We start from the raw sequence: 144,179 nt of genomic DNA, 5'->3' as shown, positions 1-144,179 counted from the left end.
GTTCAATTGTGTAAGCAAGTCCGTACATCCTTCTTGTCTGCACATGGGTTTGTTCTGGGTGCAACAGTTTCCTCCCACAGACCAAAGTTGTACCTGTCAGTAGGTTAATTGGTCATTGTAAATTGCCCCATGATTAGGCTGCAGTTAAATCAGTGGTTGCTAGGCAGTATGGTTCAAATGTGGAAGGACCTTTTCCACAATGCATCTCAATAAATAATTAAATAAAATTGTACAGAGGAAATTTACAAGGATGTTGCCAGGACTTGAGGACCTAAGTTATAAGGAAAAGTTGAATAGATTAGGACTTTAGGACTCGGTGGAGTGTAAGAGAATGAGGCGGGATTTGATAGAGGTATATAAAATTGTAAGGGGTATGCATCCAGATGGTTATTATGGATTGTCCGGTCTGTAATAATGAATCGGTCATAATATAATTTGTAGGATTCTGTCTCTAAAACTGGATCAGGCTTTTATTTCTTTGATGAATTTGCATTTAAAGCAAGATTTTGGGGAATAATGTTTGTCACTTGATTGTGCCTGTGTAAGTAATCAGATTGAGTTAAACTGCTACAGGATCCTGTAATGTGTTGGACTGTTTCTCATTTCTCTTGCCATATTCTGCATTTATCGTCTTGAATTTGTTGGGTCTTTTATTACGTATTATCAATTTTTGGTGTTAACTACTTGGTCCTGAGTTGCCACAAGGAAGCCTTCTGTTTCTGGGAAGGGGTCTCCAACTCTGAGTAGGCGTTTGACGCTTCCTTGTCAACGTCTAGTCTGCTCAGGTCGTCAGGGAAGGAGGTTCTTCCAAGGAGGGTCAGGCTGTTCCTTTGGTCAATTTTTCTTCTGTAGTGATAATGTCTTCATTTTTCTGGGTTCTGCTTTCATTTAAGTTTGGTGGTGTGTACCTCTCATCAGAACTGTATATGTTCATGTGGAGTGTTGAACTCTGTTTTTACTGATGAAAGTATATCCTTAGAAGTTTTATCTGACTGTTGTGTAAATTTTTATGTCTGCTATTCCTCTTCCCCCTTCTATTCTAGGCATGTGTTCCAGAGTACGTTGTAGTTTCTAAAATTTGTAATTTCAGTTCTTACATTTCTTTGTAAAATTTTTAGATCAGTTTCAGATCAAAATATTATGCCAAAAATACATTAATATGGGTATTGCAGAACTTTTTATTGCCTTTGTTCTATTTTTACTGTTGAGCTCTGTTTGGCAAATTTTCTTAAGCCTTGTAGTGAATTCCCATATATGTTTTATATTCATCCATCGGTTGTATTGTATCCTACTGCTCTGTTTTGTATTGTATTAGCTCTACTGCACCTTTCTTTAGGTTTAATGTTCTGCACTTATCCTGCCCAAAGTTCATGTTTATAACTTTCGAAAATAGTTCTACTATTTGAATTAATTGCTTTAGCTTTACTGATGAACCAACGTATAATTTGAAATTGTCCATGTATAGAAAGTGTGTCAACCTATAATTTGTTTGGTAATTTCTGATTTGATACCCTATTTTCATCTATTTCAGTTATAACCCTCTCATTGTAGACTCATGAGCTGGCTATTACTGAGAATGCAGTCTAACAGCAACATAACTCTGCAATGCATGGGCATAACGAAAAGGTCATTATCATCAATAAATGGGTCTAGGACGGATATGATTCGGGTAAACTCAAAAAAACAAAGTTTGAATGTTTCTTCTAAGGGAAAATAAAACAATTACCTGTATGAATACTAACACAGCCATGCAAGCTTAATGTTCGCCAGGAAGCAAAAACTTAGCTCACACTAGTATAAACTTAGATTAAAATGGTATTTACAGAATATTTTAAACTATAACAAACAAAATAAAGAAAAGGCCCATCAAATAAATTTTACATATATATTTGATGGGCTTTTTTTTCTTTATTTATATATATCAGTCCATAGCGTGCATGCAATCGTTGGAGTTCATGTTTGCATAATCAATCCAGTTTTGTCACTTTATTTACTCACTGTACCAAAACAGTTCTGCGCTGAAGAACCAGTCCCAACAAAAACAATATCCACTCAATGTCCAAGGAAAAAGACGTCGATCTTTCTCCAATGTCATGTGCTAGCTGGCTAACTGGAAGTTATTTGCACATTCTCCATTACACCATAGTGTGCATGCGGCTTTTCTGACATCGATATCTGTCCTCCAAGTTTGTTCTGTGAGCGTCTCTCCATGATCTTCCACTATATTTGTTGTTCCATTCCATTCTCTGTCTTTCTCCTTCTTCAATCTTATGGTCTCTGTAGAAAATAGTTACCCATTCTTTTCCCGCACTCTCTCTGGAATGGCTAGCTCTATCATCCATTTCTTTCTCTGGGACATCTGATTGGCCAAAATGTTAACAAGACAAATCCTATTGGCTAATTACAAGCCTAACTTAATCAACTGAATTTTTATTTTCAATATCAAAATTAAAATACTCAATTGTATAATGTAATTAAAGGAACACTTGCATATAGATTTGCATTTTGAGAAAATCTGCAGAAAATGAAATGCCCAACAGCATAATTGTATTAATAATAAAATAAAGCATGGTCTTAAACCAGGGTATTACACTCTCCCCCCAGAAAAATAGGCATGTCCTCATGACTTTGTAAATTTAGAACTTATCAAGCTCATTATTAATAACACACTTATACTCAGTAACAATTATGTTCACACTTACGTTCTGACAGTATTCAGATTTACAGCATCCAGATGAATTAACTGATTAGAGGACCTCCAATCCTCTTGTAAAGGGAAGTAATACATCTCACCATTGGTATTGACACAACACTCTGATTTCCAGATGCCTCCTATGCCAGCCTATCTAGAGGTTTCTCTAAGATCTTCTTATCTCAGTTCCAGTTTCTTCTTCCATTAATAGTTGATTCTCAGTCACTATTTCATCACTTCGAGTCTTTTTCAATGATATTTTTATACTTACTTTGAGATGTATCTTCCTGTTTATCATTTATTCCTTTCTACAACGCAGTTTCTCCTGCCTTCTACTATACTCTGCTTCATCTTTAACTACAATGGAGTCCATTTCTCTCTCACTATCTAACATCACCTCGGCTTTTCCAGAGGTTGCAGTCCCCCATTCAACCCAGGTCTGGACTGAAACGTTCCCACATCTCTTCATCAACTCCTCTTGGGAGGTTTACATAAGGTAAGTCACACCATATCCCAATTTCTCATCTTCTAAGCCTGTACAGTATTCATTGGATTCATCAGGTTTCTCTTTCAGTTTTCTCTTCATGTCTTTCCATTGAAACTATATGATTGCCTGACTTATCTGCAATTTGTTTCTTTTCTTTTTTTCCTCTCTTTTACTAGGTCTACGACAGACTCTGGTTCAATGTGTACTCCTTGCCTGAGGTAAAAGATGATTTCAATGCAGAATTTTTACAGGACCATTTCCATCTCTGGTTTCAACCAAAAAACTGGAAAGTTTGGCATCTAACTCTCCACTACACAAAGTGTAGAAACCCAGCAGTCAGCCACCTTATGCTTCCTTTGTAGTCCTAAATGTCTTATTAGAACTCTGTCTCCAAGCATCAATTGAGAAAATGTCATCTTTAGATCATATCTCCGCTTGTTTTCTTGGTTTTGTTTTCTAGCTGAAAATGGTGCTAATTCATAAGCTTTTTGCAGTTCTTTATTTACATTGGACACATACCCGAGATAAGTTTTCTGAGGCAAGTCCACACTAGAGGTTCCAAAACAAAGATCCAGAGGTAATCTTGCTTCACATCCAAACATTAAATAGTATGGCAAATAGCCAGTGGCTTCATTCTGAGTACAGCTATGACATTGTACCAAATGTCCAACATGCTGGCTCCACTTGCTCTTTCTCCTGACACCAAGAGTTCCTAGCATGTCTAGCGACGTTCTGTTGAATCTCCCAGGCTGATGATCACCTTGAGGATGATATGGTGTGGTCCTTGACTTCTTGATTCCAAGTATGCTCAGTAACTCATGAATGAAACGGCTCTCAAAATCCCTTCCCTGACTAGTATGCATCCTTCTCAGGAGGCCATAATGAATAAAGTGCTTCACCCATAACACTTTTGCAAATGTGGGGGCTCTCTGATCTTTTGTCAGAAAGGCTTGAGCATACCTGGTGTAGTGATCAGAGATGACCAAGACATTTGCAGTCTTACTTGAATTGGGCTCTGTGGAAAGAAAATCTATGCACACAGATCAAGTGGTCCAGTGCTTTGTATGTGAGACAAAGCAGCAACTCGTTTAGGAGCAACTTCTTCGGCAAGGACTCTCTCACCCCCATCAATGACCCCTTCTCCTGTCTTCAACCCTCCTCTTCTTCATGGACACCCCACTCTGGTCTTCTGGCTGCTCTGGATCTCTTTATTGCTAACTGCCGACAGGACATCAACCATCCCGACTTCACCACACCTTGTTCCCATTCCAACCTCACTCCTTCCGAACACTCTGCTCTCCACTCCCTCTGCACTAATCCTAACCTTACTATAAAACCCACTGATAAGGGGGCGCTGTTGTAGTCTGGCGTACTGGCCTCTACCTTGCCGAGGCACAGTGACAACTCGCTGATACCTCCTCTTATTTACCCCTCGATCATGACCCCACTAAGGAGCACCAGGCCATTGTCTCCCACACCATCACCAACCTTATCAGCTCAGGGGATCTCCCATCCACTGCTACCAACCTTATAGTTCCCACACCCAGCACTTCCCATTTCTACCTCCTACCCAAGATCCACAAACCTGCCTGGCCAGGTAGACCCATTGTCTCAGCTTGCTCCTGCCCCACCAAACTCATTTTTGCATACCTCGACACTGTTTTATCCCCCCCTTGTTCAACCCCTTCCCACCTGTGTTCGTGGCACTTCTCACGCTCTGAATTTTTACAATGATTTTAAGTTCCCTGGTCCCCACCACTTTATCTTCATCATGGATGTCCAGTCCCTATATACCTCCATCCCCCACCAGGAAGGTCTCAAAGCTCTCCGCTTCTTTTTGGATTCCAGACCTAACCAGTTCCCCTCTACCACCACCCTCCTCAGTCTAGCAGAATTACATAGAAACATAGAAAATAGGTGGAGTAGGCCATTCAGCCCTTCGAGCCTGCACCGCCATTCAATATGATCATGGCTGATCATCCAACTCAGAACCCTGTACTAGCCTTCCCTCCATACCCCCTGATCCCTTTGGCCACAAGGGCCATATCTAACTCCCTCTTAAATATAGCCAATGAACTGGCCTCAACTGTTTCCTGTGGCAGAGAATTCCACAGATTCACCACTCTCTGTGTGAAGAAGTTTTTCCTAATCTCGGTCCTAAAAGGCTTCCCCTTTATCCTCAAACTATGACCCCTCGTTCTGGACTTCCCCAACATCGGGAACAATCTTCCTGCATCTAGCCTGTCCATTCCTTTAGGATTTTATACGTTTCAATCAGATCCCCCTCAATCTTCTAAATTCCAATGAGTATAAGCCCAGTTCATCCAGTCTTTCATCATATGAAAGTCCTGTCATCCCAGGAATCAATCTGGTGAACCTTCTCTGTACTCCCTCTATGGCAAGGATGTCTTTCTTCAGATTAGGGGGCCAAAACTGCACACAATACTCCAGGTGTGGTCTCACCAAGGCCTTGTACAACTGCAGTAGTACTTCCCTGCTCCTGTACTCGAATCCTCTTGCTATAAATGCCAGAATACCATTCGCCTTTTTCACCGCCTGCTGTACCTGCACGCCCACTTTCAGTGACTGGTGTATAATGACACCCAGGTCTCGTTGCACCTCCCCTTTTCCTAATCGGCCACCATTCAGATAATAAGCTGTTTTCCTGTTTTTGCCACCAAAGTGGATAACTTCACACTTATCCACATTAAATTGCATCTGCCATGAATTTGCCCACTCACCTAACCTATCCAAGTCACCCTGCATCCTCTTAGCATCCTCCTCACAACTAACACTGCTGCCCAGCTTCATGTCATCCGCAAACTTGGAGATGCTGCATTTAATTCCCTCATCCAAGTCATTAATATATATTGTAAACAACTGGGGTCCCAGCACTGAGCCTTGCGGTACCCCACTAGTTACTGCCTGCCATTCTGAAAAGGTCCCATTTATTCCCACTCTTTGCTTCCTGTCTGCCAACCAATTCTCTATCCACATCAATACCTTACCCCCAATACCATGTGCTTTAAGTTTGCACACTAATCTCCTGTGTGGGACCTTGTTAAAAGCCTTTTGAAAATCCAAATATACCACATCCACTGGTTCTCCCCTATCCACTCTACTAGTTATATCCTCAAAAAATTCTATGAGATTCATCAGACATGATTTTCCTTTCACAAATCCATGCTGACTTTGTCCAATGATTTCACCGCTTTCCAAATGCACTGTTATCACATCTTTGATAACTGACTCTAGCAGTTTCCCCACCACCGATGTTAGGCTAACCGGTCTATAATTCCCTGGTTTCTCTCTCCCTCCTTTTTTAAAAAGTGGGTTTACATTAGCCACCCTCCAATCCTCAGGAACTAGTCCAGAATCTAAAGAGCTTTGAAAAATTATCACTAATGCATCCACAATTTCTTGGGCTACTTCCTTAAGCACTCTGGGACACAGACCATCTGGCCCTGGGGATTTATCCGCCTTTAATCCCTTCAATTTACCTAACACCACTTCCCTACTAACATGTATTTCCCTCAGTTCCTCCATCTCACTGGACCCTCTGTCCCCTACTATTTCCGGAAGATTATTTATGTCCTCCTTAGTGAAGACAGAACCAAAGTAATTATTCAATTGGTCTGCCATGTCCTTGCTCCCCATAATCAATTCACTTGTTTCTGTCTGTAGGGGACCTACATTTGTCTTAACCAATCTTTTTCTTTTCACATATCTATAAAAGCTTTTACAGTCAGTTTTTATGTTCACTGCTAGTTTTCTCTCATAATCTTTTTTCCCCTTCCTAATTAAGCCCTTTGTCCTCCTCTGCTGAACTCTGAATTTCTCCCAGTCCTCAGGTGAGCCACTTTTTCTGGCTAATTTGTATGCTCCTTCTTTGGAATTGATACTATCCCTAATTTCCCTTGTCAGCCACGGGTGCACTACCTTCCTTGATTTATTCTTTTGCCAAACTGGGATGAACAATTGTTGTAGTTCATCCATGCGATCTTTAAATGCTTGTCATTGCATATCCACCGTCAACCCTTTAAGTGTCATTTGCCAGTCTATCTTAGCTAATTCACGTCTCATACCTTCAAAGTTACCCCTCTTTAAGTTCAGAACCTTTGTTTCTGAATTAACTATGTCACCCTCCATCTTAATGAAGAATTCCACCATATTATGGTCACTCTTACCCAAGGAGCCTCTCACTACAAGATTGCTAATTAACCCTTCCTCATTGCTGAATACCCAGTCTAGAATAGCCTGCTCTCTAGTTGGTTCCTCGACATGTTGGTTCAAAAAACCATCCCGCATACATTCCAAGAAATCCTCTTCCTCAGCACCCTTACCAATTTGGTTCACCCAATCTACATGTAGATTGAAGTCACCAATTATAACTGCTGTTCCTTTACTGCACACATTTCTAATTTCCTGTTTAATACCATCCCCAACCTCACTACTACTGTTAGGTGGCCTGTACACAACTCCCACCAGCGTTTTCTGCCCCTTAGTGTTATGCAGCTCTACCCATATCCATTCCACATCCTCCCGGCTTATGTCCTTCCCTTCTATTGCGTTAATCTCCTCTCTAACCAGCAACACCACCCCACCTCCTTTTCTTTCATGTCTATCCCTCCTGAATATTGAATATCCCTGAATATTGAGCTCCCATCCTTGGTCACCCTGGAGCCATGTCTCTGTGATCCCAACTATACCATATTCATTAATAACAACCTGCACTTTTAATTCATCCACCTTGTTACGAATGCTCCTTGCATTGACACACAAAGCCTTCAGGCGCGCTTTTACAACTCTCTTAGCCCTTATACAATTATGTTGAAAAGTGGCCCTTTTTGATGCTTGCCCTGGATTTGTCGGCCTGCCACTTTTACTTTTCACCTTACTACCTTTTGCTTCTACCCTCATTTTACACCCCTCTGTCTCTCTGCACTGGTTCCCATCCTCCTGTTGTGAACTAACCTCCTCTCGCCTAGCATCTTTAATTTGATTCTCACCCCCCAACCATTCTAGTTTAAAGTCACCTCAGTAGCCCTCGCTAATCTCCCTGCCAGGATATTGGTCCCCCTAGGATTCAAGTGTAACCTGTCCTTTTTGTACAGGTCACGCCTGCGCCAAAAGAGGTCCCAATGATCCAAAAACTTGAATCCCTGCCCCCTGCTCCAATCCCTCAGCCACGCATTTATCCTCCACCTCATTGCATTCCTACTCTCACTGTCGCGTGGCACAGGCAGTAATCTCGAGATTACTACCTTTGCGGTCCTTTTTCTCAACTCCCTTCCTAGCTCCCTATATTCTCCTTTCAGGACCTCTTCCCTTTTCCTACCTATGTCATTGGTACCTATATGTACCACGACCTCTGGCTCCTCACTCTCCCACTTCAGGATATCTTGGACACGATCAGAAATTAGTCCTTACTCTTAATAATTTCTCCTTTGGCTCCTCCCACTTCCTCCAAACTAAAGGTGTAGCCATGGGCACCCCTATGGGTCCCAGCTATGCCTGCCTTTTTGTTGGCTTTGTGGAACAGTCCATGTTCCAAGCCTATACTGTTATCCGTTCCCCACTTTTCCTTTGCTACATCAACGACTGCATTGGCGCTGCTCCCTGCATGCATGCTGAGCTCGTTGAGTTCATTAACTTTGCCTCCAACATCCACACTGCCCTCAAATTTACCTGGTCCATTTCCGACACCTCCCTCCCCTTTCTTAATCTTTCTGTCTCTATCTCTGTAGACAGCTTATCTACTGATGTCTACTATTAGCCTACGGACTCTCACAGCTACCTGGACTATTCCTCTTCCCACCCGGTCTCTTGCAAAAATGCCATCCCCTTCTCACAATTCCTCCATCTCCGCTGCATCTGCTCTCAGGATGAGGCTTTTCATTCCAGGATGAAGGAGATGTCATCCTTTTTTAAAGAAAGGGGCTTCCCTTCCTCCACCATCAACTCTGCTCTCAAACACATCTCTCCCATTTCACACACACCTGCTCTCACCCCATCCTCCCACCACCCCACTAGGGATAGGGTTCCCCTTGTCCTCACCTACCACCCCACCAGCGTCATATAATTCTACGTAACTTTCGCCACCTCCAACAGGATCCCACCACCAAGCCCATCTTCCCCACCCCTTTCTGCTTTCCACAGGGATTGCTCCCTACGCAAGTCCCTTGTCCATTCATTGCCCCCCCATCCCTTCCCACCGATTTCCACCCCCCCCCCCGGCACTTATCCTTGTAAGCGGAACAAATGCTACACCTGCCCTTACACTTCCTCCCCACCACCATTCAGGGCTCCAGGCAGTCCTTCCAGGTGAGGCGACACTTAACCTGTGAGTCGGCTGGGGTGATATACTGCATCTGGTGCTCCCGCTGCGGCCTTCTATATATTGGCGAGACCTAATGTAGGCTGGGAGACCATTTCACTGAACACTTACGCTCTGTCCACCAGAAAAAACAGGGTCTCCCAGCAGCCACACATTTTAATTCCACATCCCTTTCCCATTCTGATATGTCTGTCCATGGCCTCCTCTACTGTCAAGATGAAGTCACACTCAAGTTGGAGGAACAACACCTTATATTCTGTCTGGGTAACCTCCAACCTGATGGCATGAACACTGACTTCTCTAATTTCCGTTAATGCCCTTTCTCTCCTTCTTACCCCATCCCTTATTTATTTATTTATTTATTCCCTTTTTTTTCTCTCTCTCTCTGTCCCCCTCACAATAACTCTTTGCCTGCTCTGCATCTTCCTCTGGTGCTCCCCTCCCCCTTTCTTTCTCCCTAGGCCTCCCATCCCATGATCCTCTCCCTTCTCCAGCCTGTATCCCTTTTGCCAATCAACTTTCCAGCTCTTAGCTTCATCCCTCCCCCACCTGTCTTCTCCTATCATTTCAGATCTCCCCCTCCCTTCTCCCACTTTCAAATCTCTTACTATCCCTTCTTTCCGTTAGTCCTGACGAAGGGACTCGGCCCAAAACATTGACTGTACTTCTTCCTGTAGATGCTGCCTGGCCTGCAGCATTCACCAACATTTTGTGTGTGTAGCTTGTTTAGGTAGTGTCTTTTTCTGAATACAATGAATGCATGATTTACAGTAATCTTCACCTTTAGGCTTCATTCGTGGCCAATAGAAATGACCTCTGACTAATTTGTAAGTCTTGTCAAATCCCAGATGACCTGAGTCATCATGAAATGACCTCAGTACAATGTTCCTGTATTTCTCAGGCAAGATCAATTGAGAATGTTGAGCTCTGTTTGGTGGAGAAGTAACCGTGTATAAGACTTTGCTCCTCAACTGCAATTTTTTTCCCATTCTCTCATACGTAAAGATATAGCAAGGTGTTTCACCTTCTCAACTTTTGAAATATTTCCCTTGAAAATGGCTGACCAGATTTCACTGATACAAGGGCCATCTTGCTGACAATTCAGCAGGGCTGTTGACAGGCAACTGTTTTGTGTTCCATATAGTCAGGTTGCAGTATGCATGGCTAGAAGCACCCAAGTAATTGACAACTCTATTGGGTCACAGCCTTTGCCCTGATTAGCCAACTGTGGAAAACTGGCACATTGATTTAAAACCTGAGGCAGGAATGTCTTCCCATTCATGGTCTGTAACCAGCATGTCATAAGAGCACCATGACAACGCATCCATGTCAATGTTCTGTCCTCCAGACTTGTATTTCAGGCTGAAATCATAGACGGGAAATACTGCCAGCCTATGATGACCAGTGGCATCCAATTTTGCTGAAGTGAAAATATGTTAATGGGTTGTTGTTGGTTCTCACCTCAGACTTGGCACCATATACAGTAGATAGTCACTGAGTTTGTCTGCCACTGCCCATTTCAATGCCAGAAACTCCAATTTGTGAGCAGGGTAGCTTTCTTTCAGCAGCTGAAATGCCTCTTCACAAGTTGCATCCCATCTTTCCCTGAAAGACTCCAAAGGGTTAAGATAAGTCTTAGCTTCATTTCGCTTGGCTTTCTCACTTTCTTCCCTGAGGGGAGATAGCCACACAGGAGTTGATTCAGAGGGTGATTCACTCTGGAGTAGCTCTTCACAACTCTCCAGCAGTATTCACAGAATCCAAGGAATGAGCACAGAGCACTCACAGTTCTGGCTCTTGGCCCTGTGGTTACTGCCTCTATCTTAGACAGATCTGTAGCCACTCCACTCCCTACACTTTGGTAGAACTAATCAAAACAGGACATACACGGTAAATGGTAGGGCATTGAAGGATCTAGGAATAATGGTGCATAGTTCCCTGAAGGTGGAATCTCATGTGGATAGAGTGGTGAAGAAAGCTTTTAGTACGCAGGCCTTTACAAATCAGAGCATTGAGTATAGGAGTTGGGATGTAATGTTGAAATTGTACAAGGCATTGGTGAGGCCAAATTTGGAGTATTGTGTACAGTTTTAGTCATAGTCATAGTCATACTTTATTGATCCCGGGGGAAATTGGTTTTTGTTACAGTTGCACCATAAATAATAAATAGTAATAGAACCATAAATGGTTAAATAGTAATATGTAAATTATGCCAGTAAATTATTAAATAAGTCCAGGACCAGCCTATTGGCTCAGGGTGTCTGACCCTCCAAGGGAGGAGTTGTAAAGTTTGGTGGCCACAGGCAGGAATGACTTCCTATGAGGCTCTGTGCTGCATCTTGGTGGAATGAGTCACTGGCTGAATGTACTCCTGTGCCCAACCAGTACATTATGTAGTGGATGGGAAACATTGACCAAGATGGCATGCAACTTAGACAGCATCCTCTTTTCAGACACCACCGTGAGAGAGTCCAGTTCCATCCCCACAACATCACTGGCCTTACGGATGAGTTTGTTGATTCTGTTGGTGTCTGCTACCCTCAGCCTGCTGCCCCAGCACACAACAGCAAACATGATAGCACTGGCCACCACAGACTCGTAGAACATCCTCAGCATCGTCCGGCAGATGTTAAAGGACCTCAGTCTCCTCGGAAAATAGAGATGGCTCTGACCCTTCTTGTAGACAGCCTCAGTGTTCTTAGACCAGTCCAGTTTATTGTCAATTCGTATCCCTAGGTATTTGTAATCCTCCACCATGTCCACACTGACCCCCGGATGGAAACAGGGGTCACCGGTACCTTAGCTCTCCTCAGGTCTACCACCAGTTCCTTAGTCTTTTTCACATTAAGCTGCAGATAATTCTGCTCACACCATGTGACAAAGTTTCCTACCGTAGCCCTGTACTCAGCCTCATCTCCCTTGCTGATGCGTCCAACTACGGCAGAGTCATCCGAAAACTCCTGAAGATGACAAGACTCTGTGCAGTAGTTGAAGTCTGAGGTGTAAATGGTGAAGAGAAAGGGAGACAAGACAGTCCCCTGTGGAGCCCCAGTGCTGCTGATCACTCTGTCGGACACACAGTGTTGCAAGCACACGTACTGTGGTCTGCCAGTCAGGTAATCAAGGATCCATGATACCAAGGAAGCATCTACCTGCATCGCTGTCAGCTTCTCCCCCAGCAGAGCAGGGCAGATGGTGTTGAACGCACTGGAGAAGTCAAAAAACGTGACCCTCACAAGTGCTCGCTAGCTTGTCCAGGTGGGCGTAGACACAGTTCAGCAGGTAGATGATGGCATCCTCAACTCCTAGTTGGGGCTGGTAGGCGAACTGGAGGGGATCTAAGTGTGGCCTGACCATAGGCCGGAGCAGCTCCAGAACAAGTCTCTCCAGGGTCTTCATGATGTGGGAGGTCAATGCCACCAGTCTGTAGTCATTTGGTCACCAAGTTATAGGAAAGATGTCAACAAAATAGAGAGAGTACAGAGAAGGCTTACTAGAATGTTACATGGGAACAGAGAAGTTACAGAGAAAGGTTGAACAGGTTGGGTCTTTATTCTTTGGAATGTAGAAGGTTGAGGGGGGACTTGATAGAGGTATTAAAATTATGAGAGGGATAGATAGAGTTGACGTGGATAGGCTTTTTCCATTGAGAGTGGGGGAGATTCAAACAAGAGGACATGAGTTGAGAGTTAAAGGGCAAAAGTTTAGGGATAACATGAGGGGGAACTTGTTTACTCAGAGATTGGTGGCTGTGTGGAACGAGCTTCCAGCAGAAGTAGTTAAGGCACATTCGATGTTGTCGTTTTAAGTTAAATTGGATAGATATATGGACAGGAAATGAATGGAGGGTTATGGGCCGAGTGCAGGTCAGTGGGACTAGGTGAGAGTAAGAGTTCGGCACGGACTAGAAGGGCCGAGATGGCCTGTTTCTGTGCTGAAATTGTTATATGGTTATATGGTTATACATGGTTGACTGATGTTTTACAGAACTGCACTTATCCAGTGACGGTTTTAAACCTTCAGCTTTCAGGTGGTGTAATACCTTCAGTAGCCTTGTCTCATGCTCCTCTAGTGTTGAACCAAACACTACGAGATCATCCAAGTTCACCAGTACCTCAGGCAGGTTCATGTTTCCAATGCTCTGCTCTATGACACTTTGGAAGGTATCCTGATATGTCCTGGGGCATCCTTTCAAACTGGAAAAAAAATGAAAGGACATATGAACGCTGTCTTTTCTTTATCAGATTCACTCATTGGTATTTGGTAATACCCACCTTTTAGATCCAACACACTGAACCATTTGCTTCCACTTAAGCAGGCCAAGACCACTCTTGATTTGTGGAACTCTATATTGGTCTGGGATTGTACGTCTGTTCAATGTTTTATAACCGACACATATTTGTATTTTCCCATTTTTTCCCCACAACCACTCTCGGTGATACATAGGGACTCCTCAAGTCAGTGATAATTCCAGGTACCTTAAGTTTCAGCAAGTGCTGCCTCACACCTTCACCCTCCGCTGGTGCTAACCAGTGAGACCTCTCTCAGAAAGGTGTGTCCTCTGTCACTCTGATAGCGTGGTGAGCATTTGTGGAGCAATCAACATCAAGCTCGTAGGTAGAAAAGACATCTTTGCCTTCTAACATCTTATCAGTTGGTCTCTTTTTCCATTCCTCTGGGATTGGGGTATCATCAAAGTTGAATGACTTTGATGTCAACTTTCCCGATACAGGAGACTGTTTCTCTTTCTTTTTCTCCACCGGAAAGCTAGAAACTACCATCACAGGAAAAAGATGTGCAAACTGCATGCCACGTCGGAGGATGACATCTCTCCCTGACGTGTTCTTGACAATCACTGCTATCCTGTTTGCGTAGACCGGGCAGCCTAAGATTTCTGCAGTTCAGGTCTCATCAACACTCCTGCAGGTAAGCACAACTCTTCTTCCTGATCATCAGGAGCATCCAAAGAATGGCTGGGGTGCTGGCACTCCTGCAGATTTGGGTGTCCAGTCACTCTAGCTACTCCACTATAAGAAAATAAGACATAGGAGCAGAGTTAGGCCATTTGGCCCATCGAGTCTGCTCCGCCATTCAATCATGGCTGATCCTTATCTTTTCTGCTCCTCAACCCCAGTTCCCAGACTTCTCCCCATAACCTTTGATGCCATGTCCAACCAGGATGTTAAGGAGTATACCACACAGTTCCCCTTTTATGCTCCTCATCCTGAAACAGAGAAACTTACACATTCACAAAAGTGTCTCTGAATAAACGGTGAATACATAGGACTCTCAGAAAACTCTCTCCCCTTCTCTCTTTACATGCTCCCATGAACCTTCTCACAATGGGAGTGCTTTTTTCCCCACAAGAATGTAAACTTTACATTTTACAACCAGACCAACATTAGTGTATTGTTGCAAGAATCACCTCTTATAATAATGATCAGGGAGTGACAGAGAGAATCCGTATTTACTGACAAGTACCTTAATTGTTTCAAGGGAAGAACAGGTGAACTTACACAACCAAATACCTGTATACATACCTAATAAGTTCCCCTGACCTTCCATGAACAGTCAAAGTACTGAAAATATAATACCAATTAAAAAGGATTTTCTGCTGCTGGTCACATGTTCCTCGTAGTCTAGTTTCAAATCTCCACATGTCCATGGGGTACCTCACATCCATGGTGGTGAACCTCCTACTGAGTCATCGCTGTCTACCATATGAAAACCTTTGCTTTAGTACTCAATTCTTACCAATTCAATAGGTCAATAAGTACATTTAATGTCAGAGAAATGTATACAATTAACATCCTGAAATTCTTTTTCTTCGCAAACATCCATGAAAACAGAGGAGTGCCCCAAAGAATGAATGACAGTTAAACATTAGAACCCCAAAGCCCCCCAGCTCCCCCCACACACAAGCAGCAGCAATGCAACAGCCCTCCCCACCCCCACCTGCATATGACTATGAAAAAGCATCAGCGCCCTCCACCAAGCACTCAAGCGTGCAGCAAAACATCAATAAAGACACAGACTTGCAGTACCCCAAAAACCACTTATTCATACGATAATTCGACATATCACAGTCTCTCTCTCCCAAATAAGGGCAAAGAGGTGTCCACGTTTCACAGCGAGAGGGGAGACGTAACAAACAACTCGCTGATTTACGATGTTAAGAGTCTGTTGTGTCACTTTTCTGAGCTCTGCGCCCAGAGAGCTGACCCCAGAAAGGTGCAGCTCTTCGGAAACACAACCCCCCGCAGCTAACCCGCTGCTCATGATGTTCCATGTTCTCCCGTGACGCTTCAGTCAGGGGCACCAGCCTAGAATCAGCACGTCTCCAGAGCCATGAAAATCCGGAACCCTGAAGACATGCTCGCCTTCCAGGCCGCATCCTTGGCATATCAGAAAGCGGTGGTCATGAGGCCCTGAGAGTGGGTCCCATTCCTGCAAAGAACCGAAATCAGAGTGTAACTCCAGGTCAGGGTTTTCAAAGGAACATCAAAAAGGCAAAAAAGGAAATATCGCGGATAGCAATAGAGCTGCTTCCAAAGATGCAAGCAAAGGAGTTGCCATTTAGCACCATCTTGACTTCACTCCACCCCTCTGAGCGATCAAATATTGCATTCCAGTGTTATTGGCTGTAGGTCATGTGTCTGATCTTTAACACCTACTATAGGCCAGCATCCATTTATTGGCCTCTTCCTAGCAAGTGACAATCTGTAATTTATGGCTCTTTGTTCTCTTCAGTAACCAGCTGAAATCAGACAGGACAAATACAGACCCCAATAGACACCAAGCTCCATGTTATAGCCAACCAAAGAACAGCTCACAAACAACTTCTTGTTTGGAAATGATCTCTAGTGTAGCAGATTACCTGAGACATCATTGTGTCCACTTTAAAACACTGATCAAGCCAAGCAACTTCATCTCTCAAAATGGAGAACAAAGTCTCTTCATAAAATGGCTGCCTCCATCTCCTCACTCATGGCAAGGTCAAAGGCTTCCATTGCTCTTGGTTCATTCAATTTCACTGATTTGTGGACATGTAGTTATTTCTGGCCAAAAATCTCCCTCCTCTTGATCCAAAGATACTTACCGTAGGTCCACTATCCTTCTCTATTCTATTGACTACTCATAGGACTTCCATGAACCTCCAGCAGATGTGCAACGCTTACATTATACAAAGATAAAGGTAGCATTTACCTACTGAATTCGTACACTCTGCATACAGATAATTGTTTTCTCCACTCAAAACCATCATCTTCTTCCTTTTGCATAACGTCAGCCTTTTACTTTGTAAGGTGATACACATAAAACAATAAAATTGATATTATAGCAGCATACGATACCATCCTCACCCATGGATGTATTTAAACATTTGATCTCCAACTTCAAAACTTATCCCACAAGTCTGAGTTTTGCAATATGTCATTTGCTTTATCAGCTTGCCCTAATAACTTTTGTGTGTTTGGTCCATTAATGAATTATCTCCTTTGCCTCCTCCACAACTCATGTCCAGTCTGCCGTTAAGTGAGGAATTGGTGGCAACTCAGTAACAACATAATCCCACAGATATCAATCCATATCAGTTCATTGGATTGAAAGGTTATCCTTCAATACTGCATTTATTGCCGGCGGAAACAAAGTTCATCGTCCAATAGTCAAATCTAGATTCACACTCCTAAGTACAACACTATGACTTTCCAAAGGACACTCTTTCCATCCCTTGGTGTAACTCATTGTTGCTGTTGCTCTAATATGTCTGTCCCATCAATGCATGTTGTAAGAAAAGCTCATTATTTACAGGCAGAATACAGTCAACAATTCTCATAAATACTGAAACCACAATCTACAAGTTTCTGTCTTGTCATCTTTTCTGGTAAAGCCCAGTGGTTTTCCCCTTTTAAGACATTTTGATAAACCTATCCCTTTCCTGGTACCATCCATAACAATAACGTGTTGGTGGGTTACTTACAAATATCCAAGTCTTCTCATGATATTTACCCCATTGTGAACTCTTTTCAAAGAGTAGGTTAAACTGCTTCCATGTCGGGGAATATGAAATACCACACTAACGTAAAACCTTCCTTTAATCAATCAAATCAAATTTAATTATCATTCAGACCATATATGGATACAGTCAAATGAGAAATCGTTCCTCTGGGACCAAGGTGTATAACATACATTCAAAATAGTGAGAGAGAAAAACACACATACACACACACACACACACACACACACACACATCGTTTTGCAAGAACTTGTGTCCAAGTTCCTGAACAACATGCAAATTGATAATACAATTCCAGGCAATTCAGCCTGTCCTTCCACTGGTTGAACATTGGAGGGCGGTGCCTATGGGAGAGGCCAGCTTCCAACCAAGCACAGACCCCACACTACACCATCTCCAGTGTTGTCTCACCTGGACTGCAGCAGCAGGCAAGCCCGCAGCTTGAGGCCTTGTCCTCACTACAACTGAGGCCACGCAGCTGCCTCGTCACCTGCCTCTCTCCACCAAACAAGGAAATCAGGGCTGCGGCATCTCATGTTATCAATGTCCAGCAGGGTCTTGCGAACACAAGAGAAATGTCCAAGACAGTCACTCATGGTTACACAGCATGCTGTTTTTATGCACCATCTGTGATGATTTCAAGTAGCCGGCAGCACCATGGTCTGCACCCAGGTCACCCCCTTCGAATCTTCTCCGACCGACTGCTGGTTTCTCCTTCCCCGGCTCTATAAATTAATCCAAGGCCCTTCCACTGGTCTGGTGTGTCAGAGGGCTCCTTTCGTTACATTCCTATCAGGATTATATTGTGCAAAATCAATCAATTCTTGACATAGTACTCCATATCATCCTTCAATCTACACCACCAACACACCTCCTTTGTCTTTTCCGGGGTACTATCGGCTCCCTGGTGTCCCCATAGATCACAGTACTAATGGATTTCTTCTTCTGTCTGGGACCACAAATTTCCCTTTATACAGGACTACTCCATCTTTAACATGTCCTCTCTCATGCTGTTTGCATATTTCTGACCCTGCTCCTTCTATTATTTTTTTAAATTCTTTATCTTTCTTCTGTTCCTTGGCTAAATCCATAATCTTAAACTGTTGTTTCTTCTGCCTTCCCATCTCCCCAAACTGCGGGTGCCATTTCTGCCCGTTTAAAGCAACTTGCTTCACTAATCCACCAACCTTCCCTATTCCTCACAGGAGATAATTTAGACTGGGCTTTCACCTTTAAGACTCCATATTCTTTCCCCTTTGCCTCCTCAAATACATCCCACAACAGAGCAGCAGATGGGAGGGGCTTTCTGTCAGCTGAAACAAACCCTCTTACATCACAAAGAGGCAAATGTTGTATAAGGCTATTACAAACATACATTTTATTGGAATGTAAGACAGATCCAAGCAGAAAACATTCTTAGCAGCTAACCACATATGCTACAGCTGCCACTTTTGATACCTGTGCACTCATGGTGTTGGTTAACTTTAAAGCAATACTTTGCCTTTCCTGGCCATCTTCATCCTCGATATATATACCACACCCAGTACTCCTCTCACCCATCTGTACTGATGAGGAGCCAGCTACAAAAATGTTACAATTGTGTTTTCCCTTTGTCTGTGTCTTTGTTCCTGACTATGGCTTTGTAATCTCCTTCCACTTCCCCTGATTATTTTGATACAAATGGTCCCTTGGGAGTTACGTGCTATCATATCCTGGCACACATGTGGTTCCCCGGTACAATAAAGGTTATCTGTAAGGAAGGTAGAAACCTTAATACCCTTTACAGCTACATCTCAACCCTGCGGTGACCAAGACATTTTAATTTGAACATCCAGCAGTAGCTAGATAGATACTGAAATGCTGTAACCAGTCCAATATTTAAATTGAAATCCCATATTTACTTTACATAACACAACATTAGTTGCTCCAATACTATTTTCCAAGGGATCTCAAACTCAAAATCAATATGTCAAAAGACTTGAGCAACATCTATTATATTCTGTAAAAGGAAGCAATTGTGTTGGTAACAAGTTTTAGGATTGCTCCCCAAATGTTCCAGTCTCCCAAAAATGTTTAATTCAAATTCCCAATCTAATGAGCAATTTCTCTGAATGCCCATTTCCCTCAGAAATGTGAACATCTCATATCCAGAACAGAGATGCACAAATTTTATTCCCAACCCAGATTGCACCTGGCCAATGTGGAATATGAGTTTATTTAAATTCAATTCCAGGGAAAACAAATAAAGAAACACAAACTGTAAACGCAGACACGACAAATAAAAAACCCAGGTCCTTCCTTCAGAGCCTTCCACAAATAACTGCAAAACTTAAAATAAACAGTCAATTACCTCCATGAAAAACTAGCGCAAATTTTTCAAAGGAAGAGAAAAAAATGTTGGGTGGGGCCCTGACATATTAACACATTGATGCAACCTCTTAAAGGCATTGTCGCTTAAAACTCTCTCTCCCTCTCTCTCACAGACACACATACACACATTCCTAACGGGTATATATAATAAGTCTCCCTGAAAGGAATTCTTTACACACTTGAAACATGCAAACTATTTACATGTTAAACCATTTCAGAAAACCCACTGCACCTAAAGGTTAAGCTGTTGCCAAAATATTCGTTACAATCCGACAAAACTGAGAAAATGTGTTATGCTAAGCCTCAAAACAAAGAAATGTTGGAAGTTATTCATCATGCACAAGTAAACAATATTCAACGTTTAAAGCATGAAATAACCACATTAACCAACATTTCAACATATTCTGTCCCTTCAGTAACTCCAATCTCCGATTTTTGTTGGAATTTGAATTGCATGAACTGTCTGCTATACATTTCCGAGCATAATCCGCATCTGAAACAGCAGATTTGAGCGCTGCACTGCCGCGACACCAGCTTCCCCGCTTGGGCGAAGGCGCATTCCAGTGCCGTGTTACTTCCATTCTATAATCTCTCTGCTGGCTTCCGTCCTGACCCACATTTCCCACACGAGATCCCGTGTATTTTCTCGAACGGAAAATGCTTTAGCTGCCTCTGGAATATTCCTGAAGTTAAAATCCAGCTCCTGCCCTTCCTTCGCCCAAGCTCTAATCATTTTCCTAAGTACCCATACCTGAGTATGTGTAGGGTCATTGGGACCAAGCAGTTCCTACATTTTTTAGATTCGTCAGGGCTATGAGACACTAATGTTCTTAACCATCTATTTGTGGGTTCTGGCTCTAAATGATCATGATCAAATGTTGATTGATAACCCCTTGGAACACCATCCACGGACAGCAGGCAAAACCTTTCCTCTGCGTAACTGTACTGGATCCCCGCTGTTATTACCCATAATCATCAGTATTGCATTATTTGATTCCTCATTTGTTCCCCCACGATGTCGCTGTGTTTCCTGGCAAAGGGGAGCGTATGTTCGGATCAACTTTCTTTGTTCAGCATCACCTAGTCCATGTATTGCTTTCTGGTAACGAATTGCTTGGAACACTTCATACATGTCCTGATATCCCTCAGCTGCTAACACCGAACGATATAGTGCATGTTATATTCTGGTTTTGATTTCTTGGCCCGGCCCCTCCCTCTCTGATAATAACTGGGGGAGCCAATCATGCCGTTGGTAGCACAGGCTCTTTTCGATTGAACGTCGGTGGAGGTTCCTTGTTCAAAAGCTCCTCATCATAACTATATCTGGTCACCCATCTGCCAAATCTTACTAATCCATATCTCCATATTCATCCTCCTCCTTTTAGATCCGAAAGCACATATTATTCCTCTCTGTGTAGCAAGTTGATCGTGCAGCTTTTTTATGTGTTTTAAACACTGTATAATCACTAATCTTACTTTGCTTTTCGGAAACTGATTTCTGTATCACATTGATAGCTGCTTTCCAATCACTGTTTCTTTAATTCCTCCGACTGGCTCTTCGCTAAATTGGCTTCTTCTTCCTGTTTACTCCTTTCTTTAACCAATTTCTCACACTTCAGCTGAAATTGGTTCATATCCCCCAAATCCATACTTCTCTGTCCATGCAATTCAGTAACTTTTCCCTTAAGGGTCTCTACCTCCTTCTCTAATCTATCCCGCTCTGCCTTAGTCTCTCGCCGATATTTCGGTATTTCCTGTTGTAATCTACCTCGCTCGGTTTCAGCTTCTTGCCAGCATTCCAGGGTTTCCTCTTGTAACCCATCTTGTTCGGCGCAGCTTTATGCCGACAGTCTGACATTTCCTGTTGTAAGCTATCTCGCTGGCCATCAGTTTTTTTTTGCCAATATCGTTTTAAATCCTCGATAAGGCGGGCCACAGCTACTGGTTTCAGCAGCTGCTTAAATTCCTTGTCTGATCATTTCCCTTTGGCAATTTTATTTTTTGTAATTTATTTTTTTATTGAATTTCATCATCAAATATTTCCATAAGATGTATTTCAGATACTGTACATATATATCATATAATCATATTTGTCACAAATCTCCACATAATATTTATCTGAGGTATACACTTACAGAAAGGAGAGGAAAGAAAGAACAATCGAAAGAAGAAAACTATGTACAGAGTAGGGAGTGATCTTTTTTTACAACATATTCATTGACTTGTGAAAATAAAATCAGGCCTATGAGGTGTTATGTAGTTAAACCTTTTTCCCAGTATGAATAAAGTTGTTCCAACTTATGATTAACAGATGCAGTTATTTTCTCCATTTTGTAAATGTCCATTGTAATTTCCATTCATACATTTAAAGTTGGGCTCTCTTGTGATAACCATTTCCTGGTAAGGGTCTTTTTACCAGCCACCAGCCGTACATTCACTAAATATTTATCTCTTTTCGACCACTCTTGAGGTATATACCCGAAATATATGGTCTTACTCTCTAAGAGTATTTCACATTTAAAGATGTCTTGTAGGGCATTATGTATCCCACTCCAATACGCTTTGATAATGGGGCATTCCCAGAAAATATGATAATGGTTTGCATTTTGATTTCCACAATTTCTCCAGCAAACGGGGAGTTACTATTATAATGAGATTTCTGAGAGGGTGTAATAAAATATCTTATCAAGCTTTTCCACCCGAACTCCCTCCATTTCTGCGAACTGGTACACTTTGATTGATACCTCCATATTATTGTCCAGTTTTCCTCAGATATTATTATCCCTCCTTCCTTCTCCCATTTTGTTTTAATGTATGAAGTCCAATGTGTTTTAAGATTTGACAAACCCTTATACACGCTTGAAATTATTCTACTACCGTTGTCTAAATTATGTTTTTCTAAGTAGCTCTATCAGACATGTACTTGCCTTGGTTACATTTCAACAATCCTACTAACATACTGTCGCATCTGTAAATACCAGTAAAAGTCTTGTTTTTCTATTAAGTGTTTCTTTTTGAGTATTTCAAAACTGAACAGTGTTCTTTCTTTGAGCAACACACATCAAAGTTGCTGGTGAACGCAGCAGGCCAGGCAGCATCTCTAGGAAGAGGTACAGTTGACGTTTCAGGCCGAGACCCAAGAGCTGGACAGTTGATTGGCAAAAGGGATATGAGAGGATCATGGGACAGGAGGCCCAGGGAGAAGGAAAAGGGGGAGGAGGAGAAAAAACCCAGAGGATGAGCAAGGGGTATAGTCAGAGGGACAGAGGGAGAAAAAGGAGAGAGAGAGAAAGAATGTGTGCATATAAATAACAGATGGGGTGCGAGGGGGAGGTGGGGCATTAGCAGAAGTTAGAGAAGTCAATGTTCATGCCATCAGGAACCTGCTCTTGGCTCCATCCCTCCCGCTTCTGTCTTCTCCTATCATTTTGGATCTCCCCCTCCCCCTCCCACTTTCAAATCTCTTACTAGCTCTTCTTTCAGTTAGTCCTGACGAAGGGTCTCGGCCTGAAACGTTGACTGTACCTCTTCCTAGAGGTGCTGCCTGGCCTGCTGCGTTCGCCAGCAACTTTGATGTGTGTTGCTTGAATTTCCAGCATCTGCTGAATTCCTCGTGTTTGCACTGTAGTCTCGTAGTGAGTTAGCTATTATTGTGAATACAATCTAACAGCAACCTAACTCTACAATGCATGGGGATAATGATGAAAAGGCCATTACCAGTAAATAAACAGGTCTAGGGCCAATATGATTCAGGTAAGCTCAAAAAACAAAATTTAAATGTTTCTTCTGAAGTAAATTTAGACAATTTCTTGTATGAATACTGACACACCCATGCAAATTTAATGTTCACCAGGAAAGTAATAATTTAGCTCATGCCAGTATGAACTTAGATTTAAATAAACTTAGATAAACTTGCATTTACAAAATGTTTTAAATTATAACAAACAAAATAAAGAAAATGCCTTTCAGATAGACTGTATATATCAGTCTATAGCATGCACACAATTATTGGAGGTCATTGTTGCATAATCAATCCAGTTTGTGTCACTTCATTTACTTACGGTACCTAAACTCAGTTAACCAAGTGTTACAACATTGATGTACAGAAGAGCATTTCTGAACGCACAACATGCCAAACCTTGAAGTGGATTGACTACAACAGCAGAAGACCATGAACAAAATCAGTGGCCACTTTATTATATATAGGAAGTGGCCACTGTGTGTAGAATCTTTGGAATTACGGACGCTGATAATCAGGGTCTCCAGTATCTCCATAGCAAAGACCCTGCAGTGCAGGTGATGAGGTCATGTGGATTTATCTTCTGTCATTTTTAAATTTTATTTATTTAGTGATACAGCACAATAACAGGTCCAACCAGCCCTATGAGCCTGTGCAGCCCAATTACACCTGTGTGACCAATTAACCAACTGACCTGTACGTCAGACCCAATCATTTTTCTAGTGCTAATATTTTATCAAACCTACTTTCTTTCATCTCCTTGTTCACCACCAACCCACTTTCTCAATCAATTTCCATAATGGTAGACACAAAAAATTGTTGTTTCTGTCATTCCTTCCAGTAATTTCTCTTTGTCATCCTTCTGGAAAATAAGCTGGATTGCCTTCGGCTGTGGCTGAGCTAGCATGAAACAAGTCGGATTACCTTTGTCAGCACTGAGCCAATACAAAACGAGCTGGATTGCCTTCGTCTACCGCTGACCCAGCATGAGATGAGCCAGTTTGCCTTGGTCTGAGCTGACCCAGCATGAGATGAGCCAGTTTGCCTTGGTCTGAGCTGACCCAGCATGAGATGAGCCAGTTTGCCTTGGTCTGAGCTGACCCAGCATGACAGAAACTGGATTACTTTCATCTGTGGCTGAGCCAGCACAAGATGAGCCAGATTTCCTTCGTCTATGGCTGACCCAGCATGAGATGTGCAGGATTGCCTTTGCCTGCAACTGAGCCAGCACAAGACGAGCCTGAGTGCCTTCGTCTGCAGCTGAGCCAGCGTGAGACAAGCTGGATTGCCTTCATCTGCACAGATGTGAAACTGCTGCGTACTTGTCCTTGTAGAAACATGGCTCCAGGACAACATCCCATGCATCATCAATCTCCAGGCCATGCCACTCGAGGACCTGTCACTAATATTATTTTGTGTGACTGTATGTGCTATTGTAACTATATTTGCTGTGTGCGATTGTATGCACAGTGTTCTTTTTCCACCTTGGCCCTGAAGAAATGCTGTTTCATTTAGCTGCGTATATCTGTTCAGGTGAATATCAATTACACTTGAACTTGAAATTGGACAAACTGTTCCAGAACTTGAGCTAACGCTGTGATAATAAACTCGATTCTGATTCCTTATTGAATTTATCTTTCCATTTGTTTTTGTTTCTCATTCACATATTCTTGCATTCTACTTTCTCACTTCTTACCAATATTTTGATTCACCTTTGCTGAAAGATCAAAGTTTTTAGCATTCATCAACTTTTCTTTTAGCACAATACCCAGTTTACCCAACACAGCTTTAAACTTCTCTTGATAGCCATTGAATCGACCACTTTTCCTTGTTTTGCCTTCGGTTTCAGACCCATTTATTTATCACATGTGTAGCTATTACGTTAAAACAAACCAGAGCAGCTGAAAGCCTAAGCCAGGAGATTTACACCACATGATGTGCTTCCAAAATAACAAATTTCCAAAGTCGAGAAAGGTATGTTCAATCACTTATTACGAAACCAGCAAAAATGAATGATCTTATAGCAATAAAAAACTAACAAAACTAGCAATATAATGATCTTAGCATTGAAATCACCATAACTAAATGTTTTAATTAGAGATATCAGAAATAGCGTTCTATACATAGTGAAGTGGTCTAATAACATTCCAATTAGCATCTTAATTAGCTTAACTAAGTGGCCGAACTAAATTAGGAGCCAACAAAAAAAATCACCCTATGGCTTACCCCCTCTCAACTAGACTAAATTAATTGAACTAAGTGTGAGTACACAACTCTACTCATTTGCTTCCACCACACCCCAACCCACATGACAGATGACCGTAATAAATGCACCACAAGATACAATGCAGACAGAAAATAAGATACATGGCACCTACAACATGTACATTGAAACAAGCAGTGAAATGCATCATCTAAATTGACGACCTACACAATCAGATGATGTGCGTGGGGCAGACCGCAAGTGTTGCCAGGTTTCTGCACCAACATAGCGTGCCCACAACTCATTAACCCTAACCTGCACATCTTTGGAATGTGGAGGAAACCAGAGTGTCGAGAGGAAACCCACGCTGTCATGGGGAGAATGTTATAGGCAGTGGTGGGATTGAACCCTGGATGCTGATTGCTGGTGCCCTAATGGCATTATACTCATTGTTACGCTTTCGTGCCGACTAACAACAGTCAACACTTGGGTTGAGGCTCTCCGTCAGGACTGGAAAGGAAGGAGACAGAAGCCAGAATAAGAAGGCGAGGGAAGGATGGAAGGAGGGAGGAGTACAAGCTGGTAGGTGATATGTGAGACCAGGTGGGGGGGGGAGGGGGGTGAAGGGAGAAGATGGAAGGTGATAGGCGGAAGAGTTAAAGGCTGATGAAGAATTAATCTAATAGGTGAGGAGAGGGAACCATGGATAAAGGGAAGGAGAAGGGGAAGCGAGGGAGATGATATGCAGCTGAGAAGGAAACCAGAATGGAGAATGGAAAAAGAGAGTAGGACGGAGAGGAGAGAGATTATCGGAAATGTTCATGCTGTCAGGTGGGAGTCTACCCAGATGGAAAATGATGTGTTGCCTCTCCAACCTGAGAGTGGCCTCATCTTGATAGTAGAGGCACCGTGGACAGGTAAGTCAGAATGGGAATGGGAAATCAAATTGAAACGCATAGCCACTGGGAGTTCCTGTCTTTAACGACAGACAGAGCAAAGATGTTCTTCCAGTATTTTCCCTGTGTTGTTAAAGATTTCCAGCATCTGCAGAACCCCTTGTGCTGAAGTATGTCATGCACCAATCTTTTATATTTATTAATTTATTATTTTGAGTGACAGTGTGGACCAGGCCCTTCCAACCCAACAAACTGTGCTGCCTAGCAACCCACCTGTTTAATACTAGCCTAATCGCGGGACAATTTACAATGACTAATTATCCTACTAAACGGTATGTCTGTGCATTGTGGGGGGAAACCGGACCACCCATAGAAAACCCAAGCGCTCATGTGGAGAATATACACAACCCTTACAGACAGCGCTGGGAAATGAACCTGGGTCGCTAGTGCTGTAAAGAGTTACACTAACCGTTATGCAACTGTGCCACCTCAAATTAAGTTTATATTTTTCACAGGAAATATCTCCTGCCAAACATGGTGTAAACAGCAGTATTTAGACTAAATGGTTACAACTATTTAGAAATGGTTATTTTTCAATTGACTCAATTTAAAAAAGAGAAATGTTAACAATTCTTGATGAAAGGTCTCGGCCTGAAACATTGACTGTTTATTCATCTCTTTGATGCTGCCTGACCCACTGAGTTCCTCCAGCATTTTGTGTGTGTTACTCTGAATTTCCAACAACTACAGAATCTTTTGTGTCAATGTGAATAATTATCAAATTGAAAATGCTTTAGTTATTTCAATCTGCTTCTGTTAAACTTCCATTAGTAGCAAAACAATGAAAAGAAGCAAACAGGAGTTATACTTTACCCTAAAAATATTTCTACAATATTGTTACTAATTCATTAATTAGTGATAATCTGCTCAAAATTACCATAATAATCACCCGCGGCCACTCCGGTGATGAATATCTGTTATCTGTCAAGTAGGGTGCTGTGCACAATTCTGATTTGATGGAGGCAGACATGACAGCACGGAGGAACATCTGGTGAAATTTCTGAAATGCCCATTTCGCTGCCACTGCTACTGTGTAATCCGAAATCTCCAGAGGGGAAGGCCCTGAATCTTCGGCTTTGCTTGTTGCTCGGCAGGTGGGGTGGGGTCAAAGCACTCGGCAGAGGATGGTTCTTGGTGCTCGGTGTCGGAGGCTCAAAGTTTTTGGACGGACTCAGAGTTGGCTGTGGTCAGGTGCTTCCAGGATGCTGCATCAGCAAGTTTGCATCGCTGGAGGCTCATGGCAGGGAGCGTTTCTCCCTTCTACCGTCTGTGTGAGATGTTGGGGCTATCGGGACTTTGAAACTTTTTTTTACCGTGCCCATGGTCTGCTCGTTATCAAGTTACGGTAATGCTTAGAACTGTTGTAACTATATGTTATAATTATGTGTTTTTTGTCAGTTTTAGTCTTGGTCTGTCCTGTGTTTCTGTGATATCATACTGGAGGAACATTGTATCATTTCTTAATGCGTGCATTTCTAAATGCAAATAAACGAGGACTGAGTGTCCTCATAATCTAATCTAATCTAATACGCGAGAGAATTTTCTGGAAGATTATTACCAATTTGGGCACATGCTCACAAAAAAGTTTGCCACTCCTGGTTTAGTTCCTCTGCAGAGGCATAGACAAGCTCCTAATCTAACAGTTCTTCAACACAACAGCTTTGTTTCCAGAGGTTTTTGCTCTAATATCCCATCCAAAGATTAGCACCATCAACAGTGCAATATTCCCTCAGTATGTACCAGAGTACTGATATGTACTCAAAAACTTCTATAGCATTCTGACAGGCTGCATCACTGTCTGGTATGGGGGGAGGGAGCTGCTGCACCAGATCGAAAGAAGCCGCAGAGGTTTGTAAATCTAGTCAGCTCATTCTTGGGTACTAGCCTACAAAGTACCCAGGACATCTTCAAGGAGCAGTGTCTCAGGAAGGCAGCATCCATTATTAAGGACCTCCCATCCCCACACACAGGACATGCCCTTTTCTCACTGTTACCATCAGGGAGGAGGTACAGAAGCCTGAAGGCACACACTTAGTGATTCAGCTTCTTCCCCTCTGCCATCCAATTCCTAAGTGGACATTGAATCCTTGAACACTACCTCACTTTTTTAATATATATTAATTGTTTTTTTTGCACGATTTTGATATATCCAATATATACTGTAATTGATTGTTTGATTGATTGATTGATTTTTCTTCCATATGATGTATTGCATCGAACTGCTCCTGCTAAGTCAACAAATTTCATGTCACATGCCAGTGAAAATAAACCTGATTCTGATGTAAAAGAAAATCTGAAAAATCTACAGATATGGGAAATCTGAAAATAAAACAAGAAAAACCTGTATGCATTCAGCAGGTCAAGCAGTATCTGTGGAGGGAAAAATCAAGTTTTACTTTAATTACATAGACTTCTTTTGATTTAGATTCTAGAGGGCCCTAGACACACAATATTGACTATTTCTCCTTTCGCAGATGCTGCCTGGCCTGCTGAGTGTTTCCTGTATTTTATGTTAATCTCAGGTACAATGTTGAACTCCCAAGAGGCTTATCATTCGTAAGTTATGGGCATGCTAGGTTGGTGCCGGAAGCATGGTGATACTTGCGGGCTGCCCTTAGCACACTCTCAATGCAAACGACACAATGCACTGTATGCTTTGATGTACATGTGATGCTAATCTTTAAAAGGAAATGAAGCGGCAACCTGATGTTTTAAAAGTAGAGCTCCAAGCACATGAGAGTATGGGTTGCTCACTCAACATTCACAAGGGAAAGATCCTGCATTAGATGACGCACCCTCTTGCCTTCACCATCGTTTTGGGGAATTTTAACCAGGGCAGTCTGAAAAAAATTCACTAAACAATTACCGTCAACAGTTCACTTGCAATACCAGAGGAAACAACACACTGGACCATTGTTACACCAAGAATGCCTACCGTGCTATTCCATGCCCTCACTTCGGGAAGTCTGATCACCTGGCTGTACTTCTACTCCCTGAGGATAGGCAAGGACTGAAGACTGCATCACAAGTAGTGAGGACCAAGGAGGTATGGACAAGGGAAGCACAGGAGCGCCTACGGGACTGCTTTGAATCGGTGGACTGGACTGTAGTCAGGAATCCATCTTCTAATCTGGATGAGTATGTGCAGTTGTTACCAACTTCATCAAAATCTGTGTGGATGAGGGTGTGCCTGCAAAGATTTGCTGTACATTCCTAAACCAAAACCCGTGGATGAACTAGGAGACACATTGTCTGCTGAAGGCTAGATCTGTGGCATTCAAGTCTGGCGACCCAGGTCTGTACCAGAAAACCAGGTATGACTTGCAGAGGGCTATTTCAAGGGTGGAGACAATTTTGAACGAGGTTGGAGGCAACATAGGATGCATGACAACTCTAGCAGGGTTTGCAAGACATCACTTCCTACAAAGCAAAACCCAGTAGCATGAATGGCAGTGATGCTTCACTACCAGATGAACTCAACACCTTCTATGCCCGCTTTGAAAGGGAGAATGTAACTGCAGCTGTGAAAATCCCTGCTGCACCTGATGACCCTGTGATCTCTGTCTCCGAGGCTGATGTTAGGCTGTCTTTAAAAAGGGTGAAGCCTCATAAGGCTGAAGGTCCCAACGGAGTACCTGGTAAGGTTCTGAAAACCTGTGCCAACCAACTGGCAGGAGTATTCAAGTTCATTTTCACCCTCTCACTGGTAGGGGCAGAAGTTCCCATTTGCTTCAAAAAGGGAACAATTATACCAGTGCCTTAGAAGAATAATGTGAGCTGCCTTAATGAGTATTGCCCGGTAGCACTCACATCTACAGTGATGAAATGCTTTGAGAGGTTGGTCATGACTAGACTGAACTCCTGCCTCAGCAAGGACCTGGACCCACTGCAATTTGCCTATCACCACAATAGGTCAATTGCAGATGCAATTTCAATGGCTCTCCACATGGCTTTAGACCACCTGGACAACACAATGTCAGGATGCTGTTCATCGACTATAGCTCAGCTTTTAACACCATCATTCCCACAATCCTGATTGAAGTTACAGAAACTGGGCCTCTGTACCTCCCTCTGCAATTGCATCCTAACTGGAAGACCACAATCTGTGCAGACTGGTGATAATATCTCCTCCTCTCTGACGATCAACACTGGTGCACCTCAGGGCTATGTGTTTAGCCCACTGCTGTACTCTCTCTATACCCATGACTGTGTGGCTAGGCATAGATCAAATGCCATCTATAAATTTACTGATGATACAACCATTGTTGGTAGAATCTCAGGTGGTGACGAGAGGGCACACACGAGCAAGATATGCCAACTAGTGGAGTGATGTCACAGCAGCAACCTTGTAGTCAATGTCAGTAAGATGAAAGAGCTGATTGTGGACTTCAGGAAGGGTAAGACAAAGGAACACATACCAATCCTCAGAGGGATCATAAGTTTCAAGTTCCTGGGGGTCAAGATCTCTGGGAACCTAACCTGGTCCCAACATATCGGTGCAGCTATAAAGGAGGCAAGACAGCAACTATACTTCATTAGGAGTTTGAAGAGATTTGGTATGTCAACAAAAGCACTCAAAAACTTCTATAGATGTACCGTGCAGAGCATTCTGACAGGCTGCATCACCGTCTAGTATGGGGGGGGGGGCTACTACACAGGACCAAAAGAAAGCTGCAGAGGGTTGTAAATTTAGTCAGCTCCATCTTGGGTACTAGCCTACAAAGTACCCAGGACATCTCCAAGGAGCGGTGTCTCAGAAATGCAGCGTCCATTATTAAGGACCTCCAGCAGCCTTTTCTCATTGTTACCATCAGGAAGGTGACACAGAAACATGAAGGCACACACTCAGTGATTCAGGAACAGCTTCTTCTCCTCTGCCATCCAATTTCTAAATGAACATTGAACCCGTAAACACTACTTGACTTATTAAATATATATTATTTCTGTTTTGCACGATTTTAATCTATTCAATATACATATACTGTAATTGCTGTACTTATTTTTACTTTCTCTCTTCTGTATTATGTATTACATTGAACTGCTGCTGCTGAGTTAACAAATTTCACGACACATGCAATGATAATAAACCTGATTCTGATTCTATTGGCCTCTGAAATAACATTTCACAGTGAGAGAATGGAAAAGCGTGGGCCAATTCCCAGCCCTTGGGAGCCACTGGGTTGGCATTGATGTTGAAATTCACCATTACCTTCAAAGCACAGGCGCAGGTAAATGGTGTATGGTGGAGAACATGCTGGTTGCATCACCGCCTGATACGAGGGGTACAAGCATCATAAGAGGCTGCAGATGGCTGCCGACTCAGCCAGCTCCATCACCGAAGGCCATCTTCAAGAAGCTGTACCTCAGGAAGGCGGCATCCATCACTAAGTATCCTCACCACTGGGGGTATGCCCCCTTCTCATTACCTACTTCCAGGAGGAGATATAGGAGCCTGAAGACCCACACTGCACATTTTAGGAACAATTTCTTCCTCTACCATCAGATTTCTGAATACATGAATATTGCCTTGTATTTATTTTTTGCACTCTATTTATTTAATGATTTAAAGTACTTTTACGTCGCTATACTCTACTGCTACGGCAAAACAACAAATCTCATGCCATATAAGACAGTGTGATTCTGATTCTTAAAACTAAAAAATCTCATTCCAAACACAGGAGATTCTGTAGATGCTGGAACTCACGAGGAGCAACCACAAAACGCTCGAGGAAGTCAGACAGAATCTACGGAGAAGAATGAACAGTCGACGTTTTAGACTGAGATCCTTCAATAAGGCTCATCTCCGACACTGCTGCCTATGTCTCAAGATTTCTAGCACCTGCAGAATATATTATGTTTATGATTTATTACCTATGCCGGGTTTTATTCTACTAGGCCTCGAGCAGGATTCGAACCCACAACTTTCAGGGCTCGGCACCCGAACCGTTGCGCCTCCCTCGGAGAAGGCGGCTGCTAGTGATGTCATGACGCACCAAACGCAAGGCGCGTTCTGGTGGCTATAAATAACGCGCCCAGTGACGTCACACGGTAGTGTTTACTTCCGGTGAGCGAGGAAAACTCCGTTTGAATGACAGATTTGGGGCTCCGACGGGATTCTCCTTCAGTGCTGCCGCACGAAGAGTCACAACTCTGGCGCTTCTGCAACCTACCTGCAGAAAGAGCTGCATTAAATTAACGTCTTCTATCTGAAAAAGACGTTTATTTCTGCATAAATTACGTTGGAGGCCGCGAAGAGTGCAGAGCTTATGGATTGGTTAATGGGGTAAGCATGGGTAGTCTCGCCAAATACAGTTGTATTCTTCAATTTTTTGTGAGGAAAAACTGTTTTGCACGCAGTCCTGTATAACGGGATTTTTGCTTGACGGGTACGCATGCTCAGTGGGCGCGGGGCATTAAGGGAGCTGTAGTTTTCGATGTCCTCAGTGGATGAGAGTTGGCGCCGGGTGGACTGCAAGTACCGGGGTGCACTGCGCCGGCCATAGGCGGCGACCTTATGCCCGTGCATGCGTGCTGGCAGGCTGCACATGGGCAAGGGGTTGGGTTTCCCACGGGCAGATGGTCGTTGCTAAATGGTCGCCAACTCTCCCAGCTCCTGGGGAGAGCAGGGCTCCAGCCCACCTAAGGAATTGGGATGGACGGCAACCAGACTCTAGGACAATATGAACCAGGGCATCTTGGGGTTAAACCAAATGCCATCCAGTAGGATGGTAACTTTGGTGGTTAACTTCACATTGGGCATCTTATGGGCACGGCTCAGGTTTCATATGCCCATTGTGAAGGTCTTGGAAGGTATGCTTGCGTTTTCCCTACCTTCATAGCTGGCTGCTTGTTTTGTTTCCCCTTGCCCATCCCAATATGCCCATTAGCAGTCCGCATCCTCATTAAAGGCACCTTCACCCCGTTGACGTGAGTCTGTGTCAACCATTTTCATATTTTGCCAACAGTTGTCTGGCTGTTAGAATTGGTCAAATGTACTGAGATACAGTTTTACAAATCATTAGATTATTTCAACACATAAATATATTGAGGTGGTACAAGAGTGAAATATAAGTGTTACAGTTACAAAGAGAACAGTGAAGGTTCAAAGTAAATTCATTATCAAAGTGCATACATGTTACCATATTACGTTGAGATTCATTTTCTTCCAGACATTTACGGGAAAAAGAAATACAATAGAATTTACAAAAAATAAATACATAAAGCTTGACAAATGCCAATGTTTAAAGTGCAGAAAAATGGACAGGGTGGAAATAGAAATAATACTAAAAATGTGAGTTGTATAGAAACCTTGAAAATGAGTCTGTAGATCGTAGAATCAGTTCAGAATTGAGGTGAAATTAATTATTTATCAAACACTTTCATACAAATGATGTAATTCAAAGGGGTTAAGATAATAAATGAAAAATAAAATAAACATTAAAATAAAAGACAAAAAGATGTACACACAAAACGCTGGAGGAGCTCAGCAGGTCAGGCAGCATCTATGGAAATGAACAAACATGAACGAGACCCTCTTCAGGACTCAAAAGGAAGGTGGAAGACGCCAGAATAAAAAGGTGGAGGGAGGGGAAGAAGGATAGCTAGAAGGTGAAGCCAGGTGGGTGCAAAAGATAAAGGGCTGGAGAGGAAGGAATCTGATGAGGGAGGAGAATGAACTCTAGAATAAAGGGAAAGTGGAGGGGCACCAGGAGGAGGTGGTTGGCAGGTGAGAAAAGGAGAGGCCAGAGTGGGGAATTGAAGAAGAAGGGAGGGGAAGGGAATTTCTTTTTTATTGGAAGGAGAAATTTCATGCCGTCAGGTTGAAGGCTACCCAGACGGAATATAAGGTATTGCTCCACCACCCTGAGGGTGGCCTCGTGATGACACGAGGAGGCCGTGGACTGACATGTTGGAAAGGGAATGGGAATCGGAACTAAAACGTTTGGCCACAGGCAAGTTCCACTTTTGGTGAATGGAGTGGACGTCCTTGACAAAGCAGTTCCCCCCAGTTTACATCGGGCTTCACCAATGTAGAGGAGGCTGTATCCGGAGCACTGGACACAGTAGACAATCCCAGGTGAAGTGTTGCCTCACTGGAAGGACTGTTTGGGGCCCTGAATGGAGGTGAATGGGCAGATGTAGCACTTCAGCCATTTGCAGGGCTAAGTGTCAGCAGGGAGATTAGTGAGGACCAATGAAAGGACAAGGGAATCATGGAGGGAGCACAATAAGATCTTGGCCAGCACAATAAGAGCACAATAAGCAAGCTTAAATAAATAGGTTTTGAGCTGGCATTAAAAAGTGCCAACTGAGTCTGCATCCCTTGTACGGTGGAGTTAGGTACTGAATTCTCCAGCTTAGGCACCTTGTTTAAAAAAAACTGACCTACCAATTATCTTTTGAGGGCGATTGTTTAAAGTTAGGAGACCGGCAGAAGAAGACCTGAGAGCTCAAGCAGAGTTAAAAAACAAAACTGATTCTGTGATGTATTCTGGTCCCAGACCATTAAGAGTTTTAAAAATATGTAAGAGAACTTTAAAATCATTTCTGAAGGATAGAGGAGGCCAATGCAGAGTAGCTAGTACAGGAGTGATATGTTCCTTCGTCCTGGTTTTGGTTAAAAGTCTAGCAGTGGTGTTCTGAATGAGTTGAAATAAGTGAATAGATTTCTTTGGAAAGCCAGTAGAAAGTCCAATATTGTAATCTAGTCTATTGAATATAAAAGCATGAATTAGTTTTTCAGCATTATTACGATACAGAAACAAACATTCCTTTTCAATATTTCTTAAGTGATATAATGCTGCTCTAATCACTTTCTTTATTTGGGATTTAAAATTCAACTCTGAATCAAGGATAACACACAGGCTAGTTACTTCTGATTTTACAAGGGGGGCCAAGTTTATCTCTTTTGGCTTCAGAGGATCTGTCCTGGGTCCAGCACGTAAGTGCAGTTACGAAGAGAGCACACCAGCATCTCTACTTCCCTAGAAGTTTGCGAAGGTTCAGTATGTCATCTAAAATTTTGACAAACTTCTATAGATGTGTGGTGGAGAGTATATTGACTGGCTGCATCACAGTCTGGTATGGAAACACCAATGTCCTTGAATGTGAAAACCCAACAAAAAGTAGTAGATATGGCCCTGTCCATCATGGGTAATTCCTTGCCACAATCGAGCACATCTATGAGCGATGTTGCAAGAAAACAGCATCTATCATCAGGGACCCTCACCATCCAGCTCATGCTCTCTTCTCGCTGCTGCCATCAGGAAGGAGGTACAGGAGCCTCAAGATTCACACCACCAGGTTCAGGAACGTTTATGACCCCTCAACCATCAAGATTTTGAACCAAAGGGGATAAATTCACTTGCCCCATCACTGAACTGTTCCTACAACCTATGGACTCACTTTCTAGGACTGCTTTTTAATTTAAAAATTTTTTTTTTTTTACTTTCATTTGTATTTGTACAGTTTGTCTTTTGTCACTTGTCCATCCTGTTGAGGGTGATCTTTCATTGATTCTATTATGTTTCTTGTATTTTTTGTGAATACTCAAAGTAAATTTATTATCAAAGTACATATATGTCCCCGTACACAGGCCTGAGATTCATTTTCTTGTGGGTGTTCACAGTAAATACAAGAAACAAAATAGTCAGTGAAAGACTGTACCCAATAAGATGGACAAACAGCCAGTGTGCCAAAAAAAACACAATAAACTGTGCCCATACAAATAAAGAGAAGAAATGGTAATGATAAATAATGAAGCAATAAATATCCAGAACATGAGATGAAGAGTCATGATGGGGTGAGTGAAGTTCAGGAGCCTGATGGTTGAGGGGTAATAATTGTTCTTGAGGTTTCTGTCTTTTTTTCCTAATGGCAGCAACGAGAAGTGAGCAGAGTTGTGCACAGTGACATATATGTACTTTGATAGAAAATTTGCTTTGAACTTTAAACTTAGACAAGACTGAGAAGGGCAGTCCTTATATAACAGGACATGGAAGAATAGGTTGCAGGGAAGTTGGGTGGGGAGTGATGCTTGGTGCATGGATTGGTTTCTAATGTCCTGAGAAAATATGAAAATAATAAGCCAGTTAGCTTGCGAACTATATTTGTTGTGTTATTCTTTTAAGGTAAGGTTACTTTTCTATCTTGCTTTCCTGTATGAATCCCATATCCTTTATTGTTCTTAATGATTTAAAATATGTTGCTTTCTCAGACTTGATTATACTCAGGAATTGTGCTGTCTCAGACTTCCTGGATAGACAATTGCAAGAATTCACTATATTCTGGGAAAAATTACTGCTCATATCTGTCCTGAAAGACCAGTCCTTATTTAGAGAATGTGGTCCTGTGTACTCTGGCCAAGGAAAGTGTCAACTCCAACTCCAAATCTGCACTTTTGTTTGTTAATTTTGTTTGGTGCACTGATGTCATCTCTCATTTTATCTACACAATATAATTTTTATTATCTGTTTAATCTTTTTGAATATTCCAAGCCCTCTACAGGAATTCATCTGGGAAAACTGTACTACAGTCCCTCTATAACAAATATCTTTCCTTTGTTAGGGGGGCAGACTTGTACTCATCATTTCTAGGTGTCTTTTCACTATGGTTCTTTATAATTGGAGTAAGACTCCTCTTTCAGTAAAGGTCCACTTAATATTTTCCTTCCTAATGGCTTGGCATATTTACATATTAACTTCTGTGATACACCCAAGTCCTTCTGAACACCAACACTCTCACCATCTAAAAATAAACACCATGTTTCAATATTCTATTTCATTGTGGGTACAGGAAAAAACTAGAATTGAGCCAAGATGAATTAATCCATTGTGTTATTGACTGACCAGCAAGCTTTAGGGTTCATATGCTGAATCCTGTTTCAATACCTCATGCAACACACATCAAAGTTGCTGATGAACGGAGCAGGCCAGGCAGCATCTCTAGGAAGAGGTACAGTCGACGTTTCGGGCCGAGACCCTTCGTCAGGACTAACTGAAGGAAGAGCTAGTAAGAGATTTGAAAGTGAGAGGGGGAGAGGAGATCCAAAATGATAGGAGAAGACAGGAGGGGGAGGGATGGAGCCAAGAGCTGGACAGGTGATTGGCAAAAGGGATATGAGAGGATCATGGGACAGGAAGCCCAGGGAGGAGGGAAAGGGGGAGCGGGGGGAAAAAAACCCAGAGGATGGGCAAGGGGTATAGTCAGGGGGACAGAGGGAGAAAAAGGAGAGTGAGAGAAAGAATGTGTGTATAAAAATAAATACCGGATGGGGTATGGGGGGGGGGGGAGGTGGGGCATTAGCAGAAGTTAGAGAAGTCAATGTTCATGCCATCAGGTTGGAGGCTACCCAGACGGAATATAAGGTGTTGTTCCTCCAACCTGAGTGTGGCTTCATCTTTACAGTAGAGGAGGCCGTGGATAGACATATCAGAATGGGAATGGGACGTGGAATTAAAATGTGTGACCACTGGGAGATCCTGTTTTCTCTGGCGGACAGAGCGTAGGTGTTCAGCAAAACGATCTCCCAGCCTGCGTTGGGTCTCGCCAATATATAGAAGGCCACATCGGGAGCACTGGATGCAGTATATCAATACCTCATGCTGTTATAGTTGGTTAATAACATGTTCTTGTGTCCATATTCTAATTGTTTTCATGCTGCTTGCATTGACTAGTTTTAGTTTATCCAACTTTCAGTAATTTATCTCTCCCCCCCCCACCCACCACCCCATTTCTCTCTGTTTTCCATTCCATATTCCTGCTCCCCTCTTACCCCTTTTTGTCCCTTCACCTCCTGGTACCCCTCCTCCTTCCCTTTCCCCCTTCATCCACTCTCTTCTCCCATTACCCATTACCACCTATCACCTCTCAGGTTCTCACTTCTCCCCCCCGCTTCCCCCTCACTTGGTCCCCTGCCAACTTGTGTTCCTTTGCGCTCCCCCCCCCCCCAGCCCCCAACCACCTTGATCTGGTTTCTTCCTGCTTTCTTTCCTGTCTGGGTGAAGTGTCTCAGCCTGAAATGTCGACTCTGTTCCTCTCCGCTGATGCTGCCTGACCTGCTGAGTTCCTGCAGCATTTTGTGTGCGTTGCATTCACCAGGATTTGATATATTTCATGCCACAGTTGGATGTTCCAAACACTAAGATAAATAGTGACTTGAATTGTGATTACTCCACAATGAATCAAAGGAGAGCATGTATCTCATGACCGATTTGATAGAAAGTTTGGAAAGTGGCAGTCAATATGTGCACGTACCTTGTATTGATAAGCACTATACTGTACCTTGATAAATAAAGAACGTGATACTGGGCTGAAATCCCTATTTGTCTTTGAATTAGTGCCAGAGGTATCTTCTATCCACCTCTGAGGGTAGTCAATGGCTCAGTGCATTATGCCTCAATCCTATATTGGATTGCAAATTTGTAATCATCTGTCTGTGGAGTGGAGCTCAGACCTTAGTTCAGTATGAAGGAAAAACACTTTACTGGATACAAAGGATTCATTCAAAAGCAAAATTCTGCAAACTATTATTGGCTTATTTATTTCCACATGGACTGAGATGCAGTGAAAAACGGTCTTGCATACAGATTACACAGATCAATTAATTACAGTAGTGCATTGAAGTAAAACAGTAAGTGTTACATTTACAGAGAAAGTGCCGTGAAGGTACACCAGAAAGTAAGGAAGTAAATTATGAGATCGAGTCCATCTCATCAAAGTAGGGAACCATTCAGTGGTCTTCTAATAGTGGCATAGGAGTTGTTCTTGAGCCTAGTGGTATGTGCTTTCATCCTTCTGTATCTTCTACCTGAAGGGAGAGGAGAGGAGAAAGAATGTCCAGGTGAGGTCTTTGATTACGTTGCATGCTTTACTTTACTTTATTCTCTCCAAGCACTAGAGTGTACAATCATCACAGCGATACTTGATTCTGCGCTTCGCGCTCCCTGGAGTACAAATCGATAGTAAATATAATAAAAGTTTAAATTATAAATCATAAATAGAAAATAGAAAAGGGAAAGTAAGGTAGTGCAGGAAGCAGGAAGTGTTGACAGAGTGCATGGAGGGGAGGCTGGTTTCCAGGATATGCTGAGCTATGTCCATATCTCTGCAGTTTCTTGCAGGCACAGGCAAAGCAGTTACCTTACCAAGCCATGATGCATTCAGATAGGATGCTTTCTGTGGTGCATTGATTAAAAATTTGGTGAGGGTCAAAGGGGGCATGCCAAATTTCTTTAGCCCCCGAGGAAGTAGGGGCACTGGTGAGCTTTCTTGCTGGAAATGTTAAGCAGAACACTTCATTTGATGAACTATCTAAAGTTTTAACTGTTTTCTCAGCAGACACTACTTCAGCGGCTGCATATTTTCCAGCATTTTAGTTTTTATTGTATCAGAATCAGGTTTATATCACTGGTATATATCTTGAAATGTGTTGTTTTATGGCAGCAATACATTGTAATACATAATCAACAATCTAAAATTTGCAATTAGATATATATCTTCCCTACAGTGAATTCAGGTTAATTGAGACGTATTGAGACCAAGTACATCTTAGCCCAATTAAGCAGCTGCCACATTTAGCTGAAGTTTCATGGAAATAGTTAAAACTGTATTTTAAAAAAAGACAAACTACCATTAACTGAGTACCAAATGATGTATTTAAGTGAAATACAGAACAAATTGGAGCACTGCCAAAACTAATACAATACTACAAAACTCTGTATTAGTTCCTGATAATTATTGGAGGAATTAATCCAGTGTACTCTGCCTGTTCTTTTGATTGACTGTAATTGAATAAAATCAGGGCAGGTAAGGGACTGCTTTCAAACAATGCTTTCAATGGTTGTATCCTCCAAATCTTCATTTTCATTGTAATATCCAAGATGATTGTCAATATCTTCAAATTCTTCATAGCCCTAACTTGCTGAAGTAGTGAAATAATTTCTAGCATCTCCTAGCCTGAATGCTTGAAACTGCAGTGAACAAAATAGTTCTGAATTGTCTTGATGTTTATTACTCAGCAGTTATCAGTGACAAAAATCACTGGTTTTTGAACACAAACACATGCAAGCTTTTTAAAAACTGTTCATGGTGTAATGTCGAATGGCCACACAATGTGCATGTGACTAACGCTATTTAAAAACTGCTTGGCAACAGTCTTCCGTCCCAATTAAGCAGCAAAGTACCCCAAATAAACAAAGGGAATCCCAGCTATTGTCTTGATTAGTTTTTGTTCTTTAAAAGTTGTCCGACATAAGCAGCTTCTCCGATTAACCGATGGCCCAATTAACTGGAATTCACTGTTTATGTAAAATTAAATCAGAGGTTGACCCTACCAACTGTTGGCCTCAAGTTGTTAAATCAACCAGCTTTTGGTATTGTCAATGGCGGTGTAATCTTGTCAAGAGGTCAGTTTTCCAGGAACTAGTGGAATTACAGAATTGGTTTTGTTCCATCCCCACTCCCACCCATATAATTTTCTTAATATTAAGTTTCTACATTTGTACTTTATTTTCCACCCCCATTGTTAAGAGAAAGATAAAGCCCAACAATTGAATAAGGCTAAGACAAATATGAAGATAAAGTTAATCAATTTTGCAGGATTATCAAAAGGCCAGCCCAGTTATTGAGTCTGCATATGGAAATGAAATGCAGTAAGAGGTAAAGAGTTGTCCCTACACTGATTTTAAAAGTCGCTGTCTCAGGAACATTAGCAGGGAAGTTGGAAGAAAGGGTTGTTTCTGTACCTGTAATACTAGTGGTGGTTGTCTGTCTTATCCGATGACAGGAAACCTGTGTGGCCCAGCTTTTAAAGTTGAAAAGCTGTTGCACTGGTCAGTTCCACTCTTTCTACCTTGGAGGTCCGAGCCCAGTGCCTTGTCGCAAATTGAGGTCTTACTTGTTAGCAGTGGATGGCCAAGACTACTTCTGCGCCTTGTCGTGCCCTTTGCTCTCTATGGAGCATTGCAGAACCGCCTTCCCAACCATTGGACCTCACTGATGATCTTTTCCACACAGTCTGGCGGAGCTGACTTCATATGGTAGGACAGGCATATCCCTCTCTCACAGGGATATGAGGTCCACTGGCTAACCTCTCCTGGTTTAGCCCATCTGTTGAAACGTTGTACCAGGGTGTGGCGGCTGTCACATGCAAACAGTTACTTGGAGACACGGATGAGAACTGAGTGTCCGGTGGGGACCAAAGGTGAGGGAACTGCCCTAGAATGGACATGACGAGCCTCTTCACCAGAGGTGCTACCCCTCCCTGGACACCCCATGCACTCTAAGCATAAAAGATAATGCTTATGTTGGGGAATAGTGCACATTCTTCTTTAAATAAATGTATTTATTTAAAGAAATAACTCTTAATGTCTAAACATAGTAACATAGAAAACCTACAGCACAATGCAGGCCCTTCAGCCCACAATGCTGTGCTGAAATTAGCTCAGCATAGTCCTCTATTTTCCTAAGCTCCATGGACTAATACTAATAGACTGCTAAAACTCAGTCTGTTGGATTCACAGAGATGGGTTCGTGCCACCATCCCATAAGGCAGCTCACTTCAAAATGTTTTCGTTGCTTGGCTGCAATTGCAAACACCACTGTTTATTAAATGATACTATGTTATGAGCAAGTCCAAGGAAAACCAAATCCATCCATTTAACTGGGGGAAATCAACTTGCAGTTGGGTCATATTTCACTGGTCCAGATTAGAGTCATTGCGGCAAGGAAGTCAGCAGCTAAAGTAGGTCAGGCCTGAAATGTCACAGATTCAGCAGGCTGTATGCTCCATGCGAGAGCAAGATTAATTTCAGAATGCAGTCAGGGAAACTAAGTCTCCTCAGCTTGCCTGAAGTAGTGGCTTCAGTATCTGAATACATTTATTAAAGGAGAACGTGCACTATTTCCCAACATAGGCAAGGTCTTTTATTGGTTAATATGCCATCTTGTTTTTCTGTGTAATGTTATCTTCACTTTGAACATCATTTAATGCTTAGGAAGATGTGAACTTGCCTCTAGACATCTGAACCTGCTCTGTGCTCTAATTCTGACATTTCACAAGTTGTTTCGAATCACGAAGGGCTTGCGTGACTGCAGCCCCTTGGTGGTTTTGCATATTTCCTAGCTCCTGCTTCATGTCCACATAACTGAGCACTTTACAGGCTCTTACTAACCCTTTATAGCCTTCCTCGGAAGTTCAAATTCAATTGTCTTCCAAATGCAATCAGAATCAGGTTTAATATCTCTGGCATATGCTGTGAAATTTGTTGTTTTGCAGCAGTACATTGCAATGCATAAAAAAATATGAACTACAATAAGAAATATATTTGCGTCCATTCAGAAATTTGATAGCGGAGGGGAAGAAGTTTTACTTAAACTGTTGAGTGTGTGCCTTCAGGCTCCTGTATGTCCTCCTTGAAGGTAGAAAAGACTGAGACAAAGGAGCAGAATTAGGCCACTTGGTCTATTGAGTCTGCTCTGCCTTTCCATCATGGCTGAATTACTATCCCGCTTAACCCCATTTTCCTGTAACCTTTGGTGCTCTGACTAACCAAGAATCTATCCACCCCCACTTTAAGTATACTCAATGAATTGGCCTCCACAGCTGTCCATGGCAATGAATTCCACAGATTCACCACGGTCTGCTAAAGGAATTCCTTCCCCTCTCTGTTACAAATGGACTTCCCTGTATTCACTATAGGAAACATCTTTTCCCCATCCCCTCTGTCTAGGTCTTTCAATATTCGATAGATTTCAATGAGGTCCACCCCTCCACCCCCCATTCTTCTAAACTCCAGCAAGGTATCACAGAGCCAACAAACACTACTCATATGTAAACCCTTTCATTCTCGGAATCATCCTCATGAACATCCTCTGTACCCTCTACAGTGCCGGCACATCTTTTTTTAGATTAAGGGGCCCACAACCGCTCATAATACTCTGAGTGCAATGTGACCTATGCCTTAGAAAGTCTCAGCATCACATCATTGTTTTTATATTCTAGTCCACTCAAAATGAATGTTAATATTGCATTTGTATTCCTTACCACTGACTCAACTTGCAAGGTAACCTTTAGGGAATCCTGCATAAAGATTCCTTAGTCCCTTTACACCTCTGATTATTGAATATTTTAGAAGATAATCCACGTTTTTATTCTTTTTACTGACTGTACACTACTTCCCAACACTATGTTCCATCTGTCGCTTCTTTGCCTTCCTGCTTCCTCAATAGTGCTTGCCCCTCCACCTATCTTTATATCGTCTGCAAACTTGGCCAGCCAACCTGAAAAGGCCCCCTATCAGTCGGCAGATCTTCTATCCATGCTAGTATCTTTCCTATAATACTATGAGCTCTGAATCTTGTTAAGCAGCCTCATGTGCTGTACCTTGACAAAAGCCTTCTGAAAATCCAAGTAAACAATATCTGCTGATTCTTGTTTGTCTATCCTGTATGTTATTTCCTCAAAGGATTCCAATAGATTTGTCAGGCAAGATTTCCCCGTAAAGAAACCATGCTGACTGTGGCCTATTGTATCATGTGCTTCCAAGTATCCCAAAATCTCATCCTTAATAATGGACTCCAACATCTTTCCAACCACTGAGGTCAGACTAACTGGCCTATAATTTCCTTCTGCCTCTGTCCCTTCTTGAAGAGTGGAGTGACATTTGCAAATTTCTAGCTCTCTGAAACATAGAAAATAGCTGCAGGAGTAGGCCACTCGGCCCTTCGAGTCTGCACCGCCATTCAGTATGCTCATGGATGATCATCCAACTCAGAACCCTGTACCAGCCTTCCCTCCATACCCCCTGATCCCTTTAGCCACAATGGCCATATCTAACTCCCTCTTAAATATAGCCAATGAACTGGCCTCAACTGTTTCCTGTGGCAGAGAATTCCACAGATTCACCACTCTCTGTGTGAAGAAGTTTTTCCTAAGCTCGGTCCTAAAAGGCTTCCCCTTTATCCTCAAACTGTGACCCCTCGTTCTGGACTTCCCCAACATCGGGAACAATCTTCCTGCATCTAGCCTGTCCAATCCCTTTAGGATTTTATACGTTTCAATCAGATCCCCCCTCAATCTTCTAAATTCCAACGAGTATAAGCCTAGTTCATCCAGTCTTCAATCATATGAAAGTCCTGCCATCCCAGGAATCAATCTGGTGAACCTTCTTTGTACTCCCTCTATGGCAAGGATGTCTTTCCTCAGATTAGGGGACCAAAACTGCACACAACTCTCACCAAGGCCTTGTAAAACTGTGGTAGTACCTCCCTGCTCCTGTACTCGAATCCTCTTGCTATAAATGCCAGAATACTATTTGCCTTTTTCACCGCCTGCTGTACCTGCATGCCCACTTTCAATGACTGGTGTATAATGACACCCAGGTCTCGTTGCACCTCCCCTTTTCCTAATCGGCCACCATTCAGATAATAATTTGTTTTCCTGTTTTTGCCACCAAAGTGGATAACTTCACATTTATCCACATTAAATTGCATCTGCCAAGAATTTGCCCACTCATCTAACCTATCCAAGTCACCCTGTATCCTCTTAGCATCCTCCTCACAGCTAACACTACCGCCCAGCTTCGTGTCATCCGCAAACTTGGAGATGCTGCATTTAATTCTCTCATCCAAGTCATTAATATATATTGTAAACAACTGGGGTCCGAGCACTGAGCCTTGTGGTACCCCACTAGTCACTGCCTGCCATTCTGAAAAGGTCCTGTTTATTCCCACTCTTTGCTTCCTGTCTGCCAACCAATTCTCTATCCACATCAATACCTTACCCCCAATACCATGTGCTTTAAGTTTGCACACTAATCTCCTGTGTGGGACCTTGTCAAAAGCCTTTTGAAAATCCAAATATACCACATCCACTGGTTCTCCCCTATCCACTCTACTAGTTACATCCTCAAAAAGTTCTATGAGATTCGTCAGACATGATTTTCCTTTCACAAATCCATGCTGACTTTGTCCGATGATTTCACCGCTTTCCAAATGTGCTGTTATCACATCTTTGATAACTGACCCTATCAGTTTCCCCACCACCGATGTTAGGCTAACCGGTCTATAATTCCCTGGTTTCTCTCTCCCTCCTTTTTTAAAAAGTGGGGTTACATTAGCCACCCTCCAATCCTCAGGAACTGGTCCAGAATCTAAAGAGTTTTGAAAAATTATCACTAATGCATCCACTATTTCTTGGGCTACTTCCTTAAGCACTCTGGGATGCAGACCATCTGGCCCTTGGGATTTATCCGCCTTTAATCCCTTCAATTTACCTAACACCACTTCCCTACTAACATGTATTTCCCTCAGTTCCTCCATCTCACTGGACCCTCTGTCCCGTACAATTTCCGGAAGATTATTTATGTCCTCCTTAGTGAAGACAGAACCAAAGTAATTATTCAATTGGTCTGCCATGTCCTTGCTCCCCATAATCAATTCACCTGTTTCTGTCTGTAGGGGACCTACATTTGTCTTAACCAGTCTTTTTCTTTTCACATATCTATAAAAGCTTTTACAGTTAGTTTTTATGTTCACTGCCAGTTTTCTCTCATAATCTTTTTTCCCCTTCCTAATTAAGCCCTTTGTCCTCCTCTGCTGAATTCTGAATTTCTCCCAGTCCTCAGGTGAGCCACTTTTTCTGGCTAATTTGTATGCTCCTTCTTTGGAATTGATACTATCCCTAATTTCCCTTGTCAGCCACGGGTGCACTACCTTCCTTGATTTATTCTTTTGCCAAACTGGGATGAACAATTGTTGTAGTTCATCCATGCGATCTTTAAATGCTTGCCATTACATATCCACCGTCAACCCTTTAAGTGTCATTTGCCAGTCTATCTTAGCTAATTCACGTCTCATACCTTCGAAGTTACCCTTCTTTAAGTTCAGAACCTTTGTTTCTGAATTAACTATGTCACTCTCCATCTTAATGAAGAATTCCACCATATTATGGTCACTCTTACCCAAGGGGCCTCTCATGACAAGATTGCTAATTAACCCTTCCTCATTGCTGAATACCCAGTCTAGAATAGCCTGCTCTCTAGTTGGTTCCTCGACATGTTGGTTCAAAAAACCATCCCGCATACATTCCAAGAAATTCTCTTCCTCAGCACCCTTACCAATTTGGTTCACCCAGTCTACATGTAGATGGAAGTCACCCATTATAACTGCTGTTCCTTTATTGCACACATTTCTAATTTCCTGTTTAATACCATCCCCAACCTCACTACTACTGTTAGGTGGCCTGTACACAACTCCCACCAGCGTTTTCTATCCCTTAGTGTTATGCAGCTCTACCCATATCAATTCCACATCCTTCGTCACCCTGGAGCCATGTGGAACCATTTCAGAATCTATTGATTGGTGAAAGATCACCACTAGTGCCTCCACAATCTCTTCAGCCTCTTTCAGAACCTTGGGATGTAGTCCATCTGGTCCAGGTGACTTATCAACATTCAGACCTTTCAGCTTCCCAAGCACCTTCTCTTTAGTAATAGCAACTACACTTACTTCTGCCCCCTAACACACTCGAATTTCTAGCACACTACTAGTGTCTTCTACAGTGAAGACTGATGTAAAATACTTATTAAGCTCATCCAGCATTTCTTTGTCCCCCATTGCTATCTCTTCAATATCATTTTACAGTAGTCTGATATCTACTCTTGCCGCTCTTAATCTTGATAAATCTGAAAAACCTTTAATATTCTTTTTGATATTATTGGGTAGCTTACCTTCATATTTCATCTTTTCTCTCCTTATGGTTTTTAGTTGCCTTCTGTGTTTTTTTTTTGAAGCTTCCCAATCCTCTAACATCCCACCAATGTTTGCTCTATTATATGCCCTCTCTTTTGCTTTTGTGCTGTTTTGACTTTCCTTGTCAGCCATGGTTGCCTCATCCTCCCTTCTATCGTAACCCTATGTGCTGTGTGCTGCTGGTAATGTGTTTTGCACCCTGACCCTGGAGGAACACTGTTTCATTTGGTTATATTAACATAGAACATAGAATAGTACAGCATAGTACAGGCCCTTCGGCCCACAATGTTGTGCCAACCCTCAAACCCTGCCTCCCATATAAGCCCCCACCTTAAATTCATCCATATACCTGTCTAGTAGTCTCTTAAACTTCACTAGTGTATCTGCCTCCACCACTGACTCAGGCAGTGCATTCCACGCACCAACCACTCTCTGAGTAAAAAACCTTCCTCTAATATCCCCCTTGAACTTCCCACCCCTTACCTTAAAGCCATGTCCTCTTGTATTGAGCAGTGATGCCCTGGGGAAGAGGCACTGGCTATCCACTCGATCTATTCCTCTTATTATCTTGTACACCTCTATCATGTCTCCTCTCATCCTCCTTCTCTCCAAAGAGTAAAGCCCTAGCTCCCTTAATCTCTGATCATAATACATACTTTCTAAACCAGGCAGCATCCTGGTAAATCTCCGCTGTACCCTTTCCAATGCTTCCTATAGTGAGGTGACCAGAACTGGACACAGTACTCCCAAGTGTGGCCTAACCAGAGTTTTATAGAGCTGCATCATTACATCGCGACTCTTAAACTCTGTCCCTCGACTTATGAAAGCTAACACCCCATAAGCTTTCTTAACTACCCTATCCACCTGTGAGGCAACTTTCAGGGATCTGTGAACATGTACCCTGAGATCCCTCTGCTCCTCCACACTACCAAGTATCCTGCCATTTACTTTGTACTCTGCCTTGGAGTTTGTCCTTCCAAAATGTACCACCTCACACTTTTCCGGGTTGAACTCCATCTGCCACTTCTCAGCCCACTTCTGCATCCTATCAATGTCTCTCTGCAATCTTTGACAATCCTCTACACTATCTACAGCACCACCAACCTTTGTGTTGTCTGCAAACTTGCCAACCACCCTTCTACCCCCACATCCAGGTCGTTAATAAAAATCACGAAAAGTAGAGGTCCCAGAACAGATCCTTGTGGGACACCACTAGTCACAATCCTCCAATCTGAATGTACTCCCTCTACCACCACCCTCTGCCTTCTGCAGCAAGCCAATTCTGAATCCACCTGGCCAAACTTCCCTGGATCCCATGCCTTCTAACTTTTTGAATAAGCCTACGGTGTGGAACCTTGTTGAATGGCTTACTAAAATCCATATAGATCACATCCACTGCACTACCCTCATCTATATGCCTGGTCACCTCCTCAAAGAACTCTATCAGGCTTGTTAGACATGATCTGCCCTTCACAAAGCCATGCTGACTGTCCCTGACCAGACCATGATTCTCTAAATGCCCATAGATCCTATCTCTAAGAATCTTTTCCAACAGCTTTCCCACCACAGACGTAAGTTTCACTGGTGTACAATTACCCGGACTATCCCTACTACCTTTTTTGAATAAGGGGACAACATTCACCTCCCTCCAATCCTCCAGTACCATTCCCGTGGACAACAAGGACATAAAGATCCTAGCCAGAGGTTCAGCAATCTCTTCTCTCGCCTCGTGGAGCAGCCTGGGGAATATTCAGTCAGGCCCCAGGGACTTATCTGTCCTAATGCATTTTAACAACTCCAACACCTCCTCTCCCTTAATATCAACATGCTCCAGAACATCAACCTCACTCATATTGTCCTCACCATCATCAAGTTCCCTCTGATTGGTGAATACCGAAGAGAAGTATTCATTGAGGACCTCGCACACTTCCACAGCCTCCAGGCACATCTTCCCACCTTTATCTCTAATCGGTCCTACCTTCACTCCTGTCATCCTTTTTTTCTTCACATAATTGAAGAATGCCTTGGGGTTTTCCTTTACCCTACTCGCCAAGGCCTTCTCATGCCCCCTTCTTGCTCTTCTCAGCCCCTTCTTAAGCTCCTTTCTTGCTTCCCTATATTCCCCAATAGACCCATCTGATCCTTGCTTCCTAAACCTCATGTATGCTGCCTTCTTCCACCTGACTAGATTTTCCACCTCACTTGTCAACCATGGTTCCTTCACCTTACCATTCTTTATCTCCCTCACTGGGACAAATTTATCCCTAACATCCCGCAAGAGATCTCTAAACATGTCCATAGTACATTTCCCTGCAAAAACATCATCCCAATTCACACCCGCAAGTTCTAGCCTTATAGCCTCATAATTTGCCTTTCCCCAATTAAAAATTTTCCTGTATGGTTGAATGATAATTAAACTTGAGAAGGAATGGTGATAAATTTCCAGGTCAAGACAGTATGTAGTTTGGAGGGGAAACTGTGTTCTTGTGTATGTGCTGCCTGTATCTTTCTTGTTAGTAGAGGTCTTGGCTTGGGAGGTGCTGACTAATCTTCCCAAATGAAACTACGAATGACATTAGGCAGTATAGCATGAGACTTCTATATATGGAACTTCAGTAGCAGAGCACAATTGTTGTATTTGATGCAGAACTTTTGAGAAGTTAATACAGAGATAGTGTGATTTATCATTGGGCCTGTCTTGATCCTTTCTTGGGAGTACTTTCACTGGATGGCAGGTCATTCTATTTCTAAAGTGTTTGTACAATGAGATAAAAAGCTCTTGGTGGTACTAAGAAATTGATGGTCAATTAGTGTTTTTAGCTTGTGGTACCAGTTAGATACAGAGGTTCCCAACTTGGGGTTACACACCCCTTACTTAATGGTATTGGTCCATGACATGAAAAAAGGTTGGGAATTCCTGAGTTAGAAGTAGCTAGGCTGCAGGACTAAGGAAGCTGTTCACTTTCAGAAAAATATAGTGGGCAGGTCAGTCAGTTGCTCTATATTTGCTTCTGGTTAATAAGGGGTAGGCATTCTGCCCTCTTCCCCACCCACATGGTTATAAGTCAGCACACCATGGGAAGTATCAAATATAAAATTATTCTAGCAATTGTTTGTAGCTGCATGGGATCCCTGAGTAACTATTAATTTGCTTTGTGGGATGTTTCTAATTTCTCTATATTTAAACGAGATCCATAAGGAAGGAACTTGAGTGTATTCCATTAAATTGCCAATTGATACCAAGTTCCTCCAACAGATTTAGTGTTATATACAACCAAAGAGCAGGACGTTTACTAAAATTGGAACAACGCAGAGAAGTAAGCACAAGGATGAAATTCATGAAGGGTTCCATACAAGCAGCAAAAAGAATGACTTGTGTCTACTTCTCCCATTGCCCACCATTATTTGCTCATTCACATTTTAACATTCAATCACTAAGGATTTCAAACCAAAATGCAAAACTCATCAGTAACCAAATATAGGGTACCTCTGTGACAGTTTAAACCTCTGCTGAGTCAGAGGCAGACTGAGACCTGAGCATAAACTGAAAGTACTGAATTGTTAGAATGGGTGGCTTTTGGCTAATGTTAAACTGAGGACTCATCTATTTCCATAGCAGCAGTGAAAGTGTTTTTTCTGAGCATTGCAGTCTTCTGTTTGGCCTGTTTAGAAGTAAAATATAATACAGCATTAAACAAGGACAGGAATTGTTTTGATGTAATGGGGGAAAATGTGTCACTTATCAACATCATCAAAAATAGATTAAATTGTCATTTATCTCTATCGTGAATTGGCTGCCACATTTGACATTTATCATTTTGTATTTAGAGATACAGTGTGGAGTAGGCTCTTCTGGCCCTCTGAGCCGGGCCACCCAAGTAATCCCCCCAAAAACCCAATTTAACACAAACCTAATCACAGGATAATTCAGTTAACCTACCCGGTACATCTTTGGACTGTGGGAGGAAACTGGAGCTCCCAGAGGAAACCAACGTGCTTGTGGGAAGGAGCACAAAGGGTATCAGAATTTAACTCTGAACTACAAAACCCTGAGCTGTAATATTGTCCTGCTAACTGCTACACTACCATGCCACTCCATGTTTTGAGTTATTGTTTGATAAATAAACTTCTTGATAAATTTTTAAACTATAGATATCTGCTTACTCATAAGTCGGCTGGAGGCCAAAGAACACTGCCTGCCCAGGGGCAAGAGGGCTGTGTCCGTGGGTGGAGCTTGTTTTGCTGTTGTTTTGTCATTTGCTGTGTTCTGCTGAGCATGGTAGGCACACTATGTTGGCACCAGAATGCGGGCAGACCCCAACACATACTTGGGTGTGATGGTTGTTAACGTAAATGATGCATTGTCACTGTATGTTTCAATGTACATGTGATAAATAAATCTAAATCTGATCTGCCAGTTTAAATTCAATCTACAATGGACACTACAATAGCTCACCAGACTTTTTGACAGCACTTCCAAGTATGCAGCTGTAATCTAGAAAGATTAGGTTAGCAGATGCAAGGTTGCATCAATACCTGCAGATTCCCCTCCAGGTCACATACCCATCTTAACTTGGAAATGTTTGCTGTTCTGTCCTCATTATTTATTTTTTTAATTTTTTGAGGTACAGAACTGAATAGGTCCTTCCAGCACCTCTAACCATGCCACCCAACAATTCCATGATTTAATCCTAGCCTAATCACAGGCCATTTACAATGGCCAATTAATCTACCAACCAGTACATCTTTGGACTGTGGGACAAAACTGGAGCACCATGAGGAAACCCATGCTGTCACAGTGACAACGTAGAAATTCCTGACAGGCAGTGGTAGGAATTGAACCTGGGTCGCAGGTACTATACTGCTAACCACTACGCTACATACCGCCCATGAGTTTGTTACTCGGACTGTGTATATGGGTCAAAGAAGGCAGATCACCATTTGCATGGAACTTAGGGATGGATTGTGAATGTAAGTGGATGGAATGTGATGCTTATTTTATTCAGAAGAGTAAAATATAGTATTATATTTGTTGTTGCTAGCAGGTGCTTTAGAAAAATTATACCAATTAAAAACCTTTTCCCATAAACTACTGCATTATATCACAGTAAACTTCCACCATTTTGAAACAAGGTTAGGTGGTAAAGTTGGAAAATTATTTTTACATTGGGTGTTTCGCAGCCTCATGGTGACTAATGCGAGTTATAACAACAAATCTGAAATTATTTACCACCTTATCCAACAGAAATGTACCAAGGTGGTTCATAAGAACACTTTGAAAACAAGGTTTGACATTGAGTCACATCTGATGAAATTGTGGCAAAGAGAAGAGCTGACATGGGTAGAGAAGTTTAGGGGGTGAATTCTAGAGTTTACATATTGAGCAATTAAAATCAGCACCGTCGGTGGTGCGGTTTTAAAATTCAGGGTGCACAAGAGGTCAGTTTTGAAGGCACAGAGAAGGTTGGGAGAGGTTGTAGAAATATGGAGAAGTGAGATCATAGAGGGATTTGAAAGTCAAGACACCTTTTAAGAGCCAGTAACACTCAGTAGGGCTGGTAGGTAAACAACACATGTTATAAGTAGGGATACTTGAAGCAGAATTTTGGATGAGCCTTTTTTAAATAAAGCAGGCGGTTGACCAGTGTGATATCAGATATGCAATCTGTTAATTTAGTCAAGAAATGGACTGGAATGTTGTTGAATCAAGTTTGGTAGAGTGATGGCAGATGAAATTTAATTCAGGAATGTGTGAGGTAGGTAACTTTGGGAAGTCAGATTCTGAAGGGACATGTGAGGTAAATGTTTGGGACCTTGGGCATGTTGATGAACAGAGAAGATGGGAGGGTGTACAGGCTGGTTGGTGTTGTCATGGCAGCGGCCTTGCACTGAACGTTCGTGGGACCAAAGAACTGAATGTGGACTTGGGGGGGGTGGGGACGAGGTGTGTGGGAAGGTTAAGACAAGGGAAATGAACCAATCCTCATAGAGGGATCAGAAGAGGAGAGTGTGTAATTTAATTTCCTGGCCCTCAGTGTCTCTGAGGATCTAACTTGATCTCAACATCATATCAGTACAGCCATAAAGAAGGCAAGACAGCAGCTATATTTCATTAGGAGTTTGAGGAAATTTGGATTGTCACCTAAAACATTCGAAAGCTTCTGCATGTGTGCATGGAGAACATTCTGAAAGGCTGCCTCACCGTCTGGTGTGAGGGGGAGGGGCTACTTCACAGGATTGAGGGAAGCCGTAAAATTTGTCAGCTCCATCATGGGTGCTAGCCTCCATAGTATCCAGGACACCTTCAAGGAGCAGTGCCTTGGAAAGGCGGCGTCCATTATTAAGGGCCCCCATCACCCCCAACATGCTCTCTTCCAAATGTTACCATTAGGAAGTGGGTGCAGAGGCCTGATGGCACACACTCAACGATTCAGGACAGCTTCTTCTCCTCTACCATCTGATTTCTAAATGGCGATTGAATCCATGAACACTACCTCACTTTTTAAAATGATTTGTTTTTGCACTACTATTTTTAATGTAACTATTTAATTTACATATGCTTTAATTCATTCAATTTTTTCTATATTATCATGTATTGTGTTGTACTGCTGTCTCTAATTTAACATAGGCAGGTGATATTAAAGTTGATTCTGATTCTATGGATGCAAGAACATGTCTTTTTGAAAATGGAGACAGTTGGGTAGGATAGTGAAGGAGGTATTTGGTCTTTATTGGCCAAGCCATTCTGTGAGTTGGAATGCCACGTTTCATTTAAGAGTTTTATGTGCAGTTCTGTACAGTTCACTACACTATGGGAAGAATGTAATAAACATAAGGAGTGCAGAAGAGAATCATCAGGACGTTGCCTGGAATGGAGGGCTGGAGTTGTAAGGAGAGATTGGATAGGTTGGGTTTATTCTCACTGGAACATAGGAGGTTGAGAGGTGACGTTACAGAGTCTGAAAAAGTTGAGACTTGTAGGTAAGATGTGATAAAAGAGTCGTAGATAAGTCGTCTATAAATTTGCCAGTAGCACAGCTGTTGGCGACAGAATCAGATGATGACAAGGAGGCATAAAGGAGTGAGATAGATTGGCTGGTTGAGTAATGTTGCAACAACCACCTTGCTCTCAACGTCATCAAGAGGTAATTGTGGATTTCAGGAAGGGCAAATTGGAAGAACAGACAGCAGTGGAAAGGGTGAGCAGCTTCAAATATTCTCGGTGTCAACAGCTCTGATGATCTATCCCAGGCCAAACACATTAACACAATTGTGACAAAAACATGCTGGTGGCTATATTTCATTAGGAGTTTGGGGAGATTTGTAATGTCACCAAATGCTAGCGATTTCTACTGATGTATGGTGGAGAGCATCTGATAGTTTGTAACACCATTTGGTACAGAGGTGCCAATGCACAGGATTGGAAAAGTATGCAGAATTTGTAAACTCGGCCAGCTCCATCATAGGTACTAACTTCCCCTCCATTAAGGACATCTTCAAAAGGTGATGCTTCAGGAAGGAGGCATCCATCATTAAGGATCCTCACCATTCTGGACTTGTTATCTCACTACTGCCAACAAGCAGGAGGCACAAGAGCCTGAAGAGGCATACTCAGTGTTTTAGAAACAGCTTCTTTTCCTCTGCCATCAGATTTCTGAGTGGTCCATGAACACTACCTCTCTATTTTGCTCTCATTTTGTACTAGTTATTTATATTTTTAATATATTTTATTATTTATAGTGATTTCTATCTACTGTACTGCTGCTACAAAACAACAGATTTAATTTATGATCTTTGTCAATGATAATAAATCTGATTCTAAAGATGTACGGTAGGGACTTTTTCTAATGGAAGCCTAGAACTTAGTTTAAGGTGAAAGGGGAGACATTTAATGGAGATCTGATTGGTAAGTTTTTCCACCTAGAGGGTGCTGCTTATCTGGATTGGATTGCCAGGGACAGGAACAATTGCAACTTTCAAAAGGCACTTGGATAGGAAGGTCTTGGAGCGATATGGGCCAAATGATGGGCAGCACAGTGACATGGACAAAGTAAACTGAAGGATTCATTTCTGACTTGTTGGAGGATTGACCGGATTCTGAGACTGAAATGAATTTGGATTCAGATGCCAGAATTTAAAAGATGGGTCTTAAAAAGGAAACTAGTGCCAGAATAATGTAGTGAATCCACAACATGTAATGGATTTTGTGTTCAGCTGTGATACAGTGCTCAGCTGGTTTTCTCTCTCTTCTTGCCCCTTAGGCAGAGTTAGAGAATTAACTAACCTGGATGGTTGAGTTGCATTCTGAAAAAGTCGGGTAATGTGCGTTCTTAGACTGGTAAATCATGTGTGGTTTGGGAAGTCAACTGGAAAAAAAAATATTCTTTAGCAGTTTAATTGGAAATGTTGCCGCCCTGAGCCATACACACTGACAGTACCATGGTTGATCATCGATCTGCGTTAAAATTAATTTCATGTACTGGGGTTTCCAGTGGAACAAATAGCTTACAATGGGACTGCAGCTTAGGTATTAAAAAATAAATACTCAATAGATTGCCAGACTTCTCCTGACCCGTCTCCTAAAAAGTTACTTATACAGTCATAGAGCACTGCAGTGAAGAAACAAGCCCTAAAGCCCATCTAGTCCTGCCAAGCTATTATTCTGCCTGGTCTTCTCGACCTGCACCTTGACCATAGTCCTCCGTATACATCATGTCTTGTAGTTATTCAAACTTCTTTAAAATGTTGAAATTTTTTCAGAGTTTGAACAGAAAATCTGCATGGGTTGCAGTGGAGTTCCTTTGTGTATTGCTTGAGGTTTCAGAAGATCTGTTTTCCTTTCCATCAACAAACACTATCTTTCTTTATGAAGAATGGGAAATGTACACCCAATACACTTCCTAATAAAGTTTCCTACTGGCCACTGAGTGTATGTTCATGGTTTTCTGCTACTTCTCTGAAATGATCATGTTTTTCAGTGGCAGAATAAGAATACACATATTAAAAGTTGTTACATTAAAGTTTTAACAGTGATGAGTCCAAGTAACAACCAACAAAGATGTTATCATCAGCAATCTGTCATAACTTTAACAATTTAGATTCAGATTTATTTATCACATGAACATTGAAATAGACAGTATTTGCCGTGTTTACATTCACAATCAACACTTTACTGGGGCAGCATGCAAGTCTCACCACACATTCTGGAGCCAACAGGACAAGCCCACATTGCTTGTCAGAACAACACAACACAACACAACAAGCACCAAAACAACAACAGTAAAACGGCCCAGTTCCTCCCTCCTATCCTCCCACACATGCGGACAGGCCTATAACCCCAGGATAGGCTCCAATCTCCAGGCTTCGGCCACTGAGCTTCGACTTCCGGACTTATGATTGACCTTCAGGCTTCGATATTTGGTATTGACCCCAGACTAGTTTGAACTCTAGGCTTTCTCCAGTCGCACTGAATTACCGGCCCTCGAACCTCCTGCTCTCACGGGCATTCAATCCTGGGACAGTCCAGTATCCATCCCCTAAAAGCTAATCAGTAAACTCTAAGAGCTGGGCCTCAATACTCCCTTGTGTAATTGGTCCTGGATTTCCTCACTTGTAGACCCTATTCTGGACCCAGTCAGTCCAGATTGGCAAAAACATATCCTTCACAATCTCCATCAGCTCAGGAGCACTGCAGGGATGTGTGCTTAACCCCCTGCTCATGACTGTGTGGCTAAGTACAGCTCCATCACCATGTACAAGGTTGCTGATGCTACCACTGTTGCGGGCTGTATCAAAGGTGGTGATGGATTAGCATACAGGAGGGAGATTGAAAATTTGCCTGAGTGGTGTAACAACAATAAGCTCTCACTCAGTTTCAGTAACGCCAAGGAACTGATTGTAGACCTCAGGAAGGGGAAACCGGAGGTCCATGACCCAGTAATCATCGGAGGATCAGAGGTGGAGAGGGTCAGTAACTTTAAATTCCTATCTTGAAATGACTATCTCAGAGGACCTGCCCTCGGCCTATCATATAAATATAGTTGAGAAGAAAGCACAAACCACCTCTGCTTCCTCAGGAGTCTGTGGAGATTCATCATGTCAACAAAAGCCTTGGTAAACTTCTGTAGATGTGTGGTGGAAAGTGTGCTGATTGGCTGCATTACAGCCTGGAATGGGAACACCAATGCATTTGAGTGGAAAATCCTACAAAAGGTAATGGATTCAGCCCAGAACATCATGGGAAAAACCCTCACAACCATTGCTCACATCTACATGAAACGTTGCCATAGGAAATCAGCATCCATTATCAAAGATCCTCACCACTCTGGCCATGCTCTTCTCTTGCAACTGCCATCAGGTAGAAGGTACAAGAACCTCAGGACTCACACCACCAGGTTCAAGAACAGTTACTTCCCCTCAACTATCAGGCTCTTGAACAAAAGGGCATAACTACACTCATTTAAGGACTTGTTATGTTATTATTTCATGCATGTTATTTATTGCTATTTATTTATACCTGCATTTACACAGTTTGTTGTCCATTAATGCTGTTTACAGTTACTGTTCTATAGACTTGCCAAGTATGCCTGCAGAAAAAGAATTTCAGGGTTGTATGTGGTGACGTGTATGTACCCTGACAATAAATTTGACTTTGACTTTGGATGTTCCTTCGATGCTTGTTCAAGTCATTGGCTTTCAAGAACAAAGTGGAGGCCGGGTCTCCGGATGTCCTTCATTTTCTATGTTCACATCTCTGGCCGCTGAGCTCTGCGTGGAGGCTTAAACTCTGAATGTTTTTCATCACTGGCTTTCGAGCATGCAGTGGAGGCCTGACTCCTAACTCCACATCGCTGTCCCTTAACCATAACCTGACTTCCAATTCCCCTCCCTGTCTTTGGATTTCTCTCTTCTTCCCTCTGCACAGGATCTGTAACCAGAACCTGTTCTTGTAATAAATAAGATTGAAAAAATCTTAATGTAATTTTTCAAAACATTTTTGAAAAGACTTTTTGCTTGCACAGTATTCACGGGGTTAATATATGTTGTATTTTTATTGCAGTTACGGGGCTTGCTCAGGCTTGTTACATTGCAGCTTGTTCAGTGAGATCATTTTCTCTTTTAGTTTACAGCACAATATTTTTCATGCAGATTTCATAGTCTCCACCCTGTTGCTCCTCCCCATGGAGATCTTTTTGAATGACGATTTCTACCTTTCTCGTCACCTAGTCATCTGCTGCTGAACAGTCATGGTTGTAGCATTCCAGCTGCTCTTTGTCAGGGAAAGACAGTTGATGGAAGTATGCTGCTCTAGTGCTCCTGTTGGCTGAAATGAGGTATAATTAGTGTTCATCCAGCAGCAATGCCCTTGTTTCTCTAGAGCAATACACACTTCTGCTGGGCTCCCTCTTAATAAAAAAGAATACCTTGTAGTTGGATGGCTCTGGGTCTGTACTCGCTGGAAGAATGAAGGAGGATCTCATTGAAACCTATTGAATGTTGAAAGGCCTAGGTAGAGTTGATGTTTCCTCTGATGGGGGAATCTAGGATCAGAGGACAAAGCCTCAGAATAGAGAGACATTTGTAGAATGGAGATGAGGAATTTCTGTAACCAGAGGGTGGTGAATCTGTGGAATTCATTGCCACAAACAGCTTTGGAGGCTAGGTCTTTGGGTATATTTAAGGTAGAGGTTGATAGGTTCTTGATTAGTCAGGGTGTCAAAAGTTATGGGGGGATGGCAAGAGAATGGGGTTGAAAGAGATAATAAATCGGCCATGATGGAAGGATGGAGCAGGCTCAGTGGGCCAAATGGCAGAATTCTGCCCCTGTGTCTTATGATATTATGGTCTTATGGATCACTCCTTTATAGTTATAAGAGTTGAAGTCCCTGTCTTTAAACAGGCCAGCTCAGTTTATAGTCATGAAGAACTACACAGTGGCGTAGTGGCAACAGAGTAATGCTACTACAGCGCCAGCGACCCAGATTCAATTCCCACCACTGTCTATAAGGAGTTTGTGCATTCACCCCGTGGGTTTCGTCCGGATGCTCCGGTTTCCTTCTGCATTCCAAGACATAAGGGTTAGTAGGTGTAATAGATGGCATGGACTAGTTAGTCCAGAAGGGCCCATTACTTTGCTGTATTTCTAAATGAAAATAACCTACAGCATAGAAACAGATCATTCAGTCCACCTAGTCCACGTCAAACTACACCTGGACCACATCAATGAATTCGCAACCACCACTTCCGCTGGCAGCTCATTCCACACTCTCACCAGGCTCTGAGTGAAGAAGAAGAAGAAAGCTCTTAATTCCAAGTGGAGTCATCGGGACAGCGTTTTTTTTAAGCAGGCTTATTTTTAGGAGGCCGAGTTGCTAGACCAACGCTCAACCCAGCACGAATGGGAAGCGTGCGAGGGAGGCGGCTGGATTTGAACCCGGGAGCCTTTGCTCTGAAGTCTGGCGCTGATGCCACTGTGCCGCCAGCCGGCTCATGAGTGAAGAGGTTCACCTTAAATATCTCCTCAAATATTTAACTGTTTGTGCCACATTGTGCCCTTGTTGCTCGAGTCAAACTGAAGTGTTCTCTAAATCAAATGATGGCAGCAGTGAATAAAGTAGCAGTGTTTAAAAAAAAAGCAGTGAGTCCTACAGAAATACTTCACAAATATCATGGATCTTTGCACCTCAAAACTACAGACAGCACCTTTAGACACCAGGACACTAAAAGACTTAGTGACTTCTCTTTGCTGTGTTTTGATTAAAAACTTATACAATTGCAAGAAAAAGTTTGTGAACTCTGCAGTTAACTGGTTTTCTGCATTAATTACTCGTAAAATATGGTCAGATCTTCATCCAAGACACTATAGTAGACAAACACTATCTGCCTAAACTAATAACACATAAACAATTGTACTCGTTCTTGTCAATACTGAGTACACCATTTAAACAACCACAGTCTAGATTCAAAAAATGTGTGCAAACCTCTGGGGTAATGCCTTCTACAAAAGCTATTTTGGAATCAGGTGTTCAAATCAGTGAGATGAGATTGGTAGCGGTGTCCTGCCCCATTTTAAAAAAAAGACACATGAAGTGAATTACTGACAGACCCTGCTCTTCTCAAGAAAGATCTGTTTATATGCACCATGCATCGATCAAAACAACTTTCAGAGGACCTTAAAAGAATTGTAGAGATGCATGAAGTTGGAAAAGGCCACAAAAGCATTTCTAAAGACCTGAGTGTTCATCAGTCCACAGTAAGAGAAATTCTGTACAAATGGAGGAAACTCAGTACTGTTGCTTCTTGTCCTAGGAGTGGGTGTCCTGCAAAGTTCATACCAAGAGCACAATGAAGGATGTGAGAAAGAACCCAAGGGTACAACAAAAGACCTGCAGAAATCTCTTGAACTTGCTAAGGTCTCTGTTCATGTGTCCTCTGTAAGAAAAACACTGAACAAGAATGGTGTTCGTGGAAGAACACCAAGGAGGAAACCACTGCTCTCCAAAAAAAAAAAGCATTGCTGCACATCTCAAGTTTGTAAAAGACCACCTGGATGTTCCACAATGCTTCTGGGACCATGGTTTGTGGACAGATGAGACAAAAGTTTAACTTTTTGACAGAAATACACACCGCTATGTTTGGAAGGGAAAGAGCACTGCACACCAACACGAAAACCTCATCCCAACTGTGAAGCATGGTTTGGTGCTGCATTACTCCCTCAGGACCTGGACAGCTTGCAGTCATTGAGGGAACAATGAATTCAGAATTGTATCACAACATTTGACAGGAAAATGTCAGGATAGCAGTCCATCATCAAAAGCTTAATAGAAGTTGGATTATGCAACAAGACAATGATCTGAAACACGAGTGTTTGTCTTATTGTGGTTTAGATGATCAGACCACATTTTGAGCCTTTAATACAGAAAGCCAGGTAATTGCAAAGAGTTCAACAAATCTTTTCTTGGAACTGTACATGCATCTGTACTTTATCATGAAACTGTTTTGCTTTTGTTGTAATATGCTCCTTCTATAAGTGGCTTATAAAAATGTGATCATATACATGTTTCTGAGGTACTAATTGTAGTGTTAGCACCTTTTTTGTTCATGAAAGTAGAAGACAGGCAAAATATTGTTGTAGCAGCAGATGCACGCTCGAATGAATGCAATGCAGTAGATCTTGTATTCAGTTCACATTGCACCTGGGAGGATAAATTTGAGATTCTTAAAATAAAGAGCATCTGTACATATGGGTTTATGGTTAGTTGCTCCCTGCCTGAATAACCAATATGTAGATATGACCTAACCCGTAAAGGGAGTCTTTGCAGAAGAAGCTGTAAAAAAATATTGGGATGTTAAGACAAAATGTTGGAGGGACTCAGCAAGCCAGGTGGCATCTGTGAACATTTCCTTTGTCTGGGCCATCTGATTCCATCCAGTCTAGAAGATCTCAACCTGAAACAAAGGACAGACTCTGCCTGGCTTGTCAGCAATTTATTTTTTGCTCTAGACTCCCAACGTCCACAGACTCTTGTGACTACAAAAATACTGGCCAGAATAACAGAGAACCAAAGTCTGATAAGAATGTGAACCTGAAAAAGTAGGAATTTGTTTAAAAACAATAATGCTGCAGAAGTGGGTGAGACTAAAACCTGATAACTATGTACCAGAGTTTAGAAAGAGGTGACTAGAGAAGTTAAGTGCCCTCCCAATGGTCTGAGACTGAACTTTACAGAACAAAACACTAGCCATTTTGGACTAGGAAAAGGAGAAATTTCTTCACTTTAAACGGTGATAAATCTTTAGAATTCTCTGTCCTGTACGGCTGTGAAGGATTGTTCCTTAAGTTCATTCAAAACATAGACTGACCTATTTCTGGATATAAAGAGATATGGGTGTGGGTAAATGGAACTGGGGTAAAAGATAAGCCAAGATAAATAATGAAGGAGGCTCAAAGGGCTGAAGAACCTTATTCCTGCCTCTGTTCCTTACGTAAAATCCAATGATTGTCACCTCGTCAGGGTGGAGAGGCTTGTGAATTCCTGAGGTCCCAAGACTGATGCTGACTGGAATTTAGCTCCTGGTAGGATCATCCATAGTCCTAAGGTCAAGGGAGAAGTTCCAGACAAAGGTTACGTCCACACTATGCCGGATAATTCTGAAAACGAAGCTTTTTCTCATCGTTTTGACCCTCCGTCCACACTGAACCGGTGTTTTTAGCCCCCGAAAACGGAGATGTTCAGAAATGGTCTCCAGAGTGAATAAATCTGAAAACGCCTAATATCCATTGCAGTGTGTACGGGGTAACAGGAGCTTTTTAAAACCGCTGTCATGACGTGCCAGAACAAATGGCGGCAAGCTCGGCATTTCATTGGTTTCTTCTTATTATCCTTATCCTTATTATTATTACTTTATTGTTTAGAGCGTACAATCATCACAGCGATATTTGGTTTTGCATGTCGCAGAACCTAACAATTTCAGAACAGACGGCAACGAGACTGAAGCCAGAAGAGTTAAGAATGTACTTACCAAATACTTGACCCATAGCTTACTGAATAAGTAAGTATACTCACTTTGCCCTGTTTTCTGTCCTTGCTTGTATGAAGGTAAGGACAGAAAACGCCCTCTGCCACCTCCAGTTTAAATTCCATGCGGAATATTTTGGAGAATCAAGGACCAAGAACCAAGGTGGTTTACCTATTTATGCAAGTACTTCTCTGACAATAGATGTGTAACAGCCTAATGTAACATTGTATGGAAATATAAGATAACACTGACGCAGTCATGTTTTATACATTTAACAAGGTGCTTTATTAATGCAACAGAGTTAGTCAGTTTTTCAATGTTCGTCGTCAGCCAGGTCATACTGTCCGTGAACTCCGTCGGTTGCCTCCATATGCTCCAGTATTTGTTTTTTTCAGTTTTAAGTCCTCCTGTGCGAGACCCAAGAGCAATTCCTTTTAAGTTTTTCTAGTCTGTAACTGGACAAACGCACGCCAAGTATACCGTTTCCTCTTTGCTTGTTTTCTGTGTGTCCTGCGCATGCCCAGTAGGAGGAGATTCGCCCAAATATCCGTCTAATGTGGACAGAGATATTTTGAAAAACGCTTAGTGTGGACGCCTGTCATTTTTACTCGAAACTGGTGTTTTCAAAATTATCCGGCGTAGTGTGGACGTAGCCAAAGAGCGATCCAACCAAGACCTCAGCAGTGGAGCTGGCAAAAGATGATGACACGTTACAATGGCAGTGAAAATGGAGGATGGCTGCAGCAATGAAGGATCCCCAGTTGTCTTTCACTCCATGTCACAGTACACTGACCCTGATCTGTCAAGGACCGTGTGGTGACTCCCCATGCTTCAGCTTCCCCGCGTTAAACAAAGTCACGCACAGGCATTCTCCATTAAGGCAATAACCTCTTAGGAGAACATCATTCTCAAACCAAGTGATTGCACATGTACTACTACATAAAGTGGATTGAACCTGTCAAGCAAAGTGAAACTTTGTATTACAAGATCTTTCAGTAAACTGGCTTTACTGCAGTTCCATGCCCAGTGATACCTATCTGAAATAGCAACCTCTAGACAAAGATGCTGCAAGCACACAGCATGTCTTTCAGTTCCTAAAACAAGTAAAGGGCAAGTTGATGCTGACCCACTGAGGATTTCTAGGAAATCCTTCCTTTATATCAGCCTTGCAGCATCTGCAACAATTTCTTTTTCACAGGGGCCATTGGTCCGTTTGTCTTGTAGGTTACTCTTGTTGCTTGTAAAAAAGCATCTGTTTCACATCTTCTAGCATTGGAGTTAACTGAATACTCAGTGATTCAGGGCTGGTCAGCACAGTGATTTATTGTTGGAAGACCCAGGGTCAGATTTGCCTTCATTAGCAATGTAATTACTTTATGATGTCACCAGCTCTTGTACATGACTGGTTTATATTGCAGCTTATATCTGCTTTGCATCCCACCAAGACACACTGTTTTATGGGGAAAAATAAATTCTATAGTTCATGGTAACATTGAGGTATATTTAAAGTAATGCTGATCAGATAGGATTGAACATGGGTTAGGGTAAACAAGTTTGTTTTATTTTATTTAGAGATTCAGCACAGTAACAGGCCTTTCCATCCCAACAAGCCCACGCTGCCCAACGCTGTCTCTGACGAGTTTGTATGTTTCCTCTGGGTCTCCAATTTCCTCCCCCAGTCCAGAGGAGTACCGGTTGATAGGTTAATTGGTGATAGTAAATGTCCTGTGATTAGACTTGGGGGTTGCTGGGCAGTGTGGCTCAAAGGGGCGGATTGGTCTTTTCTGCACTGTAGCTCAATAAATCAATAAATTACACCTTTATGACCGATTAACCTAATATCTGTACATCTTTGGAATGTGGGAGGCTTCTCACGTGTGGTTATGGGGAGAACGTACGAACTCCTTACAGACAGTGGCAGGAATTGAACCCAGGTTTCTGTGCTGTAAAAACATTACGCCACTGTGCCGCCCTAGTTTGCTGCATTTAAAATTTAATTGTACCTTTTTCTAACTATTGGCTATAAATGTAAGAATGAAAAGGCCCCCCATCCCTCCTCACTGATCTCCCTCCTGGCACTTATCCGTGTAAGCGGAACAAGTGCTACACATGCCCTTACACTTCCTCCCTTACCACCATTCAGGGCCCCAAACAGTCCTTCCAGGTGAGGCAACACTTCACCTGTGAGTCGACTGGGGTGATATACTGCGTCCGGTGCTCCCGATGTGGCCTTTTATATATTGGCGAGACCTGACGCAGACTGGGAGACCGCTTTGCTGAACATCTACGCTCTGTCCGCCAGAGAAAGCAGGATCTCCCAGTGGCCACACATTTTAATTCCACATCCCATTCCCATTCTGACATGTCCATCCACGGCCTCCTCTACTGTAAAGATGAAGCCACACTCAGGTTGGAGGAACAACACCTTATATTCCGTCTGGGTAGCGTCCAACCTGATGGCATGAACATCGACTTTTCTAACTTCCGCTAAGGCCCCACCTCCCCCTCGTACCCCATCTGCTACTCATTTTTATGCACATATTCTTTCTCTCACTCTCTTTTTTCTCCCTCTGTCCCTCTGAATCTACCTCTTGCCCATCCTCTGGGTCCCCCCCCCCACCCGTCTTTCTTCCCGGACCTCCTGTCCCATGATCCTCTCGTATCCCCTTTTGCTTATCACCTGTCCAGCTCTTGGCTCTATCCCTCCCCCTCCTGTCTTCTCCTATCATTTTGGATCTCCCCCTCCCCCTCCAACTTTCAAATCCCTTACTCACTCTTCCTTCAGTTAGTCCTGACGAAGGGTCTCGGCCTGAAACGTCGACTGCACCTCTTCCTACAGATGCTGCCTGGCCTGCTGCGTTTACCAGCAACTTTGATGTGTGTTGCTTGAATTTCCAGCATCTGCAGAATTCCTGTTGTTTGAATGAAAAGGCCTTGTTTTTTTTGTTCTTGTAAATATTTTTCTTATTATGAATAAAGTTTATTTTGATACAAAAAAGGATCTTTAACTGAGATGATAGCCTCATTTATGTGACTAACCTCAAAGAGATTATGAAGCTGGCTCAAAGTCGTTACTTACTTTTACTTGTGTAACTACAGTGCTAATCAAGTCAGCATCTGTTGACTCACCAAGAAAAGAACTGGGTTAGATTCAGAAAGCTTGTATTCAATTCATCCTTGTCACAATCTTGTGTATATTCTGTGCCAGAATGAATTTAGCTTCAATACATTTTATGTGCCTAGTCTCTGCTTTCCCACATGTGATACGGTTGCTTTTTAGTGATGCTCCCTTAATAGGAGAGTTCTGTCTCAAAGTAAATGTCTATTTGTTTGGACTGAAGCTATCACAATTGAAGAGGTGTGAAAGGCTATGCCCTTGGGGATGGTTTTCAAGCAGCAAAGGTGATCTGAAACAAAGAAATTGTTGTTTTGTACTGTGTATGGATTTGAATTGCACTGTGGGAGATCCTCTGAAGATTGGTGCTTCATTGTGTTTTCATTCAGTTCTTGCCTTTTTTAAGTTGTTACCTTACCAGTACTGTCATTTTTTTCTGAACTATGCGAAGAACAAAGACTCAAGGGGCTGATGTAGCATGTTCTTTTCTCTGCTCACATGCTTGTGTGAAGCCCTGACCTGCCCAGATATTTGTGTGTTGATAGGTTTGATTCTTGCAGTCAGTGAACAAAAATGAAATGATGTGCAAAATAGTTGTGTTGGCAGTTATTGAATATTGAATATAGATCATTTTCTATCAAAATGCAGAGTCATTGAAAAGAAAGGCATGTTGGTTAGCTTTAGATAATACAAATGAATAAATTCACATTTGTTTAGAAAATTTAATGCCGATCTGGTATTTGCTGTGCACACACATGTATTGGGCAGTTTGTCAAGATGGCACCAGTGAACAATGCGACCAACAGCGATGTCCTGCTGACATGCCTGAAAACTGGTGTTTATTTTTTGCATAAAGTTTAGTACAGACTGGGCAGCTAATGCCCTAATTCTATTCCTGTGTCTTTATGGTCTTATGTTCTTGGTTAATCAGGGTGTCAAAGGTTACAGAGGGAAGACAGGAGGTTGAGGTTGAGTGGGAAAATAAATCAGCCATGATGGACCAGACTCAAAGGGACGAATGGCCCAGTTCCGCTCCTGTGTTTTATGGATTGGCTTCCCAGATAGGGCTGCCACAAGCCCCAAAAACAAGCCGATTTTAAAGATAAAGGTTAGTTTTGTCACATGCAGATCGAAACATTCAGTGAAATTTGTCATTGGCATCAAATCAAATCCGTGATCAGTAGGTGCTGGGCAACCTACAAGTTTTGCTGTACTTCCGGCGCCAATGGAGCATACCCACAGCTCGTTAACTCTAATCTGAAAGTTTTTGGAATGTGGGGGGAAGCTGGAGTACATGTGGTCACGTGGAGAGTATACAAACTACACACAGATAGTGGCGGGATTTTAACCATTGAACCCCGGTCTTACAGCTGCTTCTGTAAAGCGTGCTAACCATTATGCTATCGTGCCGCCACAAAATTTGCAAATACAGGAGATTCTGCAGATGCTGGAAATCCTAAATAATACACACAAACTGCTGGAGGAACTCAGCAGATCAGGCAGCATCTACTGAGGGGAATAAGCAGTAGACATTTTAGGCAGAGAGCTTTTATTGGTCCAGAAACATTAACTGTTTGACAAGTTTGACTATTACAATTCTTCCATAAAGGATCTGCCGTAAACTCTTGGTTTCGCGTCTCTTACTTCCTGCGTAGCCAGGAGCACTCTCTGCATTGACTACGCAGAATTTCAGTCACACCAAAACAAGATCTATTATAATTGTTCCACACTTTTCTAATAGGCGATCACTCTTCATCACTTCAACATTAGTCACTCTCATTACATAATACAGTGCCTTGAAAAAGTATTCAGCCCCCAACCCTTTGTTCACATAAAAGAGTATTATAACCTTAATCTTACTGATCGGTTTAAACACGGCTCTCCAATGGCTTACTGAAGTTCAGGTTGATGAAATACTTCAGATTCAGGTTTATCATCACCGATGTATACAATGAAATTTGTTGTTTTGACGCAATGCAGTGCAAGACATAAAGTCCTAGCCAATCTCAGCTCAATTTTGGTATTTACATTTTTGGACTAAAGTGATGATGAATCTGGAGCAGACTTGATGGGTCAAATGGCCTAATTCTGCTTCTATGGCTTATGGTCTTTCCACAAAGCAGGTAAGTGGATTGTATTGAATAACTTGGTAGAGGAATGGTTAGTTATAGATTCTTCAGTAATACAGCCAGCATTTTATCTTGTCGCATAACATTTGCTGTATCCCCTGCAATCAGCCATTTCAATTTTAGGTGGAGCAAATAAAATTGGCTAAAGATGCCTTCAACCTGCACACTGGACCACACCAGTTTTGTGGATGGGAAAGTTCCAAGTCCACTCATTAGCAGTTTAATTGATCACCATACAATGAAATTGCAGCAGTTCTAAAGCATTTTGAAACACTTTGGTTGATTAAAGCTTAAAGATTAGTTTTATTTGTTAGATAAATCTTGGAACGTACAATGAAATGCCTCATTTCGTCAACAACCAGCACAGTCTGAGGATGTGCTGAGGGCAGCCCACAAGCATTACCATGCTTATGACACCAGCATAGCTTGCCACAACTAACTAAACCTAACCTGTACATCTTTGGGATGCGGCTGGAAACCAGAGCACTTGGCGGAAACCCATGTGGTCCTGAGGAACATATTACAAGCTCGTTACAGACAGTGACAGTCATTAAGCTCCTTATCTTTTGATCGCTGGCACTGTAAAGTGTTGTGCTAACTGCTACGCTGTCAAAGCCACAGGCTGCTTTCTATGCAACCTGTGATATGGGAGAAAGCTAAATCTGGTCAGTGTCTTACACAGAAGTTCAGAGACCTGGGTCTAACAGTCGGGCCTCTGGAGTAACAATCCAGAGATCCATGTTGAAATTCCACCAAAAGACTAATCTTAGTAATGATATTCACAAAATTACTGGATTGTTAAAAAAAATCTACCGTGTTCAATTAAGTCACCTTCCTTGTAGCTTATGTGTGACTCCAGACCTGCCACAATTTGTTTGTGCCTGAAACTATGTAGCAACCACTTAATTGTACTATAGCTGCAGTGTCGAAGTGGGAAAAGAATAAAACTAGACAGACCACTTGGCTGAAGGCGCACACTTAATGATTCAGAAACAGTTCTTTCCCACTGCCATCCGATTTCTAAATGGACGTTGAACCCATGAACACTACCTCACTTTTTTAATATTATTTCTGATTTGCACTATTTTTAATCTAGCTATTTAATATACACATATACAGTGTACTTACTGTAATTGATTTATTTATTTTTTCTTTCTATACTATCGTGTATTGCATTGTACGGCTACTGCTAAGTTAACAAATTTCATGACGCATGCCGGTGATAATAAACCTGATTCTTTTCCGTAGCCATCAATTCCCCAATATTTCAAACAAGGTAATGTAGGTATTTAAAAACTTACATCAATCTGACCTTCATAACCCTCTTGAATAGAGGATTTCAGAGATTCCCCACCCTCTACAAGAAAAATTCCTATACCTATCAGTTTTAAATGACCATCTTCTTTTATTGAAAGCATGTTGATTTCACAGTGCTGGAAATATCTCAGCATTACCTTGTTATGCCCCCTTCAGATCATATGCATTTCAGTAAGATACCCCCACCCCCAATTCTTCTAAAGTCTAGAGATTACAGATCCACCTCCTTTAGCTGTGTGTAATAGAGCAACTATCAGGGGTCTGTGGACTCCAGGTCTGCTGCAGGAGTTCCCAACCTGGAGTCCACAGACCCCTTGCTTAATGGTATTGGTCCATGGCACAAAACGGTTGGAAACACCTGGCCTAGCGAATCTCTATTGAGATAAACTTTGATACTAAGCACTAAATACTTGTCATTGTACCTGTGATAGAGGAAGTGAATTCTAAAAGGGATGCTAATCAAGTGGGTTGTTTTGACCTAGGTCAACACAATAAGTGCTGGAGAAACTCAGTAGCCCATTTCTGCCCACAGATGCTGCCTGATCCACTGAGTTTCTCCTTTGCCATATGTGTTGCCCCGATTTTCCAGTGATATACAGTCTCTCATGTTTTGACCTGGATGATGCAATGGAACATTTCTCCAGGCAAGTGGTGTGTATCCCATTACACTCGGTGTTAGGCTTTGGGGCGTCGGTGTTGAAACAGTTGCCTCAGGTTTATCAGCACTGATCTGCTCTGAAGCCACAGCATTTATGGCTTGTCTACACAAGTTCATTCACCCTCCAGTATTCAGATGAATTTATCACACGTACATTGAAGCACACAGTGAAATGCTTCATTTGTGTTAACTAATACAACCTAAGGATGTGGTAGGAGCAGTCACACATTCCAGCAGTGCCCACCATGTTTGCAGAACAGCAGCAAAATAAGCCTTTTCCTCTTCCCCACCCAGGCACATACTCACACAGACAGTACTCCAACCTCAGGACAGGTCGTCACCAGACCTCCAGTCGACACACAGACATCAGGCCTCTGACTTCCTCAGAGGAGTCACAGACCCAAGGCTTCGGACATCAGGCCTCGACTTCCAGATTTCTGACCTTCAGGGTTTGATCTTCAGTATTGACCCCAGGACTTTGCGATGACTATGAATGAAGACCCAGGATGAGGACTCTGAACTCCAGGCCTCGGCTCTGGATTCTCCGATGACTTGGACCCCGAACGCTAGGCCTCTAGGATTTGATGATGACTGTGCTGTGTTAGGGCAAGATGATTTAATATCCTGTTCTTGAATGTTCTATTCACCCAAGGCCAATCTCTATTAATAAAACCAATAGACTTTTTTTGTACAATGTTTACAGTTCTTACTATCCTGTAAGTCTAACATAACAAATTGATTAGACGGGCGGCAGTGTAATGCTTCACGACGCCAGCATTGTGTTCAAATCCAGGCACTGTCTGAAAGGAGTTTGTACGTTCTCCCCATGAACCTTGGGTTTCCTCCGGGTGCTCCAGTGTCCTTCCATAATTCAAAAGCATACAGGTTGGGTTAGTAAGTTGTATGCATACTATGTTGGTGCCAGAAGCATGGTGAAACTTGCGAGCTGCCCCGCCACGTTCTCGAACTGTGTTGGTCATTGACAAGGCCGATGCATTTCACTGTATTTTTCAATGTTTCTATGTTTTTCTGACAAATAAAGCTAATCTTTACTTTATGCAAAATGCATGATCTTGTATCTAATAACATTGAATTACAGCTGCAACAATACTCCTTTTTGTTATTTTCTTTTTATCCTCTAATGAATGAACTATACCACCTGTTTTGGCATCCTCTGCAAATTTTACATGGCTCCCTCTGGGCCAGCATCCAAGTTGTTGATAAGCACAGTGAACTCTCTCTTTCCCTATTCTTTCTTTGGGCACCATGATGTGGTGACTAATGATTTGTTTAGCAGTTGAAGAATATTTATCTAAATTGCAGATGGCACTTATAGAATAGCCCAATTAACAACTTCTTGAATAATGTTGTGATATGTACTGCAGGCTTAAACCTCAAACACTATAGTGCAGACATTTCTGACTATTTGGAAAGCCTTGAGTTTGCCTAAACTTTTGTGCTCTATCATTAGAGACGATGACTGAACACATTGTTCCCCTTTCCCTTCTTCTCACCTGCCCATCAACTCCCTCTGGTGCCCTTTCTCCCATGGCCCACTCTATCAGATTTCTTCTTCTTCAGCCCTATATTGTTTCTACATATCACCTCCTATCTTCTTACTTCACCCCTCCCCTCCTCCACCCACCTACCTTTCTCCCCTCACCTGGCTTCACCTAACACCTTCCAGCTTGACCTCCTTCCCCTCCCTCCCCCACCTTCTTCTGGCTTCATCCCCCTTCTTTTCCAGTCTCAGCCTGAAATGTCAATGGCTTATTCCTCTCCGTAGAAGCTGCCTGACCTGCTGAGTTCCTGAAGCATTTTGTGACTATTTCTCTAGATTTCCAGCATCTGCAGAATCTCCTGTGTTTACATTGATAGTCCAGCATGTTGAGAAGATGTCTTACAGATGACTTGAGTGAGAAATTTTAACATGAGCAATTATTGCTAGGAAATAAAGAAAGATATGATAGTTTGTGACCTTTTTAGTTGTCTTTTACTGCCCACAGAATCATATCTGGGCAGTTAGAGACAAACTGCCAGCAGGAAAGTGATACAGCTAGAATATTCTTCCCAACCCTTTAAGTCTAGTCAACTCCGTGATAAATATTAAACTTTATGTGGGGTTTCCACACAGGTCAGAAACTGTTTTGGCTCTCACATGATAGAATTTATCAAGTCACCATTAATGTACAAGCCAGCTATCTGTTCCTTCATCCTGCATAATTCTCAGACCTTACATAACCTCTAATGGTGACTTCTGGCATTTGGTTGCCATCTTCAGAAACAAATCCTGCAATACAGTAAAGAATTATTGTTAATTATTGTGCTCTGAAATGTTTCTTGAAAAATAGGTGAAATTCTGGTTTTAGGGTAAAGCATAATGGGATAGCAGTGGTTAAACTTCAGTATTATGGTGTACCGGGGCAATTGTAGACCTTACTGAACAGAGATGTATAGAGCAAATGTTGGTGGGAGAAAGGATTACTCTTTATATGATGCAAGCAAGTTTTCTAGGTGTATAATATTTATGGAGAGGAATGAACTGTTAACGTTTTAGATCGAGGCCCTTCATCAGGAGTCCTGACCTGCACAGTTCCTCCACTATTTTGAGTGTGTTACTCTGGATTACCAGCATCTACCGAAACTATTCTTTATAAGATTGCTTTCATGGTGCCAATATCTTAAATTCCACATAGCAACAAGAGATTTGATGACTTTTTAGAGCAGCTTGTGGTTGAATTGGTTGATGTTGTGCAGTTAGATTTTCAGAAGGCTTTTGCCAAGGTGTCACTCATGAGGTTGCCTAACAGGAATGCCACAGTAGTGTAGAGGTTAGCATGATGCCATTACAGCTCAGGGTAATCCAGATTCCAGAGTTCAATTCTGGCACCATCTGTAAAGAGTCTGTACATGGAATGTGTATGTTTTCCTCAGGTACTCCAGTTCCCCCCACAATCCAAAGACATACCTGCAAGTTAATTGATCATTGTAAATTGTAACATGATTAGGTTAGAGTTAAATTGGGGTTGTCTGGGGTGGCATGGCTTGAAGGGCTGAAAGAGCCTACTCTGTGCTGTATCGCTTAATAAATAAAATTGGTCCATGGTATTACAGGAAAGGTACTAGCATGGATAGACCATTGGCTGATTGGCTGAGGTACTTGAAGTATTGTGAACAGTTTTAGGCCCCTTGTATGAGAAAGGATGTACTGACATCGGAGGTTCACAAGAATGATTCTGGGGATGAAAGGCTTATATCGTATGAGGAGCAATTGATGACTCTTGGCCATTACTCGCTGCAATTTAGAAGAATGAAGGACAATTTCACTGAAACCTATCAAATGGTGAAAGGTCTAGATAGAGAGGATGTGAAGGGGATATCTCCTATGGTGGGGAATTCTAGGACCAGAGGGTACAGCCTTAGAATAAAAGGACTTCCATTGAGAATGGAGATGAGGAGGAATTTCTTTACCAGAGACCCGTGAATCTGTGGAATTTGTTGCCATGGGCAGCTGTGGAAGCCAGGTCATTGAGTGTATTTAAAGCAGAGGTTGATAATCAGGACGCAAAAAGTTACGGGGACAATCCAGGAGAATGAGGTTGCATCAGAATCCGGTTTAATATCACTGGCATATGGCGTGAATGTTGTTATGCGACAGCAGTACAATGCAATACATAATAAAAACTGAGAGTTACAGTAGTTTAATTAAGTAGTAGTGGTAGTGTCAATGAGTTCATTGTCCATTCAGAAATTTGATGGCAGAGAGGAAGCAGCTACTCCTGAAAGGATGAGTATGTGTCTTCAGGCTCCTGTACCTCCTCCCTGATAGTAGTAATGAGAAGAGGGCAATTTCTGGGTGTTGGGCATCCTTACTGATGGATGCCGCCTTTTTGAGGGATCGCTTCTTGAAGATGTCCTGGATGCTGGGGAGGTTAGTACATGATAAAATGGTGGAGCAGAGTCGATGGGCCGAATGGACCGCTTCTGCTCCTATGTCATATGGTCTTATTTTCTACGGTAAGAGTGCCTCTTTTATACAATTAATAGCAGCGTATTCGTTGGTTTTGTTTTGCACCCGTCCCTGAGGAGCCCAGGATTACTCCTTTGTGTTGGGATAAACTAGTTTGCAGACGCTCCCTAAGGCCTTTGTGTTGTCGTGGCAGCAGCAGCAGCCCGTGTCGCTATTGGCTCTCATTGGAGTGTTCCTGGGGAGCCGGTCCTATAAGCACATCAAATGCAGTCAAACTAGTTTGCAGAGTGGCTTTAGCTTGGAGAGGGGAATACTTTGCACGGGCTATTGTGTATTCTGTTGTTGTTTGTGTCAGTTTCCTACAGTCTGGCCATTGAGTGAAGTAGCGGGGGTGGGGGCCCTGGAGCAGTGCAGGATGGTCCTACAGGCTGTAGGGAAGGCACTGAGATACAAGAAAAGGTAAGGAAATTAACAAAATAAAGGGATTGTTTCTGAATTAGAATGGATGAGAAGCAAACGAGCGTTGTGTTAGTAACTTTGAATTATACTGCAATCTTAAGGATCCCAATTCCTGATCTTTAACCCCTCAAGCCCCAAATGTCTGTGTTACAGTCATGTCGTGAAACCTCTCATTTGAAGTATAAAAATTCTTTGTCTTCTCAGCTTTTCTATCTATATCTTAATTGTCTTTGGGAAAAGGAAGTTAAATGGGAGGCTAGAGAAAGTTTGTTCCTGGGTAATCATAATTTGCTAAAGGAGTTTGGAAAATGGCGTGCTACTGTAATGGTTCGAGTTGTGTTTGCTAATTGTTCATTTGAGTGGCTCACTGAGAATATCTGGTAGGCACGCTGAATGTAGCCATTGATTCAGAAAGGTGAAAGCAGGTGAGTGCAAGATTTACAGCTCTCTTAGACTCGGCTATTGGAGTGGAGTTTGTGTGAAAGAAGTTTGAGTTGAAGTTTGTTCCCGGTAAAGACCAAAGGTCTGCTGCATTAACAGTTAAAATGATGGCTGGATGGAGTTAAAAGCTCATGGATAATTGTTGTAAACTGACCAAGATCCATGGAATCCTCAGCATGTAAAAGCGTTTAAAAGCATTTGCCTGACTATTCTGCGTTTCCAGTGGCAATTTGATTCATTGCTTTTGACACCCTGTTTGAGCCCCCCCCCATTTGTCTGTACTTGCTGGAGTTTAGAAGAATCGGGGGGGGGGACCTCTTTTTAAAACCAATCGAATATTGAAAGACGTAGAGTAGTCATGCGGCAAATGTTTACTATAGACTAGAACCACAGAGCACAGCGTCCAAATAAGGATGAACCTTTAGAACCGAGATGAGGAGTAATTTCTTAGCCTTTTGAGAGGAATAATCAGCAATAATGGAATTGCCAGCAGATTTCTGGGCTGAATGGCCTAAATCTGCTTCTTTGACTTTTGGTGTTTTCAAACTCCATTGGCTTATGAGATGCTCTTCATTTATGAGGCAATTTTCACTTTGTAGGATTCCATAAACATTCAGGAGGAATACTGAAGATTTCATTTTTCTTAGCCAGTGATTGTAAAAAAAAAATTGTTCACCTGTGTAGGACATTGAAGTTGACCCTCATCTTATGTTTTACCAAGTCATCAGTTGGGCAACCAGCAACCCAGAGTAAGGATCCAAAATAAAATCCCTAGCCAGCCAGAGAACTGTTCCTAGTCTGACTGGAGAGTCCAGTCAAACGACTCACTAAACAAGCCCAGTTAAGGACCAGTTAGCACAATCCCAGTTTGCCACCATCTTGGTACATTTATCTCAGGTCCATTCTGTTGTAAGACCATAATTAGGCCATTTGCCCCATCAAGCCCTCTCCACCATTCCATCATTTGTTTATTTGGAGATAAAGCGTGGAATAAGCCCTTGTGGCCCTTCAAGCCACACCTTCAACAACCCATGATTTAACCCTAGTTTAATCATGGGACAATTTGCAATAACCAGTTAACCTACTAACAGGGATACTTTTGGACTGTGGGAGGAAACCCACACGTTCCACAAACTCCTTGAACTTCGAACTCTGATGCCTTGAGCTGTAATAGTGTCATGCTAACCATTATGCCACTATATCACCCAAATCAGTCAAGGCTGATTTGATATCCCTTTCAAGCCCTTCTTCCTGTCTTCTCCCCATAAACTTTTACACCCTTAATAATCAGGAGCTTCCTTTAAATATTTCCAATGACTTGGCCTCCAAAGTCAACTTTGGCAATGAATTCCACAGATTCGCCACCTTCCTGTTAAAGAAGTTACTAAAGGGACATTCTTGTATTCTGAGGCTGTGCCCTCTGGTCCTAGACTCTCACTATTGGAAGCATCCTCTCCATGTCCATTTTCTCGAGACCTTTCAATATTCAATAAGTTTCAGTGAGATCTTCCCCCCTCGTTCTAAACTCCAGCGACTACAGGCCCAGGGCCATCACAGGCTTCTCATACATTAGCCCTTTCATTCCATGATCAGTCTTGTGGGCCACCTCTGGACCCTCTTCAATGCCAGCACATTCTTTCTTCGATGAGCCCAAAACTGCTCACAGTACTCCAAATTTAACTAGCAGTCTAGGGGAATAGTTATTGATAGCTTGTGAACCCTACAAAATAGCTTTATTTAACGTTCATATACAGCACACTTTTTTTGCAAGTGTTCTGTATTGAAAAGTTTAAAATGTACAGGAAGTTGACTGAATTCAGATTCAAATTTTGTTGACTAAGGCTGAGGGAGTAGATGGTGAATAATTTTTTCAAATCTTTTAGTTTGTGGTGGCTGTGCTTTACGAGTTTTTTTATTAAGCAGATCCATATGCACTTTAAAAATGTTACTGGCTGAAAAGGTGATTGTCTCGATTAAAGTAATTTGAAATCTCAGTATAATTCATGTTCCTCTTGCTATGAAATGGCAGCATTCCCTCCTTCAAAACCCCCTTCTCATATTGGCCAACTCAATTAAGTCCTTTTAATAAAAAAAGATCAAAATACAATCAGGAGTAGGCCATTGGGCCCTTGTGTGTTCCACTGTTGATTAATTTTATGGCCTCAGCACCACTTTTTTTTAGCAAATATATCTCTCAATTACTTTAATATCCAATTTTTAAAAAAGTTTTTGTCAGCTACTGAGCTTCTGCCACACACATAAAATGCTGGAGGAACTCAGCAGCGTGATATGGAGGAAAATGAGCAGTCGATATTTCGGGCTGAGACTCTGTACTGGGACTTTCTGGATAAAGGTTAACCGAGTGAAATGTTGACTGTTCATTTCCCTCCATAGATGCTGCCTGACCTACTGAGTTCCTGCAGCAGTTTGTGTATGTTGCTTGAGATTTCCAGCATATGCAGAGTCTCTGTGGCTAAGCCTCTACAGCGCTTTTGGGCAGAGAGTTCCAAAGCTTCTGGGTGAAGACGTTTCTTCTCGCAAGCTAGCTGAACTTAAAAAAACGAATTTAATCACGAAACAGCAATAAATCCATTGTTTTCTTTACAATAATCTCTGTGGTGGCACAGTAGCATAACTCTTAGTGAGAGCCAGCGATCATTGATTAGGGTTCAATTCACACTGCTGCTTGTAAGGAGTTAGTACATTCACCCTGTGACCGTAAGACATAGGAGCAGAATTAGGCCATTCAGCCCATTGAGTCTGCTCCACCATTCCACCGTGGCTGATCCTGGATCCCACTCAACCTCATACACCTGCCTTCTTGTCATGTCCTTTGATTAGATTATGAGGACACTCAGTCCTCGTTTATTGTCATTTAGAAATGCATGCATTAAAAAATGATAACAGTGTTCCTCCAGAATGATATCACAAGAACACAGGACAAACCAAGACTAAAACTGACAAAACCACATAATTATAACATACAGTTACAACAGTGCAAAGCAATACCGTAATTTGATAAAGAGCAGACCATGGACACGGTTAAAAAAAAGTCTCAAGTCCCGATAGCCCCATCATCTCACGCAGGCGGCAGAAGGGAGAAACTCTCCCTGCCATGAACCTCCAAGCACCACAAGCTTGCCGTTGCATTGGAAGCACCCGACCGCAGCCGACTCTGAGTCCGTCTGAAAACTTCGAGCCTCCGACACTGAGCACCATCCTCTGCCGAGCACTTCGACCCCACCCCGGCCGCCGAGCAACAAGCAAAGCCGAGGACTCGAGGCCTTCCCCTCTGGAGATTCTGGATCACACAGTAGCAGCGGCAACGAAGCAGGCATTTCAGAAGTTTCACCAGATGTTCCTCCGTGCTCTCACACCTGTCTCCATCAAATCAGGATTGTGCATGGCACCCTACTTGACAGATAACGTCATCACCACCGGAGTGGCCGCTGTGAACTGTGTTGCGCCGCCATCTTCTCCTCCTGCCATGACTGATTAAGAAACTGTCAACTTCTGCCTTAAATATACGCACAGACTTGGCCTCCACCACAGTTTGTGGCAGAGCATTCCACAGATTTACTACTCTCTGGCTATAAAAAAAAAATTCCTCCTTACCTCTGTTCAAAACGGTTGCCCCTCAATTTTGAGACTGTGCCCTCTAGTTCTGGATACCCCCACCATAGGAAACATCCTCTCCACACCCATCCTATCTAGTTCTTTCAACATTCAGTAGGTTTTAACGAGTCCCCCCTCCCCCCCCCCCACTTTTCTAAATTGCAGTGAATACAGGCCCAAAGCTGCCAAATGCTTTGATTCCAGGAATCATCCTTGTAAATCTCCTCTGGACTCTCTCCAATAATGACACATCCTTTCTGAGATATGGGGCTCAAAACTGTTGACAGTACTCTAAGAGTGGCCTAACTAGTGTCTTATACAGGCTCAGCATTATCTCCTTGTTTTTATGCTCTATTCCCCTTGAAATAAATGCCAACATTGCATTTGCCTTCTTTACCACAGACTCAACCTGTAAATTAACCTTCTGGGAGTCTTGCACAAGGATTCCCAAGCCTCTTTGCAACTCTGATGTTTGAACCTTCTCCCCATTTGATAATAGTCTGCACGATTTTTCATAGAAACATAGAAAACCTACTGCACAATACAGGCCCTTTGGCCCACAAAGCTGTGCCGAACATGTCCTTACCTTAGAAATTACTTAGGGTTACCCATAGCCCTCTATTTTTCTAAGCTCCATGTACTTATCCAGGAGTCTCTTAAAAGGCCCTATCGTATCCGCCTCCACCACAGTCGTCGGCAACCCATTCCACGCACTCACCATTCTCCGCGTCAAAAAACTTACCCGACATCTCCCCTGTATCTATTTTCAAGCACTTTAAAACTGTTCCTTTTACGAAAATATATTATCATACATTTCCCAACACTGTATTCCATCTGCCACTTTTTTGCCCATACATCCAATTTGTCCAAGTCTTGCTGCAATCGCATTGCTTCCTCGACACTGCCTACCTCTCCATCTCATCTTCATATCATCCGCAAACTTTACCACAAAGCCATCAATTCCATTATCAAAGTCTTTGCCATACAATGTGAAAAGCAGCAGTCCCAATACTGACCCCCGAGGAACACCACTAGTCTCTAAACAACAGGAATTCTGCAGATGCTGGAAATTCAAGCAACACACATCAAAGTTGCTGGTGAACGCAGCAGGCCAGGCAGCATCTGTAGGAAGAGGTGCAGTCGACGTTTCAGGCCGAGACCCTTCGTCAGGACCTCCTGACGAAGGGTCTCGGCCTGAAACGTTGACTGCACCTCTTCCTAGAGATACCACTAGTCTCTGGCAGCCAACCAGAAAAGGCCCCTTTTATTCCCACTCACTGCCTTTTGCCTGTCAGCCATTCTGCTATCCATGCCAGTATCTTTCTTGCAACACTATAGGATTTTATCTTGTTAAGCAGCCTCACGTGTGGCACTTTATCAAATGTCATCTGAAAATCCAAGTAAATAACATCCACTGCCTCTTTCTTGTCCACTCTACTTTTTACTTCAAAGAACTCTCAACAGATTTATCAGGCAAGATTTCCCTTTACAGAAATCATGCTGACTTTGACTTATTTTATCATTCGTCTTCAAGTACCTCAAAACCTCATCCTTAATAATAAACTCCAACAGTTTCCCAGGCACTGAAGTTAGGCTAACTGGCCTATCATTTTCTTTCTTTTGCTGTGTCTTCTATAGATGTACAGTGGAGAGCATTCTGACAGGCTGTATCACTGTCTGGTATGGGGGTGGGGGAGGCTACAGCCATTTCTTTGTTCTCCATTACTACCTCACCGGCATCATTTTCCAGTGTTCCAATATCAACTCTCACCTCCCTTTTACTCTGATAAAACTGAAAAAAATTTGGTATACTGCTTTATATTATTGGCTATGCCCTCGTATTTCATCTTTTCCCTTATCGCTTTTTTAGTTGCCTTTTGTTCAATTTTAAAAACTTCCTAAACATCCAATTTCCCACTCACTTTTGCATACCTTATATGCCTTTTCCTTGGCTTTTATGCAGTCCTTAACTTCCTTTGTCAGCCGCAGTTGCCTACCCCTGCCATTTGAGAACTTTTTCCTCTGAGGGACATACCTACCCTGTGCCTTGTGAACTATTCTCAGAAACTTCAGCCTCCTCTGTTCTGCCGTCATTCCCACCAGTATCCTCCACCAATCCACTTGGGCAAGCTTCTCTCTCATGCCTCTGTAATTCCCTTTATTTCATTGTGGTACAGATACATGTGAGTTACGCTTCTCCCTCTCAAATTGCATTATGAATTCAATCATATTATGATCACTGTCCCCTAAGGGTTCCTGTACGTTAAGCTCCTCTATGGGTTTCTTCCAGGTGCTCCTATTTCTTCCCACATTCCAAAGATGTGTGGGTTAGTAAGGATTATGCTATGTTTGTGCCAGAAGCTTTGAATAGTCAATGCTTCAGGCAGTAAACTTTCGTCCAGAGAGTCCTGATGAAATTCGATTTGATACAAAGGACACATAAATTGTATGTTTTGGTGTACATGTGACAAATAAAGCTAATCTTTATTTTTAATCCCATATACATACCATTTCCCTTTGCTGTCCCTACACAGGTACATCAAACTTATCTAAGCTTTCTGCAACAACGACCTTTCTTGGTAACTTATTCAGCAGTCTTAGCCTGTGGGTGAAAATTTCCAGGTGGTTTTCTTACTGCATCAGTTTCCTAATCTTCCATTTGTTTTAAAGCAGCTTCAGCATCCAGACCTTGTTCCTTTTGTGTTAGTAATGGTGGTGTCAAGGCAAAAAATGATTATGCCTGCTTGATAATTGATCATTATTTTAAAAGTCATGAAGCAGGTGACACATGACGAAACTTTCAAGTGTGTTATGTCTACATAATAGATTTCATAATTAGCTAGTAATCCTAAAATTGTACAAGGTATAAATCTCAATGGGAGTGCATTTCAAACTGTATGTCAGAATTTCTGCTTAAAGTACAGCAGCATTTCTGATGTGACATTTGGAACTGAAGCAAAAAAGACTCAAGCATTACAAGCTGCAGACTCCTACTTTGTCAAACTTCAATTAGTGCTGTTAATCTGGTTAGTAATATTGCAATATACAGAACGGTTAATATCAGGAACGGCTGATGGCTCTGGGGTTGTACTTGCTGGAGTTTGGAAGAATGGGAGAGGGTGGAAATCTCATTGAAACCTATTGAATATTGAAAGGCCTAGATGGAGTGGACATGGAGAAAATGTTTCCTGTAGTGGGCGAGTCTAGGAGCAGAGGGCACAGCCTCAGAATAGATTGATGTCCCTTTAGAACAGAGATGAATAATTTTAGCAGGAAGGTGGTGAATCTGTGGAATTCATTGCCACAGCCGGCTGTAGAGGCCAAATCATTGGGAATATTTAAAGTGGAGGTTGATAGATTCTTAATTAATAAGGCTGTCAAAGGTTACGGGGAGAAGACAGCAGAATGGAGTTGAGAGGGATAATAAATCAGCTGTGATGGAATGGCGGAGCCCTCGATGGACTGAATAGCAAATTCTGCTCTTATGCCTTTTGGTCTGTGTCATCATCTTACCTTGTCACTAAAATCCATAATAGCCAGAAAATCACCCTGGTATTATGTAACTTAAATATTATTGACAGCCTGTATACTTTACTTTTGCACATCCAAACTGACAGCTTTACTCTCTTAAAATTCTAATAATGACAGTTGCTTATATAAAGTTAAGTAGAATAACCCAGGTTGGAATATGTACCTCTTGCAGTTCAGGTCTTCTGAGAACCTGCACAGACCGGTTTATGATCGACTTCCTCCTCAATGGTTTACCTTTGAACATGCCTGAAGATCTCTACTTATGGATTGATGTTCTCAATTGATTACTTAAAGGAAAATACACCCTTGTTTATTAGTGACATTTTTTCGTTAACTCTTAAATTCCTTCTGTATTTTTCCTTCATCTAAACTTTGGAATGAAAAGTAATAATTGCACCTGTTTTATGGTGTCTAACATGCACAAAGCATGTTAGGCCTGATTTAATAACAGCCTAAAGCTGATCTGTGTAGATCTTGACCCTGCTTCTAAACCTGTGGCTTCATTAATACATGCTTGCATAATTTCCAACTAACTGGTTTTATTTGTTTTGATTTAAGTACAGGATTCAATAGTATTGGATCTGTGGCTGAATTCAGACATACAAAATTCTTCGAAACATGCAGAATTGTACTGGGTCTTTCAGGGATTATGTTTCTGCACCTTGCAAGACCTGGAGTCACAGTCCGAAAGCACAGGTCCTCTCTGCTTTACCAAATGACTGACCTATGTACAGCTGAAACGTACAATCATGTGTTGGGAGTCAGGCAGGAAGGATTTGTTAGTTTTTGTAGTCATTTTTGTCCTCCTGGGTCTATGGCAGGGATTCCCAACCTTGTTTTATGCCATGTACCCCTACCATTGTGTGGCACGTGGCCAAGTTGTTAGGGCGTTGGGCTCACGATCTGAAGGTCGTGGGTTTGAGTCTCGGCTAAGGCAGCGTGTTGTGTCTTTGAGCAAGGCACTTAACCGCACACTGCTCCAGTCCACCCAGCCGTAAATGGGTACCGGCAAAATGCTGGGGGTTAACCTCGTGATAGACAGGCGTCCTATCCGGGGGGGGGGGGGGGGGCGGCGGCGGGAGTCTGGTACTCTCAGTCGCTTCATGCCACAGAAACCGGCGTAAGCACCGGCCTGATGGGCCACAAAGGCTCGGGACAGACTTTGACTTTGACCCCTACCATTAACCAAGTTATCCATGGAGCCTAGGTTGGCAACCCCTGGTCAATGGTCTTATTTCCAATTTGGCAGCTGTCTGGGCTGCCAACAATTAATAGGAACAGTACTCTGTCATAACTTGAGGGTCAGCCATTTAGGTCTTGGAGATGAAAAACTCTGAAGAGGTCTGGAGGCTCAGTTGCTAAACGTATTCAAGATTGAGGTTGGAACATTTTTGGATATATTAAAGAAATCAAGCAACATAGAGATTGTTTGCAAACATGGCATTAATATAATAGATCAGCCCAGATTTTATTGAATGATAGACTTAGCATGAGGAGATGAATGGACTCTTCCTCCTTTCGTTTCTTGCATTGAGAACGATGGGGCTGGTCTCTCCAGAGTTGAGAAGAATGAGAGTGTTACTGTTTCCTATAACTCTACAATTATTGGCCACTGCCCTATACCACACACTTGCTATTGCTAACTTCCTTTCCACACTTGGCTCACTCCCAAAACACAGCCAGGATTCTACTGCCAACCAGAGAGCTCAACTTGACACGGAGGATGTTGGCAGCTTGCCCTAAAATAGATACCCGATGTGTAAATGCTAATTCCTGGCGATCCTTGGGTCAATTTTGGGCCCAGACCTAATTCCACCAGGAAGTATCTTCACTGATACCACATCCCCACATGGCTTGCGGAAACTCGCTGTCAAATTCTGCCACGGGTAATAGTGTCATAGCAAAGGAGATGCAAGCATGTAGATTTGAACTGCACCTCAAAATGGGCTCAGGATCTTTCGTATCACTCCAAAACATAATCCTAGATCTATAAAGAGATAAAAGATAAGTAGCTTTATTTGTCACGTAGACATCGAATCATGCAGTGAAACGTGCCGCTTGTATCAACGAACTGCACAGTCTGAGACTGTGCTGCGGGCACCCCATAAGTGAAACCAAGCCTTTGGAAGTAATATAGCATGCTGTCATGTACTATTTGTTCGTATTAGGTAGAAACAGGAGGTCATGGGGAGAACCTACAAACTCCTTGCAGACTGCGGTGGGAATTGAACCCCAATTGCTGCCGTTGTAAAGCATTATGTTAAGTGCTTCACTGCCATGCTACGTACTGTGATCTGTGAGTTAAGAAAAGGCCTTGCCAGCTTTCCTGCTCCTTTTCGTATTCGGTATGTATTCATTGTAATGTCCCACTGCAGTTTAAAGAATGTTTGCCTGCTGTCATATAATGCCCATGTGAATTCTGTATCATAGAATCTATGGAGCCATGTTCTAAGGTACTGCATTAACAGAATTGAAAATGCTGATGAATAAATAAAATTGTTACATCATAACCAGCTGATCTATCCCATCCCTGAGTCACAACCTTGCTTGGTGACACTTACTGGCAAATAGTTTGTAGGAGTTGCAGGAACTTGAAATCATTCATTCCTTAGGATTAAGACAGCTAAGCTTCCTCAAAGTTTTCCTTTATGAAATGCAAAGAAGGCTCTGCAGCCCTTCATGTTATTTTTTTAAACAAAATTCTCTAACCCTCTAGGTAGACACCAAATCCCTTTGCCCAAGGGAGTTTATACCCACTAAGACAGGTTTGGGCCAGATGTTGAATCCTAACTGGCAGTAAGCAGGCGGTGGAATAGACAAAAGTGGGGCTAAGTGTCAAAGAGCAGTGATTAATTATGGAATGCAGCAAGCCTGAACTAGTAAACCTGTAGCACCCCCATGTGAGCAAGCTGAAAACAACCTGCTTAAGGTAGCTCTCTCCAGCTTCTGGCAGGTATTCACTTGTTTACCCTCTTTCTGCTTTCTTTCTATCCCTCTTTTTATACCTTTCCTCTCTTTCCTCTTCTCATCCTACTTAATTTTCTACTTTTTCCCTCTTGCCTAAAACAACCAAATTCTATTCTCGACCCTCTAGCTAGCTTTTTGTGCTGACATCAGTGTGTCTCCAGAGAAGATGAAACAACAGAAAATAGTAATAACTGACAATTAAAAACATTTGTCATTTGGTAGGGGAGAGTAAATGGCAGTGGCTTCAGCAGTTTAGTGGTCAGACTCTATCATTAAAATTTAATTGATGCCTCTGTATTTAAAATGAAACACAGCCCCATTCCTGTGGCGATAGTCATAAGTAGTTGAGGTCGGTCACAGATTGGGCGTCGCAGTTTGATGGGAATTGGAGCATGCAGAACAAAGCATTCAGGTACGAAAATTCCCAAAACTGAAATTAGGATCACAAAGTCAGATATAATGCAAGTTGAAAAGTGAAAGTAATTTATTATCAAAGTACGTATATGTCACCATGTTGAGGAAAACAACAAAATACAATAGAAATTATGAAAGCTATAATAAACAAAGACTGGTAAACAACCAATGTGCAAAAAGAAGACAAATTGTGCAAATAGATTTTAAAAATATGCTAGTACTAAAAACATGAGTTGTAAAGTACTTGAAAGTGAGCCTATAGCTTGTGGAATTAAACTCATGTATGCAAGCTTGATTTCAGCATTTAAGTGAAGTTTGAATAGGTGCATGGATGAGAGGGATGTAGAACAAAAGACCCAAATTTAAATGGGTTTGTTTCGTAATCTTTTATAACCAGGAGCTAGGGCAGAGGACAAGGTCTGGGTGGTCAGTTCTGTCCATCTGTTGACATTGCTTAATTTAAACCATTCTGTCTCACTGGGTCAATGGCTTTAGGATTAGCATTATTTGTCACATGAACATGGAAACAGTGAAATCTGTTATTTGTATCAACAATCAACACACTCCAAGGATGAGCTGGGGGCAGCCTGTAAGCGTTGCCCACAACTTACAGAGCATGCCCACAACTCACTAACGCTAACCCACGCATCTTTGGAATGTGGAAGGAAACTGGCCTACCCAAAAGAAACCCATGTGGTAGCAGGGAAGATCATATAAGCTACTTCAGACAGCAGCGGGCGTTGAACCTCGATCACTGGCACTGTAAAGCGTTATGCTAACTGCTGCACTACCTTTAAAAAAGGGAATACAATGGATTCCAGTTAATTGGGGCACATTGGGACCAGTACAATTTGACCCAATTAAGCGGCTGCCCCAAATATCCAATAGTGGACTGCCTTCATCCAATGCTTTCAATGATTGCATCCTCCAAATCTTCATTTTCATTGTAACATTCAAGATGACTGTTGATATCTTCAAATTTGTGGTACTTGAAGTAGTGAAATTGTTTCAATTTCACTCCCAGCAGTTTCTCGCATCTCCGGTCTCAATGCTTGAAGCCATAGTGGGCAAAAGAGTTCTGAATTGTTTCTTCTGCTTATTTCTTGCCAGCTGTTAGGGACAGAAATCACTGCTTTTTGAATACAAACACACGCAACTGATGCTAGTTAGAAACTGTTGTGTAATGGCCTCCTGTCGCAATGAAGCAGCATAGGGTCCCAAGTAAACTAAAGGAATTATAAGATAGAGGAGCACAATTAGGCATTTGGCCCTTGGAGGCTGCTCTGCCATTTCATCATGGCTGATCGAATTTTCCTCTCATCCCAATCTCCTGCCTTCTCACTGTATCTCTTCTTCCTTGACCAGTCAAGAATCTATCAACCTCTACCTTAAATATACATAAAGACTTGGCCTCCGCAGCTGCCCGTGGCAAAGAATTCCACAGATTCACCAGTATCTGTCTAAAGAATTCTAAATGGATGCCCCTCTATTCTGACGCCGTGTCCTTTGGTCTTAGACTCACCCACCGTATGAAACATTCTCTCCACGTTCACTCTGTCGAGGCCTTACACTATTCGATAGGTTTCAATCAGCTCAGCCGCATTCTTCTGAATTCCTGTGAATACGGGCCCAGACTCATCAAACACTCTTCATATGACAAGCCATGCAATCCTGAAATCATTTTTGTGAACCTCCTTTGAACCATCTCCAGTTTTAGCATGTCCTTTCTAAGGTAAGGGGCCCAAACCTGCTCACGATAGTCCAAATGAGGCCTCAATATTTTATAAAGTTTCAACATTATATTCTTGCTTTTATATTCTAGTCCTTTTGAAATGAATGCTAACATTGCATTTGCCTTCCTCACCACAGACTCAACCTGTGAATTAACCTTCGGGGAATCATGTACAAGGACTCCCAAGTTGCTTTGCATCTTAGTTTTTTTTTGTATTTTCTCTCCATTTAGAAAATAAGTCAACTCATTGACATGCAACGTAAAAAGAATCTGTCCCAACACAGACCCCTGTGGAACACCACTAGTTACCATTAGCCAGTCAGAAAAGGCTCCCTTTATTCCCACTCTTAGCCTCCTGCCAATCAGCCACTGCCAAATTATCCATGCTAGTATTTTCTCTGTAATATCATTGGCTTGTAGCTTGTTCAGCAGCCTTGTGTGACTCCTTGTCAAAAACTTCCTGAAAATCCAAGTACACAACATCAGTTGATTCTCCTGTGTCTATCCTGCTTGTTACTTCTTCAAAGAATTCCATCAGAGTCCTGGCTATTTTCTCAATTAACTTCTGTTCTTTCAGAGTTGTTCCAAATGACAATTGCCCTGTTTAACTGATGGCCCAATTAACTGCAGCCCACCATAATTTTGTACTTTAAATTGAAAGCTCCAGAATCTTAACAAGTGTTGCAAAGGAATGCCAGTACATCCAACTTGGGGTGGCCTGTGTCTTAGAGGAGAAATGGTAGATTTGTTTTTTATTATTGTGTGCTTCCCAATAGTGATGGCCTTTTGAAAGGTCCTGATAGGATATTGCAATGCACACAAAAGCCATGGTACCCCAGTTGTAAACAAAGATTTTAATATAGCAGATGAGATGAGTGAAGAAGGCTCTTTGCCCTTCAGAGGTTCCCAACCTGGTGTCCATGGATCCCCTGCTTAATGGTTTTGGTCCATAGCATAAAATAGGTTGGGAATCTAGTGAATGATTTTAGTTACTAGTTTCCTCTGAGCTGATGCACTTTCAGTCTTCCACCAACAGACTGGAAGTAAGTTAAATGTGTTTATAAACAACATCTCAGTACATACCGTACAAGTGCCTCCCCACCCCTGTGCAATATTTCTGTGCAATCCCGGTGCACAATGTCTTCTGCCTGTATCAAACCCTCCCCTCGTCTGCTGCTTTTCTCTACAAGATATTGGTAATTTTTAGTCTAACTAATGGTAGCTGTGGGTGGTTGGAGTTGGAAACCATTGTTGTTTACAGTGGATCACAGTGAGGCCTCTCACCTGTACAAGGACATTTATCCAGAATGGAATATCATTATTATTTTAATTTGTATATGTTCAGTATGAAATATATTTGAGATAGCCAAGAGATCAAGGTGGTGCTTAAACTAAATTTTGAATTAGCTTTAGAAGTTGTGTGTGTGGCCTTGCTAACTCTTGCTGACAGCTGCTTGCTGCTAAAGCTGAACTGATGCTTTTTTATAGTTACTCAAGCACTTGTTCATTGATACCTCGACCTACTTGGGTGTCATTTTGCTCCTGTGAATATTGCATTGAGGCAATTAGCCAAAGATAATTTATGGTTTTTGTAAGTGTACAGAGCAAACAGCAGACATAAAACATAAAGACATATAACAACTTAAAAGCATTGTAACTAGATTTTGATTATCTTTGTATGCCAACCCCAACACAAATGCACTACAAGATACTTAGTGGAAGGGGTATAGTTATGCTACAATATTGACCTTGGTTAGTGAAGAATAAGGTTTTTTAAATGTATTTCTGGTGCTGCTTCACATGAGAGAAAGCCAGTGTTTATAGTACTGAGCTCCCAATTTCAACCACATGTTTGGTCACTGTGTGAGTAAAGTAAAATTTGAATTGTATGAGATTTCACTGTCTAGAAATGTGAATTCCAAGCAGTACCTTGTGTGGGCAAAGTCGAGCTTGTTGTGCTGGGGGCACAAGTGTCATTATGCTTCTGATGCCAACATGGCATGCCCACAATTTACTAATCCTAACCCGGTCATCTTTGGAATGTGGGAGGAAATGAGAGCACCCTGTGGAAACCAACGCGGTCTTGGGGAAAATATACAAACTCCTTAAAGACAGCGGTACGAATTGAAACACAATCACTGATCTCTGGCTTTGTAGAAGTATTGTACTAACCACTACGCTAGCGTGCTGCCTATACACTTATTGCAAGAAAGAACATAACTAAAACAGCAAAGACCATTGTAGTGCAAAGTGATTAAAGTGATTATGGTGTCGAAATACAGATGCAGTAATTAGGCAACACACATCAAAGTTGCTGGTGAACGCAGCAGGCCAGGCAGCATCTCTAGGAAGAGGTACAGTCAACGTTTCAGGCCGAGACTCTTCGTCAGGACTAACTGAAGGAAGAGTTAGTAAGAGATTTGGTAATTTAGGGTTGTGCCAGTCAGTTCATGAACTGAATGGTTAATCTTGACCCTGGTGTTGTACCTACTGCTCGATGATAGATGTGAGAAGGTGTTGAAGCCCGGACAGTGGACAGCCCGGCAGTGCCTCATGTAGATCGCACTGTAGGTGGGGAAGGATGTGCCCGTGACGTATTGGGCTGACTTCACTACTCTCTACAGCTTGTGCTCCCACGTATTCAAATTGCTGTGATACAATTGTGATGTAGATTGTTTTGACTACATGGAAAATATTGTTCAGATTAAATGTGATCTTTGTGTCACAGTGGGTTGAATGAAGAATGGTCCAGGAAAGAGAAAGAAATAAAGGCTTGTGGCTTGCCACATTACTGCAACTGATAAAAATGAACCAGTTCTTCAGTACCTGTTTGCACATCAAAGTTTTGGTACCCATCCTAGTGGTCTCAGCTCTGGTGACACAGGTTCAATCTTGCCCTATAGTGTCATATATGCAGAGTTTTCACGGTCTGTCTGTAGTTTCCTCCAAGCACCCAGTTTCTTGTGTCCCAAAGGTGTGCGGGTTGATGGGATAATGGACAGCAGTGAATTGCCCCTAGTGTGTAGGAAGGTGATTGGTCAGCATGGGACTAATAACCTTTCTCAGTGGGCTAAAATTTTAATTGTTATGTCTAAAAAAGGTTTTCTTTTGTAAATTAATTTTTATTTCCCTGAAGACTTTTTCCTTCTGACCTGCTTGTCCAAGAAGTTCGCCTTTAATTCTCATAAACACTTTGACAATCATAAGATCATAAGATATAGGAGAAGAATTAGGCCTTTTGGCCCACATTAGCCTGCTCCACCATTCCATCATGGCTGATAAAGTATTCTTCTCAGCCCCGTTCTCCTGATTTCTCCTTGTAAACTGACACCCTTACTAATCAAGAAGCTATCAACATCCGCTTTATATACACCCAATGGCTTTGCCTCCACAGTCATCTGTGGCAGTGAATTCCGCAGGTTTACTGCCCTCTGAATTCCTCCTCCATTTCAATTATAAAGGTATGTCCTTGTACTTTGAGGCTTTGCCCTCTGGTCTTAGACTCCCCCACTATAGGAAACATCTTCTCCACGTGCACTCTAGACCTTTAAATATCTGATAGGTTTCAATGGGATTCCCCACACCCGTTCTTCTAAACTACAGTAAGTACTGGCCTAGAGCCTGTATAGTTGGTAATCCTAAATAGAAACTAGGCTTGGTGAGGAAACAGTGAAATGAACTAAAATGGAAGTAAGAAGCTATGTCTCACAAGAGAAAAACAGCTTGAATCAACTAGGTGCCTACCATGCTGTGCCAAACGTATTAAACTAGTAAATAAATGCCTGTTAAACTGGTCCCTTCTATACACACAAGGCCATATCCCTCTAAGCTCTACAGGTTAATGTGCCTATCTAAGAACTTCTATCATGTTTGCCTCTACTACCATCCCTGGGGACGGGGTGCAGATACGTCTCTACCATAGGAGGTTAAGGCACTTCTTCCCTCTGCTAGCCTGCACGTCACCCTTGGGCAATTTGTAGTACTTGCTTAGATCCTTGATCAGGGTCAGGTGAAGCCATGGGAGCAGGTGGTGGGTGGTCATATGAGTAGCTGGTGCATATCTCAAGTCCTGATTATGCAATCACTGACACCAGGCAGACAATCATTGAAGAGTATTGATAATAGCTAGCGTCACCTGTCTTGGATAGACACTTCCCAGAAGAAGGCAATGACAAACTACTTATGTAGAAAAATTTGCCAAGAACAATCATGGTCATGGAGGCCATGATCATCCACGTCATACAACACAGCAATAATGATGGTGATGATGGCCATCCCTGGCAGCCACTATTCTCTTTGTAAAATAAAAACTTGCCCCTTGAGTCTTCTTTGACTCCCCTTGTGCATGCCCTTTAATATCAGACATTTTGCCCAGGGGGGAAAGATACTGTACACTCAAGAAGGAGATATGATAAGTGATTGTACATTTTAGGTTAGCAAGGGCAAATTGTAGTGAAAGAATAGATGTTGGGGATTCAAAAATACTGGTGATTCATCCTCATCGTATGCAATGGTATGAATAGGAAGTAGCTGTTTGTCCTGATCAATCAGTCAGACTTCTGCCCATGCCTGTTTACAGCAATGATCAACTTTATTCATCATAGACATTTACATTAGCAATTTGCTGTGTGTTTGGAGTGACATGCAACAAAAACAACATTTATATAACCATGAAACAATTACAGCACGGTAACAGGCCATCTCGGCCCTTCTAGTCCGTGCCGAACTCTTACTCTCACCTAGTCCCACCGACCTGCACTCAACCCATAACCCTCCATTCCTTTCCTGTCCATATATCTATCCAATTTAACCTTAAATGACAACATCGAACCTGCCTCAACCACTTCTGCTGGAAGCTCGTTCCACACAGCTACCACTCTCTGAGTAAAGAAGTTCCCCTTCATGTTACCCCTAAAATTTTGCCCTTTAACTCTCAATTCATGTCCTCTTGTTTGAACCTCCCCTACTCTCAATGGAAAAAGCCTATCCACATCAACTCAATCAATCCCCCTCATAATTTTAAACACCTCTATCAAGTTCCCCCCTCAACCTTCTACGTTCCAAAGAATAAAAGACCCAACTTGTTCAACCTTTCTCTGTAATTTAAGTGATAGATTATATTTATTAAGAATTATATCAGAAAGTTAGTACAGATATGGAATAAAATGTGCATAAATACATAAATGCCAGCAAGTATTTACAATGTAAACAGAATTACAGAAAAGTGGTTTAAAAGTGTTTACAGTGCAATGCATTGATGGGGTAATAGAGGGAGGTTCAGGCTGACTACAATTGATCTGATTAAATACCTGGGGGAAGAAACTTTTAAGATGCTGTGAACTTTTTGTTTCAATAGCCCGATAGCGCTTTCCAGAAGGAAACTTTAGGAAAATCATGTGGCAGCAACTCAGTGCATAAAGGTGCATTGTCAAGAGGTTGACTTGTTGTTCATACCAGAATGGGGAAGCAAGTGGGATCTATGTGGGTCACATTTGCTGAGTAGGTAGTGCCCGCAATGGCTTTCCTGCCCGTTTCTGTGTCCTGGGCACGTACAGGGCCTGCACTGACTGCAGCCAATGACTTTTTCTGCTGACCTGACAGTTCACTATAGTTTTCGTATATTGCATCAAACCAGACAGTAATGGCTGATGTGCAGATGCTCTCTATGATGGCAGTGTAAAATTGCACCAGTATGTTCTGGGAAGATGGAATTTTACCAATGGCCCAAATAAGTACATCCTCTGCCGAGACTTTTTGTTAAAGAAGGAGTTAAATGGGGTTTTTCTCTCCGTAGTTAAACATGCACTCAGTGGCCACTGAGAATATGTTTGTGGTCTTCTACTGCTGTAGCTGATCAAAGTTAAACATGCCGTGCGTTCAGAGATGCTCCTCTGCACATCACTTGTAACATGTTGTTATTTGCATTACTGTTGCCTTCCTGTCAGCATGAACCAGTCTGGCCATTCTCCTCTGACCTCTCTCATTAACAAGGAGTTTTTACCCACAGAATTGCCGCTTACAGGATGTTTTTAGTTTTCCAGACCATTCTCTGTAAACTCTAGAGACTTGTGCATGAAAATCTCAGGAGGTAAGCAGTTCTGAGATACTCAAGCCACCTGTCTGGCACCAACAATTATTTTACAGTCAAAGTCACTGAGATCACATTTCTTCCCCATCCTGATGTTTGGTCTGAACAACAACTGAACCTCTTGACCATGTCTGCATGTGTTTATGCATTGAGTTGCTGCCACATGGTTATCTGATTAGATAATTGCATTGGTGTGCAGGTGTCCCTGATAAAATGGCCACTGGGTGTATAATTACATGATATACAAATAGAAAAAAATCTTTGAATATTAAAATAGCTGTATTTTGTAATTCAGTGCTTGGAAGCTGTTTCTAAATTTTTAATACCGTTTTTCTTTCTTTTCCCTCTCTCAGGAAGACTGCAAAGTCAAAGCCAGATGATAAACTGCCTTTGCCTGAGGAGAAGAAACTGTATCTGGATGCAGAGTATACATCGGCCCGAGTGTCTGATGCTGATTTGCCCATGCTGGTTTCTTTGCCCAGAGAGATTGATCAGAATGAGTGGTTGGCAAATAACAGTGAGTAAAGTTAACTCTAAGCGAAAGAGTAGCAACAGAAGAATAGTTTGGTCAGCTGATACTTCAGGTTTGTCAGGGTTTAGTGCTTATTACCATTCAATATTCCATGCTCAGCTCTGTTTGTGTAAGCATGATGAGGGCGGTGGGTGTAGAGTTTGTCAGCCATTTCTATTGTTGGCTTCTCTTACATGTGTCTCAGTGTTCCTACAAGGGAGATAATTTCCAAAGCCTATTTTTTCAGTTGTTCTTACAGAAATGATGCCTGCATTGCACACTCTAAATAAGAGAGGAAAAAGATGTGTATTCTAAACATATGCTCAGTGCTGATGAGCGACGTCAACATCAATATTCATTTGCTGTATTGTATGATTGATGTATTTTTAGGGATGCTAGGAGGTTGAGCAACTACAGAGCTGGAGGTTGTGCAAATACAGATTAGGTCAGGCAGTATCTATGGGGGTTTGGGGGAGATTAAGCAGTTGCTGTTTTGGGCTGAGACTGTCCATTAGGTATTTTGGCCTCACCTGAAGGACTGAGGTCCTGATGAAGTGTCTCAGCCCGAAATATCAACTGTTTATTCCTCTCCATAGATGCTGCCAGACCTGCTGAGTTCCTCCAAGGTTTTGTGTGTGTTGCTGAAGATTTACAACATCTGCAAAATCTACCACCAAGCACAATTTTACCATCCTCCTCCACCCTCCACTTTCTGCCGGGATCACTCCCTCTGTAATTACCTTGTCCATTGTCCACCCCCCCCCCCCCCCCAACACCACCAATCTCCCTCCTGGCGGTCTAAGTGCTCACCTGCCCTCACCTCTATTCAGGGCCCAAACAGTCTTCCCAGGTGCGGCAACACTTCACCTGTGAATCTGCTGGGGTCATCTATCTTGTCCGGTGCTCTGATGCAGCCTTCTCTACATTGGTGAGACCTGTCTTAATTTTTGGGGTCACTTCGTCTCACACCTCCGCTCCATCCTCCAAAAGCAGAACTTCCCAGGGGCCCAACATTTTAATTCCCATTCCCATTCCAACATGTTGGCCCATGGTCTCCTGTTGTGCCACGATGAGGCCACCCCCAGGGTGGAGGAGCAGCACATTATATTCCATCTGGGTAGTCTCCAACCTAATGGCATGAATATTGATTTCTCCTTCCTGTAAAACAAATTCCCTTCCACTCTGGCCTCTTACCTCTTCTCAACTGCTTATCATCTCCTCCGGTTGCCTCTTTGACCTCCCTTTCTTCTATGGTCCACTCTTCTCTCCTAACAAATTCAATCCTCTCCAGCCCATCATGTTTCCTACCTGTCCGGCTTCACCTATACCCTCCCCTCACCTTTTTACTTTGGGATCTTTCCCATGCTGATGGAGAGTCTTGGCCAGAAGTGTGACTGTTTGCTCATTTCTATAGATGCTGCCTGATCTACTGAGTTCCTCCAGCATTTTGTGTGTGTTGCTTTGGATTTTCAACATCTGCAGAATTTCTTGTGTCTGGAGTAAATCATAAACTCAGATTTTGAGATTCTAACGAATGCATCGATATATCATGGTATCATATTTTGGGTCAAGACCCTTCATCAGGACTGGAAAGGAAGAGGGCAGAAGCCAGGTAAAGGTGGTGGTGCAAGAGCAGGAGTACAAGCTAACTGGTGAGACCATGTGAGGGGAAGGTAGGTGGGCGAGAAAGGGGAATGAAGTAAGAAGTGGGAGGTGATAGGTGGAAAGGGAAAAAAAGGCTAAGGAAGAAGTAAGACCAATTTTATTAAATTAACTGATATTGATTGTGATATTCTGCCTCACTCTTATTTCTAATTGATTGTATTAACAGCGACGACATTTTTCAATCACATAAACCTCCAGTACAGTGCAATCTCTGAGTTCTGCACAGCAGAGACCTGCCCAGTGATGAATGCGTGTAATACGTAAGTACTTTTTGCTCAGTGTGCTACATATTTAAATGTTTATTCAGACTGAATCCACAAAGGGGTTAAAGGAGAAATGTGGAGGTCCAGCCCACTATTACAGAGAGAGTAGAGAAATTCAGTCAGTAGGGCTGCAATTCATCAATTCATTTCTCTTACAGCTTGGACAGAGAAGATCTTGACCACATTGGTCTGAAACCCTAGTGCCAAAGGTTATAAAAATGCACTTGGGGAATAGCACCTAGTTCCTTGTTGAGGTTCATTTTAAAGTTAAATTAATTTCATTTGTCACGTGCATCAATAACATTGAAGCACAGAGTTAGTAAATGTGTGATTTGCATTAACAGCCAATACTGACCATGTGCTGGGGCAACCCATAAGTATCACCAAGCTTCCAGCACCAACATAGCATGCCCAGAATCTTTTTATCTGTATGTCTTTGGAATGTAGGAGGAAACCAGAGTACCTGGAGGATGCACATGTGGTCATGGGAAGAATGTATAAACTGCTTGCAGACAGTGGTGGGAATTCAACCCCAATAGCTGGTGTTGTAAAGCGTTACACTGACCACTATGTTGCTCTGTTGGTCATTTTGTTGTTGAAATTGCAGCAGCCATGCTGCCTGTGATTGCCTCAGTCCACCTACCACTTTGATTGAGTTAGTACAGGGGCAAATCAAAGTTAGGTGAATAGGGTGGGAAACTAGAGACACCTCTTTCTCCCTTATTAGGGAGAACGAAAACCTGCGGTATGTCAAATACGGGGTGAAACGCCAAGTCTTTGGGGTAACTGCAAGTCTGTGTCTTTGCTATTGCTTTGCTCACACTTGAGTGCTTGCCGGCGGTGCCAGTGCTTTTTTTTTGTCTGAAGTGGGAGGAGGGATTGTTGCTCGCTGCTGCTCATGCACAGTAGGGGGAGCTGGGCCGGGGGGGGGTGGACTTTGGGGTTCTAACATTTAACTGTCATTCATTCTTTGGGGCACTCCTCTGTTTTCATGGATGGTTGTAAGAAAAAGTATTTCAGGATGTATATTGCAAACATTTCTCTGACATTAAATTGTACCTTTGAATAAGATGATGAGAGGCATTGATCGTGTGGATAGTCAGAGGCTTTTTTCCCAGGGCTGAAATGGCTAGCACAAGAGGGCACAGTTTTAAGGTGCTGGGAAGGAGGTAGAGAGGAGGTGTAAGGGGTAAGTTTTTTATGCAGAGAGTGGTGAGTGCGTGGAATGGACTGCCGGCGATAGTGGTGGAGGCGGATACGATAGGGTCTTCTAAGAGACTCCTGGGTAGGTACATGGAGCTCAGAAAAATAGAGGGCTATGGGTAACCCTAGGCAACTTCTAAGATAAGGACATGTTTGGCACAGCTTTGTGGGCCGAAGGGCCTGTATTGTGCTGTAGGTTTTCTATGTTTCTAACCTAAAGAAGAATAAATTTCATCTTAATAACAATTGAATTGACTTAATTTCTTACATCCTTCACATACATGTGGAGTAACAATCTTTATGTAACGTCTCCATCTAATTGTGCAATGTGCAATCATAGTAATTTATGATAATTTATAATAAATAGAACAGTCAATGTAATATAGAGTACACTCAAGTCAGCATGAGTTCATCATTCTGATGGCCTGGTGGAAGAAGCTGTCCTGGGGCCTGTTGATCCTGGCTTTTATGCTGCGGTACCGCTTACCAGATGGTAGCAGCTGGAATAGATTGTGGTTGGGATGGCTTGCGTTCCCAATGATCCTATGGGCCCTTTTGTATGCACCTGTCCTTGTAAAGGCTGATTTATACTTCTGTGTCAAATTGACGCCGTAGGTACGGAGTTGCCGCGAACCCTACGCAGAGGCTACCCAGATCCCTACGCCGTAGCCTGACGTGCACCTCTCCCAAAATGTAACTACGCGTCGCAGCAACGCAGACCGCAACAACTGTGATTGGTCTGCTTGGTAGCATCGCATTTCCTCCTACGCTGCAATATCTTCCCATTGGGCGACTGAAGGGCAGGGAAGGAACTCTGGCTGCAATGCTTTCCATAAAGCTTTGCAGACCTCTGAAATTATGGAGGACACATTTCGCTTTTACGAAAAAAGATGCTTGCTTTAAACTTGTTTACCCCAAGAAAGACTACCATGACCATGAAGCCTTGCACGGGCAGGTGTGTGCGCATGCGTGACGTGCCCGAATTGCAGAGCGACACAGACACACCAACGCACAAGTATAAATGCTCACAACGCGCGTAGGCCACTTGCGTAGGTTACAGCGTCCATTTGACGCACAAGTATAAATCAGCCTTAACCCATGGGAAGTTCACAACTACAGATGCGCTGGACTGTCCGCACCACTCTCTGCAGAGTCCTGCAATTAAGGGAGGTACGGTTGCCATACCAGGAAGTGATGCAGCCAGTCAGGATGCTCTCAATTGTGCCACTGTATGAAGTTCTTAGGATTTGGGGGCCCAAACCAAACTTCTTCAACTGTCTGAGATGAAAGAGGTGCTGTTGTACCTTTCTCACCATACAGTTTGTGTGTACAGACCACATGAGGTCCTCAGTGATGTGGATGCAGAGGAACTTGAAGCTGTTTATCCTCTAAACCCCAGATCCATTAATATCAAAAGGGGTTAGCCCGTCTCCATTCCTCCTGTAACCCACATCCAGCTCCCTTGTTTTTGCAAAATTGAGGGAGAAGTTGTTTTCTTGACACCACTGTGTCAGAGAGATGACTCCTTCCTTGTAGACCACCTTGTTATTGTTTGAGATGAGCTGAATCAATATAGTGTCGGCAAATTTAATTAGTAGATTGGAGCTGTGGGTGGCGATACAGTCATGGGTATAGAGGGAGTAAAGGAGGGAACTCAGTACGCATTTCATCTTCACCAAGCCAATCAGACCGTGTCTTAGGTGTTGTTGTACTCCAACCCTAAGGATACAGACAGCACGATGTTAGAAGTAGTTTTTATTCACAATAGGGCAGTGGTCCCCAACCACCGGGCGGCAAAGCATGCGCTACCGGGCCGCGAGGAAATGATATGATTTGGCGATATGAGTCAGCTGCACCTTTCCTCATTCCCTGGCACGTACTGTTGAACTTGAACATAGGATTGCCAACTGTCCCGTATTAGCCGGGACATCCCGTATATTGGGCTAAATTGGTTTGTCCCATACAGGACCACCCTTGTCCGGTATTTCCCCCGCTAAGGTAGAGCGTTCCTATGAAACCTTTTGTGCCGAAATGGCATAAAGTGAAGAAGCAATTACCATTAATTTATATGGGAAAAATTTTTGAGCGTTCCCAGACCCAAAACATAACCTGCCAAATCATAGCAAATAACATATAAAACCTAAAATAACACTAACATATAGTAAAAGCAGGAATGATATGATAAATACAAAGCCTATATAAAATAAATGTAAAGCCTATATAAAGTAGAAATAATGTATGTACAGTGTAGTTTCACAGAACAGAATCGGGAAGATTAAGCCAAAACCAATTTGTAGAAAAAAAAATCGGCACATACACGCATGCGCACGTCATGCATGCGCACACAGGTGCCCGCACAAGGCTTCATGGTCATGGTAGTCTTTCTCGGGGTAAACACAAGTGTCCCATATTTGACTGCTACTTTTGTCCCTTATTTGGGAGTGAGAAAGTTGGCAACCCTACTTGAACAACATTAAACCAATATTAAATATTGGACCCAATATTAAACCGGTCTCCGCGGTGCAAAAAAGGTTGGGGACCCCTGCAGTAGGGGAATGTTATGGCAAACCATATTTAAAAATAAAAGTTAGCTTTATCTACCACACGTACTTTGAAACATCAAACATACAGTGAAATGTGCTGTTTGTGTCAAATCTATCAGTGAAGATTGTGCTGGGCAGCAGCAAGTGTCACCACACTTTTAGGGCCAACATAGCATCACTTATTAACCTTAACACACTTGTCTTTGGAACATGGGAGAAAACTGGAGCACCCGCAGGAAACCTGCGTCATGGGGTGAATGTACAAACTCCTCGCAGGCAGCAGAGGAAATCAGACCCTGATCTTACAGCTACCATTCTGCCAAAAGATACAAAAATATTTTTGTGGGATGCATTCATGAGCTGTAGGTGAGCATCTGTCACTGATCCCATCCTTAAATTGAATGGTTTCCAATTTACAGAAGCTTGGAGTCACCAAACTGAGTAAGAATAGCTGATGGCTTTTTCTAAAGAGAATCAGTAAACCTGGAGAGCATGAAGGAGTACAAATGGTAGAATCTGGACAGAAACAAATAAACACGCTGCTGGAGGAACTCAGTGGGTCAGTCAGCATCTGTGGAGGTAGAAGAATAGAGAATGTTTTGAGCTATGACCCGACTGTACTCTGCACATGTAATAAGATTCTGTAAAGCAAAGATGTATTCAAGAGTTTCTAAATATCAAAAAATACTATAAAGAGCAGTAAACAATAAAAAACTAAATCAAATTAATATTTGGTGTGAACTTTAAAATTGTATCAATTCTCTTAGGTGCATTGTCATGCATTTTTATCAGAAAATCATCTGGTAGGTTGTTCCAAGCATCTTGGAGAACCTTCCAGAGTTCCTCTGAAGACTTTGGCTGTTTTGCTTGCTTCTGTCTCTCCAGGTAATCCTAGACAGCCTCAATGATGTTGAGATTAGGGCTTTATGGAGGCCACACCATCTGAAGCCATATAAGAAACCTAGGATGTCTGAGGCTTTTGCATAGTATTCTACACGGACTGAGAGCGGAGATAGCCAGAATAAAGAGGTGCGAGGGAGAATAGGTGGAGGGAGAAGCAGGGTGATAGACAAATGGAAACAACAGGAATTCTGCAGATGCTGGAATTTCAAACAACACACATCAAAGTTGCTGGTGAACGCAGCAGGCCAGGCAGCATCTCTAGGAAGAGGTGCAGTCGACGTTTCAGGCCAAGACCCTTCGTCAGGACTAACTGAAGGAAGAGTGAGTAAGGGATTTGAAAGTTGGAGGGGGAGGGGGGGAGGTCCAAAATGATAGGAGAAGACAGGAGGGGGAGGGATGGAGCCAAGAGCTGGACAGGTGATAGGCAAAAGGGATACGAGAGGATCATGGGACAGGAGGTCCGGGAAGAAAGGCAAGGGGGGGAGGGACCAGAGGATGGGCAAGGGGTATATTCAGAGGGAGAAAAAGGAGAGTGAGAGAAAGAATGTGTGTATAAAAATAAGTAACAGATGGGGTACGAGGGGGAGGTGGGACATTAGCGGAAGTTAGAGAAGTCAATGTTCATGCCATCAGGTTGGAGGGTACCCAGACGGAATATAAGGTGTTGTTCCTCCAACCTGAGTGTGGCTTCATCTTTACAGTAGAGGAGGCCGTGGATAGACATGTCAGAATGGGAATGGGATGTGGAATTAAAATGTGTGGCCACTGGGAGATCCTGCTTTCTCTGGCGGACAGAGCGTAGGTGTTGAGCAAAGCGATCTCCCAGTCTGCGTCAGGTCTCGCCAATATATAAAAGGCCACATCGGGAGCACCGGACGCAGTATATCACCCCAGCCGACTCACAGGTGAAGTGTTGCCTCACCTGGAAGGACTGTTTGGGGCCCTGAATGGTGGTGCGGGAGGAAGTGTAAGAGCATGTGTAGCACTTGTTCCGCTTACATGGATAAGTGCCAGGAGGGAGATCAGTGGGGAGGGACGGGGGGACGAATGGACAAGGGAGTCGCGTAGGGAGCGATCCCTGCAGAATGCGGGGGGGGGGGAGGGAAAGATGTGCTTAGAGGTGGGATCCTGTTGGAGGTGGCGGAAGTTACGGAGAATAATATGTTGGATCGCTCCCTACGCGACTCCCTTGTCCATTCGTCCCCCCATCCCTCCCCACTGATCTCCCTCCTGGCACTTATCCGTGTAAGCGGAGCAAGTGCTACACATGCCCTTACACTTCCTCCCTTACCACCATTCAGGGTCCCAAACAGTCCTTCCAGGTGAGGCAACACTTCACCTGTGAGTCGGCTGGGGTGATATACTGCGTCCGGTGCTCCCGATGTGGCCTTTTATATATTGGTGAGACCCGACGCAGACTAGGAGACCACTTTGCTGAACACCTACGCTCTGTCTGCCAGAGAAAGCAGGATCTCCCAGTGGCCACACACTTTAATTCCACATCCCATTTCCATTCTGACGTGTCTATCCATGGCCTCCTCTACTGTAAAGATGAAGCCACACTCAGGTTGGAGGAACAACACCTTATATTCCGTCTGGGTAGCCTCCAACCTGATGGCATGAACATGACTTCTCTAACTTCCGCTAATGCCCCACCTCCCCCTCGTACCCCATCTGTTACTTATTTTTATACACACATTCTTTCTCTCACTCTTCTTTTTCTCCCTCTGTCCCTCTGAATATACCTCTTGCCCATCCTCTGGTTCCCCCCCCCCCCCTTGTCTTTCTTCCCGGACCTCCTGTCCCATGATCCTCTCATACCCCTTTTGCCTATCACCTGTCCAGCTCTTGGCTCCATCCCTCCCCCTCCTGTCTTCTCCTATCATTTTGGATCTCCCCCTCCCCCTCCAACTTTCAAATCCCTTACTCACTCTTCCTTCAGTTAGTCCTGACAAAGGGTCTTGGCCTGAAACGTCGACTGCACCTCTTCCTAGAGATGCTGCCTGGCCTGCTGCGTTCACCAGCAACTTTGATGTGTGTTGATAGACAAGTGGATCCTGATTGGGGATGGGTCAAGGGGTGGAGTTGGGAGACAGTGGCTGCTGGGTGATCTGTTTGACACAAATAGAGTTGAATTGCAGAAAAATTGTTATTTAACAGAAAATAAAACAGGCACAAAGGTTTGAATGATATCAACATTTTGTTTTTACACTAGAGCTTACTGTAAAGCTCTTCTCAGAGTCGAAGCTTGATACAGGCAAGTGTATGTGGAACAGCCCATTCAGAACCATGATGCTCATCCTGTATTTTTCTGATGTGCTTCATTACTGCAGTCAGTACTTCTGGACAGATGAGCGGGGGAAGAAAATAAAATGTACTGCACCACAGTATATTGATCTAGTGATGACCCACATCCAAAAACTACTGACTGATGAGGAAATCTTTCCTACCAAGTATGGTGAGTTTTTCTAATTTGAAAGAAAGTTCTCACATAAGGTAGGCTTGGTACTATTCAGATTCAGATTTATTTATCACAATACTGAAATGATTCCTCAATTTATGGACTCCCTTTTAAGGCTTATTTATTACTTTATCTATTTTTTTTGTTTAGTGTTTGCATAATTTGCTGTCTTTTGCACATTAGTTCTTTATCTGTCTTTGTGTGTCATTGATTCTGTTGTGTTGTATTTACTGTGAATGCCCACAAGAAAATATATCTCGGGGTTGTATATGGTGAGATATATGTACTCTGATAATAAATTTACTTTAAACTTTTGAACATGTACATGGAAACATACAGTGAAGTACGTCATTTGCGTTAACAGCCAACACACCCAAGGATGTGCTAGGGGCAGCCACACATTCTGGCGCTAACATAGCATGCCCACCATGCTTGGCAAAGCAACACAGAATCCTATATCCAAAATCAAAACAAGAAACTAATCTGTCTTCACTACCTCACAATCTATTTTAATGCATTTGCTGTAAGTCATCTCTCACTCTTTCCTAACTAGTAATTATCCTTCGGTGAATATCACTGCAGAGCAGCTTATCTGGTCATTGTCACATTGCTATTTTGGGGAGTTTGATGAACACAAATTGGCATTTGTACTTCTATGTTACACTTCAGAAGTGCTTTGTGGCTTTAAGTTCTGTGGGATATACAGTGTTTCTGAAAGGTACTAAATAAATGTTCATCACATTTACATTACAGCATAATACAGGCACTTTGGCTAATGATGTGCTGACTTTTAACCTACTCAAGATCAGTGTAACCCTTCCCTCCTACATAGCCTTCGATTTTTCTATCATCCATGTGCCTATCTAAGAGTCTTTTAAATCTAATGTATCTGTGTCTACCACCTCCCCGGCAGCATATTCTATTGCATTCACTACTCTGTTTTTAAAAAAAAACTACCTGATATCCTCACCAATTATCCTGCCTGGTATTAGGGTATTTTTGCCCTGGGAAATGTTGTAACTTTTATTATTGGAATAGAGTTTATTCACACGTATTGAGGGAAAGAAAATTGTATAATGTTTATTTCTGAAGTGACATTTTCCACACCTGACAACAATTTACTTAGTGACTGTGCATGTGACTGTGGAAAGCCCTTGTGAAGTTGACTATTCTCCCATTTTGTCAACAGGTAAAGAGTTCCCGAGTACTTTCGAATCGCTCATCCAGAAGATTTGTCGCTACCTCTTCCATGTTCTTGCTCACATCTACTGTGCCCACTTCAAGGAGGTGGTGGCCCTCGAACTGCACCCACACCTCAATACTTTGTACATGCACTTTCTGATCTTTGTCAGGGAGTTCAATCTCGTTGACCCCAAGGAAACAGCCGTGATGAGGGACTTAACAGATGTTCTCCTCAGTGGTGCACCACAGCCCCAGAACCACGTCAACCACAGATGAGCTGACAACCAATGCACACAGCGGATGTTAGAAATATTTTCTTTAGTGGAAAGAATAATAACTTCAAAGATCATGTTGCCCGTGGCAACGCTGAAGTAATATATGACCAACAAATAGTAAATCCAAGTGGCCCAAAATGGTGACCATGTTGAACCCACCCAGCTGATCTGCAGATATCCTTTATAATGGCCTTGCTCAATGCTACCATTGTTGAATATTAAATTCTATATAGATTAACTCTATATAATTTGACCCATCTAATATGTATCACTCCACCCATTTAACTAACCCAATGAGTAAGTGCAGTGAGTTGCCTTGCCCCTGCAGAAGATTGCCATAACTGGCTAGTGGCCAGTTATGACTGTCAGCACTCATGAGCTAACTCATGTCGTTCACTGCCACCGCTGAAGTTCTAGGTTTTTCTACTGGATCTTTCATTCCCAGAGCAAGGCATGAAATATGCAAATCCTCAAACAGAGCATTGTGATTGGTGAGATCTTTGGGTTATGGGATGGAATGGATCTAAAGACTTTCATAGTACCTGTGTAGAGGTTTGTTTTTAGTTGCGAGGAGGTCCTGAGGTACGTTTGGAACTGAGCTGGAGACAGCTTTTGCTGCTATTCTTGTCCCTTCTCTTTCCTCTTTTATGCTTCTTGGTGCCATCATGTGAGCGCTTGAGGATGATCTACATTTAATGATCCTTATGGATCAGAAGATTCCTTAATGCCATAACTTTCTTAATTTTCTGCATGAAATCTCTGTGAGCTCCGCAAGTCCAGAAGTGGCATTCATGTTATATGGCCTCTCAAAAATAAGCTTATCTGCAGCCTTGAAATATATTTGAATTTCCTTTTGAGTGAGGTTAAAAACAACCCATTTCTCTTGTGGACAGGCTCTCTGAGGTTTGCTTAGTTGCAGAGTATAGATCCCTCTCAACAGCATGCCCCAGCCTTGGTATCAGATAACTGTGTGATGCTGCTAGGATGTGGCATTTTACCATTTCCCACTCACCTGCCTCCTTGAGCGAGATTTCCAAGTGCTGCCCATTACTGTTGGTGGGTACCACGGGCCATGTTCATGGGTCATGATTAAGACTGCTGAAAGTTCTTTTATTTTTGTATTAATGTACTACACTACTGACCTGGGAGAGGTACGACAGGTAAAAATATCACTGATGACAAAGGAATCGCGTGTGTGTATGTGCGTGTGCACGCGTGTGTGTGTGTATATGTGTGATTCGCCTCCCACTTGTGCCTCTGGGTTTACAACGTGTTTGTATGAATTTTTGCTGCTTTATCCTTGCATGACTTGGAATCAAATAGCACGATGGGATGTTAAAAACAGCGTTGGCAGTAAAGGTACAAGCCCTCCATTATCTGGCTGTATCTAGATGTTTTGGTTTAGGAGGTGGTCTGGAGCGGGTTAATAGGGAAAATGGTTTAGAAGCTGTTGAGCTAAATTTCGAGAACTTTTTGTTGTTGGTTGTGAATGTCGTCATCGCCCATTTGGATTCTGAGTGCCAGAGTAATTGAAGCCAATGGAACCATGGTCAGTGAGTGACCCTCTGTGGTCACTGAGTTGAGAAACAATGCATAGTTGCTCTGCCACTTCATGCAGTATTTTTCTGAGAATGCATTCTGAAGACTTTTAAACCAGTGGGAAAATCTGTGTCATCCATTAATGAGTTTCCTCTTCATCATTTGTGTATTTCTTTGTGATCAGAGCATATAAAGTACCGTTCTTTGCTTTTTCAACTCTCTTTAACATGGCCTTTCTGTGAACTAGGTAGGCCAATCCCACTGTTGCAACATTGAAAAGAAACTTGTGACATCGGTTCAAACATTGCAAAGACTGTCTGTCCCCTCATCCTTCAGTTGTGAGATAGATCATGCCTTCTGGCTGTACTAAAGGCCTGTTGTTCATCTGATTTCTTGTTCAGATGCCTGTCCTGAAAGCTTTTCTGTTTTCAATAGCTGCGATTAAGAGTCTTCTTCATATTACATTGGTAGAATTTACACTCTGGGAAAGAAGGGGGTCCAGAAATGAGCAGTTTCCCTGTTCAAAGCAAATCAACTTTTATTTTAGTAACCCCTTTGGTTTTTTGGAGCTTTGGTCACAGCTTGAGTCTCAATCTGTATGGAGTGAAGGACATTGGAAAGCGCCTGCCTGATGAACAGGACAGTTAGGGTGTTCACCACTGCACACACCTGTCAGAGTGGCTGGTGTTCGGTAGGTTTATGAAGTGATGTGTTTGTTTTCCACAGGTTTTGATGACCAGAGCAGTGGAATGGATATCACTATATTTGTTCATTTTTATCAGCCTTATCCATGATAAGGCTCTGTTTAGGGTTACAATAAAATATTTAAAAGATAGCAACAGCAGCTAAAAGATCGCCATTGATTGTTTTTTTTCTTTTCCTGTCAAGTGTGAATTCTATTTATTTTGCCATGCTTTTTTTCTGTTTCCATTGGAATGGAACACAGACTGGACAATCACTTTACAGGGAGTGACCGGCTGGAGGTCAGAGAATCCAGTGGCGTTTCACTTCTGCGTGGTATCAAAAGTACACCATGATAGTCATAATCAGAGTTTGAATGAGTTGTGATTTGGTATGTTTAGACTCCAGGAGTATAGCTGATGAGCAGATTACACTTGCTTTCTGTAGTTTTTTAAGCAAAGCTAGATTCCAGGACCTAATAGCATTGTAGATTCTAGTGGATGTGGTCTGCTGTGCAGTGCATGTATACTGCATGCTGATGAGACTGTCTCAGGGGAAATGTAAGTAAGCAGTTTGCATGAGCTCCCTCTCCTAAAATGGGAGGAAATCTAAAGAGAGAAGTTTGGAGAGGGGAGGAACCATCTGCTTCTGCGTAGAAATTTTGCAGCTTAAGTAGCTACAACTCCATGTTTTATTTAGAGAAATTAAGATGAGACTATTTACATGTCAATTGTAGATGCAGTAACTACAGAACTGGAGACAGGATTGCAAACCAAAACCATGTGTCTCGACTAAATTCATGAGAACCACCAGAATGATTGAGTTATGCTGTCTGACGTCATGTTTTTTTTGGTTGCAGTGACTGATAGCTCCCTTCTGGTTCCCACTGTACATTAATTTAAGAAGTGCAGGACTTTCATGTTAACCTGATTCATTTTTATTTGTGTCTTGCTGTGAGACCACTTGGAAGTGTCTCACGTGGCCAGGTAACAAGATTGACGACCAAGTGGAACAGTGCTGATGTAACCTTGAGTGGTAGTGAAGATGATTCATGTTAACCTGATTCATTTTTATTTGTATCTTGCTGTGGGACCACTTGTCTATGTGTGACAACAGGACAGGAGCTACACCTGGCCAGGTAACAAGGTTGACGACCAGGTGGAACAGTGCTGATGTAACCTTGAGTGGTAGTGAAGATGGTCTTGGTCAGTTTTGAAGCTTAGCTTCCTTTCTTCTTTTTAGTAGATTTTATTAAAATAAAACCTTTCAATACACTTCTATGGGTGATCACTCCAAGACTAGTTGACAAGAACTCAACAGCTTGCCCTCGAATGAGCTTAACTACCTCCTCTGTGTACTTTATACGATGGGACCCTTCCTCCCTAGCAAACCTCCATAGCCTACTTGTTTTTAAGTTTGAGTCAGTGCATGGTAATAGGCCAGTGTGTCCTGATGAGTCTGTGCCGCCCAATTACACCCATGTAACCTATTAACCTTCTAAACCTGTACATCTCTGGGATGTGGGAGGAAACCATAGCACCTGGAGGAAAGCCACACTGTCACAGAGAGAGTGGACAAACTCCTTACAGACAGCAGCGGCAATTTAACCCGGGTCACTGGCGTTGTGAAGTGTTACTAACCACCATCTACTGTGCCACCCAGTACTTAATGGTACACAGAAAAGGAAAAGGTTCGGTGCACTCTTGGAAATAATTCAGTCTCATTGGCTGGACAAATGCTGATTAATGATTTGCATCGCCTCATCTTTGAACTTGAATAATATTATGTCTGCTGATTATCTCTTGGACTGTTGATGGGCAGGGTTAGTGGTTGCTAGGTCAGCAGCATTATAACAAAACAGAGCCACACTTCACCCGGGATTATCTTTGATAATAACTTGATTTTTTTTTAATAGACATTTGATTTTATTTCTTTCTCATGAGGAACCCTTAAGCATTGGGTGGTTGTGAAGGAATGATGTGGTTCCCAATTGTTCACGGGTACTTTGCGCTCTTAATGATCGGTTAACAGGAAAGAGTGTGCTTACAAGCTGTCTGCACCAAACCAAGAGGGATGTTTCAGTTCCATAATAGCTTATTGCTAGAAAGAGTTGTTAATTTACAGGGAGTCTCTGTTAATACTGGATGTAATATAACTTCTTAATGTCATACATTGCATTTCACAATAAGAAAATTGTAAAATAAAAGTGTGAACATTCACTGAACCTTTGTGCCTTTTGTTATTTTTAGTGCAAGTGTTGAGCGCCATCAGGGGCATAGGCTACCAAGAGTAGCTCGCCAGGGTCCTCTGTCCTGGGCTGGTTTTGCATGCTTTCCTGAGGTGTATCCTTCCTCTCCCAGAGCTTTAGAGATTCTGTTAGTGCTTCTGTAGCACTGGGTTTTTACGGGGTGGAGTTGCTAGCCCCCATGCCCAACCCTCCTTTCACAGCCAGGCTCGCGAATATCCACGGTGGAGTTTGTTATGTTTAGGCTTTTCCTTATTGCATAATGCTGACTGTTTTTGCAGTTTTGCATCATATGTGTTTTTGTCACTCTTCAATGCTACATATGCAAAGTAATGCAAAAGAGCAAATTAATGATTCACCATGTCTTAGCTTAACATGGGGGAAAACAACACCCTTAGAAGTATATAACATGGCTTGGCAATATTATTGTTACATAGATCAGGTCATTTATAAGACCATTAAAATGTAGGAGCAGAATTGGGCCAGTCAGCCCATCGAGTCTGCTCCGCCGTTCCATCATAGCCGATTTATCTCCCTGTAACCTCCCTGTAAAGTTTGACACCATGGCTAATTAAAGAATCTATCTGCCTCTGCCTGAAATATACCCAATGACTTGGCTTCCACACACTCGTCTACTCCCACCCCAATGTGAGGGTCCTTGACAAGACCAGCATTTTTTGCCCATCCATAATTGCCCTTGAGGAAGTGGTGAGTTGCCATATTAGACCATAGACCATAAGATATAGGAGCAGAATTAGGCCAATCAGCCCATCAAGTCTGCTCCACCATTCAGTTGTGAGACTTTTGGTGAAAGCAGTTCTTGAGCAAAAGTAGGAACTGTAGTTACCATTTAATACTACCCAGTATTGGTAAGTATAGTTCTTCGATGCCTTGTTCACAATGGTTGGTTTCCCTCTATCTCTTTTGCCCCTGTCTGGAAGTTTTCAGCTGCTGCTGTCCTACTGCATTTATATACACACACTAGAGATTCTGTAGATGCTGGAAATCCAGAGCAACACATACAAAATGCTGGAGGAACTCAGCAGGTCAGCAACATCTATGGAGGGGAATAAACAGTCAATGTTTTAGACTGAGACCATAAGGGCTGAAGAAGGAATTTTATTGGAGAGGAGAATAGACCATGAGAGCCATGGGAGAAAGGGAAGGAAGAGGGGCACCAGAGGTGATGTATAGGTGAGGAGAACAGAAGAAGTGAAAGGAGAACCAGGATGGTGAATGGAAAAACAATGGAGGGAGATGGGGAGAAATTATTGGAAGTTAGAAAAATTGATGCTCATTCTTGTCAGGTTAGAGGCTACCCAGATGGAATATGACAGGTTGCTCCTCCAACCTGAGAGTGGCCTCGTGGCAGTAGAGGAGGCTGTAGACTGTCATATCAGACTGGGAAGTAGAATTAAAATGGGTAGCCACTGGGAAAAATCACTTTTTGTGATGGAGAGAGCAAATTTATATGATGCTCTTAATGAATGTTTAATGGCATATTGCAATGTTGAAAGACCCCATTTGGTGTGCTGCATTAGCTAGTCCAAGCCACTGACTTCAAGCCTTAATGTCATTGATACTATCCTGGAAACTCCCAAGAACCAGCTGGATAGTTTAGAAGGAAAAGAACCAAATGCAGGTAATGGGAATAGCTTGGATGGCTATCCTGGCCAACATGGACCCAGGGGTCTGTTTCCCTGCTCTAGGATTATATCACTTAAGTGTTTTTCCACCAAAAGAACAGTGAAACAGGATCCATTTGGTCTGAGGGAGGTAGAAGGGATCTAGCAATGATTTCCAGCTCTCACGACCAGACAGACCGAATGTGCACCCAGAGTCTTGATAAGGAAACAGATTCAGAAAGAACTGCAGTATTGGCCCTTCAGCCATGATGTTGTGCTGACCTTTTACCTACTCTGAGATCAATCTAACCTTTCCATCCTACGTAGCCCTCAATTTTCTATGGTCCATATGCCTACCTAAGAGTTTCTTAAGTGCTCTTAATGTATCTGCCTCTACCACCAGCCCTGGCAGGGAATTCCAAACACCCACTACTCTGTGTAAAGAAATTACTGCTGACACCACCCCCCCATATAATTTCCTCCAATCACCCTAAAATTATTCCCGCTGGTATTAGCCATTTCCACCTTGGGGGGGGAAAAAGTCCCTGGCTATCCATTCTTATGTACACCTTTATCATGTCTTCTCTCATGCATCTTTGCTCCAAAGGGAAAAGCACTAGCTCACTCAACCGACCTCATAAAAGCCAACCAGAAAAGACTCCCTTTATTCCCACTCTTTGCCTCCTGCCAATCAGCCAATTCTCTATCCTTGCTAATATCTTTCCTTAATACCATGGGGTCTTAACTTGTTAAGCAGCCTCAGGTGTGGCAGCTTGTCAAATGCCTTCTGAAAATCTTAAGTACATAACATCCACTGATTCTTCTTTGTCTACCCTGCTTGTTATTTCTTCAAAGAATTCTAACTGATTCGTTAGCAAAATTTTCCCTTAAGGAAGCCATGCTGATTTGGTCTATTTTATTATGTGCTTCCAGATCATATCCTTAACAATCTTCCCAACCACTGAGGTTAGAGTTACTGGCCTATAATTTCCTTTCTTCTGCCTCTCTCCCTTTATGAAGAGTGGAGTGACATTTGCAAGTTTTCAATTCTCCAGAACCATGCTGGACTCTATTGATTCTTGAAAGATCATTGCTAATGCCACTCCAGCTATAATCTTCCCTTAGCCACGACTCTGATGCCCACAACGTCATGCCTGCCAATCTCTAACAGTACTTCAAGTTTATCAACCTTATTGTGTATACTGTGTGCATTCAAATATAACACCTTCAGTCCAGTATTCATCACCTTTTTCGATTTTGTGCCCCTTTCTACATTGCAGCTCATCCTGTGGACTGCAATTCTGGATCATTAGCTTGTGCTTTCTAGTAGTGTCACTACACACTGCATCTGTTTGTAAACCAAGTGCCCCATCCTTAGCCCTTCACTTCAGTTCCTATCCCCCACCAAAATAATGTAAACCCTCCCAAACAGCTCTAGCAAACCTATCCTCAAGGGTATTGGTCACCCTCAGGTTCAGGTGTAACCTGTCCCTTTTGTACAGGTCGTACCTCCCCCAGAAGAGATCCCAGTGATCCTGAAATCTGAATCCCTGTCCCCTGCACCATTTCCTTAGCCATGAAATTATCTGCTAAATGCTCCTCTTCTCACCCTCACTGGCAACTCTTAGGCACCACCTCTTGAAGATTACTCCACTCCGGACCATCAGAAAATTGTCTCTGACACCACTGCTAACCTCATCAACTCTGGAGAACTCCTATCCACTGCCCCCACACTCATTGTCCCCTTACCCTGCACTGCTCACTTCTACCTCCTTCCCAAGATCCACAAACTTGACTGGGTAGGCCCATTGGCTCTTCTTGCTCCTGCCCCATGTCCTCTTACCTTGACTTCATTCTATTCCCCCTTGGTTCATTCTCTTCCCACCTGCATCTGCAACAGTTGCAATCTCATACTCACGATTCCCTGGCCCTAGCCACCTCATTTTGACCATAGATATCCAGTCCTTGTATACTTCTATCCCCCGTCAAGAAGGCTTTAAAGTTCTCTACTTCTTTCTCAATAAAAGAACCAAAGAGTTCCTATTCACCACCACATTGTCTGGCAGTATTGGTCCTCACCATCAACAATTTCTCCTGTAGCTCCCACATTCTTTGGACTTAAATGGTAGCCATGGGCATGGGCCCCAGCTATGCCTGCCTTTTCATTGGCTACATAGAACCGTCCATGTTCCAAGCCTTCCCTGATAATGCTTCCCAATTCTTCCTGTGCTACATTGATGACTGAATTAGTGTTGCTTCACACAGTCATGTTGAGCACGCCAATTTCATCAACTTTGCCTCCAGCTTCCACACTTCGTTTGGTCCAGTTCTGACACTTACTTCCCCTTTCTCAATCTCTTGGTCTCCGTCTCTTGGTGACAAACTGTCAACTGACATCTTTTATAAACCTACCAGTTCCCACCCTGTCTCCTGTAAAAATGCTATTCCCTTTTCTCGGTTCATTTCTGCTGCATCCGTTCCCAATATTTGGCTTTCCATTCCAGGACATCAGAGATGTCCTCCTCCTTCAAAGAACAGGGTTTCCCTTTCTCCATCATTGATGCCGCTCTCTCCCACATCTCCTCCATTTTCAAATTGTCCACGCTCACCCCATCTTCCCACTGCCCTAACAGTGATGAGTTCCTCTTGTCCTTACCTACCACCCCATCAGCCTCTACATCCAACACATCATTCTCTGCAACCTCTCCCATCTCTATGGGGATCCTAACACTAAACATACCTTTACCTCCCCCACCCTCTCTGCTTCCCACAGGGATCTCTCCCTCTATGATTCTCTTGTCCACTTGTCCCTCCCCTCTAATCCCCCTCCTTGCACTTATCCCTGCAAGCAGCTGAGGTGCTACACCTGCCCATTCACCTCCTCCCTCACCTCCATTCAGGGCCCCATCAGTCCTTTCTGGTGAGGCAATACTTCACCAGTGCTCCCAGTGTGCTCCTCTACATTGGTGAGTGAGACCCATCATATATTGGGGCACTGTTTTGTCAAGCACCTCCACTCCATCCGCCAAAAGCAGAACGTTCTGGTGGCCAAACATTTTAATTCAGATTCTCATTCCTAATCCTACCTTTAGGTCCATGGCCTCCACTCGTGCCACAATGAGGTCACCCTCAGGGTGGAGGAGCATCACCTTGGGTAGCCTCCAACCTGATGGCATGAGCATCGACTTCTTCCCCTCCCCTCTTCTTCTGTTTTCCATTCTGGCCTCTTGCCTCTTTTCATCTGCCTATCAGCTCTCCTGGTGCTCCTCCTCCTTCCCTTTCTCCTATGGTCCATTCTTCTCTCCTGTCCAATCCCTTCCTGCCAGCCCTTTACCTTTCCTACTACCTAGCTTCATCTATCGCCTTCAGCTATCCTTCTTCCCCTCCCCCCACCTTCTTATTCTGCCATCTTCCTCCTCCTTTCCAGTCCTGAAGATGGGTCTTGGCCCAAAATATCAACTGTTTGTTCATTTCCATAGAAGCTGCCTGACCTGCTGAGTTCCTCCAGCATTCTGTGTGTTGCTGTTTTGCATACCTCCAAATTTATTTAAATTTATGCAGTTTGAGATTTGCATATAATAAAATCATAAAGTTAGACTGGCAATTCTCGTATATGACTTTATTTGTTAATTTAATCTAGCCCACTAAATTCATATACAAATTTACAGGTTTGTTCAGTTGATGAAGTATTATATTGATGGAATCAAAGGAAAAAAATCACTGGTGAGTGGAGGAGAATGCATTTAGCGCCCTGCTGCTTTTAAAATCATCTGGTGCAAACTATTAATTCTTTGAATGTTATGCTGTGTAATAACTTCTGAAACAAATGGCACAGCATATTCAGCTTTACTGCATATTATTAACAAACGCACGCACACACACGCACGCACACATGCACACAGACATTGTGTACATACAGGTATTCAACAGACAGAACTATAACCAGGAAGGAGTATTAAAAAAATACTGGTGGCAGATCCACACAGGGAGTATCAAAGCTTGGGTTTAATCTTCTCCTGTCATGAGTAAAACACGTCACCTAACTCAGGCCAATCTGTGCCATTTGGGGGGGGGGGCGCAGGGTTAGCTTGCTGTTGGAACTGTGCAGTTTCTCTGAAGCCCAGATACCTCAGTCAATGTAAAAGGCAGAGGGATGGAGTGATTGGCAGTGTGGGGTTGGGGAGGGGGGCTGAGGAGCAACCCAAGGCAAGGCCCAACACCTTAATCACCTGAACCAGCCAATCCACTTTGGGCCTAAAGGAGGTATGGACACAAGGCAGTGGTGGGAATGCAAATAGGGATGGAGAGATGAGCTTCGATGGGCCAGGTAATCTTCCCTCAGGGATCCAGTTATGAGCTGTTACCTTAGCATTGGAGGATGAACTGATTGGCTTCCAACTGAAAGGACTGTGTTCCTTAGGAGGGCCAATTTTGGAGCTTCCCACAACAACCCACTGGAAACCCTGGGGGATGGGGAAGACGGTGGTTCAGAGAAACCCATGGAATTTCAAAGCTGCAAAATGAGCTCTGCTTGCCTGGTCTGTTCCAACATTCTGTAAGAATTCATCTAGAATGGGAAAGTATTCTGCATTCAAATTGTGAAATGTGAGTCTGTGACTGGGGAAAGTCCTCTTAGTTGCAATCCCAGTGACCTCCTGTCTCCCCCATCCCTCACCTTACAAGGCAATAAAGGCTGAGGTCGTGGAGCAGGGGGATGAATTTGTGCTCTATATGCAGCTAATGTAACTCTCTTACAGCAAGTGAAATATGAGTGTGTTGTACAACTTTCAACTGGTATGAACTTTTTCTCTATGGCTTTGTGTTCAATCAGCAAACCATACTTGGTATTAAACCAAAGGTTTCTATCAAGATAATCTTTACCACAAGTTACAAGATACTTCTGGTTGGGATGGACAAGGAAAAATTTCTTAACTCTGCAATCCACGTAGCTTGCAAATAGTGATGAAATATCAAAGTGTGCCAGGGTGTCTCAGCTCATCAACCCAGTGGCCATTTTATTAGGTACACCTGCTCATTAATACAAATATCTAATCAGCTAATCGTGTGGCAGCAACTCAATGCACAAAAGCAGGCAGGCATGGTCAAGAGATTCACTTGTTATTTAGACCAAACATCAGAATGAGGAAGAAACGTGATCAAAGTGACTTTGACTGTGGAATGATTGGACAGGCTGGTTTGTGTATCTCAGAAACTGCTGATGAGCTGGGATTTTCACACACAACAGTTTCTAGAGTTTACAGAGAATAGTGCAAAAACAAAAACAAAAGTGAGCAGCAGTTCTGTGGGCAAAAATGCCTTGTTAATGAGAGAGGTCAGAGGAAGATGGCCAGTTTGGTTCAAACTGACAGGAAGGCGACAGTAAGTCAAGTAAACACATGTTAGAACAACGGTGTGCTACAGCGGCAGAAAGCCACATCAGGTCCACTCCTTTACCTAATAAAGTAGCCACTGAGTGAGTGAGTGTTTATGCTCTTGTTGTTATCTGAATGTCAATGTTTACTGTTTCCAGGGCCAGATACAAATAGACCTAGTCAGGAGTGACTATTTCTAGTTCCACGTGCCTGACTCATCATTAGTCCAGAATCGTCATCTTCCCTCTATCAATGTTTCTCTTTTAGCAACTCTTTCAAAAACTTTGTTCTTTGAATATAGTGAAGAGGAAAATCGGTTGGAGTATAAAATATGGCAATTTTTAGCAGAAAAGCTAAATTTAAACCACTGTCTTTGGCCATGATCTTGCCTGTTTCTTTCTCTTGTGTTGTGCACCTGTGACTTCAAGGGGAAACTGTGTGTGTGTGTGAGAGGGGGGTGGGGAGAGACAAAGAACCTTTTGGGACCAGGGTACTGGAAAAAGTTGGACTAGTCCATCGTTCCACCAGCTTGTGGTTTGACAGGCTGCACCAGTCAGACTTTTCCAGCGCAGGCAGTTGGATTCTGCTCTTAAAATATAAATCACAGGTTAGCCTGGGGTTCCAGCCTGCCATCCAGAAATCAGAACTGCACTAATTGATTCTTAGTCATCTCTGCTTCCCTCGGGGCCACTCTTAATAGGAAACTTCATCCAGAGCTGTGTCAGATGTACAGCAGAAAGTTTAAAACAATCCTTCTGGAAGTTAAACACAATATCTGAAAGTGGGTTTCTCTACCACCCCGAGGCAGGGAATGGAAGAGATGGTTAACACTGGAGATGTCTCACACGTTTTCAGAACAGCAGCTGTTTTATTTCCTTGCCCTTTTGAAGCCATTTGCTTTAACAGTTCAGTTGATGGTTTGTGCTTGCTTCATGGGCCCAGGTTCCTGTGCATCAGTATAGAAGCCTGCTGTGCTATGTCAGGACAGGCAGGTATTTGCATAAAACAGGATTGGTCCCATCATTTTGCAGCATTGCCAATGAACAGAAGCATACTTGCCTTCCCTTTGACTCGTCCCAAACTGGTTTGCTCCATTTGGCCGCAACGAGTTCGATTTTGTAAATTTTGTGGCTAGATTTTGGATGAGCAGATATCCTCCCTCATAACCCTGCTGGGAACACAGGAAGATAAGTGGGGGTGGAGAGGGGGCTAGGTTTCCAGGGCAACATTACCCTCAATTCCACATTATCCTGACAAGGACACCAGTCCCATAATTTCCTGAAGCAGACTTGAATGTAATGGGTGGATCATCTCAGAATGTGCGGGTCCCATCCCTAAAGCGGTGGCCCATACGATCCTTAAATAATAAGGTGAAATGGGACCATAGAGGTCATATCCAGCTCCATTTCTCTTCTTGTTTAAAGATATTTACATCCTCAAAGACAACATGAGATGTCTTTTTTCTCCCCCAAGAAAGTTTGTCAGATTTTTGCTACATCAGTTTACGGTTGACTTTGGGTGCCATTGGAAGATAAAAGCTTCGGTTTCTCCTTCAAGGATGACGAGTGCTTGGAATCTCCTCGTCTGAAGTGTTCCACAGACTCCGAATCATTCCATGCCCTGGGCATGCTCTGGGCTCCTCGGATCGGTGTCCCTGAAGGGTGGCTAAACTGCCCGTTTTTCTCATCTGTAAAGCCAGAGATAGAGAGAGAGAGAGAGCGTAAAGAAGAACAACAAATAATCTGCTACGTGAAAAACTGTGCCAATGGAATTTGGGAAATGTCTAGTTAATATATATTTCATGGAAAGAGAGTTATAGTCATACAACAAGGAAGCAGGGCCTTCACCCCATTGAGACGATGCTGTTCATAAAGCACCATATCTATACCTAAGAGTTATAGCCATGGAGCACTCAGCACTAAAGCAAGTTCTTCGGTCCATCTTGTCTGTGCTAAACTAATACTCTGCCTAGTCCCAATGTAGTGCCTCTGGACCACACTCCTCCCATCCATGTACCTGTCTAAATTTCTCTTAAACGTTGAAAACAAACCTAAGACCATCACCTCCGCTGGCAGCTCGCTCTACACTGAGTGAAGTTTTTCCTCATGTTCCCCTTTAAACATTTCACGTTGCACCCATGATCTCTAGTCATAGTCTCACCCAACCTCTGTGGAAAAAGCCTGTTTATATTTACCATCTATAGCCCGTATAATGTTGTATACATCTATCAAATCTCGCCTCAATCTTCTACACTCCAGCAAATAAAACCCTATCCTATTCAACCTTTTCATATAATTCAGGCCCTCAAGTCCTGGCAACATCCTTGTAAATTTTCTCTGTACTTTTTCAATCTTATTGATATTTTTCCTATAGGTAGGTAACTAGAACTGCACACAATATTCCACATTTGGCTTCACCAATGTCTTACGCAACTTCAACATAACATCCTAACTCTATCCCTGGTTTCTCATTCCCTGCATGCCACCTTGGCTAAACAGAGGAGCACTTTCAGTAATAGACTAAGGCAACTGTGCTGCTCCGAGGAGCGCGAAATGAGGTCATTCTTACCCTCGGCCATCAGGCTCTATAATGAGCCACCCATAGCCATGGAACTGATCTTGTAATCTTTGACTCAAATCTTTACATCTTATTTTTAAGGTAACTTATTCTTATTCTTTCTTACTTCTCTTCTAATATTTGTATATCTCTGCACTTATAATGCTACTGTGACACTGTAATTTCTTTTGGGATCAATAAAGTACCTAGCTATCTATCTAACTCCTGTTCTTGATGTATGAAGGCCAATGTACCAAAAGCTTTCTTTACGACCCCATCTACCCGTGACGCCACTTTCAAGGAATTATGGATCTGTATTCCCAGGTCCCTCTGTTCTACTGCACTGACCTGTTCTGCCCTCTCCAAGTGCAACAGCTCAATTTGTCTGCATTAAATTCAACCTGCCATTCTTCAGCCTGTTTTCAAGCTGGTCCAGATCAGACTGCAAGTTTTGATAGCCTTCCTACTTGTCCACTACACCCATTAAAATTCAAAGTAAATTTATTACCAAAATACAAGGGGTGATTGATAAGTTTGTAGCCTAAGGTAGAAGGAGTCAATTTTAGGAAACCTAGCACATTTATTTTTCAACATAGTCCCCTCCTACATTTACACACTTACTCCAGCGGTCGTGGAGCATACGGATCCCTTCTTTGTAGAAGTAGTCCACAGCAGGGGTGATTGATAAGTTCTTAAGGTGGAAGGAGATGAGTTATACAGCTCTCGTTATATGCACGTGCAGTTCAACTCTTTGAGTGAAAATGCAGGAAGTTTGAAGTTAATAACTCATCTCCTTCTACTTTAGGCCATGAACTTGTCAATCACCCCTGCTGTGGACCACTTCTGGAGGTCCAAGACGCCGACCTCTACAAAGAAGGGATCCATATGCTCCACGACTGCTGGACTAAGTGTGTAAATGTAGGAAAAGTAAGTGTGCTAGGTTTTCTAAAATTGACTCCTTCTACCTTAGGTCACAAACTTATCAATCACCCCTCTTACGTATATGTCACCATATATTACATTGAGAAATTCAATAGAAGCTTTGAAAAAACACAGACTGACAATCAATGTGCAAAAGAAGACAAATGGTGCAAATAATAAAAAATGTCACCCAACCTTGGTGACATCCATGAATTTGCAGATCTACTTTACCACATTATCATTAATATCATTAATATGTATCACAAACAACAATGGACCCAGTACCAATCCCTGTGACACTCCACTAGTCACAGGCATCCATCTACTAGCACTCTCTGGTAAGCCCCAATTTACTATCTCATTCTGGAATGCCAAGTGACAGAACCTTCTGGAGCAGCCTCCAATGCAGGACATTGTCAAAGGCCTTGCTGAAATCCATGTAAACAATTTCCACTGCCTATTCTTCATTAACTTTCCTGGTAACCATAAGAACATAGAACATGATCCATGAGGCCCATGAGCAGGATGAGGCCATTCAGATTTAGGTGAGTCTGCTCTGCCATTCCATCGTCCCTCTCAACCCCATGCTCCTGCCTTTTCCACCTCATCTTTGACCCACTTCCTAATTAAGAACAAGCTCTACTTCAAATATACCCAATAACTTGGCCTCCACAGCCATTTATGACAATGAATTCCACATTTTACCACCCTCTGGCTGAAGAAATTCCTCCTCATCTCTGTTCTAAATGGACGTCCTATTGTGAGGCTGTGCCCTCTTGGCCCACTTTGTCCCCTTTATTTCCTCTCCAGCATCATATTCCAGTGGTCTGATATTCACTCTCACCTCTCCTCAACAATCTCTAGAAGATTGGTCTACAGTCTTACCACCATGCATACAAAACCAACAGCAATTGTATCATACAGGGTGAGCAGAGTTGACCACATACCTGCAAGTGCTTGAACCAAAGGCTGGTCATGTGCACTTAACAACTGTGCTTGAATAGTTTCCACAACTCTTTTAAACCTGCGGCTGGGCCCTGAGAAACACAAAGAATTTGTAAACATTGAAACCGTCGCATCCACAGGTTATGGTGGTGTTCTCTGAAATGGCCATGAGTTCAGATCCCACTGTAGCAAGTTGGTGGGCTCAACCTGATCATTTGTTGGACATTAAGTAAAGTTTGTGAATTAATTTTAATTAATTGCAGAGATTTACCAGGATGCAGCCTGGATTGGACAGCGTGACCATGAGGATAGACTGAGCGAGCTAGGGCTTTTCTCTTTGGAGCGAAGGAGAATGACAGCAGACTTGATAGAGGTGTACAAGATGATAAAAGGCATAGATTGAGTGATAGCCTGAAATATTTTCCCAGGGTAGAAATGGCTAATATGAGGGGGCATAACTTTAAGGCGTTGGGAGGAAAGTATAGGGTGAGATGTCACAGGTAACATTTTAATAGAGTGGTGGGTGAGTGAACGCACTGCCAAGGGTGGTGGTGGAGGCAGATACTTTAGGAACATATAAGAGACTCTTAGATAGGCACATAGATAATAGAAAAATGGAGGGCTATGTGAGAAGGAAGGGTTAGATTGATCTTAAGAGAAGGTTAAAAGGTTGGCACAACATCATGGGCCAAAGACTGTGCTGTAATGTTCTATGTTAATCTTAATGTAGCCATGGTGCATAGTAACAGGCCCTTCGAGCCCATGCCCCCCATTTACACCATGTGACCAGCTAACCTACTGAACTGTACGTCTTTGGAATGTAGCAGGAAACCGGAGCAGTTGATGCTCCAAAGACCCACAAAGACCCCACACGGTTACCGGCAGAATGCAAGAGCATCGATGGTAACCTTTGACTTCATTGGTATTGGACTGAACCCCAGTCTGTCAAGCCTGTGTGGGACTTGGATTGCAAATGAAACATACACAGCATCTTTCACTCCCACTCTACATAACTGGAGGGGGAGTAGTTATACCAGCAGGGCCTTTTAACAGACCAAGCTATCTCACAAGAGGTGATTGATTGGCTGTTTGTTGTATCTGACGATGACAGTTCTGCAACTTGTGTGGGAGAGTTTTTAAAGTGGAAAAGCACTGGGACAGTTCCACCCTCTCAAACTCGGAAGTTCAGGTCCATTGATATGAGAAGTCGTACAACTGGTTGCATTGGATGACCATGACCTCTTTTGTCCCTTCACTCTCAACAAGGCATTGCAGAACCACCTTCCTGGCTGTTAGATCTTATTGTTAATCCCATCCATCCAGTTTGTTGCAGCTGGCTTCACATGTCCCTATCTCACCAGGGTATGAGGCCCACCTGTCGAAGCGGTGTACCGGGGTGTGGGTGCTGTTGCATGCAAAGAGCTACTTGGTAACACAGCTGAGTGTCCAGTGGGGACCGAAGGTGAGGAAGCTGCCCCATGACAGAGGTGCTGGGCACATCATGCATATAATATACAGGGTGGGGTTGCACCTCTGGTGAAGGGGATTGCTTTATCCACGTAAAAGTTAAGGAAGGACTAAAACAGCTTGAGATTCCCTGTAAATCCTAGGAGTTGCAGACTTTTCCGTAATTGTTTCTCACCTGACATTAATGTAAAAGTGACGGAATAAATCCCATTCTCTTTCTGTGCCTCAGTTCCTTCTGCATATGTGATATCCACCTGGAACTTCACCGGTTTCTGGAAGACAGTTGGACCTCCTACTGATTTGTACTCAGCACGGAAGCTGGTTTGTGAAATAACACTGTGACTCAAACTGGGAATCTGGAGAAAACAGAGGTTATTGGGGTGTGAATTCCTGTTATCCTCCTAATTCCCAACCCTTCCCCACCTCCAAGCATCCCAATAGGATAGTCATAGTCATAGTCATACTTTATTGATCCCGGGGGAAATTGGTTTTCGTTACAGTTGCACCATAATAATTAAATAGTAATATGTAAATTATGCCAGGAAATAAGTCCAGGACCAGCCTATTTGCTCAGGGTGTCTGACCCTCCAAGGGAGGAGTTGTAAAGTTTGATGGCCACAGGCAGGAATGACTTCCTATGACGCTTTGTGCACCTTGGTGGAATGAGTCGCTGGCTGAATGTACTCCTGTGCCCAACCAGTCCATTATGTAGTGGATGGGAGACATTGTCCAAGATGGCATGCAACTTGGACAGCATCCTCTTTTCAGACACCACCATCAAAGAGTCCAGTTCCGTCCCCACATCACTGGCCTTACGAATGAAGGATCGAGCCTCTCATGCAGTAACAGTCCTCCCCTCTGATTGGAAAGTGCTCATTTGCCAAGTGAAGCCTATCAGGAAAGGCTAGATCTTCCTGCCCCAGAGGGGCAAGCCCTGGGTAGGCTTATTTAGAGATCAGAGACCAGATGTCTGCGAGTCTGGGCCAGGTGCTGGAGACTGGAGGCCCAGAGTCCAGGGCCGAGGACTGGTGGTGCGGAGATGGCCCGTCCTGGAGCTGGAGGCCCATCTGTGCGAGTGGGTGGGAGGGAGGGGAATGGATTTGCTTTGCTGCTGTTGCTGTTTGTATGTTGGCTGTGTGAGAGGCGCTGGAACATGTGGCAACACCTGTGGGCTTGGACCACTTTAGTGTATGTTTCCATGTTCATGTGATTAATAAATAAATCTAATAAATAAAATATTTATTCATTGGCCAGAAAGTGCTTTTGGACACCCTAATTTCAACGTATCACCACGCACCCCTCACCAGGCCTGTACAGGGATGGCAGACAGATGAGTGTTCTGCCCGAACTGGCTGCTTTCCCCTCTTTGGGGTTACATCCATGCCAGTGTGTCCTTAAAGAAGGAGCAGGCGCTGTTCACAGGTACAAGGGGAATTCCCAGTACAAGGATGTTGTCAAGGTGTCTTCTGGACAAGGATCACTGTGTTGTAATTTGAAGCTATTGACTATAGGTACAATCACTGAATTGACCTCCTTCAGGAAAGGACAAACAGGAACAAGGAGGCCTGGACAGGTGTTGTTTTGATCTCCCAGTGGAAATGGGGCAACATCTAGGGTTCCAACCTGGACCATCAGCCATTCCTGCCCTCCCACAGGTGCTGCTTGACCCCCCTGAGTTCTTCCAGCAGGTTGGTTGCTGCAGCATGCAGCCCCGTTCCCTTTCTCTGTGAACTCTGTGAAATGCGTCCGACCCTTCTGCTTGTAATCTGCTAATTAAATTTGACGATGAACTTGGCCTTTTCTCCTTGGAGCAATGGAGGATGAGAGGTGACCTGATACAGGTGTCTAAGATGATAAGGTGATCATGTAGATAGTCACAGGCTTTTCCCCAGGGCTGAAATGGCTAACACGAGAGGGCACAGGTTTAAGGTGCTTGGAAATAGGTACAGAGGAGATGTCAGGGTTAATTTTTATACACAGAGAGTGGTGAGTGTGTGGAATAGGCTGCCAGTAACGGTGGTGGAGCCAGATACGATAGGGTCTTTTAAGAGACTCTTGGATAGGTACATGGAGCTTAGAAAAATAGAGGGCTATGGGTAACCCTTGATAATTTCTAAAGTAAGTACATGTTCGGCACAGCATTGTGGGCTGAAGGGCCTGTACTGTGCTGTAGGTTTTCTATGTTTCTATGTTTCACTACATTGATTGGCCTAATCTTAAACAATAATGAGGTGGCCTACAAGGAAGAAGTCATCCCTCTGACACAGTTGTGTCAGGAAAATAACTTCTCCCACAATATTGCAAAAACAAAGGAGCTGGTTGTGGATTATCAGAGGAATGGAGATGGGCTAATCCCTGTTGACATCAATGGATCTGGGGTTGAGAGGGTAAACAGCTTTAAGTTCCTCGGCATCCACATCACCGAAAACCTCACATGGTCTGTACATACAAGCTGTGTGGTGAAAAAGGCGCAACAGCGCCTCTTTCACCTCAGACGGTTGCGTAAGTTTGGTATGGGCCCCCAAATCCTAAGAGCTTTCTACAGGGGCACAATTGAGAGCATCCTGACTGGCTGCATCACTGCCTGGTATGGGAACTGTACCTCCCTTAATCACAGGACTTTGCAGAGAGTGGTGCGGACAGTCCAGTGCATCTGTAGTTGTGAACTTCCCATGATTCAGGACATTTACAAAGACAGGTGTGAAAAAAGGGCCCGAAGGATCATTGGGGACCTGAGTCACCCCAATCACAATCTATTTCAGCTGCTACCATCTGGGAAACGGTACCACAGCATAAAAGCCAGGGCCAACAGGCTCCCAGCAGCTTCTTCCACCAGGCCATCAGACTGATGAACTCATGCTGATTTGAGTGTATTTCTATGTTACATTGACTGTTCTATTTATTATAAATTGCTATAAATTACTACAATTGCACATTTAGATGGAGACATAACGTAAAGACTTTTACTCCTCATGCATGTGAAGGATGTAAGAAATAAAGTCAATACAATTCAATTCAATATTCAATTCAAATCAATTCAATTTTATTTTATCACCGTCAGAAAGCAGCGAGGGTTGCGCATTCCACCTGGTCCTGACCCACTGAAGATCTAGCACAAGGGAGGAGCACCACCAGGTCTCTAAAATCAGCTGGATATCTGTATGCAATCTTTAACTTTTTAAAATCAAAATAAACTTTATTCTTAATAAAAAATATTGACAAGAATAAACTGCAATGCCTTTTCATTTCTTTGACATTCTCATCAATGGCATTGCTGCCGCTGATGTGGGTGGTAAGCCACTGCAGTAATCGGGCTTCCCCACCCAACCCGCCCCTTCCCGCCTGGTAGCAGGAGGACCCTGTACTGCCGTCCTACCCCACCAAGCTTCAATGTGTCCATCAGCACGTACTCCTGCAGCCAGTCGGCAGCACTCCTCCACGGACATCTCGATGTCCGTGATCATTCCTTCACCTCTTGTAATGCGCATGCAATTTCCAGGTTGGAGGGAGGTCAAGAGAAAGAGATTTAAATATTTCCTCCTCCCCCCTCAAAGACTAGAGGGTGCTAGCTGAGATCTGCTAAGGCAGCTCGGATGTGGGGCTCTCTCTGATGGAGAGAGGACAGATGTATTTAAACTACTTCGGGGAGAAGGAATAACTGGGATCTCACCGAGAGGAAGGCGTGAACAATGTCTGCTTTGATGGAGCTCAGAGGTTTATCCCTGATGACAACAAATATTTGTTCCTCTTTGTCCAGGTTAATGAAGTTTCCAAACCATGATTTCTTGGCAAGTCTGCAAGATAAAGAAAACAAACATTATTCAGTGAGTACAGGAGGAAGCGGCCAATGGGTGTTGAGTGGGATTGATTGATCCAGTGTTTGATGGGACCTTTACCCTGTGTCTAACCTGTGCTGTCTCATCTGGACCAGCACTGATCTGGCATGGAGGAAAGTAATCTCTATAATCTCCCAGTTACTAACCATGGCACAGATGCATTGAGAAAAGCCTGCATCTTCGCTGTCCCCTCAAACACTCCCAGAACAGGGACAGGAGGGGTTAGATACAAAGTAAAACCCTCTCTTCACTGTCCCCTCAAACACTCCCAGAAGTGGGACAGGAGGGGTTAGATACAGAGTAAACCTCATTCTACACTATCCCCCTAAACACTCCCAGAGCAGGGACAGGAGGGGTTAGATACAGAGTAAAACTCTCTGTAGCATCACGCACTGCCAAGGCAGGATATGATAGTGGTAAAACTCTCTCATGCTCTACTGTCAAGCATTCCTTCACGTTTTGTTTTCTTTAGGACGGAGAAGGCCATTGAGCCCATTGAGTTAAAGCCCATCCCACTCCCTCCTTTTTCTCACACGCCCATTCTGCTGTTTCTGAGACCGAGGTCATTTACACTGGCCAGTTAAATTACCAGCACATGATTAGGATAGGAGCATCCAGACAAATAGTTCCTCAGATGCCAGGCAGCTGGACATCCAAAGATGAGTCTGAATGGACAGCATTTTGTGCGTCAGTTCAGCTCTCAACAGATATGGGTGGCTCATCATTAAGTTAAAGGGGAGGTTCGTTCTACGTGAGCTGATGTGAAGAGCCACTGGGGACAGTGCATGCCAGAACCTGAACAAAGGCCCCCCCTGGATCATAAGACCATAAGACTTAGGAGCAGAATTAGACCATTTGTCCCATCGAATCTGTCTCTGCCATTGCATCATGGCTGATTTATTATCCCTCTTAACCCCACCTGTCTGCTTTTTCCCATACCCTTTGATGGCACACTGATTAATCAAGAACCTATTAAGTTCTGCTTAACCAGTGAGGGCCTCCATAGCTGTCTGTGGCAATGAAATCCACAGATTCACCACCTCTGGTACCAAGTGACCATGAGGGCGAAGAGACAGTGAGGGAGTCAATCCCTCGTTCAAAGGGGCAAGGGGTACTGTAAATGTAGAGCTAGGCTTCGGTGCTGAGGAAGGCAAATACAACGTTAGCATTAATTTCGAGAGGGCAGAATATAAAGACCAGGATGTAATGGTGAGGCTTTATAAGGCATTGGTCAGACTGCACCTGGGGTATTGTGAGCGGTTTTGGTCCTGATCTCAAAGGATGCACTGGCATTGAAGGGAAACCAAAGGAGGCTCAGAAGATTTATGAGCAGGTTCAACCTAACGGATGTTGAAAGGACTAGATAGGGTGGAGACAGAGAGGATGTTTCCTCTGGTGGGGGTATCCAGAACTAGAGGGCACAGCCTCAAAATTGAGGAGTGATCTTTTAGAACAGAGGTAAGGAGGAACCTTTTTAGCCAAGGAGTAGTGAGTCTGTGGGTTGCGCTGCCACAGACGGTGGTGGAGGCCAAGTCCGTGGGTATATTTAAGGTGGAATTTGATCATTTCCTGATTGGTCAGGGATTCAAAGGATATGGGGTTGAGTGGGATCGGGATTAGCCGTAATGGAATGGCAGAGCAGACTCGATGGGCTGAATGGCCTAATTCTGTTCCTATGTCTTGTGATCTCATGAGAAGGATACTGGGAACGAAGGGGTTAACATATGAGGAATGTTTGATGGCTCTAGCACCTGCTGTAGTTTAGAAGAGTGAGGGGGTTCCCATTGAAACTAGCTCATTGAGAGGTCTGGAGACAGTGGACAAAGACAGGATGTTCCCAATAGTGGGAGAATCTAGGACCAGAGGGCACAGGCTCAGAATAGGACTCCCTACAGAACAGAGAGGAGGGGGAATTTATTTCGCCAGAGGGTAGTGAATATGTGCAATTCATTATATTTAAAACAGAGTTCTTAATTAGTAAGGGTTCAAAGGTTACAGGGAGAAGGCAGAAGAATGGGGTTGAGAGGGATGAAAACTCGGCCATGATCCAAAGAGGGAGCAGACTCGATGGGACAAATGGCTTGTATGTCTTACGCTGCACCGAGGAGATCCCCCTCAAGTTCCTGTTAAATATTTCACCTTTCACCCTCAACCTATGACCTCTAGGTCTAGTCTCGCTAGCTCGGTGGAAAAAGCCTGTTTGCAATTACCCTATTCATAACCTTCAAAATTCTGTTAAATCTTCATTTCCCTACACCCCAGGGAATAAACTATTTAATCTTTCCCCACAACTCAAGCACTCAACTCTTGGCAACATCCTTATATATTTCTTTGTATTCTTTCAATCTTATTGATATCTTTCCTGAAATTTGGCAACCAAAACTGCACAGAACACCCCAAATTAGGCCTCATCAATGTCTTACACAAATTCAATGTAACATCCCAGCTCCTGTACTCAGCTCTCTGATTCATTGTTGCCACGCACTCCGTGAGCCTCCCACAAACAGGGATTTGTGGCATCTTGGTGTGTATGACATCAAATGAAGCTGATCTTATTGAATGGTCTAGATGGCCAACTCCAGCTCCTGCTCCTTACACTTTCAGAAGGTGAATGAAGAAACTGCAAAGGTGACAGGGAGAGAGGAATGCAAAGGACAAATGAGAAGATGGAACAGAGGGAAGTCGGGGGTAGCGGGGAGCAGGGGCCTGAGGCGAGGGAGCAGAGATCAGAGACTGTGGGAAGAATGAGAGGAGAGGGACATCACTCCCACGGTGGGAGTTCACCATTTCCCCCCCTCCCCCAGTCTGTGCAAGCAGTCAGACTTACTCTGGAGATGATTCCGGCGTCAGGCTCGACATTTCCTCTGTTGGAACTGCGTTGGAAGGGGAGAAGGAAGGAGAGAGATAGAGAGAGAGAGAGATAAAGTGAGAGATAGAGACAGAGTAGAGAGAGAGAGAGAGAGAGAGAGAAATTATTTGGATCAATCAGTATCTCCAAGGATAGACAGCACTGTCACAATGCAACAGCACCGCCACTGGGACTCCAAAGACCACCCACCTCCCAACAATGCAACAGCACTGCTGCTGAGGTCCCACAAACCCATCAACGCAATAGTATAGTTGCTGAGATCCCACAGACGACACAAACCCATCAACACAATAGTATTGTTGCTGGGCCCCCAAAGATCACCCACCCCAGCAATGCAGCCGTGAAGCCACTGGGACTCCATTCCCTGGCGGTGCTACCCATTGTGGACAGAGTGAGCCGGCTGTACGGAAGGCAGCCTGTATAACATGGGTTAACAGTGACCCTTTCCCCTCCCACCCCAACTCCAAACATACCTTCCCTCTACCAAGGCTCATCGGGGGGAGGGGCATGAACCCCTCTCCCCCCTCAAGATGCATTTAACCCTCTCTGGGTCAGGGCTGGGGTCGAAAGTTGGCATGTCCAGTTGTACAAGCAGTAAACCTGCATCAGTGACCAGGCTGTCATCTGGACCTGAAGCTGCCCAGGGCATTGACTCCCTGACCCATGGACACTACATGATGTTCACTGATGTCTTTTCCCATAACGAGGTGGCCAGAACTGAACACAATACTCAAGGTGCAGCCTCACCAACACCTTGTACAATTGCAACATAATGTCCTATACTCAATGCCCTGACTGATGAAGGCCAGGGCATTAAACTCCAGAAACACAAGAGATGTTGGAAATCTAGAGCAACACACACAAAATGCTCAGTAGGTCAGGCAGCATCTATGGAGGGAACTGAACAGTTGATGTTTCAGGCTGAGAAGAGTCCTGAGGAAGGAGTTCAGTTGCAGTTTTATAAAATGACAGTTTACTGAAACTCAAAGTGGCAAAAGCCACCTACAAGGATCAGCTAGAGAAAGACTTCAACAATAATAACTGGGTAAAGTTTTACCAACTTCAAACAGCAGTCTCCCCCTCCCCTACCAATCAGCTCTATTAGTTTTATTTCACCCTAGAGCCATTCACCTTCTTCAGCCTCACCCCATTGTGCCCCCCCCCCTTCATCCCACCCTATACTTTCGGGGAAGCAAGAAGATGTTTGCAAATTATTTGGAAAACAGAAGATTAGGAAAGCTGCAGGCCCTGTGCAGATCAGGTATCACCTGTCTTCACTGAGATGTTTAATACCTTCCTGCAATTATGCAGGGTTCTAGACTGCTCTAGGGTTGCTACAATCATTCCAGTTCTCAAGAAAGACAAGATCACTGGCCTTAATGATCATAGTCCAGTCGCTCTAACTTCAGTAGTTATGAAAACCTTTGGAAGTCTGACGTTGACCTACCTAAGTCCATTACTGATTCTTTCTCCTCTTGACTCACAACAGTTTGCTTATAGAGCAAAGACATTCTTCAACATTCTGCTAATTGTTGATTGCTCATGACTGTTTGCACTACTGTCTTACAAACCGGTAGTTGCTATTGTGTTGTCTGTTATGGTATTGTCCTGTGTTTTATGCTTGGCATCGACTCACAATCAGCTCTGTTGTGTTTTATATGCTAGCAATAGAGTGATTCTGATGGTACGTTTGTCTGTGTGTGTGTGTGTGTGTGTGTGTGTTACCTTCACTACCACCCTGTCCACTTGAGACACCACTTTCAGTGAAGTGTGTACCTGTACAGCCAGTGACCTCTGCCCTATAACACTCCCTCTAGGTTCGATTACTCACCATTTAATTCTACCTTGATTTGACTTCCCAAAATGTGTCATCTTGTATTTATGTGAATGACAGTCCATTTGCCCAGCTGTCTGCACCCCTCCATAGATGCTACCTGACTTGCTGAGCCAGAGCCAAAGAGAACTTGGGCCCACCTATTCCACAATCAACTATTACTCTGTCTAGTCCTATCGATCTGCACCTGAACCATAGCTTTTCAAACCTCTTCCATCCATAAACTTGCCCAACTTCCTCTTAAATATTGAAATCAAACTCGTATCCACTTTTGTTGGCAGCTTATTCCACACTCTCTCCACCCTCTGAGTGAAGAAGTTCACCCTCATGTTTCCCTTAAACACTGTTCACCCTTAATGCCATGTTTTATTCTAACCCACTTCTCTCCCTGACAAAGGGAATCTGTGGACCTTTCATTCTATGGAGGTAGGACTTCGGCTTGAAAGGTTGACTGCTTAGTCCCCTCCCGAGAGGCTGCCTGACTCGCTCGGTTCCTGGAGCATTTTGTGTGGTGCCTAAGATTTCCAGCATCTGCAGAACCTCTTTTGTTTGTGATCCACTAGTAATTTTTGATAACCTTCTTTCCTGTTGACAATACCAACTCGTTGCAAACATATGGACCACGCCATCAACATTCTCATCCAGATACACAAACGATGAACAATGAGGGTCTGTTCACCACCCCGTGTGCGACAACTCCCCACGCGGGCGGGCTCACCTCGTAACTTCCCCCGACACCACCCCCCCTGTGCGACAACTCCCCTCGCGGGCCGGCTCACCTCGTAACTTCCCCCGACAGCACCCCCTGTGCGACAACTCCCCACGCGGGCGGGCTCACCTCGTAACTTCCCCCGACACCACCCCCCTGTGCGACAACTCCCCACGTGGGCGGGCTCACCTCGTAACTTCCCCCGACACCACCCCGTGTGCGACAACTCCCCACGCGGGCGGGCTCACCTCGTAACTTCCCCCGACACCACCCCCCTGTGCGACAACTCCCCACGTGGGCGGGCTCACCTCGTAACTTCCCCCGACACCACCCCGTGTGCGACAACTCCCCACGCGGGCGGGCTCACCTCATAATTTCCCCCGACAGCACCCCCGTGCGACAACTCCCCTCGCGGGCGGGCTCACCTCGTAACTTCCCCCGACACCACCCCCCTGTGCGGCAACTCCCCACGCGGGCGGGCTCACCTCGTAACTTCCCCCGACACCACCCCCCTGTGTGACAACTCCCCACGCGGGCAGGCTCACCTCGTAATTTCCCCCGACACCACCCCCTGTGCGACAACTCCCCACGCGGGCGGGCTCACCTCGTAACTTCCCCCGACACCACCCCCCTGTGTGACAACTCCCCACGCGGGCGGGCTCACCTCGTAATTTCCCCCGACACCACCCCCTGTGCGACAACTCCCCACGCGGGCGGGCTCACCTCGTAATTTCCCCCGACACCACCCCCTGTGCGACAACTCCCCACGCGGGCGGGCTCACCTTGCAATTTCCTCCGATGGAACCGTGGCGAGCCAAGGAAGCTGTTCTTGATGGAGTTGAGGCGGGTCCTCCAGGGTACTCCTCCAACCCCGGGGCTGGAGGGCGGCGTGGCGTTGGGCGTACTGCTGGGGCTCTCCTTTGGCGTGTGGACGGGGGTTCCCAGCGGGGTGGGGAGGGGACTGCCTCTAGGGGAGGGGTGAGGGGTCACCTGTGTGGCAGGGATAGATTTGGCGCTGGTTTTAGTACTTGGGAAAAAACGAGCAGGGCCAGAAGGAATGAAGGGGGGAGAGGGGAGGGGGTGGTGGGGGGGAGATGGGGTGGGGTGGTGGCTCTGGGGGGTGTGGGAAGGGGAGGTTGCTGCAAGGTTGATGGGGAGAGGGTTGGATCTGATCGGCTGCAGTGGCTTCTCACTCAGGCTGGCCTTGGCCGGCAGCGTTTGTGTCTTGGGGTCAGGCTGGCGGTGATGGTGGTGGTGATGCGTGAGTTTCGATTGCCACACGGTGCCAGGCTGGTGACAGAAGTCCGCACAAGTGTCGCGCTCGGGTGAGGCGGGCGAGAAGCTAAAGACAGGACTCTGAGGAGGGACAGAGAACTTACGGATGGGCTGAGTGTTATGGAGAGGAAAAGTCACGTGGAAGTGAATAAAAACAAGAACAGCAGCTTTCAGCAGCGAGGCACAACAGCACAGCGAGAAAGGATTGCAAGCACACAGAAAACGACAAGAGATCCCATCAAAGGGAACTACGGCCCTGGACCTGGCGATGACTCCATTGTTTCTCAGTCCCGGGCCAAAACTCTTCCCCCCGCCCCCCACAAAGGCTCCAATGTGGACAAGGTGCATAACCAAATATCCTGGCTACACCTGCTACCCACTAATCTCCAGGGACAGATGGCGGGCAGCGTTTCTCTGTCAGAGACAAAGCTGGGAAGTCCCAAGGGATTTTTATTTTGCCTCACCAAACTGCAAGGTCACCCGGATGTGCTGAGGGAAGCTCTTAAAAATTGAGATACTTAGGGAGTGTAAGCTCTCCCCTCACCACACTGCTTGAGTGTGGAGTCAACACAGGGTCTGAATGAATGAATGCAAGGTCAGCACAGAGGCAGGAACAACACATACAACCAGTCAGGGACATTTCCCAACAGCTGGAACTGTAGGACCGTATAAGCCTTGTACAAGGACACAGGATGGAGACTTGTTCCTTCATCCTAATGAAGCATTGTTCAGTCACCCTGATGGACCTTGTCCTATCACCTCTATGGAGCCTTGTCCCATCACCCATACTCCCATCAACTGTAGGTACCTCAAAACACCAAGACATCCCCAGGTCCAAGTGCACAAGCAGCAAAACCAATAGACCTGCCGAGACAACCGAAGTGAACCCAGCACAAGGCGGAGGAGCTGCCAGAGGCACGCGCTCTCCATTATGGGGTGTGGCGAAACTCTCTGGTGGAAATGTGAAACCCATTGAGAATCCCACCCTGCTCATGACACCACGTGTAAGGAAAGATCTTGGCATTTGACCAAGTTCTTGCGATTGATTAGATATTTAATCCCCGTTATCCTGCTAAGGATTTGCATTCATTAGCTGAGGGAAGTCTGTGATGTAAGGGTACCCAACTATCCAAGGGCTGCATTGTTGTAAGCCAGCCGAGGCAAAGGCAGGAGCAGAGAAAACACCCATACAAGCTTGTGTTGATGAGAGCAAGTGCAATCATCAAATGGTTGTGGTGGTCATCACCACGTGCAAGGTGCCAATAGTAGTCAAAGAGCTGGGCTTTATGGGGAAGTTTAACGAGATGTGGAGAGAGAGAATATTTGGAGGGAGTTTAAAAAATAAAACAGAAACTGTTGGAAAGACACAGTGAGTCAGCTAGTATTTGCAGAATAAGAAATATTCAAAATTTCCGGTCTATGAACTTTGATCAGAACATTATGCAAGGACAGCAATAGAGTTAATGTTTCAGGTCGATATTGTGGTCAAAGATCATCGACCTGCTCACTCTCATTCTTTCTCCACAGATTCTGCCTGTCCTACTGAGGGTTTCCAGAATTCTCTGCTTTAAATTCAGTTTCACTTTTGGCATTTTACTTTAGAGCCCAGGCCAGTAATGGGCTAGATCCAGAAATGGTTGAGATTTGGGAAGGAGAGAAACTGTACCTGGCCCACAGCACTTTTCCATTCCCTGGAAATTTTAACCTCAACAGAGCTGGTGTGTATTGTCAGTACTTTCGAATCACTGAGTGATGTAATGGTGCACTGAGTGATGTAAAGGCGCCAGCAATTAACAATGAAATTAATGCAAAAACACTTGTCAGAGCTGTGGTAAAAATGGCTGAAATAATCACAGGGGAGACCTGGTTGAAACTATTCCCCGTGGAGCAGTATTTCAGTGACGCAGATCACATGTGAGCAACGATACCTGAGACTGGGCACACAACTCTGCAGCGCCTCCCTGTGGATAAGCAGTCTAACTGTAGTCCTTAGCAGACTCCAAGTTCTCCCAGAGACACAGTCAACCTGGGCAAAGCATTCGCTAAACCCTTCTTCCTTTTCATATTCTCCACACTCTCAGCAGCCTTAGCTATTCAAATCTCCAGCATTCCTAGTTTTTCTGTTGTTCATCCTTGTCTCTGTGCTGAACTGAGGCTATGGCCTGCAATTAACGGGCAGGATTGGCTGTTACTGGCTTTCTGGCTGTAGACTGACTTTTGTGAACTTCAGTTCGGAAAGTTATTTGCTTATTTTTATTGTTTGCATTATTTGTTTTTTTCTGCACACTGGGTGTTTGACAGTCTTTTATTATGAGTTCTATTGGGTTTCTTTGTTTTGTGACAAATATCAAGGTTCTGTACTTCAATGATGAATTTAATGTCAACTTTGAACATCAGAATGAGGAAGAAATGTAATCTGTGTAACTTTGAGCATGGAATGATTGTTGGTGCCAGACAGGGAGGCTTGAGTAGCTCAGAAACTGCTGACCTGGAATTTTCACACAAAACACTGTAGAGTTTACAGAGAATGGTGTGAAAAACAAAAAAAAAATCTAGTGAACAGCAGTTCTGTGGGCAAAAACACCTTGTAAACGAGAGCAAGACTGGTTCAAGCTGAAAGGAAGGTGCCAGTAACTCAAATAACCACACATTACAACAGTGGTACGCAGAAGAGCATCTCTGAACACACAACATGTTGAACCTTGAAGTGGATGGGCTACAGCAGCAGAAGACCATGAACATACACTCAGTGGCCACTCCGTTAGGTACGAAATAAAGTAGCCACTAAATGTATATCTGGGTGGACATTCCTCCTTAACTCAGTCAGTCTTAGGGAATGTGGGTTGACTCACTTGTTCACTAATGCTGGAATTAAATTAAACCGCGGGACCTTTGTCATTTAGAGGGTAATTTAGTGGAGGTAAGGACCATCATTTCAAGGTGCTGTCTTGTGTAGGTAAGAACTGATGCAACTTGAGGCAAAGATTGACCCCACCTTATTGAAGCAATGCTTAAAGCCTTATTGCTCGGGTTCGCTGGAGGTTGGTGGCTGAATGTCCTGGGGTTAGAGGACTGTGTCTGTACATGGGTGGCAGGAACGGGCTTGTTTTGATGATGTCGTTCTGTTGCTTGTTGTGTTCTGTGTTGTTCTACTGAGCACTGCGGACATACTATGTTGGTACCAGAATGTGTGGAGACACTTGCGGCTGGACCCCCAGCACATCCTCAAGTGTGTTGGTTGTTAACACAAATGTTGCATTTCACTGTTTGTTTCGATGTACACGTGATAAATAAACTTGAATTTTGAAGGAAAGACTGATGCAAACTTGTTGAAACAAATACTAACAGCACCTTTCAGAGGTAGAAATTTGTTGCTAACTTGCTGAGGAGAACACTGGTGTCACTTGTGATGGAACTGATTAATGCCATCTTGTTGAGGGCACATTGCTGCCATTTTGTTGAGGTAAAGATGGATGCCATCTAGTTGAGGTAGGATTGATGCTACTTTGTGAAGGTAAAATTTGGTGCTGCCTTGCCACCATTTTGTTGGTAACATTGGTCTAACACACACAAAGTGCTGAAGAAACTCAGCAGACCTGGAGGAAAATGAACAGTGGATATTTCGGGCTGGGATCCTTCGTCAGGACGTCAACTATTTATTTCCCACCAGAAATGCTGTCCGATCCATTGAGTTCCTTCAGGATTTTCTGTGTGTTGATCAGTATCACAGTATCAATGATGTCTGGGGGAGAGGAGGGACAAACAGCTGACTAGGAGGGGCAAGTGGTGGGGGAGTGAGTTCAAAGGCACTTGACTTCTAGAAGATCCCAACATCTCTATCCAGGTTCCTGGACAGCAATCAGCCATCTGGGCCAAGGCTCAACATCAGCTGGCTACTTGTGACAGCTCAGAATAGACCATAGCCCTCAGAGCAGAATTAGGCCATTCAGCCCATTCAGTCTTCTCCGCCAGTCTCATCCTCCCACCTTCTCCCCTGTAACCAATCCATTGCCTATATCCAGGTCTGTAACCAATCCATTGCCTATATCCAGGTTTCAGTCAGAATACGTGTACATTGTGCGGTTACAGACACCTGACTGTTGCTGTGAGTCTAACTGTGAGCTCTATCTGTCTACATATACGTTTGAGACTGTGTGCACCTGCGTGCTCCATTCTCTCTACATCTGCACGTGTGTCTGAGGGTACCCATGCATCTGCATGCGTGCATCTGTGTGTGCATGCGCGCGCATGCTGTCACGCTGATGCATTCATGAGCTGAGCCATCAGCCTGCAAAGCGGCGCACAGCGAGACGAGGTTGGCACACACACTTACCCTGGGGCTGCTGAGTGGGCTGGAAGACAGTCCGCAGGAAGCTCCACTGACCGAGCGAGACCTAAGCCCAAGATAAAACAAGGCCGTCACAGGGATAGTCCTCTCTGAGGGCAAATACCGCGCCACACTTCAGGGCTAAACTGCACAGAGGGAGCAGAAAATGTTCACACAGATGTTGCCAGGACCAGGGGGGCTTGGGTTACAAGGGGAGGATGGATAGCCGAGTATTGTTTTCCATGGGAGCGAAAGAGGCTGAGGTGTGACTTAACCGAGGTTACACGACCATGAGTGGCATAGATAAGGTAGATCGCCTTTTTCACAGATAGTCTTTTTCCCATTGTAGGAGAGTCTGAAACTACAGGTTTAAGGTGAGAAGGGAAAGACTTAAAGGGAGTCTGAGAAAGGAAATATTTCCCACAGAGAGTGGTGGTGAAGTATGGATTGAGCTGCCAGAGGTTGAAGCAGTTACAATTATGGAATTAAAAAGACACCTGGACAGGTATACGATAAGAAAAGTTTAGTGCAGGAGTTCCCAACTTGTTAATGCCATGGACCAATCCCATAAAGCAAGGGGTCTGTGGACCCCCAGGCTGGGAACCCTTGATTTCGAGCGATATGGACCACATTCCAGGGAAAGGGGACTAGTTTAGATGGGCATCTTGGTCGGTTTGACTGAGAGGGGCTGAAGGCCCTGGCTCTGTGCTGATTAACCCGTCCCATCGCCTAACTCCACAGAAACAGAGTAGCCTGTAAGCACATTAGGAACCTGTCCCAAGGAGTGGCCCTGAAATGAGGGTGACCACCATCCAGTGCGAGAGGTACAGATCACCCAGTGACATACAGAGAAGCAGTAAGGTGCCTTTCACTGAAGGCAAGATAGCAGAGAAATGTGTGTCTGCTAACTGTCCACAACTGCCTCTTATATCCCCAATGAACAATTACCCAACCAAAACAGCCATTTGGCTGGAATCAGTACCATGCTGGCTTTACCCGCCATTGAGGGGCAGGTGACCAGCCCACAGAAAGTGAAATTACGAAGAAAGTACGGCAGCGCCTCCACTTCCTTAAAGGTTTGTGAATATTCCTCATGACATCCAATCCTTTCACTTCTATAGATGTGTGATGGAGGGTATCTTGACAAGTTGCATCACAGCCTCGTATGTAAACACCTAATGCCCTTGAAGGGGAGATCCTCACAAGTCGTGGATATGGCCCAGCCCATTACAGATAAAGCTCACCTCTCCACCGAGCACACCTACAGGAAGCAGTGTCACAGGAAAGCAGAGTGCAGCATCAGGGACCCACACCACCCAGCATCCAACATCAGTGACCCCCACCACCCAGCTCTCATCTCACTGATCCACCAACAGGGACCCCCACCACCCAGCTCTCATCTCACTAATCCACCATCAGGGACCCCCACCACCCAGCTCTCATCTCACTGATCCACCAACAGGGACCCCCACCACCCAGCTCTCATCTCACTGATCCACCATCAGTGACCCCCACCACCCAGCTCTCATCTCAATGATCCACCATCTGGGACCCCCACCACCCAGCTCTCATCTCACTGATCCACCAACAGGAACCCCCACCACCCAGGTCATGCTCTCTTCTAACTGATCCACCATCAGGGACCCCCACCACCCAGTTCATGCTCTCTTCTCACTGATCCACCATCAGGGACCCCCACCACCCAGCTCTCATCTCACTGATCCACCATCAGGGACCCCCACCAACCAGCTCATGCTCTCATCTCACTGATCCACCATCAGGGACCCCCACCACCCAGCTCTCATCTCACCGATCCACCATCAGGGACCCCCACCACCCAGCTCTCATCTCACTGAACCACCATCAGTGACCCCCACCACCCAGCTCTCATCTCACTGATCCACCATCAGGGACCCCCACCACCCAGCTCTCATCTCACTGATCCACCATCAGGGACCCCCACCACCCAGCTCATGCTCTCTTCTCACTGATCCACCATCAGGGACCCCCACCACTCAGCTCTCATCTCACTGATCCACCATCAGGGACCCCCACCACCCAGCTTATGCTCTCTTCTCACTGATCCACCATCAGTGACCCCCACTACGCAGCTCTCATCTCACTGATCCACCATCAGGGACCCACACCACCCAGCTCTCATCTCATTGATCCACCAACAGGAACCCCCGCCACCCAGCTCTCATCGCACAGATCCACCAACAGAGACCCTCACCACCCAGTTCATGCTCTCTTCTCACTGATCCACCATCAGGGACCCCCACCACCGAGCTCTCATCTCAATGATCCACCATCAGGGACCCCCACCACCCAGCTCTCATCTCACTGTTCCACCATCAGGGACCCCCACCACCCAGCTCTCATCTCACTGATCCACCCTCAGGGACCCCCACCACCCAGGTCATGCTCTCTTCTCACTGACCCACCATCAAGGACCCCCACCACCCAGCTCTCATCTCACTGATCCACCATCAGGGACCCCCGCCACCGAGCTCTCATCTCACTGATCCACCATCAGGGACCCCCACCACCCAGCTCTCATCTCACTGATCCACCATCAGGGACCCCCACCACCCAGCTCTCATCTCACTGATCCACCATCAGAGACCCCCACCACCCAGCTCTCATCTCACTGATCCACCATCAGGGACCCCCGCCACCCAGCTCTCATCTCACTGATCCACCATCAAGGACCCCCACCACCCAGCTCTCATCTCACTGATCCACCATCAGGGACCCCCACCACCCAGCTCTCATCTCACTGATCCACCATCAGGGACCTCCACCACCCAGCTCTCATCTCACTGATCCACCATCAGGGACCCACACCACCCAGCTCTCATCTCACTGATCCACCATCAGGGACCCCCGCCACCGAGCTCTCATCTCACTGATCCACCATCAGGGACCCCCACCACCCAACTCTCATCTCACTGATCCACCAACAGGTACCCCCACCACCCAGCTCATGCTCTCTTCTCACTGATCCACCATCAGGGACCCCCACCACCCAGCTCTCATCTCACTGATCCACCATCAGGGACCCCCACCACCCAGCTCATGCTCTTATCTCACTGATCCACCATCAGGGACCACCACCACCCAGCTCTCATCTCACTGATCCACCAACAGGGACCCCCACCACCCAGTTCATGCTCTCTTCTCACTGATCCACCATCAGGGACCCCCCCACCACCCAGCTCTCATCTCACTGATCCACCATCAGGGACACCTACCACCCAGCTCTCATCTCACTGATCCACCATCAGGGATCCCCACCACCCAGCTCTCATCTCACTGATCCACCATCAGGAACCCCCACCACCCAGCTCTCATCTCACTGATCCACCATCAGGGACCCCCGCCACCCAGCTCATGCTCTCTTCTCACTGATCCACCATCAGGGACCCCCACCACCCAGCTCTCATCTCACTGACCACCAACAGGGACCCCCACCACCCAGTTCATGCTCTCTTCTCACTGATCCACCATCAGGAACGCCCACCACCCATCTCTCATCTCAATGCTACACCATCAGGGACCCCCACCACCCAGCTCTCATCTCACTGATCCACCATCAGGAACCGCCACCACCCAGCACTCATCTCACTGATCCACCCTCAGGGACCCCCACCACCCAGCTCATGCTCTCTTCTCACTGATCCACCATCAGGGACCCCCACCACCCAGCTCTCATCTCACTGATCCACCATCAGGGACCCCCACCACCCAGCTCTCATCTCACTGATCCACCATCAGGGACCCCCACCACCCAGCTCTCATCTCACTGATCCACCATCAGGGACCCCCGCCACCCAGCTCTCATCTCACTGATCCACCATCAGGGACCCCCGCCACCCAGCTCTCATCTCACTGATCCACCATCAGGGACCCCCACCACCTAGCTCTCATCTCACTGATCCACCATCAGGGACCCCCACCACCCAGCTCTCATCACACTGATCCACCATCAGGGACCCCCACCACCCAGCTCTCATCTCACTGATCCACCATCAGGGACCCCCACCACCCAGCTCTCATCTCACTGATCCACCAACAGGGACCCCCACCACCCAGCTCTCATCTCACTGATTCACCATCAGGGACCCCCACCACCCAACTCATGCTCTCATCTCACTGATCCACCATCGGGGACCCCCACCACCCAGCTCTCATCTCACTGATCCACCATCAGGGATCCCCACCACCCAGCTCTCATCTCACTGATCCACCATCAGGGACCCCCACCACCCAGCTCTCATCTCACTGATCCACCATCAGGGACACCCACCACCCAGCTCTCATCTCACTGATCCACCATCAGGGACCCCCACCACCCAGCTCATGCTCTCTTCTCACTGATCCACCATCAGGGACCCCCACCACTCAGCTCTCATCTCACTGATCCACCATCAGTGACCCCCACTACCCAGCTCTCATCTCACTGATCCACCATCAGGGACCCCCACCACCCAGCTCTCATCTCACTGATCCACCAACAGGAACCCCCACCATCCAGCTCTCATCTCACTGATCCACAATCAGGGAGCCCCACCACCCAGCTCTCATCTCACTGTTCCACCATCAGGGACCCCCACCACCCAGCTCTCATCTCACTCATCCACCATCAGGAACCCCCACCACCCAGCTCTCATCTCACTGATCCACCCTCAGGGACCCCCACCACCCAGCTCATGCTCTCTTCTCACTGATCCACCATCAGGGACCCCCACCACCCAGCTCTCATCTCACTGATCCACCAACAGGGACCCCCACCACCCAGTTCATGCTCTCTTCTCACTGATCCACCATCAGGGACCCCCACCACCCAGCTATCATGTCACTGATCCAGCATCAGGGACCCCCACCACCCAGCTCTCATCTCACTGATCCAGCATCAGGGACCCCCACCACCCAGCTCTCATCTCACTGATGCACCATCAGGAACCCCCACCACCCAGCTCTCATCTCACTGATCCACCATCAGGGACCCCCACCACCCAGCTCTCATCTCAGTGATCCACCATCAGGGACCCCCACCACCCAGCTCTCATCTCACTGATCCACCATCAGGGACCCCCACCACCCAGCTCTCATCTCACTGATCCACCATCAGGGACCCCCACCACCCAGCTCTCATCTCACTGATCCACCAACAGGAACCCCCACCATCCAGCTCTCATCTCACTGATCCACAATCAGGGAGCCCCACCACCCAGCTCTCATCTCACTGTTCCACCATCAGGGACCCCCACCACCCAGCTCTCATCTCACTCATCCACCATCAGGAACCCCCACCACCCAGCTCTCATCTCACTGATCCACCCTCAGGGACCCCCACCACCCAGCTCATGCTCTCTTCTCACTGATCCACCATCAGGGACCCCCACCACCCAGCTCTCATCTCACTGATCCACCAACAGGGACCCCCACCACCCAGTTCATGCTCTCTTCTCACTGATCCACCATCAGGGACCCCCACCACCCAGCTATCATGTCACTGATCCAGCATCAGGGACCCCCACCACCCAGCTCTCATCTCACTGATCCAGCATCAGGGACCCCCACCACCCAGCTCTCATCTCACTGATGCACCATCAGGAACCCCCACCACCCAGCTCTCATCTCACTGATCCACCATCAGGGACCCCCACCACCCAGCTCTCATCTCAGTGATCCACCATCAGGGACCCCCACCACCCAGCTCTCATCTCACTGATCCACCATCAGGGACCCCCACCACCCAGCTCTCATCTCACTGATCCACCATCAGGGACCCCCACCACCCAGCTCTCATCTCACTGATCCACCATCAGGGACCTCCACCACCCAGCTCTCATCTCACTGATCCACCATCAGGAACCCCCACCACCCAGCTCTCATCTCACTGATCCACCATCAGGGACCCCCGCCACCCAGCTCTCATCTCACTGATCCACCATCAGGGACCCCCACCACCCAGCTCTCATCTCACTGATCCACCATCAGGGACCCCCACCACCCAGCTCTCATCTCACTGATCCACCATCAGGGACGCCAACCACCCAGCTCTCATCTCACTGATCCACCATCAGGGACCCCCACCACCCAGCTCTCATCTCACTGATCCAGCATCAGGGACCCCCACCACCCAGCTCTCATCTCACTGATCCACCATCAGGGACCCCCACCACCCAGCTCTCATCTCACTGATCCACCATCAGGGACCCCCACCAACCAGCTCTCATCTCACTGATCCACCATCAGGGACCTCCACCACTCAGCTCTCATCTCACTGATCCACCATCAGGAACCCCCACCACCCAGCTCTCATCTCACTGATCCACCATCAGGGACACCCGCCACCCAGCTCATGCTCTCTTCTCAATGATCCACCATCAGGGACCCCCACCACTCAGCTCTCATCTCACTGACCCACCATCAGGGACCCCCACCACCCAGCTCATGCTCTCTTCTCACTGATCCACCATCAGGGACCCCCACCACTCAGCTCTCATCTCACTGATCCACTATCAGGGACCCCCACCACCCAGCTTATGCTCTCTTCTCACTGATCCACCATCAGTGACCCCCACTACGCAGCTCTCATCTCACTGATCCACCATCAGGGACCCACACCACCCAGCTCTCATCTCACTGATCCACCAACAGGAACCCCCACCACCCAGCTCTCATCTCACAGATCCACCAACAGAGACCTTCACCACCCAGTTCATGCTCTCTTCTCACTGATCCACGATCAGGGACCCCCACCACCGAGCTCTCATCTCAATGATCCACCATCAGGGACCCCCACCACCCAGCTCTCATCTCACTGTTCCACCATCAGGGACCCCCACCACCCAGCTCTCATCTCACTGATCCACCCTCAGGGACCCCCACCACCCAGCTCATGCTCTCTTCTCACTGATCCACCATCAGGGACCCCCACCACCCAGCTCTCATCTCACTGATCCACCATCAGGGACCCCCGCCACCGAGCTCTCATCTCACTGATCCACCATCAGGGACCCCCACCACCCAGCTCTCATCTCACTGATACACCATCAGGGACCCCCACCACCCAGCTCTCATCTCACTGATCCACCATCAGGGACCCCCACCACTCAGCTCTCATCTCACTGATCCACCATCAGGGACCCCCGCCACCCAGCTCTCATCTCACTGATCCACCATCAGGGACCCCCACCACCCAGCTCTCATCTCACTGATCCACCATCAGGGACCCCCACCACCCAGCTCTCATCTCACTGATCCACCATCAGGGACCCCCACCACCCAGCTCTCATCTCACTGATCCACCATCAGGGACCCACACCACCCAGCTCTCATCTCACTGATCCACCAACAGGGACCCCCACCACCCAGCTCTCATCTCACTGATCCACCATCAGGGACCCCCACCACCCAGCTCTCATCTCACTGATCCACCAACAGGGACCCCCACCAC

The 144,179-nt window shown here is 44.0% G+C and overlaps 2 protein-coding genes across 3 annotated transcripts; one reads left to right on the top strand and one right to left on the bottom strand.

The window, feature by feature from the left end:
* The first annotated feature begins 32,857 nt into the window (after nucleotides 1-32,857).
* Nucleotides 32,858-108,946, top strand: LOC140205015 (MOB kinase activator 2-like). 2 transcript variants are annotated; one of them, XM_072272075.1, is made up of 5 exons: nucleotides 32,858-33,081; nucleotides 93,858-94,021; nucleotides 95,847-95,940; nucleotides 102,926-103,050; nucleotides 104,243-108,946. In XM_072272075.1, exons 1-5 carry the CDS (start codon nucleotides 33,065-33,067, stop codon nucleotides 104,509-104,511), a joined length of 669 nt encoding a protein of 222 aa, XP_072128176.1. In that variant the 5' UTR covers nucleotides 32,858-33,064; the 3' UTR covers nucleotides 104,512-108,946. The 2 variants fall into 2 exon arrangements, with proteins under 2 accessions (XP_072128176.1, XP_072128175.1); XM_072272074.1 differs by lacking the exon at nucleotides 32,858-33,081 and adding an exon at nucleotides 74,562-74,716.
* Nucleotides 108,947-117,129: 8,183 nt separating this feature from the next.
* On the bottom strand, nucleotides 117,130-137,714 carry LOC140204654 (serine/threonine-protein kinase BRSK2-like). The gene is made up of 8 exons (XM_072271350.1): nucleotides 137,708-137,714; nucleotides 136,718-136,778; nucleotides 131,892-132,076; nucleotides 128,525-128,570; nucleotides 125,532-125,655; nucleotides 122,037-122,217; nucleotides 120,397-120,486; nucleotides 117,130-117,659 (listed from the first exon to the last, which is right to left on the bottom strand). The coding sequence occupies exons 1-8, from the start codon at nucleotides 137,712-137,714 to the stop codon at nucleotides 117,475-117,477; spliced, it is 879 nt and encodes a 292-aa protein (XP_072127451.1). The 3' UTR covers nucleotides 117,130-117,474.
* Nucleotides 137,715-144,179: the final 6,465 nt, after the last annotated feature.

Source organism: Mobula birostris, chromosome 11 (genome assembly GCF_030028105.1).
Source record: "Mobula birostris isolate sMobBir1 chromosome 11, sMobBir1.hap1, whole genome shotgun sequence".
Classification (NCBI taxonomy): Eukaryota; Metazoa; Chordata; class Chondrichthyes; order Myliobatiformes; family Myliobatidae; genus Mobula; species Mobula birostris.
Note: the sequence above shows the minus strand (reverse complement) of the source record. Positions and strands in the feature narration are given on the sequence as shown.

Bases quoted from the DNA above. Each gene is read 5' to 3' on its own strand.
- LOC140205015 (XM_072272074.1), top strand. From the start codon at position 74,673: ATGGTCCTACAGGCTGTAGGGAAGGCACTGAGATACAAGAAAAG. The intron at 95,941-102,925 runs GTAAGTACTTTT...TCATTACTGCAG, and splicing joins GTGATGAATGCGTGTAATAC to TCAGTACTTCTGGACAGATG. The intron at 103,051-104,242 runs GTGAGTTTTTCT...TTTTGTCAACAG, and splicing joins AATCTTTCCTACCAAGTATG to GTAAAGAGTTCCCGAGTACT.
- LOC140204654 (XM_072271350.1), bottom strand. The intron at 132,077-136,717 runs GTAAGTGTGTGT...CCCCTCCCCTAG, and splicing joins GCCCACTCAGCAGCCCCAGG to AGGCAGTCCCCTCCCCACCC. The intron at 125,656-128,524 runs GTAAGTCTGACT...TTTATCTTGCAG, and splicing joins ACGCCGGAATCATCTCCAGA to ACTTGCCAAGAAATCATGGT.